The sequence below is a fragment of the Oncorhynchus keta genome, chromosome 29, assembly GCF_023373465.1.
Source record: "Oncorhynchus keta strain PuntledgeMale-10-30-2019 chromosome 29, Oket_V2, whole genome shotgun sequence".
Taxonomy (NCBI): domain Eukaryota; kingdom Metazoa; phylum Chordata; class Actinopteri; order Salmoniformes; family Salmonidae; genus Oncorhynchus; species Oncorhynchus keta.
In genome coordinates this window covers 29,653,784-29,761,739 of record NC_068449.1, presented here as the reverse complement: position 1 = coordinate 29,761,739, position 107,956 = coordinate 29,653,784, and the positions used below count along the sequence as shown (strand labels likewise).

Sequence of the window (107,956 nt, the reverse complement as noted above, 5' to 3'; positions counted from 1 at the left end):
TCACAGTGATTGCCTGTAGCCCTGGACTGTTTACTGGTACACCACAGCTCAGTCTCGTGAGTTTGCCAGCCAATCACAGCGTTCCACACTGTGGCACACTAAAAACCTCTTGCCCAATCACAGTGCTCCACAGTGGAATCTGAACTGGGTTAGCAGTGCAGTGACGGGCTGCTCTACATGCAAGCCCTCTGGGATAAGTTCATTACATATACTTAGAAAGAGAGAAGTCGGTACCACTTACCCTGAATGGAGAACTCTGTAATAAAAGACTGATTAAATCTCATTGACATATGACACACACATGGCCACGGTATATCCTCAGTCATAATGTACTGGATCTCTATATATGACTCTGACAAGGTGGGTTAAATGCGGAAGACATTTCGGGTTGAATGCATTCAGTTGTGCAACTGAATAGGTATCCCCTTAATATCCTCTCATCATGTTTGTGGAATGTCATAATGATTTATTCATTTCTGGATCTGTTGTGGGTGCTGTGTGCACCAGAGTCTTGTATTGGGATGGATATAACTGTGGTGGGTTCCGTTTGTGTACCATCTTGGGAATTCCCATCTGTATGTATGGAGCAACTCACCACTACCTGTCCTCCACGTTGGTTCCTCCTTTGTTTGCTTGTTAGTTATCTCAGAGGGCCAGGTCTGTATGAAGAGGGGCTGGACGGGCCTAGTATTTTTTGGCAGGGGCTGGTGCTGTGTTGGAGGTGCCAGGGGCACCCTGGGATACGGAGTGGGCAGCTCCGAGGATTTGGCAGCTGTCTTGTGATCACTCCGTGGCAGTCTGTTCCTGGTTCTGTTTCCACTACACCCTCGAAAACACAAATGATCAGATCACAGCAACAATGCATCCTGGCTGATGAAAAGAAATGAGAAACCTGCCCTTGACACTGACAGCACTGATGAGAATGTACTTTATTTTTTATGGTGATGTTCTGTGTCAGGCTGCATTTAAAGACATTTGAGATCCTGTCGGTAGAAACAACCCACTAGGCACAAACAGTGTCATTTGTCAACGTATTGTGATGTGGAAAATACATTTGATTTGAAAAAAGTCAACAACAGTGCAATCTAAGCTGGGTTAGCAGTGTAGTGTCAGGCTGCTCTACATAGTGGCAAGAAAAAGTATGTGAACCCTTTGGAATTACCTGGATTTCTGCATAAATTGGTCATCAAATTTGATCTTATCTTCATCAAGTCACAACAATAGGCAAACATAGTGTGCTTAAACTGATAACACACAAATTATTGTATTTTTCTTGTCTATATTGAATACATAATTTAAACATTAACAGCGTAGGTTGGGAAAAGTATGTGAACCCCTAGGCTAATGACTTCTCCAAAAGCTAATTGGAGTCAGGAGTCAGCTAACCTGGAGTCCAATCAATGAGACGAGATTTGAGATGTTGGTTAGAACTGCCTTGCCCTATAAAAAAAACACTTTGAGTTTGCTATTCACAAGAAGCATTGCCTAATGTGAACCATGCCTCGAACAAAAGAGATCGCAGACAACCTAAGATTAAGAGTTGTTGACTTTCATAAAGCTGGAAAGGGTTACAAAAGTATCTCTAAAAGCCTTGATGTTCATCAGTCCTCGGTAAGACACATTGTCTATAAATGGAGAAAGTTCAGCACTGTTGCTACTCTGGCCGTCCTGCAAAGATGACTGCAAGAGCACAGTGCAGAATGCTCAAGGTTAAGAAGAATCCTAGTGTGTCAGCTAAAGACTTAAAGAAATCTCTAGAACATGCTAACATCTGTTGATGAGTCTACGATACAGTGAGGAGAACAAGTATTTGATAACCTGCAAAATCGGCAGTGTTTCCTACTTACAAAGCATGTAGAGGTCTATAATTTTTATCATAGGTACACTTCAACTGTGAGATGGAATCTAAACCAAAAATCCAGAAAATCACGTTATATGATTTTTAAGTAATTCATTTGCATTTTATTGCATGACATAAGTATTTGATACATCAGAAAAGCAGACCTTAATATTTGGTACAGAAACCTTTGTTTGTAATTACAGAGATCTTATGTTTCCTGTAGTTCTTGACCAGGTTTGCACACACCTTCTCCAGATCCTTCAGGTTTCTGGGCTGTCGCTGGGCAACACAGACTTTCAGCTCCCTCCAAAGATGTTCTATTGGGTTCAGGTCTGGAGACTGGCTAGGCCACTCCAGGACCTTGAGATGCTTCTTACGGAGCCACTCCTTAGTTGCCCTGGCTGTGTGTTTCGGGTCGTTGTCATGCTGGAAGACCGAACCACGACCCATCTTCAATGCTCTTACTGAGGGAAGGAGGTTGTTGGCCAAGATCTCGCGATACATGGCCCCATCCATCCTCCCCTCAATACGGTGCAGTCGTCCTGTCCCCTTAGCAGAAAAGCATCCCTAAAGAATGATGTTTCCAACTCCATGCTTCATGGTTGGGATGGTGTTCTTGGGGTTGTACTCATCCTTCTTCCTTCAAACACGGCGAGTGGAGTTTAGACCAAAAAGCTCTATTTTTGTCTCATCAGACCACATGATCTTCTCCCTATTCCTCCTCTGAATCATCCAGATGGCCATTGGCAAACTTCAGATGGGCCTGGACATGCTCTGGCTTGAGCAGGGGGACCTTGCGTGCGCTGCAGGATTTTAACAGTTGTTGCCTTCTCACCAAGCTGATTGCCTATTGTCCGGTAGCCCATCCCAGGGTTGTGCAGGTCTACAATTTTATCCCTGATGTCCTTACACAGCTCTCTGGTCTTGGCCATTGTGGAGAGGTTGTAGTCTGTTTGATTGAGTGTGTGGACATGTGTCTTTTATACAAGTAACTAGTTCAAACAGGTGTAGTTAATACAGGTAATGAGTTGAGAACAGGAGGGCTTCTTAAAGAAAAACTAACAGGTCTGTGAGAGACGGAATTCTTACTGGTTGGTAGGTGATCAAATACTTATGTCATGCAATAAAATGCAAATTAATTACTTAAAAATCATACAATGCGATTTTCTGGATGTTTGTTTTAGATTCCATCTCTCACAGTTGAAGTGTACCTATGATAAAAATGACAGACCTCTACATGCTTTGTAAGTAGAAACACTGCCGATTTTGCAGGTTATCAAATACTTGTTCTCCCCACTGTACATAAAACACTAAACAAGAATGGTGTTCATGGGAGGACTCCACGGAAGAAGCCACTGCTGTCCAAAAAAGCATTATTGTACGTCTGAAGTTTGCAAAAGTGCACATGGATGATCGACAGCGCTACTGGCTAAATATTCTGTGGACAGATGAAACTACAGTTGAGTTGTTTGGAAGGAACACACAACACTATGTGTGGAGGACAAAACCTCATCCCAACTGTAAAGTACATTGGAGGGAGCATCATAGTTTGGGGCTGCTTTCCTGCCTCAGGGCCTGGACAGCTTGCTATCATCAATGGGAAAATTAATTCCCAAGTTTATCAAGACATTTTGCAGGAGAATGTTAGGCTATCTGTCCGCCAATTGATGCTCAACAGAAGTTGGGTAACGCAGCAGGACAACGACCCAAAACACAGAAGTAAATAAACAACAGAAGAAAATAGGCCTTCTGGAGTGGCCCAGTCAGAGTCCTGACCTCAATCCGATTGAGATGCTGTGGCATGACCTTGAGCAGTTCACCAGACATCCCAAGAATTTTGCTGAACTGAAACAGTTTTGTGAAGAGGAATGGTCCACAATGTATTCTGGCCGTTGTGCAGGTCTGATCCGCAACTCCAGAAAACAATTGGTTGAGGTGATTGCTGCCAAAGAAGGGTCAACCAGTTATTAAATCCAAGGGTTCACATACTTTTCCCACCCTGTACTGTGAATGTTTACACGGTGTGTTCAATAAAGACATGAAAACATGTAATATTTTGTGTTATTAGTTTAAGCAGACTGTTTGTCTGTTGTGACCTAGATGAGGGTCATAAAATTTGATCTGATCAATTTATGTAGAAATCCAGGTATTTGCAAAGGGTTCATACTTTTTCTTGCCACTGTACAAGCCCTCTGGTATAAGTTCATTACATACAGTACCAGTCAAAAGTTTGGAGACACCTATTCATTCAAGGGTTTTTCTTTACTTTTACTATTTTCTACATGGTCGAATAATAGTGACGACATCAAACATATGGAATCATGTCCTAGCCAAAAAAGTGTTAAACAAATCTAAATATATTTGAGATTCTTCAAAGTAGCTACCCTTTGCCTTGATGACAGCTTTGCACACTCTTGACATTCTCTCAACCAGTTTCATAAGGTAGTCACCTGGAATGCGTTTCAATTAACAGGTGGGCCTTGTTAATTTGTGGAATTTCTTTATTAATGTGTTTGTTGTGACAAGGTATGGTTGGCACACAGAACAGCCTTATTTGGTAAAAATAAAACACGTCCATATTATGGAAAGAACAGCTCAAATAAGCAAAGAGAAACGACAGTCCATCATTACTTTAAGACATGAAGGTAATTTCAAGAACTTTGAAAGTTTCTTCAAGCGCAGTCGGAAAAAACAAGCGCTATGATGAAACTGGCTCTCATGAGGACCGCCACAGGAAAGGAAGACCCAGAGTTACCTTTGCTGCAGAGGATAAGTTCTGCTGCAGAGTTACCAGCCTCAGAAATTGCAGCCCAAAGAAATGCTTCACTGAGTTCAAGTAACAGACACATCTCAACATGAACAGTTCAGAGGAGACTGCGTGAGTCAGGCCTTCAAGGTCGAATTGAGAAACCAATACTAAAGGACACCAATAATAAGAAGAGACTTGCTTGGGTCAAGAAACACGAGCAATGGACATTAGACCGGTGGAAATCTGTCCTTTAGTCTGATGAGTCCAAATTAGAGATTTTTGGTTCCAACCGCCATGTCTTTGTGAGACGCAGAGTAGGTGAATGGATGATCTCTGCATGTGTGGTTCCCACCGTGAAGCATGGAGGAGGAGGTGTGATGGTGTGGGGGATGCTTTGCCTTTGACACTGTCTGTGATTTATTTAGAATCCAAGGCACACTTAACCAGCATGGCTACCGCAGCATTCGGCAGCCATATGCCATCCCATCTGGTTTGCGCTTAGTGGGACTATCATTTTGTTTTTCAACAGGACACCCCAGGCTGTGTAAGGGCTATTTGACCAAGAAAGGGAGTGATGGAGTGCTGCATCAGATGACCTGGCATCCACAATCGCCCGACCTCAACTCAATTGAGATGGTTCGCGATGAGTTTGACCGCAGAGTGAAGGAAAAGCAGCCAACAAGAGCTCAGCATATGTGGGAACTCCTTCAAGACTGTTGGAAAAGCATTCCAGGTGAAACTGGTTGAGAGAACACCTAGAGTGTGCAAAGGGTGCCTACATTGAAGAATCTAAAATATAAAATATATTTTGATTTGTTTAACATTTTTTGGCTACTACATGATTCCATGTGTTATTTCATATTTTTGATGTCTTCATTATTATTCTACAATATAGAACATACTCATTCAAGGGTTTTTCTTTATTTGACTAAGTGTGTCCAAACATTTTGTCTGGTTCTGTATACTTAGATAGAGAGAAGTTGGTACCACTTAGCCTGAATGGAGAACTCTGTAATAAAAGACTATTTAAATCTCATTGACATATGACACACACAGGCCCACAGTATATCATCAGTCATAATATACTGAATCTCTCTAAAAATATGGCTCTGAATATCCTTTCATTATCTTTGTGGAATGTCACAGCTACACATCGTAATGATTTATTAATTCCTGGATCCTCTGTGGGTGTTGTGTTTTGAGGGTGAAATTTCAACCACAGGATTATGTCATCATGGTAACCAAATTTCAACGTAGACAACCCTTGTGTAAAATATGTTGAATTTTCTACCTTTAAAACAATGTCAGATCTTCAACATTTATCCACAATCAGACATTTTTTTTGTTTGGGCAGCACCTCCTACTAGAGAATTGATCGATCTACAGGTACCCTTTGATCTCTCATGCAGGGTTTTAACCAAGCCCAGCCCTTATTAGCTATGATATTTAAAAGTCACTATTGCTATCCAAGTCATTCCAAAGGGTAGGTTTAATAGAGAAAATTAAATGTAACCATAATTTGTCACTCATATATCATCAGTGATGCTATTGAGGCCTATACAGTGCCTTCAAAAAGTATTAGCATCCTTTAAATAAATAATTTAAATAAAAAATAACTTGGCTACTCAGGATCACTGTCTTCTAGGTAAGCAACTCCATTGTAGACTTGGCCTTGTGTTTAAGGTTATTATCCTGCTGAAAGGTGAATTAATCTCCCAGTGTCCGGTGGAATGCAGACAACCAGGTTTTCCTCTAGGATTTTGCCTGTGCTTAGCTCCATTACGTTTAGTTTTATCCTGAAAAACTCCCCAGTCTTTAATGATTACAAGCATACCCATAACGTGATGCAGCTATCACTATGCTTGAAAATATGGAGAGTGTTACTCCGTAATGTGTTGTATTAGATTTGGCGCAAACATAACACTTTGTTTTCAGGACATAAAGTACAATTTCTTTGCCACAATTTTAGCAGTATTACTTAAGCGCCCTGTTGCAAACAGGATGCATGGTTTGGAATATTTTTATTCTGTACAGGCCTCCTTCTTTTTACTCTGTCAATTAGGTTGGTATTGTGGATTAACTACAATGTTGTTGATCCATCCTTAGTTTTCTCCTTTCAGAGCCATTCAACTCTGTAACTGTTTCCTTCCTCTCTAGCAACTGAGTTTGGGAACATTTGAAAAACAGATTAAATGTGTTCTGGGAACTTTATTGTAACATCAGGTGAATGTTTTTTGAACACGAAAAGAAACATTGTAAAGGCATCCACAATTGTACAGTTTTTATGTTTTGAGACCATATCTTTTGTGTGTTTTCACCAGACTGTTCTCACAACCTAATACAAACATTCTAGAATAATCAGCACAACTGGACAGCTTTTGTGTTATGAGGACATTTGCCACAACATAACGAATGTTCTGGGAACTTTTACAGAAAAAATGTTGGTTTGTTAGGCTGGCACTCTGGAAATATATCACGGACACAATTATGGAATCAATCTTCAAGCTGCTGAAATATTCTCACAGTCAGAGGCTGCCCCCTCTCTCTCTTCTCCCTCTCACTTCTCTTTTATTTGTACTGTAATTGATGTACTGTAATTGAGTGACAATCAAAGGGACGTCATCTTGGCCTTGCAGTGTTAGCGGTCTTTACAAAATGGTTCAACAGTGAAATGGCCCTGCACAGTTTATCTTTATGAGAAGGCAGGGTTTGTGCGTACATGTGTGTGTGTGTGTGTGTGTGTGCGCATATGAGCTCAACCATAGTGGTGCTAGTACTGTGTGTCACTGACAGCCTACGGCTCAGATCCCATGGAAGTGTTTAAAGGGAATTTCTGATCAATATGTTCTCTCCTGGGAACCCCATACAGCCTTTTTAGTAAATGTCTCAAAATGGTGTGTGTTTTGTATTTGTTTGTGTGCGTGCGTAAGAGCGAGTGCGTGTGCGCGCATGCACACATGTACTGATGCCTCAACAGTTCACTACTGCCATCAAGACAAGTGATATGGATAACATCAATAACAAGCATTTAGACTCTTGTATATCTCCAGTCTACATGCAAGTATACACAGAGCAATCATTGTCAAAGACTTCTTCAGAGCAAATGTGTATTATGATCTTTGACCTGTGAAGTGGTTTAAAGATGAGCTTATCTAATGACAGATGGGCAGTTTGTGTCTTTTTGAGAGAATAAAAGCCAGGCTCTAATGTAATCTCTGTATGAAGCCAGAGGTGAACTAAGAATAGAGCTGAGCCAGGTATTAATAGAGCTGTTCTAGCTGGGCTTCTCAGAGCAGCTAGCCGCAAAACCAGGAGAATCCAGGAGAGACCTATATTCTCTCTCTATTTACTCTCTCTCTCTCTTGCTTGCGCTCTTGTTTTCTCTCTCGCCGTTTGTCGCTCTCTTTCTATTCTCGCTCACATTCTTTCTCACTTTTTGTCCTCTCTCTCACGCCTCTCTACCTTTTTTTCTTTTTTCTCTATCTCTCTCTCACCTCCTGTAAGTGCTGCTTTCTAAGATATCTGACAAAGTGGCTGCCAAGCAACATTCCTCCGGATGGAGACATGTATTTTTCTCAGAATGGAAGTAAACATGAATGTTCATTATTACACCAACTTAATTACCAGTAAAGTACAATTATCTCATTTAGAAAATGTCCACCTGACTCGGCAGCCTCTTGTTTTGGGTGATAATAGATATTGTGCCCTGTTGACAACAGAGCAGTGTTTATGTGTGCTAGTTGGTGTGACGTGTGTTTCCATTAGTTTAGACCCATGGGTCTTATGAGCAGCAGAAGATACACAGTATGCTTGCAGTGTGTGTGTGTGTGTGTGTGTGTGTGTGTGTGTGTGTACGTGCCTGTTTGTGTGTATGAGGTATAGTAGACCCCCCCCCCCCAGACCCCATAGTTCATGACCCTGCGACCTGAGGATGGGACAAGGGATGGCACCTGGCCCTGGCGGTCGCTGCCGCTGTCATCAGTGGATTAGCACGCTGCTTGTGACGGTGCTGACGTGATGCCCATTGTGTGATGCCCATTGCTGTGACGACACCCACTGTAGCCACATTGGCTGGTTCACAAAACTAGGATACAGCCTCATCAGGGAGGCAGGGTCAAGCTGGGGCCACACACACTGCCTGCGTGCGTGCGTGCGTGCGCCACAGCCCTGACCACCAGGCCCAGGTTTTAGATTTCCCCCTGAGCACAGTGACACTGCAGCCCTGGGGGCCATGAACTTCTCACACCAACCAACCCTACCCTGCATCCGCTTAGAGCCACATCCTTAATTGCCCTCCCGCCTCTCGAGACTGATTACAGACAGATTGAAGTGTACTGGATATATGTACAGTCAGGTCAAAAATTATTGGCACCCTTCATAAAGATGAGCAAAAACACAGTATCAAGTTAGTTATTTTGTATGTAAAACAAATGAGGAAATCATAACATTTTATACTAATACAATTGCTTAGAGAGAGATTTTGCTTAATAAGTAATATTGTTTTCCCAAAAAAACACAGGGGTTAAAATTGTTGCCACCCCTGTTTCCAATACCTTTTTAAGACCTCACTTTGCAAGGATAACGGCACTGAGTCTTTTCCAAAATGTTTTATGTGTTGGAGAACACATTGGGAGGAATCTTAGACCATCCCTCCTTACACAATCTTTCCAGATCCTTGATATCCTTGGTCTGCGCTTATCGTCCCTCTTCAAATAAAACTAAAAACAGCATCACCCTTTTACTATCCCTCTCCCCCGGCCCTGTAGAGAGTGACCAGTGAGTCGTACAATAACACTTAAGAAAAGCCACAAGCTACAGTAAAGCTGCCACCATTTTATGTCTATAGCCCTATGGATGTGTGCCCAATGTATAGCACTCTCTATCTCTCTTTAATACACACGCATACAATACACACACACACTCACACATTCACGCAGACATAGTCACACTAGGCCCTTTTTAGACACCGAAAAGCCAATTGTTTTCAAACACTTGTATATTGCGGTCAAATGTCAACAGCCAGGTTTTATTAAGGTAGATGTGAGTTAAACGGTAGGAAGCATGAGATTGTAAACACCAATGTAACAACCCAGTGTAGTCAAAACTCGTAACTTAGTTGTAGTCACGATCTATTACCTATAAGTACAAATTGTTTGAATTTTTTTATTTTATTTTAAAAAAATGTATACATCTGACGTTGTTTTAAAGGTATTAATTTATTAATCTACTTCTGTATATCTTCTAAACTAATCACAATGCACTATTTCTCAACGTCATGTGGAGTATTTACTCTTTGCTACCGAGTTTGTATGCTACAATACATGTCCACATACTTTTGGTCATCTACTCTTTGAACATCTCATTCCAAAATCATGGGCATTAATATGGAGTTGATCCCTCCTTTGCTGCTACAACAGCTTCCGCTCTGCTGGGAAGGCTTTCCACTAGATGTTGGAACATTGCTGAGGGGTTTTGCTTCCACTCAGCCACAAGAGCATTAGTGAGGTTGGGCATTGATGTTGGGCCTGGCTCGTCGTCAGCATTCCAATTCATCCCAAAGGTGTTTGATGGGGTTGAGGTCAGGGCTTTGTGCAGGCCAGTCAAGTTCTTCCACACTGATCTCGACAAACCATTTCTGTATGGATCTCGCTTTGTGCATTGGGGCATTGTCATGCTGAAACAGGAAAGGACCTTCTCCAAACTGCTGCCACAAAGTTGGAAGCACAGAATCATCTAGAATGTCATTGCATGCTGTAATGTTAAGATTTCCCTTCAGTTGAACTAACCCTTATTCCTCCTCCACCAAACTCTTCAATTAGCACAATGAATTTGGGCAGGTAGCGTTATCCTGGCATCCCCCAAACCCACAGGAGTTTTGTAACTTTTTCCACCTTGGCTTAGAGCTAGTGCACTAGCTGATGGACATCTGGAATCTATCTATTTTGGATCTCCCTGACTCTCTCTCAGCCCCGCGATGTGCCTGCCTCCCCCTCACTTTGGTATCTTACTCAGCCTGCACTCTTTTAATCTGTAAATCTGCTCTCTTTGATTTTAATCTGCAGTTATGTTTTGGTTGTGTTCTAGCTGGTCTCCAATAGTTGGGCTCCAGCTTGCCGACCATAACAAGTGGAGTGTGTCTGAAAGTGGGCATGTCTGCAGAAGTGGGAGGACCAACAGTAATAGACATTACACCAGCGCTCTGTAATTGGTTAGGTGGTTTTGATTGAACATGTTGTTTTTCGTTCCTTAACACATTTTTGGGGTCAGTTTCCTACCGTGTGACACAAGACTGGGAGAGCTAAAAGGCGTTCTATTCTTGATAACATTCAAATGCCACATTATGATTCTCTAACAGAACAAACAACAAACACCTCCCTTATAGCCTGAATATGATATCTTTATTTACCTGTTTTTCATTTACTACCAATAAATCTGAAGTATTAGGCCAAAATGCATTATGGCGTCTGTTCGGCTATCATATGATGATGGCAATAAATGTGTGTTTTGTGAATAAGGCTTATTATAATTACTCTTGTATAACTGGGCAGCAAACAGCCTTCAGGGTTTTTATTTACCAATAAATGTATGTTTGATTATTATAACTCATGGCATTTATTTGACTGTCATCAAATGATGACAATAAATTGTGTTTGGCTTAATATAATTACTATTGTAGAATTGGGCAGCAAGCCAGCTTAGAATGAAAAGTATTCGAAGAGGGTTAACAAAAATCTATTACTAATATGACTCCCACCAGAAAACAGACGAAAAGACAAAGGCAAATGAACTTAACGACTTTTACATGACATTACTTATCTGACAAGTGTGTTAACATGCTCAACACCATTGTTATTGATGGCTGTGACCCCAAAGTTAGAATTTAACCCTAGAGAGGCCACGAGTCTTTAAGCTGTCAACAGGCCCCCTTGGCGTCTCTACTTTGTGCAGAGGAACTTCCACCAGCCTGGGTCCCTGTCTTTCAGAGGTCTGCACATTCCCACACAGTTCCACTCGTGTGGAAGAAGGCGATCATCACCCCACTTCCTCAAAAGCCTTCTCCCTAAGAAAACAAAGACTGTAAGGCCTGTTGCTCTGACCTCTGTTATTATGAAGTGTCTTGAAAAAAAAATCAAGCTTCCTACATACATAACACGCTGTTGGACCTGTATCAGTTTGCTTACAAACACAAATGTGGCACTGATGTATCAATCCTCAGCATAGTGCATCTCATGCTCCTCATCTGGAGAACCCCAAGGCCTATGGTCGACTGCTATTTGTGGATTTTAGTTCAGCATTGAACATCTTGAAGACACACATCCTACTCAGTAAACTCAGACAGGTGTCAGTGAACCCCTATACCATCAGGTGGTATTACTCATTTACTCAACAGGACCAAGCAGGTCCGAGGGAACGAGACCTTGTCTGAGCCCAAGTTCATTAAGGTCCCCCCAAAGGCTGAGTTCACCCATCCTATTCACACTGTATACAAATTAATGTACAAGTACACACACTGATAACTATATTGTCATGTTTTCTGATTATACTGCCATTCTGGGTCTAATGTAGTGCCACCCTGACACTGCTGTATATAGGTCAGAGGTCAGAGATACAGAGGTTTGTGCAGTGGTGTGATGACCACCACCTCATCCTAAATGTCAAGCAAACAGAGGAAATGGTTTCTGACCTCAGATCTGTTGGTGACCACTCACTTGTGGTGGTCTATAATGTAGACATTACTCAGGTCCACTCTTACAAATGCTCAAGGGTCCAACAACGCCTTTCTTTTCTGCGTAGGTTCAGGGTTTCATACAGAAGGTCGTGCTCCTATTCTACCAGGCTGTCATAGAGCGCATTCTATTCTATGGCATTTCAGCCTGGTATGGCAGACAGCCATGAAGGTGACGTGTGTGCGGTAGCACCCATCACTGCAGACTGTCTTTGAACAAGCAGTCATGAGACAGGACGAGAAAATAATGATAGACCCCTCCCGTGTACTCCACCTAGAGTTTCAGCTTCTCTCCTCAGGCAAACGGAACACGATTCCTCAGTGCAAGCTAAACAGATATAAGCCCTCATTCATCCCCCAGTCAAACTCCTACATAGCAGTATGTTGGGGGAGACCATGTGCAATGTGATATATACCGTATACAGTATATATGGTACCAGTCAAAAGTTTGGACACACCTACTACTTCTACACTGTAGAATAATACTGAAGACCTCAATACGATGAAATAACACATATGGAATCATGTAGTAACCAAAAGTGTTAAACAAATCAAAAATATATTTTATATTTGAGATTCTTCAAAGTAGCCACCCGTTGCCTTGATGACAGCTTTGCACAATCTTGGCATTCTCTCAACCAGCTTCACGAGGTTCAATTAACAGGTGTGCCTTGTTAATTTCTTTCCTTAATGCGTTTGAACCAATCAGTTGTGTTGTGACAAGGAAGGGTTGGTATACAGAAGATAACCCTATTAGGTAAAAAAAAAAAACACGTCCATCAAATAAGCGAAGAGAAATGACAGTCCATCATTACTTTAAGGTCAGTCAATACAGAACATTTCAAGAACTTTGAGTTTCTTCAAGTGCAGTGGCAAAAACCATCAAACGCCGTGATGAAACTGTCTCTCGAGAGGACCGCCACAGGAAAGGAAGGCCGAGTTACCTCTGCTGCAGAGGATACGTTCATTAGAGTTACCAGCCTCAGAAATTGCAGCCCCAATAAAAGCTTCACAGAGTTCAAGTCACAGACATCTCAACATCAACTGTTCAGAGGAGACTGCATGAATCAGGCCTTCACGGTTGAATTGCTGCAAAGAAACCACTACTAAAGGACACCAATAATAAGAAAAGACTTACTTGGGCCAAGAAACACGAGCAGTGAACCTCCAGGCTGTGTAAGGGCTATTTGACCAAGGAGAATGATGGAGTGCTGCATCAGATGAACTGGCATCCACAATCACCCGACCTCAACTCAATTGAGATGGTTGAGATAAGCTACTGAGATAAGCTTTACACCTGATGTAATGTTGTTAACTTGTGTCTGTGGTTTTAAATGTCTGTTTGTCCATAATGTTGTCATGTTTACATTGCCTATCCAGCTTAAGCTGGACAATCCTGAACCACAGATTTTGCGTGTAGTAATGATAGATGGACTCTCAAAATCACACATACATTTTTTTTTAGCTTGGTCTGATGGCTTCCCATGTGAACAGCATCCAAACGTATCATGTAGGACAATAATGGAAGAGGGCATTTTTAATTGGAGATATTCATCAAACAAAGTACCGCCACAACAGAATGGCATTTAGAGTATATTTGAGGAGGTACTAGGTCTTGACTTGGAGGGGTGTCATGATGTTATTATGTCATTGTTATCATCAGGACTAAACCAGTTGGAGATTACAAGTGTCTATGCCTAAACTGAATCCTCGTCACAGACCTCTTTTTTTTATACACTTGACATTTCTGACAAAACAATGTACAAATTCTATCTTGGCAACATGACAATAATGAGCGCAAGAAATAAATAATGAAAGTTTTTTTTTTACTGTGCAATATTTATAGTATTTCCATGACTTATCAACACTTGTTCTCTCGTGTGTCTCGCTTGTCCCTCTGCAGCAGACGTACAGTATATTGTGCAAAATGTTTGGAACATCGAATCACAGTATTGAATCACAATACGTATAGACTCCCAATACATATTGCTTCGGCTGTCGTGATATGGTATCTGGAGGTCCCTGGTGATTCCCAGAAGAATGTCATGATTTCCCCCCATTTTGTTCTGGTTTGTCACAACCTGTATTCCCACATACACATATTTAGAAACAACTGCTCTAAAATATGGGCATTGTGTGTGTGTGTGTGTGTGTGTGTGTGTGTGTGTGTGTGTGTGTGTGTTTGGTTCCACAAATGGGAAAACATTCATTCTGAACTTAAAGGATATTAAAGTACAAAAGAACAGTGAGAACAGTCTCCTTCGAAAACAGTCTTTAAGCAGTCTTTAAACAACCAGACGTCTAGAGCTCCATTATATCATCTATGCATGACGTCTTCCTCTCGCTGGGGAGGCCGAAAGAATCCTCACCATGTTCTCCTTTATGGAGTCCTTCACTATGAATTTAGTGATGACAGCGTCTCTCTTCTGGTCGAGGCAGGGACATACTAGTCCTCTGTTGCTGGGTTCCAAGCGTGGTCCATGAGGAAGCGCGAGGTGGCTGTGAGGTTTAGCCCCACCCTTCCGGGTTCGAATAACAGCAGCATGATCAATGGGCTGCCAGGTGCATCGCTCTGGAACTCCTGGATCACCTGAACCAGCCTCTTCTGGCTCAGTGCCGTCTAGACTCACAAACTTGAAACCCTCCTCCCTGAGTGGGACCTCCAATTAGAGTGAGGAAGCGTGTGAACTGAGAGACAACCAGACTCTGAATGCAGTTGTCTTGTGCAGTCCTTACACTGTTCCTAGAGAGGTACCCTCCTGTAGGTTTTTGCTACAACCCCAGTTGTAACTAACCCGATTCAGCTTATCAACCAGCTAATTATTAGAATCAGGTGTGCTAGATTAGTGTTGGAGTGATAACCTACAGGACGGTCGCTCTCCAGAAACAGGGTTGGATAGCCCTGCATTAGAGCCTCCACCTTGGAGCTGCTCCTCCAGTTCTCTGAGAGGTTGTTCTCTTCCTGAGGAAACTCCACTAGCTCACTGGACTTGATCTGGAATCTGCACAGAGGGCACACCTGCTCGGGTACATAAGACCTCTGCGATGTGATGAAGGGCAGGCAGACAGTCCAGACACACAGCACACTCATCAGAGCCACTGCCTAGCACCAGCCTCAGTCTCTCTATCAGACGTTCACTCAACTTTGCAGGAGTCACAGCTACCACACGTGTGTGTAGTGGTCATGGTGGCAGCAGAACTGACTCAGCCTGATCAGGATAGCCAGAACATCCGCACAGTTCCTGATGACGGTCCCCTACGCAACATACCTGCTGATGGTGGTGCATCCCTCTGTGCGTGCCAGCTCGTATTCCTCCCTCTCTTTATCAGCTTCACCTCTTCTACACTTAACGCTCTTCTCCGGCAGAGAGACCAGAGGCTGCCCACACACACGGCTGGTCTTCGTACGATGCAGCGTGATACACTTCACCAGAGCTTGTGGGTTCTGAAGGCCGGTCATGTCCCCCTGTGTGACAGATCTCTGTATGACTCTGTTCCACCACTCTCTCCTGTCGAACGGCTTCAGACGCAGAAATGCCACCAGCATCCACAGATCCCTCTGAAATGGAAAAAACAAACACTAAGTGTTCATAGGGGGATGCAAATAGCCTGGCAAGCCTATATGAATCATAGTATCATATGATGACAGGTTGCTGAACTAGTCTAATGGTCGGCTTTATGTAGCTAGTAGGGCCTGTGTGTAGCTATCTGTAACATTGTTATCCACCCCCCCACTGGGAAATCATAATTTTTTAAAAATAGGATGACGCAATAACTGTAGCTACAAGTGTTTACCTCTACGCAGCACAGCCGTCAATATGTGAGACTCAATGTGTGCCCACAAACTGGTATAGTCTTGGGGCTTGATAATGGAGAAATTATACAATCGGCACTTCTGGCACTGGGATAAATTCATGCAGCCAAGAAAGAGGCAGCTTTAACAACTGTGATATGCTGTCAAACACACACATGAATGACAAATAGTTTAGTAAGCTAGCTAGCTAGTTAGTTAGATGAGGTGATCATGTTGGCTAACAGTCACTCACAGCAAACATGACCCTCGTGATGATAACTACTTTAACAGACTAGGTTAGCTAACCTTAGCTTGGTAGATTATAGCCACATCAATGATAGACAGCAATAAAAAGCTAGTATACTATGAATATCTACGAATAACTTCGGTAGCTACACCAAATACACAGCTCAAAGTGAATGGAAAAATGTTAGCCTAACTGAAATGCCATCTCTGCTGACCAAGACCACACTCCGCAAAACACAGCAGCCCCGCAAAACGGTCTTGAGTGGCAACCAATCTGCCCAATTAGCTGATTCGTTTTCCATACACCCACTACTTTTGATCCTTCCACTTCTGTTGACACATCCACTTCCAGACACACGCCACATATGCAGTTACCCCTGACTCGACCGTAACCGTGGTGGTTGGCTAGGCTAATAGCTAGTTGTCTAAATAGCTAACGTTAGCTGGCTGGCCAAGATAACTGTATATAGCTAACATTCTTTGAAAGCTGGTTAGATGGCATTACGTATTTCCAAAACTTTGGTTTACTTAATTGTAGCTATAAACTAGATGTTGATAGCAACTGGCTGACTCATGCACACTGGTAGGGCTTGTAACAATAAATGTATCAAGTATTTTCTCGTAAATTGCCTGAAAATGTAATTGAGTCATCGATACAAACGATTTGGTTTAATTTGAAGTTATTTCTGTTGGAGTTCACATTATAGAGAATACGCTGGCATGTCGGGTCCTCTATATTACATCACACCCTGGAAAATATTTTCCGACATGACTTTGGAATTCTTTGGAATTGTATGTAATAACTTGAAAATTGAAGTGAACTTTGCATTGGGACTTTTGATGCGTATACTAATGCAAATACATATGTTACATGTGGTTACGTTTATGCTACCTACCCTTTAAGGACACTGACACACATGTATGTTACAGCCCAGTCTCCCCTCCTTAACTAACCCCCTTTCCTGGGGGGCTATGGTGTGCTGGGTTTGGGACTGCCCTTTCCAGGCATATGTGGGTTTGGTGATGCGGAGCGACGCAAGCCCTAATGCCTATCCCGGAAGGACGCCGGGGGACAGGGGAGGAGGATGAGCAGATGGACGAGTAGGGGGATGGGAGGAGTACAGGGAGGGATATGAGGAGGGAGGGGGAGGGGCACGGGAACCCTATCGGAGCCGAGACAATGGAGAGGAGGAAGGGCTCTAAGCAGTGAGCACAGCCCAGATTAGCAGAGTAGTGGAGAGCAGAGCTGGAGATAAAGAACAGAGTAGGCATAATTCATATAAACGGTCTTCATTTTAATTTGACTTTCGTAACAACGAGGGCTTTGTGTTGGAGCCTATTTCTTCCTTTTTAAGAAATAAGAGATAGGCCTACCTGTTTGAAATATGGAATCAGGCAAAAACTGCTATATCCAAATTTGTAGGTAAATTCCTCCACCCACCATGCACTCTTTAAATAGCCTACATCCATGTGAATGTCTGTTAAAACCAAGACTTGAATTGAGGGGTTATGGGAGGTTGGGCCTACCTTTAATTAAATAAAATTGCAAAAAGCAAAGGCTCGTGTCTGGCTAGACTGTAAACTCCTTCCAGACTCACATTAAGCATCTCCAATCCAAAATTAAATCTCGAATCAGCTTCCTATTTCGCAAAAAAAGCCTCCTTCACTCACGCTGCCAAACATACCTTTGTAAAACTGACTATCCTACCAATCCTCGACTTCAGCGTTGTCATTTACAAAATAGCCTCCAACACTCAGCAAAATGGATGCAGTCTATCACAGTGCCATCCGTTTTGTCACCAAAGCCCCATATACCACCCACCACTGCGACCTGTATGCTCTCGTCAGCTGGCCCTCGCTACATATTCGTCGCCAGATCCACTGGCTCCAGGTCATCTATAAGTCTTTGCTCGGTAAAGCTCCGCCTTATCTCAGCTCACTGGTCACCCTAACAACACCCACCCGTAGCATGCGCTCCAGCAGGTATATCTCACTGGTCATCCCCAAAGCCAACACCTCCTTTGGCCTCCTTTCCTTCCAGTTCTCTGCTGCCAATGACAGGAACGAATTGCAAAAATTGTGGAGACTTATAAGTTGGAGACTTATATCTCCCTCACTAAATTTAAGCATCAGCTATCTGTGCAGCTTACCGATCGCTGTAGCTGTACACAGCCCATCTGTAAATAGCCCATCCAACTACCTACCTCATCCCCATATTGTTTTTATTAACATTTTTGCTCTTTTGCACACCAGTACTTCTACTTGCATGTCATCATCTGCACATTTATCACTCCAGTATTGATTTGCTAAATTGTAATTACTTTGCTACTGTGGCCTATTTATTGCCTTACCTCCTTTCTCCATTTGCACACACTGTATAAAGATTTTTCCCATTGTGTTATTGACTGTACTTTTGTTTATCCCATGTGTAACTCTGTGTTGTTGCTTTTTGTCGCACTGCTTTCTTTTATCTTGGCCAGGTCGCAGTTGTAAATGAGAACTTGTTCTCAACTGGCCTACATGGTTAAATAAAAAAATCAATACAGGCCCTGTTATTTTTAATATTTTGAAGAAAATAAAACATCTGATCATATAAAGTGATCTATAACTGTATGCTAGAAACAAGCTGTAAAATACCCGGGAAATACATGACTCTGATGCATAAGGGGATATCATTGTTTTGATTCTTTGACCATTCAAAGGCTGATCTACAACCTTCTAAAGCCGAGGAGACTTTGCTTGGAAAGTAATCTAATTTTGTCACTATTAATTGATTAAACTAGTCACTTTCTATACAATAGAATATGTTTAAACCCATAAATATTTTAGGGAAACACTTGTGACCTTCTCTCGTTGGGTTAAGCCACAGAAGAAGAGAGGCCAGCAGTTAAAATTTTACTGCCTGCGCCCGGGCCCACCACAGGAGTCGCTAGAGCGCGATGGGACAAGGACATCCTGGCCAGCCAGACCCTCCCCTAAACCTGGACGACTCTGGGCAAATTGTGCCCCCTCCTCATGGGTCTCCCGGTCGCGGCCGGTTGTGACACAGCCTGAGATCAAACCCGGATCTATCACTGCCTTAGACTGCTGCACTACTCAGGAGGCCATGCTCAGATTCTTAATGACATCTCAGATTTAATTATTTGCAAACAGTGACAGTTTCATTGCAAACAAGGAACACTGATGTGTCATTGGGGAAATATGAATAGACGAACACATAGGCCTATCTCTCTGTCCATTCTTAGCCTGGAATTTCGGTAATTTGTGTGCTATCAAAAACGATTCTGCTAATATGTCAAATTAAGTAGAATTGCATGAAATGTTTAGTAAAGGCACATTTTTTTCTCTGACCTGCTAATACGATGATAGATTCATGCAATGCCTTTACTATAAAGGAGATCTTTCCAGTCCTACTTTTGTCCACAGGGGTCTGCAAACCCACAACAACAAAATTCCTGTATAGCCATGCTATGCTTAGTTTCAAAAACTGCATATCTAAGGCTCTGCTCTGTCCAACAAGTGTGGGTAAACAGTAGACACGTTCTCTGCTATCCACTTTGTTTTTATTATTATTTTGAGAATAGAGAATGGTCACTTATTTGTTTTTAAGCGCCCAGGGAGGGTTTATAGAAGTCTGTTTTTCTCTTATAAATAAAGTTCACTCCCTGATTTTCCTTTCTTATATTAAGCACTTTAACATAGCACTTACTTTTGCAGCACTTAATCCCTTTTTCCCTTGGTATGATTTTTCATTATATTATTTACTTATTAAATAATTTATTCATTAATTTATTGATCCAGCTTGCATGCTTTATTATTATTTATTTGTTTCTACTTGTTTCCCCCTCAGCACTTTTTTAACCCTGGCCTTCCTCTTATTGTTGTTTCCCTGTCATTGAACCATTGCAGGTGACCCCTCTGAGCTCTCATGTCCACACCCTGGCTGAACCCTATCCCTTCGCTAACAGCCTTAGTTTTCCTTATCGGGTTGACCCATTTTGGTGTGGTAGTAGGGGGTTGGGGGCAGCAGGGTGCAGGGGTGCCCTAAGGAGGGGCTAAGTGCAGGGGGGAGAGGTGTGGCAGGCGGAGCAGCTGGAGTTAAATAAAGCTGTCAGCTGGCATTCCTGAAATTCACCCTCTCATCTATGATCAGTTAGTCTACATGGGTGTGCTCCCTCCCTTCCAACATCCTCATTTCAGGACATGAAGTCATGCGGTGCGGTGTTGGTGTTTGTTGGCTGACAAGATATAGAACCCGTGTTGAGGGGTCAGAGGTCAAAGAGTTGGGCGGTGTCAGAAACAGACCGACTGCAGAGCTAGGGGACAGTTATGAGAACAGGGAAATAGGATGGAACTGTAACCTCTGTCTTCTCTGTCTCTGGAGTAGGAACCATTTAATTTCCCTTGAGCCTCTTCAATCATTCTTATTGTGAGGAGAGAGAAAGGAAATAATTAATATGCTATTCTCCACTGATCACTAACGTAACGTCCTCTGCAACCCAAGCAAAGTCATGCTCCCTCTCAGGTCGGCTCATGGTAGCTCATTTGTTTATCAGATATACAGTACGAGGGAGACTTTCAACAAGGGTGTTTATGGAAAAAGTGGTTTAAGGGTGTTTATGGAACTGGAAAAAGAGATTTACCCATTGTGCCCTAGGAGTTCAGCTCAGGCTAGCTACATGCAATATGTTTATCAGATATACAATATGAGTGAGTTGATGAACTAGAAAAGAAAGACTGAGTTTACACTTTGTGTCCCAGTTTACATGGTGTAAATAATGTATGATACATACAGTTAGGCCTGGTGTATGGCTCTAAGGGATTTACAGTACACTTTTGGCAAAGTGTGTGTAGTAAATGGCTTGTATAAAACAGCCTGCAGGTGTTTTGTTGTATTACAGTAAAAGCTTGCTGTGGTTTGCAGTGTGAAATGTTTGGCCGACAGCTGGCATTTGAGTCATTTTGGGGGTGCTTATACTTGTCCTATTTCACACGTATGTATTTATACAGCTGTGTGAATTGGAAATGTGTTTTTTGCATATCCCAACTCTCCGTGAGAGTGGGGCCACAGCCTGCCATTATCAACGGTGACCCTGGAGGAATTAGGTTAAAGTGCCTTGCTCAAGGGCACATTAACAGATTTTTCACCTTGTTGACTCGGGGATTCAAACTAGAAGCCCAACCAACGCTTTAACCGCTAGGCTGCCTGCCACCACCATTTTAGCAATGGGATTGTATCTTCCATTTTGTGTCTTTGGTGTGTGTGTGTTGGTTGCTGACTGTGCTCTGTGTGTTGTAGCTCCTACAACATCTTCTGCAGCTGTGACATGAGAGTAATCCCTCTCCCTATACTGCCCCTGCTGTGCACCGCTACACACACACACACACACACACACACACACACACACACACACACACACACACACACACACACACACACACACACACACACACACACACACACACACATCTCCGCTTACTGCCCCCACTGCGCTGAGCACGGCTGCCCTACATGTAAAATATTGATGTCTATCCACCAGGCTTAATTTAACCCTGGGAGGAAGGTGGGTTGTCACTCATCCAACAGACCCCTCCCACCTCCCCTCTCCTGGAATCGGAGCAGCAACCTTTCCCGGACTGGCTCTCTCTAGACATAACACCAAGAAATGGACAGGTTACTGGCCAGCTGGATTAGAGTATCTGTAAATACTCTGCCTCTGTCTCTGTCGGTTATAATTACTTGGCCATTGCTGTAAACACAACCATTGTTTCCCACTTCCCACATTGGGTGTTATTGTGTGTGTGGTCTGAGCTTTCCAGCTTGGTCATATGGTGTGAATTAAGTGGGGTGGCAGGTAGCCTAGTAGTTAGAGTGTTGGGCCAGTAACTGAAAGGTTGCTGGATCGAATCCCCGACCAACCTCCGGTAGGTTGTCATTGTAAATAAGAATTTGTTCTTAACTGACTTGCTAGTTAAATAAAGGTTAAATATATATTTTTTAAAACATTTAAATTGGCTGGCTCCCTACAATATTTATCCCAGTTTCTTTGAATAATCCAGTAGGGATGGTTTCTCCCACCATGGAAAATAAGGTGAGGATGCTCCTTAAGGAATCTGAACTCAGCCTGACTCCTATATCTTATAGTGGAACTGAGGAGCGTTCGTGTGTGTGAATGTGAGTATGTATGCGTGCCTGTGTGTGTTTGTGTGTGTGTGTGTGTGTGAGGATGGTTATACTATTCTGAGGTCTTGCTCTGTATGGGCGATACTGATTGATCAAGGTGGTTTGTGAGAGGATGTAGTTCCCAGCTAGACTGTAAACTGCTGATAAATAATTGATCCGTTAAAGGTGATCAATAATGAAGAACATGTATTTGTGTTGTGTACGTATGACCACCTGGATGCTTCGATTGACTGTTTTCCCTTTCACTAACATTAAGCCTAGTGGTCCTGCTGTACCCTATAGGTGTGTCAATGGAAACAATGTCACTGGATTTTTGTTGAGTTATGTACAGTCGTGGCCAAAAGGTTTGAGAATGACACAAATATGAATTTCCACAAAGTTTGCTGCTTCAGTGTTTCTAGATATTTTTGTCAGATATTACTATGTAATACTGAAGTATAATTACAAGCATTTCATAAGTGTCAAAGGCTTTTATTGACAATTACATGAAGTTGATGCAAAGAGTCAATATTTGCAATGTTGACCCTTCTTTTTCAAGACCTCTGCAATCCGCCCTGGCATGCTGTCAATTAACTTCTGGGCCACATCCTGACTGATGGCAGCCCATTCTTGCATAATCAATGCTTGGAGTTTGTCAGAATTTGTGGGGTTTTGTTTGTCCACCCGCCTCTTGAGGATTGACCACAAGTTCTCGATGGGATTAAGGTCTGGGGAGTTTCCTGGCCAAAATATCGATGTTTCGTTCCCCGAGCCATTTCTTTATCACTTTTTCCTTATGGCAAGGTGCTCCATCATGCTGGAAAAGGCATTGTTCATCACCAAACTGTTCCTGGATGGTTGGGAGAAGTTGCTCTCGGAGGATGTGTTGGTACCATTCTTTATTCATGGCTGTGTTCTTAGGCAAATTTGTTAGTGAGCCCACTCCCTTGGCTGAGAAGCAACCCCACACATGAATGGTCTCAGGATGCTTTACTGTTGGCATGACACAGGACTGATTGTAGCGCTCACCTTGTCTTCGCCGGACAAGCTTTTTTCTGGATGCCCCAAACAATCGGAAAGGGGATTCATCAGAGAAAATGACTTTACCCCAGTCCTCAGCAGTCCAATCCCTGTACCTTTTGCAGAATATCAGTCTGTCTCTGATGTTTTTTTCTGGAGAGAAGTGGCTTCTTTGCTGCTCTTCTTGACACCAGGCCATCCTCCAAAAGTCTTTGCCTCACTGTGCGTGCAGATGCACTCACACCTGCCTGCTGCCATTCCTGAGCAAACTCTGTACTGGTGGTGCCCCGATCCCGCAGCTGAATCAACTTTAGGAGACGGTCCTGGCCCTTGCTGGACTTTCTTGGGCACCCTGAAGCGTTCTTCACAACAATTGAACCGCTCTCCTTGAAGTTCTTGATGATCTGATAAATGGTTGATTTAGGTGCAATCTTACTGGCAGCAATATCCTTGCCTGTGAAGCCCTTTTTGTGCAATGCAATGATGATGGCACGTGTTCCCTTGCAGGTAACCATGATTGACAGAGGAAGAGCAATGATTCCAAGCACCACCCTCCTTTAGAAGCTTCCAGTCTGTTATTCAAACTCAATCAGCATGACATAGTGATCTCCAGCCTTGTCCTCATCAACACTCACACCTGTGTTAACGAGAGAATCACTGACATGATGTCAGCTGGTCCTTTTGTGGCAGGGCTGAAATGCAGTGGAATTTTTTGGGGGGAGGGATTCAGCTCATTTGCATGGCAAAGAGGGACTTTGCAATTAATTGCAATTCATCTGATCACTCTTCATAACATTCTGGAGTATATGCAAATTGCCATCATACAAACTGAGGCAGCAGACTTTGTGAAAATTAATATTTGGCCATGACTGTACATTTATCCATAGATGCTGGAAATGTGTAAATTTCACAAGAATAGTCAATAAACATCATGCTTTGTAAACAACAGGTGTATATGAACAGTGAAAATGCTTACTTACGGGCCCTTCCAAACAATGCAGAGAGAAAAATGAGTAATGATAATTTGGCTATATTCACAGGGTACCAGTATCAAATTCATGTATAGGGGTACGAAATAAGGTAGTTATGTACACATAGTTAGGGGTAAAGTGACTCGGCAGCATGATAGATAATGAAACATTAATTAGCAGCAGTGTATGTGATGAGTCAAAAGGGGTCAATGCAGATAGTCCGGACAGCTAGTTGGTTAACTATATAGTAGTCTTATGGCTTGGGCTGTTCAGGATCCTCTTGGTTTCAGACTTGGTGCGTTGGTACAGTTTGCTGTGCGGTAGCAGAGAAAACAATCTATGACTTGGGTGGCTCGAGTCTTTGACAATATTTAGGGCCTTCCTCTGACACCGCCTGGTATAGTGATGTACTGGGCCATTCACACTACCCTCTTTAGCACCTTGAGGTCGGATGCCATACCAAGGAGCGATGCAGCCAGTCAAGATGCTTTCAGTGGTGCTGCTGTATAACTTTTTGAGGATCTGAGGCCCAATGCTAAATCTATTCAGCCTCTTGAGGGTGAAGAGGCGTTGTCGTACCATTCTTCACGACCGTGTAGGTGTGTGTGGACCATGTTAATTCCTTAGTGATCTGGAAACAGAGGAACTTGAAGCTATCGACCAGCTCCACTACAGCCCCATCGATGTGGATGGGAGTGTGCTCGGCCCTCAGTTTCCTTTAGTCCACGATCAGCTCCTTTGTCTTGCTGACGTTGAGGGAGAAGTTGTTGACCTGGCACCACAATGCCAGGTCACCGAACTCCCTATAGGCTGTCTCATTGTCGTCAGTGATGAAGCCTACCACCATCCTGTCATCAGCACTTAATGATGGTGTTGTAGTCATGGGTGAACAGGGAGTACAGTACTTATAGTAGTCATGTTGAGGGTCAGCGTGACAAATGTGTTTTTGCCTACCCTGACCATCTGGGGGTGGCCATCTGGTGGTCAGTCCCAGGGTTCTGAGCTTAGTGATGAGCTTGGAGGGCACTATGATGTTGAATGCTGAGCTGTAGTCAATGAAGAACATTCTCACATAGGTGTTCCTCTTGTCCTAGTGGGAGAGGGCGGTGTGGAGTGCAATAGAGATTGCATCATCCGTCAAACTGTTTGGGCGGTGTAGGAATTGGAGTGGGTCCAGGGTGTCTGGGATGATAGTGTTGATTGTGAGCCAATACCAGCATTTCAGGCTACAGATTTGAATGCTACAGGCCTACAGTCATTTAGACAGGTTACCTTGGCGTTCTTGGGCACAGGGACTATGGTAGTTTGCTTGAATCATGTAGGTATTACAGACTGGGTCAGGGAGCGGTTGAAAATGTGAGCACTTGCAAGCTGGTCACAACTGCTCTGAGTACACGTCCTGGTAATTTAATTTATTTATTTATTTGACCTTTATTTAACTAGGCAAGTCAGTTAAGAACAAATGATTATTTTCAATGACGGCCGAGGAACAGTGGGTGAAAATGGAAAAGGAAATGGAACAGGTTCCATCTTAGCCCAACCTTCAATCATTTCTGAATTAAATATGCCCTGGAAGCACACTGTGCACGCACACACACACACACATGCTGGTGCGTGCACACACAGCGCAGAGTTCATTCAGGAGCCAACGGTAACTGCCTTGTTCAGGGGCAGAACGACAGAATTTTTTACCTTGTCAGATCAGGGATTCGATCTTGCAACCTTTCGTTTACCAGTCCAACGCTCTAACCACAAGGCTACCTGCCGCTCCGTGGCCTTGTGAATATTAACCTGTTTGAAGGTCTTCCTCACATCGGCTATGGGGAGAGAGAGAGCACACAGTCATCCGAAACAGCTGGTGCTCTCATGTATGGTTCAGTGTTGCTTGCCACGAAGCGAGCATAAAAGGCATTTAGCTTGTCTGGTCCCATTTCGACAAAATGAACCCTCCTACCATAAGCACACGCACGCACACACACACAATATATATAGTATAGGCCTAGTGCACACTGAGTGTACAAAACATTAAGAACACCTGCTCTTTCTATGACAGACTGACCAGGTGAATCAAATGATCCTTTATTTATGTCACTTGTTAAATCAACTTCCATCAGTGTAGATGAAGGGGAGGAAACAGATTTAAGAAGGATTGTTAAGCCTTGAGACAATTGAGACATGGATTGTGTATGCTTTCCATTCAGAGGGTGAATGTGCAAGACAAAATATTTAAGTGCCTTTGAACGGGGCATGGTAGTATGTTGTGTCAAGGAATGCAACGCTGCTGGGTTTTTCACACTCAACAGTTTCCTATGTGGATCAAGAATGGTCCACCACCTAAAGGACATCCATCCATTTTGACAACTGTGGGAAGCTGTCACGAATCCCGCTTCCTGAGTCTGTGTTTGCCTGTGTTTCTGTCCTGGAGTGTGTTTCCGGTGTCCTGGAACGCACCCTGTCTGGTTGCCAGGCGAATTAGCTTGTTGGGAGATCGATGTTCACCCGCACCTGTATCCCATCAGTAATCTGCACACCTGTCCTGATCATCACCTCTCCCCTTCAAAAGCTCTGACCTGACATCCATTCCCTGCCGGATCGTTAGCCATGAACAGTATGTTGTGCCATAGTATCAGCCTCAAGTTGGATAGAATTTGTTTTGTTGTTTTTTTACGTATTGCTTGCCTTAAACTTACCTCCGTTTGTTCTGTCTTCAGTTACTCACCCGGATCATTTACCCCATTCCCGCCTGGTCGTCGGAGGATTCCGCTACCCCATTGGATCCACCTATTTACTCCCATCAACTCACCACTGCTGCCCGCTACGCCACCTGGATATATCTACCCATTCACATTCACTTGTAAATAAATACTCACCTTCTTCCTACTCTCCTTGTCCTGGTCTGCTTCTGGGTTCGATTTTGAAAGAACGTGACAGAAGCATTGGTGCTCATATGGACCAGCATCCCTGTGGAATGCTTTCAACACCTTGTAGAGTCCTACCTCAACGAATTGAATCATACCTCAGCACATCTCAATATTAGGAAGGTGTTCTTAATGTTTTGTACACTCAGTGTATATGCCTCTTCAACAGGAATTGGCAGAGTTTCAAGCAGCAGAAAGACTGTTACTCCATCTTCTCCCCCCCCATCATGCACCATGCTCTTCTGCTCTACTGGACACCAACACACAGAGATCTTTAAATAATGATTTTGCATGGGCCGCTGCCTGCGCCTCGCATCCAGGAGAGACGGGAGAGAGTGCTTTAATTGTCCAGTGCGCTCCAGCGGCTCGAATACGAGAGGGGAGTTAAGGGTTCGCAACCTTCAATCATTTGTGAATTAAATATGCCCTGGAAGCACACTGTGCACACACAGACACACACAGCGCAGAGTTCATTCAGGAGCCAACGGTATCAGGTGCTATATTTCAGCACTGTGGTGTTAGAAAGGGAGGGAGACGTTGAGTGACAGAGTTATTCACCCACAACCACATAGAGGTGACATACCAGGGTGACCAGAGCTGCATACCAAATGGAACCCTATTCCCTATATAGTGGACTATTTTTCAGGGCTCTGGTCAAATGTAGTGCACTATATAGGGATTATGTTGCCATTTAAGACACTACCCAGGTCCTAGGGAGGTCCGGTCAACAGTATGCTTTACACTACCTCTACGTCTCCCAGGCCAGAACAAGAACTAAACCCTCTCAACCCTTGCATTTCCCTGACTACATCTTTCACTGTGTTTTTGGTGCCTACTTGTGTTGTTTTGTTCACAAAGCGCCTCTGTCATTGGGGATTACTGTTTCATTTCCTTGGCTGGGTTTGCACTGGGCAAATGAGGGAGGGAGTGAGCGATGGATGCACAAGGATAGAGGGGAATAGAGGTAGGCAGAGGGAGGAAGGCAAATGAAGGAGGTAGTAGGCAATGAACCTCCAGCGCTGAATGCCAAATCAGGTGCATCCGATTGGTGCAATCACAGTCAGTCTCAGCGCAGGGCTGAGCTGTCTTCTGAGCATGCTGTCAGCCAAGCATCATAAACTGTCTGGGTTTGTGGGATTAAAGCGTGTGGGATTGAGTGTGAGGATAGTAGTGAGGCCTGCAGGTCCCGGGAAATGGAACAGGTTCCATCTTAGCCCCCCAGTAAAGGAAATGGAACAGGTTCCATCTTAGCTCCCCAGTAAAGGAAATGGAACAGGTTCCATCTTAGCTCCCCAGTAAAGGAAATGAAGCAGGTTCCCTCTTAGCCCCACAGTAAAGGAAATGGAACAGGTTCCATCTTAATCCCCCAGTAAAGGAAATGAAACAGGTTCCATCTAAAGGAAATGGGAAGGTTCCCTCTTAGCCCCCAGTAAAGGAAATGGAACAGGTTCCTCTTAGCCCCCAGAAAAGGAAATGGAAAGGTTCCCTCTTAGCCCCCATGAAATGGAACAGGTTAGCCCCCAGAAAAGGAAATGGAACCCTCTTAGCCCCCCAGTAAAGGAAATGGAACAGGTTCCATCTTAGCCCCCCCATCAGCCCCCAAAAGGAAATGGAACAGGTTCCTCTTAGCCCCCAGAAAAGGAAATGGAACAGGTTCCCTCTTAGCCCCCCAGTAAAGGAAATGGAACAGGTTCCCTCTTAGCCCCCAGTAAAGGAAATGGAACAGGTTCCATCTTAGCCCCCAGTAAAGGAAATGGAACAGGTTCCATCTTAGCCCCCCAGTAAAGGAAATGGAACAGGTTCCCTCTTAGCCCCCCAGTAAAGGAAATGGAATAGGTTCCATCTTAGCCCCCAGTAAAGGAAATGGAATAGGTTCCATCTTAGCCCCCAGTAAAGGAAATGGAACAGGTTCCCTCTTAGCCCCCCAGTAAAGGAAATGGAACAGGTTCCATCTTAGCCCCAGTAAAGGAAATGGAACAGGTTCCATCTTAGCCCCAGTAAAGGAAATGGAACAGGTTCCCTCTTAGCCCCAGTAAAGGAAATGGAACAGGTTCCATCTTAGCTCCCCAGTAAAGGAAATGGAACAGGTTCCCTCTTAGCCCCAGTAAAGGAAATGGAACAGGTTCCATCTTAATGCCCCAGTAAAGGAAATGAAACAGGTTCCCTCTTAGCCCCAGTAAAGGAAATGGAACAGGTTCCATCTTAGCTCCCCAGTAAAGGAAATGGAACAGGTTCCCTCTTAGCCCCAGTAAAGGAAATGGGAATAGGTTCCCTCTTAGCCCCCAGTAAAGGAAATGGAACAGGTTCCATCTTAGCCCCCCAGTAAAGGAAATTGGACAGGTTCCCTCTTAGCCCCCCAGTAAAGGAAATGGAACAGGTTCCCTCTTAGCCCCCCAGTAAAGGAAATGGAACAGGTTCCCTCTTAGCCCCAGTAAAGGTTGTGGGACAGGTCCCCTCTGTGGAATGGTACTTTTACATGACAGCCCGTGTTGCGTGCAAGCGTTGTAAAATAAATGTACTGTACACATACATGTTAATCAATCATTTCAATCGTCAACGGGCCTCTGCATAGCCAGGGGCTAAAATAGAACTTGGTTGTATTTTAGACGCTTGACACACTGCAAGTCCTGCCTCTCCCATCTACACATTGTTTTTTTACGAGCATGTGCCCAAGGTTGTGATTGCAGTAGCAGTGCGTGTGTCAAAATAACTGGGGAAGCCAAGCCAAAAAACAAAACATATTATAATCTATGTGTTGTGATAATTGCATTGTTTGCTCTATAACCTGTTAGCTCATATGCCTTAACACCGTGATATATAGGCCTTAGGCCTAGACAATAAGAAGCCAAGTGGCATAATAAACTCAACGACACATTTCATTCATTACAAAACCAGAGAGCAACATCTGTCTGGTGAAGTCCACAAAGCATATTGCATGTAAGAAACAGTTACATGACCTACAGCGTGGTCAAGCATGGTAATGTTCTGACATTTTCGGACTACTAAACTATTGATTTAGAACCACAGAGAGTTGCCGCAAGTCGCAAAGAAAACAGGAGCTACCTCCTGGAAGCCTAGCTTCCCTTGGCATCCATGAATACACACCACTGGTTGATTGAAAGAGGAACGAGGTCCATATTCCTGCCCAGTTGGTGACGGTAATGCACCTTAAAGTTGGTTGCCAAGCGCAATAAAATCCACAGAAGATGAAGATGAACGAGGAGAGATTTATGAAAGAAGACGAACTAAAAACAAATTAGGTTTCCCCTTTCTATCTGTGTATTAATTGTCGGAGTAGAGAACACACGATTTTGTATGACTCAACATGGGTCAAAATTCTACAAAGAACCACATAAAAAAAGACCATTTCAGGTAAAATAACAATCCAATTATAAAAATACACTGTCTGTAAAATGTATATAGTATGTATAAGCTGGAAGTAGAAGCCTAAGTGTTGTTGTCTATTAGTTTACTCCAATTAGGGGAGGTAGGGTTAGGTGAAAATAATAAAGGAATATATATTTACAAAAATATAGAATGGGGGATTGGAAATGCAGACAATTACATTGATCAAAACTACAATCTATCAGTAATGTTAAAGCTAATCTACCCCCTAAAAAAATATATACACTACCGTTCAAAGGTTTTATAGTTTTGATGTCTTCACTATTATTCTACAATATAGAAAATAGTTTAAAAAAAGATTTTAAAAAGTATGTATACCGTTCAAACGTTTGGGGTACTTAGAAATGTCCTTGTTTTTGAAAGAAAGGCACATTTTTTTGTCCATTAAAATAGCATCAAATTGATCAGAAATACAGTGTTGACATTGTTAATGTTGTAAATTAGTATTGTAGCTGGAAACGGCTGATAGGTGTACAGAGGCCCATTATCAGCAACCATCACTCCTGTGTTCCAATGGCACATTGTGTTAGCCAATCCAAATTGATCATTTTAAAAGGCTAATTCATCATTAGAAAACCCTTTTGCAATTATGTTAGCAAGCTGAAAACTGTTGATTTTAAAGAAGCAATACAACTGGCCTTCTTTAGACTAGTTGAGTATTTGGAGCATCAGCATTTGTGGGTTCAATTACAGGCTCAAAATGGCCAGACACAAAGGACACCCTTCTGAAACTCATCAGTCTATTCTTGTTCTGAGAAATGAAGGCTATTCCATGCGAGAAATTGCCAAGAAACTGAAGATCTCATACAATGCTGTGTACTACTCCCTTCACAGAACAGCACAAACTGGATTTAACCAGAATAGAAAGAATGGGAGGCCCCGGTGCACAACTGAGCAAGAGGACAAGTACATTAGAGTGTGTAGTTTGAGAAACAGATGCCTCACAAGTCCTCAACTGGCAGCTTCGTTAAATGGTACCCGCAAAACACCAGTCTCAACATCAACAGTGAAGAGGCGACTCCGGGATGCTGGCCTTCTAGGCAGAGTTGCAAAGAAAAAGCCATATCTCAGACTGGACAATAAAAAGAAAAGATTAAGATGGGCCAAAGAACACAGACACTGGACAGAGGAAGATTGGGAAAAAAAGTGTTATGGACAGATGGATCTAAGTTTGAGGTGTTTGGATCACAAAGAGGAAGATGCTGGAGTGCTTGATGCCATATGTCAAGCATGGTGGAGGCAATGTGATGGTCTGGGGGTGCTTTGGTGGTGGTAAAGTGGGAGATTTGTACATGGTAAAAGGGATATTGAAGGAAGACTCTCTCTCCATTTTGCAACGCCATGCCATATCCTGTTGACGGCGCTTAATTGGAGCAAATTTCCTCCTACAACAGGACAATGACCCAAAGCACAGCTCCAAACTATGCAAGAAATATTTAGGGAAGAAGCAATCAGCTGGTATTCTGTCTATAATGAAGTGGTCAGCACAGTCATCGGATCTCAACCCTATTGAGCTTTTGTGAGAGCAGCTTGACAGTATGGTACATAAGAAGTGCCCATCAAGCCAATCCAATTTGGGGTAGGTGCTTCAGGAAGCATCGGGTGAAATCTCTTCAGATTTCCTAAACAAATTGACAACTAGAATGCCAAAGCTCTGCAAAGCTGTAATTGCTGTAAATGGAGGATTCTTTGACAAAAGCAAAGTAAAAAAAAAAATCATTATTTATAACCTTGTCAACATCTAGACTATATTTTCTATTCATTTTGCAACTAATTTCATGTATGTTTTCATGGAAAACAAGGACATTTCTAAGTGACCCCAAACTTTTGACTGGTAGAGTATATATATTATGATCAAGAACAAATTAGCTAGCAACAGCAAGCAAGCTAAATGCCCATGAATGTTTGTGTGTTTCAACCTGTCCCCAGTTGGTTCACAGTTTTGATATTGTAACCGGCGTGTCATGAACACATCTGGGCACGATGGCGCATGCGCGGAGCCGGTCTGGTCAGCATGTTAGGTTTAGCTTAGTTCGAAACATTTGACAATAAACAACAGGAGCGTTCATCAGTGTATTGGTCTCAATCTTAATTCCATTTATTCTTTGTACCCAGCACCTGCAAGTTATTGGATGTGCGTTCTCTATATTTGTGTTAGGACCAAACCTAGTGAGAGAGTGTTGTCTTCTTCCATAGGAGGATCTGATCCAGCTTGACCCAAACAGATTAATGGACCTGTTTTTGTGCTTTTCTGGGAAAAGAATGGCTAGTACACTCCTTTCGACCTTTCAGAAAATAAATGTTTCCAGTCTGTCAAACAGCCATGGTGGAGCTCATTAGGGCCCACAGCAAGGCTGTAGTGTGTGTGTGTTCAGAGGAAGACATTGTTAGTGCCATCAGAACCTCTCATCATATCTGCTTTACAGGTGTGAATTCACTCCCTGGGTTTGCCTCAGACAGGGAAGCTGAAATGATCAGTTGACACACAGACAAACGGCGAGTCACGTGCTTCTTGTCAGAGGGGCCAAGAGGTGTGGGCCCCGGCACACCACGCTGAGAACCCCCGTCATTGCGCTCTGTTCCCCACCACTGAACAGCACAGCAGCAGCCAAGTACACACGCTACAGCACAGCTCGTGAACACTGACACAAGGCAGAGAAATGCCCATCCATGGTTGTCTTCATATTCCCTAATTGGCCAACTGTATGTAGCGGTCTTCAAGCCCTTGCCGCTCTCAGCTACATGTTGAGGAACGATGACTGGGGTTGAGCAGTACGTAGGGGAGATTACCAGCAGCACTTCTGAAAAGGAGGACGTTAATAAACCGGTCTGATTACATCACTGGAAGCAGGGAGACACATATGCTTCCCTAAATCACTGGGAGGGATGGGAAACTCAATTGTGGCTTTACGTGCCGAGGGCCCTATACAACAGCAGATACATATTCTCTATTTCTCCCTTTACAAACTCCCACATGCCTTTTCAAATCCGTCATCCCAGCATACGCCCTCCGCTGCTGTTGCTTGGCAACCCACGGTCTCGCTCTTTCTGTGAAGGAAGACGCTCTCGACATCCGACCGCTCTGCTCGGAAAAGTGAAGTCCTCATGAAACACGTAATCATATTGAGTAACACAGCGCCCAAAAAAAGATACGTGTTGCTATGGTGATCCCAGTCTAGCTCATTCTCTGCTGTAAGTGGTTCCTAGAGTATGGGCAGCAGTGAGCGGTAGATTCGGTTGGCTTGGAAGGGAAGCAGGCTCACAGCTCCGGATCGTTGCAAGACTTTTAGGACAGCCATTCGTTTCAAGCGAACGTGTCGACATCTGGTATAGATAGGGGGTACTGTCAAATTAACAGTGGGGTGTTCGCACCAATCCATTCAGCCACTTAATAACTTCCCGGATAGTGATCTCCTTCAGGTTTCTGATAGAATAAAATAAAACGTGGGCTGTATCTTTATCTAAAATTAGATGCCAGTCATCAAATCATAGGTCAGGCAATTATCAGAATGGGTAATTAATGTCAGTGTAGAAGCAGGGTGAGGGTGTGCATTAATAAATTGAAGGACAGAATGAGATATTTGGGTTATCAAATCAGTCCTATTCTAATGTAACACAATTCCTTCACAACAGACAGATCCACACACACAGGAAAGGAGTTAAGGTTAAGTTCATGGTCTTTTATTGGAAAAAAAAAAAATTAAAAGACTAGCATGTACAACTTGGAATGAACTAAACTGAACAAGATGAACAGTCTAGAGAAGACTCAGGTGTTGAAGACCCTAGATGCGCTGTAGATGGATTAAAACCCACACTCAACCATGGTCAGTCGAGAAACAGAAGATAAAAACATTGACGATATAACCGCGTTTCCTTGCCAAAAATACTTCCCCAAGCAGGTAAATAGAGTCCGGAAAAACCAGCCTCCTCATCTCACCTCCAACCCCCTCGAATCATACCCAAAGTTCAACGCATAACAAGGAAACAGAAATCCAAATATTCCCAACATGCCAAACAGTTCTAAAATGATTTTTTTTTAATGATAATTTTCTTAAAAATATATTTTTGTAATTAAGCAAACTGCAAAGGTCCCATTCATTTCATCTCTATGAGAGTTTAGTATGACCCCCCCCCCCATCCGAGCACTTCTCTTTCTCTCAACATAGACTGTACCAAAACCCCACGGCGGTACCCTCGACACCACTGTGGAATCAGAGTGAGCCCATTGGCTGGACTGCATCACCAGTCTCAAGCTGCATGCATGAAGAACAGAAACAGGAAAAGAAAAGACGATTGGCCAGCCCAAACGTTACCATTAGCAACAGGAACCAATAAGCAGTTTGCCAAGTGCTTTCTTTAGTTGTTGACGGTTTTGTTTACAGGTATTATTTCTGTTATTACTGATGTCTAACTCATCTTTGGGGACAGGACCACTAACCAGTACATGCAGATGTTTATTTTTTAAATTGTATTTATTTTTACTTTTATGTGGACTGATTTTTTAATTTTTCAACATTCAGTTATGTTTTCTATACAGAAACAGTATGAATAAATGTATATTTTTGCAAGAGGTAAGTAAAACATTTGACTGATTTTTTTTGTCTTCTAAGGTCAGGAGAAGGGTAGGGGAGCTTCATTTTGCTGTCATCATTTGTACAAACTCTGTGAACAAAAGAACAAAACAAAAGCAGACATTAGGAGAATGAAGAGAAAACAACCAACCACTGATCAAGGCAGCAATTACATGTCAGATCCAGACAATCAAAAAAAAAACCATTAAAGACAAATCATAATACAATTAAATCTTATGAAGACTGTTTACATAAGCCAAATATCCTATTAGAGAGAGATGGACCAATTCTATAAGAAAGGGATGAGAAAATAAAGGGATCAGGATGACAGAACAGGTGGATCGGGCAGTAATAGGATGATCGCAGTAGAGTGAAGAGGGGGAGATCAGGATGGTAAAAAGGAGAGATGGGGGGGAATGAGTGAAGAGGGGGATCAGGCATCAGAAAATTAGAAGAGGATCAGGGCAATAGAAAAGGGATGAGGAGAAGGGGGAAAATAATAGGGATTGTAGAAAGGAATCAGGGCGTAAGAAAGTGAGAGAAGAGTGGGATGAGAGTGGGATCAGGTAGTAGAAAGGGATGAGAGGAATTGGAGCTGTAGAAAGGGATGAGGGGAGCAGCAGAAAAACCAAGACTGGCTGTACAGTAGGAGTTTGTGGGTGACAGCTCTACTGACTAGTCCCCCATAGGGACACTGCTGAGATCTCCTACACAGCAGAACGAAGCACTGTCCTCTTCTTACCTTCATAGTTGACCTGTCCGTCTCCGTCAATGTCGGCTTCTCTGATCATCTCGTCGACCTCCTCGTCTGTTAACTTTTCTCCCAGGTTTGTCATAACGTGACGGAGCTCTGCTGCACTGATGTAGCCATTCCCATCCTGCAAGGGAGAGGTGGTGAGCGTGTGACATCTCACGGCAAACACAGTTCCAAAGGGACTTTACCATACTAATTTAATGTATGCTATTTGTGATGGGATGAAATGCCATGGTAGTCTTTTTGTGATTTTAGCTTCTCGCCCAAGAAAATGTCAGATTTGGGTTTTCATAAGATTGAACAGAGCCCTATCAGTGAAGGGACATGGGTTATAACTTTTCAAACACACCCTACCCTCTCCCTTCCTATATAAGCCCTTGATCGACAATAGAAGAACTCTGGAGCTCTGTCAGATTACAAACTACAGTGACCATCGGGTTCCTGGTCACCACAATTAATATTAACTGCTATTGAGGTAAAATATTACTTGGCCTTTAACTCTTATTCACTACAGAAGTGATACCTTATACAGGTTAGGAAAGGAAGATAACAGCTCTATGAATATTATTTCGTGGTGCCAGACTCAAGTTAATTACATTTACATTATTAGCTCAATCAGGTAATATTAATTACAGAGAGATTATTTTATAGAATAGCATGTCACTTAATACGGCATAGCCAAAGACACGACACAGCTTTCATGATTTGAAATGCAACCAAGCATTTTAGTTCAAATAAAGCGACCCTTGAATAATAAGCTTTTACAAACCGTTCCACTTCGGAAATTGCATTCAATCGCTTAGTCTTTGCTCTAATAGTAGGCTTAACAAAAAAACGTTAGATTCTCTGGTAAGCTTATAATTTATGTAGTGTTGTTTACATTGTTCCAACCAGTCAGAAGTTATATGGTCACCTATACAGTATCTGTTTGGCACACATAATATGCACGCAGCAGTTGCTCCTTACCATTCTCTTGACCTCCAGTATTTTCCACAACTAGTCAAGTTATACATCTGACTTCCCCTTTACCTCCTGAGCAACCAGTAAACATTCTGCCGTTTCAAATGTATATTTCATGTCCATTTTGCTGTCACGTGTTACAGTTCAAAGTTCGTTATAACCAATGTATTAATACGCTATAGGACAAGCCCCACTGGTGACATGCATGAGATACATGTATCACAGAGAGGGAGCAAGGGTTGAGGGAATAGTGCTTTTCCCTTAAATTAGGGATTTGGTTAACAAAGCGTGCTAGTCACACAGTAACTCTGCCTTAAAAAAATATATATATATAAAATTTAAAAGAGACTGGCATAATCAAATCAATTGCTGGTCAGACCCCCTCTCGGCATTTGTGTGAGTCTTAATTATTTCAAACAGGTCACTTAAAGCATCAGACAAGCGCAGTGCATATAGTTAATTAAAACACATAGGATGTGTCAATATGGAAAATACACATTTTAACCAATTGATTGATGGAAAGAAGTCTTGGTCGACCAATAATTTTTTTATTTAGTTGGGGACAGCCCTACCGATCATACACTGCTTGACAAACAGTGGAGAAATATAGATAACAAATAAAACAGTACATTTGGAAAGTATTCAGACCCATTGACTTTTCCCACAGCCTTATTCTGAAATGGATTAAATAGTCCCCCCCCATTTGCACACAACACCCCATAATGTGAAAGCAAAAACAGGCTTGTAGAAATGCTTGAGTTCAATCTTGGTTTCATCAGACCAGAGAATCTTGTTTCTCATGATCAGAGTCCTTTAGGTGCCTTTTGGCAAACTCCAAGCAGGCTGTCATGTCTCTTTTACTGAGGAGTGGCTTCCATCTGGCCAATCTACCATAAAGGCCTGATTGGTGGTGTGCTGCAGAGATGGTTGTCCTTCTGGAAGGTTCCCCCATCTCCATAGAAGAACTCTGGAGCTCTGTCAGAGTGACCATCAGGTTCCTGGTCAGGTTCCTGGTCACCTCCCTGACCAAGGCCCTTCTCCCTCGATTGCTCAGTTTGACTGGACGGCCAGCTCAAGGAAGAGTCTTGGTGGTTCCAAACGTATTCCATTTAAGAACGATGGAGGCCACTGTTCTTGGGGATCTTCAATGCTGCAAAAGTAATGTGGTACCCTTCCCCAGATCTGTGCCTCAACACAATCCTGTCTCGGAGCTCTACAGACAACTCCGTCGACGTCATTGATTCGTTTTTGACATGCACTGTCAACTGTGGGACCTTATATAGACAGGTGTGCCTTTCCAAATCCTGTCCAATAAATTGAATTTACCACAGGTGGACTCCAATAGAGTTGTAGGATCATCAAGGATAAGCAATGGAAACAGGATGCACCTGAGCTCAAGTTCGAGTCTCATAGCAGAGCGTCTGAATACTTATGTAAATAAGGCATGTTTTATACATTTGCAAAAATTTCTAGAATCTTGTTTGTCATTCATTATGTGTTGAGGATTTTCCATTTTAAAATAAAGCTGTAATGTTAACAAAATGTGGAAAAAGTCAAGGAGTCTGAATGATTTCCAAATGCACTGTACAAAGCTTAATCTCATACAATATCAACTATGTAAACATGTAATCCCTCCCACAAGTACAGTAAAGAGTACACACACTAGGGCTGGTATACCATATTTTATGATATACCAGTATTGATGCAGGGACCGGTTTGGTTTTTACTTTACCTTCTATACCAGTAATTTAATGTTTGGTTTGTTAAATGTGATATGCCATCTGTAATGTTAATTTTTACTTTGCTACTTGACTCATCTGTCCACTCTCTGAGATCATTTCCACACAGAGCTAGCCACGCCCCCTGTCACTCAAGGAGCACATTTGATGTTCCTCAACCACGAGCTTGGTCAATATAGCACATGCAACAATGTTGTTTTCACTTAGACTCTTAATAAAAACCCACCAGCATTTTATAATGGCACTATTAGTTAGTGTTTCTTAAATCAGCAAACACTCTTTCCTTAACAAATTGCCCTAACTAAATCTAGAGACTAATTGTCAACCACTAATGCTAATAAATGTACCGAGTAAGAGCAAACTTAGCTAGCTAATACAGCCTGATAATACCAGTGATGGTGTAGACCTAAAATCAGCATGTTGTTTGTGCAACAGTATCTTCTAAATCAGAGGAATATGCAAAGCAAGAATATGCTAGCTACATGAAGTAGCTAAGAGAAAACATGCAATGTAGCAAAAGCTTATAGGGTCCCCTAGGAAACAAGTATCAACACTTTAGTTCCTACCCTGTCAACTCCTCCCTGGCATTTTGATTCGTTGTCATCTCAAACACTGTATTCAAAGTGCCCACTAGTTTATTCTAACTATAGAATTAGAATAGTCATTCTAATTCGCAAGTCAAATCGCAATATTTGGTTAAAAATAAGTCCTAGATTATTATATTATTGCCCATATCGTGCAGCTCTACACAGCAGTGTGGAAATTCTCAATTGAGCAGTGGTGTAAAGTACTTAAGTAAAAATACTTTCAAGTGCTATTCAAGTCATTTTTTTTGTTGGTATCTGGACATTACTATTTTTGATAACTTTTACTTCACTACAGTCCTAAAGAAAACACTGTACCTTTTACTCTATAGATTCTGACACCTAAAAGTACTCATTACATTTTGAATGCTTAGCAGGACAGGAAAAAGTCCAATTCACACACTTGTCAAGAGAACATTCCTGGTCATCTACTGCCTCTGATCTGGAGGACTCACTAAACACAAATGCTTTGTTTGTAAATCATGTCTGAGTGTTGGTGCTCTGTTGGCCATCTGGTTTGCTTAATATAAGGAATTTGAAATTAGTTATAGTTTTGATACTTAAGTACATTTAAAACCAAATACTTTTACTCTAGTGTTTTACTGGGTGACTTACTTGAGTAATTTTCTATTACCTTATATTTAAATTATTCTCAAGACAAATTGGGTATTTTTTTCCACCACTGCAATTGGAGTGCAGGAAATGCAGAAATGTTAAGTGCTGAAATTTGTTTTGGTCAAAATTGAACAGTATAAAAATTAGAATGAAGACTTGAAATCACTTGTCGGCCATGTCGCCCAGCCCTAACACACACACACACGGCTGGCACTATCCTTACCTTGTCGAATACCCTGAACGCCTCACGAATCTCCTCCTCACTGTCTGTGTCCTTCATTTTCCTGGCCATCATAGTGAGGAACTCTGGGAAATCAATGGTGCCATTGCCTGGGAGGGGGAGAAAAAGGAAAACTTTATTTTTTTAAACTTTAAACAGAAAGAATTGAAAGTTGTTTTTAAGGGATTTAAGCCCCTGTTGCAGTGGGCCATGCGTGGTCCAGAGTGGGCTGAGTACCACTACAACAGGCTCTGGAAGGGGTTGAGATGCCTCTAATGCAAAGCAAAAGAAAGCCATGACAGGATCACAGAGAGCAGTGAAGGTCACTGGATCAGAACTTCAGGGGGTCTGGCTAAACCATTTGGAGCAGACACTCACACCAACACTGATCACATTTAACCTGGATTAGTCTTGGCTCGTCAAGGGTGTGTGTGTGACGGGGAGGGCGGGGGGGGGCTCCAGGTACAGCGGAGTGAGTTTGTGTGTGAGATCATGTGTGTGATTCCTGGTTAAGACCATTCCTCTGAGCAGAGCTGTTCCCTCTCCTGACATACAGTTCCCCAGTGAATTAATGCATGTCTGTTCTCCACTCCACATGTCCTCGTTCGCTCGGTCTGTGTGTATGATATATACAGTTGAAGTCAGAAGTTCATACACCTTAGCCAAATACATTTAAACTAATTTTCACAATTCCTGACATTTAATCATCGTAAAAACTCCCTGTCTTAGGTCAGTCCGGATCAACACTTTATTTTAAAGAATGTGAAATGTCAGAATAGTAGAAAATGATTTATTTCAGCTTTTATTTATTTTATCACATTCCCAGTGGGTCAGAAGTTTACATGCACTGAATTAGTATTTGGTAGCATTGCATTTAAAATTGTTGAACTTGGGTCAAACGTGTCAAGTAGCATTCCACAAGCTTCCCACAATACATTGGGTGAATTCTCCCATTCATCCTGACAGAGCTGGTGTAACCGAGTCAGGTTTGTTGGCCTCCTTGCTCGCACACACCTTTTCCAGTTTTGCCCACAAATTTTCCATAGGATGGAGGTCAGGGCTTTGTGACGGCCACTCCAATACCTTGACTGTTCTTAAGCCATTTTGCCACAACTTTGGAAGTATGCTTGGGATCATTGTCCATCTGGAAGACCCATTTGCAACCAAGCTTTAACTTCCTGATTGAAGTCTTGAAATGTTGCGTCAATATATCCACAGTTTTCCATGCTCATGATGTCATCTACTTTGTGAAGAGCATTAGTCCCTCCTGCAGCAAAGCACCCCCGACAACATGATGCTGCCACATCTGTGCTTCATGACTGGGATGATGTTCTTCAGTTTGCAAAGAGGCACTGAGTTTGAAGGTAAGCCTTGAAATATATCCAGAGGTACACCTCCAATTGACTCAAATTATGTCACTTAGCCAGTCAGAATCTTCTGAAGCCATGACATAATTTTCTGGAATTTTCCAAGCTGTTTAAAAAGGCACAGTCAACTTAGTGTATGGAAACTTCTGACCTACTGGAATTGTGATAGTGAATTAAGTGAAATAAAAAATAAAAAAAAATCTGTCTGTAAACAACTGTTGGAAAATGTACTTGTGTCATTCACAAAGTAGATAACTTTCCACAAATTTCTTGTTAAAAAACCTAGTTGACGTGGTTGAAACTAGTTAATGACTCCAACCTAAGTGTATGTAAACTTCCGACTTCAACTAATATACATACATACATATCTATCGCTCATTCCATTACATATACAGGGCAGTGTATTACTGACTGTTCCCCAGTGTGTGTGTTACTGTTGCATTCTATAGACAGAGCGGGCAGAGTCCCTCCTTATGTATAACGCACAGACTGGGTGTTTCAACTTCCCCATTGAGTGGACGGGTACTACCGTGTGTGTAAACAGGGTGTACCACTGCTGCGCCGAGCTCCTTCCCTGGTCCCTCAGAGAATGTGCATCCCAGCAGAGCAGAGCTCAGAGTGGATTATGTCATGGATTTCACTAGGCCATTATTACCTGCTGCCATTATTCAACTGGCTTTGTTGCAGGCAGTCGCTAGGTCTGACTGACCTAAATAGTGACAGTCAGTCATTATAATCAATTCAAGTACTCCCAGTCCCAGCACTAAGACAAGTTAGGCCGTGGATAAACATGTCCATAACTCTATAAATAAGAATCAATGTTCATCACTGTTGGGTTCACTTCCAGAAGGGAGAGCAGGGAAGTGACTGAACACACCCACATCTGCATTATAACATAGCCCAAGGAGATAAGAGTAGTACTTCAGTTTTGCTTAAATTCCCAGCTTTTACAGAAATTCCCTTCTTGCTTATTCCCTCCAGGAATCCACCACACGGGGATTTCTGGAAAACCTGGGAACTTTACAACCCTAGTAGGATCCACTCCACAGGGATGTTTCCCCATAGGTACATATCTAGGATCAGCTTCCTCTTCTCTAACCTTAAATATTAGTGAGATAAATATGCGTTCTGGTGCATCTTCACCCTACACCGTAGCAGGTGGAACTCACTCACCATCAGCGTCGACCTCGTTGATCATGTCCTGTAGCTCTGCCTCGGTGGGGTTCTGTCCCAGCGACCTCATGACGGTGCCCAGCTCTTTGGTTGTGATGGTGCCATCGCCGTCTTTATCGAACAAGGAGAACGCCTCCTTGAACTCTGCAGAGAAGACGGCAACAGTTAGTCGTGTCCAAAATAAGGAAAGATCACAGCTGAGCTACATTAAAAAACAACTTGATTAGACAGTCACTGACTTCTCATAATGTATGCCATTTAGCAGACACTTTTATCCAAAGTGACTTAGTCATGAGTTCATAGAATTTACATATGGGCCGTCTCATCTAGGTTACATTTGTTAATTGGATTGAGTTACATTTACAAAGCAATAATATAATCACACCTCAGTTTGACCTCATGGGCTATGATATGGCAACAGCTTGAAAGGATTACATTAGTTTATTGTAAAGGTGAGTGGCTAAAAGGTCTCGTCAACAACAGGCATGTCTGCCAGGTCTCAGTCTGCCAGGTCTCAGTCTGCCAGGTCTCAGTCTGCCAGGTCTCAGTCTGCCAGGTCTCAGTCTGCCATTACATCCAGAGTAGGAATGTCAAGCAGCCGTCCAGAGCTAGCTAGCTGACATGACTAACGCAAATGAAATATTAATACACAGCTGAAAATTGAAATGTGTGCGTGCATGTGCGTTGAACTGTTTACCGGCAATCTGCTCCTCTGTTAATTGGTCGGCCTGAGAGGGGGGGCAGAAAGAGAGGGAGAGGAATAATAATTAAACATTTAAAAAAAAGATCAATGGCTTGGTATTGTGACTGAAGACTGAACACAAGCAGCACTACAGAAAAATTGACCCATTTCTTCCTTTTTCCTTCCCAGTCCACCTCTGAGCAACAGTATGTACACAGTGATCTCCGAGCAACAGATACAATACTACATAGTCTAGGCAATGATCCATCTAAGGCAGAGCAGAGAATACAGTAACCCGATGTTGAAAACACACGGTCAGGCTGCCTGTCTACTCTGGGACTGCTGAGCTACATTGCACATTAATGCCACAGAGGAAAGGCCAGACATTTCTCACTTGAATTTAACATAGTCCTGGCCTACATACACACAATGCAGGAGTACACTTAAGACACTGACAGTCACCTACACAGACTCATATACACTTCAAGCCAAACCAGCCATGTTTCCCACAAAATCTGATATCACTCATGCAACTACACAGGTGTACTGGCCAAAATGACTGACAATAAGAAAGCAACAGAAGGGCAGGCTAACTGGTTAATCTAGACTAGAGCCCGTTTCTGCTTACACACCACCGGCGTCCCCCCTCATCACGCAACCAGTTTCACCTCCCCTATCATTCATACAGAGGGCATAGTAGAGTTTGGGGACCTGAAACTCGCCAAAGTGCAGGTCGGTGAGGTCAGCCACCAGCTTCTTTGCCTTAGGCTGGTCCTGCCAGGTGTCCACCTTCCTCGCGTCTGGCTTGCCGCCCAGACATAGATTACCCTTCTTCGGCTTTCCATCGAACACCCCAGCCTTGGAGGAGAGGGCATTCATGGCCTCCCGCACAATCACCAGCCCCTCAGCCAGGCACTCTGCCCGCTTGGCATTTATGTTGCCTTGGCGCCTGACGTCCACCAGTTCAGTCTTGGTAACATGCAAGCCGTTCTTCATGTCCTGGACCTCTTTGACCACGTTGTCGATGCGACTGTTGATGGAGTCCACCAGCATCTGTAAGAAGGTCTTGAAGTTCCTCTCCTGCTGCTCAATCAGCTCCTTGTAGAAGAACTGCTGCTGGTCCAGAAGCTCATACACCATGGACAGAGAAACCAAGTCATCATCCTGGTAGCAGTGCGTCTTCTTGGGCAACATGGTTCGCTTACGTCTCCTCAGCCTGCCTGGAGCTATGTTGTCAGGTCTCTGGCTCCTAGACGTGGGGAGCAGTGTCAAGCTGTGTCAAGTCTCTGGGAGTGGGGCTCAGCTGGCTGAAAGGGTTTACCTGACCTGAAGCAGGCTACTGTGGCAGTGATGTGACTGACTGGCTACCTCCCACTGTAGTGGCAGCCTAACAAACATGTGGAAGTTAGGATATCCAAATACAGACAGCAGCCCCATGGGTCGTTTCAACAAGCTCTGGGGTTGATGTATCGTGTCGTGCTTTTCGCCACCTCGCAATCTGGGCTGTCAGCGTGGTGGTATGGTTACAGAAACCAACAAGGGGCCCCGAAGGATCATTTCCATGATTAAAGCCCGGTCACATAGTGCTTAGGGCCCCCCACCAGGTTGGTTGGACAGAGAGAGCATCCAGGGTCAGAGGCTAGATGCTGATGGCTCCCTGTCTGGCAGCCCCACACACACAGAGCCTGGCAGGGGCTGACTGTCACATCAAGGTGTCAGGTCTATTGTACAGTCACTGTCAACTAACCCCTCTGATATATTGGCTTTCATCTAAGCTATACCTTGGCTTTCTTTCTCTGAACCATCAGCAGTATTGTTTGGCAGTGTCCCCAGAGGAGAGGTCCTCCTCCTTACCCCTGTTGGCTCCTCAGGGCTAGCCCAGTACAGCCCCAGCCTACAGGACCTCAGCCAGGAACACCCTTCTTCCCTCCAGCACCCCAGGCAGGGAAAAAGACCCCTAACACACACTCACACCACTATACGCACAGCCACACATCCATCTGCCAGGAATCTGACCTGGATTCACAAGCGCAACACAACCTCCCCAGGAATCTGGCCTCCATATGAGAACTAAAAACAGCATAGCTGCTGATCAGCGTGGTATTGCCACTTTCACACAACATTGAAAAGTGGTCCCCGAGGGCCATGTGGTGGTAGAGTAGTGCCACAGAGAAAAACATTTGTGAGTGATAGGCTTCTTGTCACTGCCATGTCCAGTTTGTGCGTCTGCCCACATGACTAAAGCTCCACTTTCCTCCTGAACACATCACATAGGCCTGTAGCAGAGGGATGGAGTTAATCAGACACTACCACATCGTATGAGCGTGTGATATAATGTGCAGTGATATCACGGGGCATAGTAATCCTCTAGGCTATATGATCACATACACCAAACCCACCCTTGCTCATCAATCGCTTGCAGAAATATTCAACACATTGGTTATGGCTACTTATTGTTTAATGACATGAACATTGTAAATGAGCAACTTTGTCACAGAATGGTATCTAGCCAAGGCTTTTTTCATGCATTAGAATCACCCTACTTTGGATAAATAATATAATTTGAGCTGGTTGTCCGCACTCGGAGTTGGGAGGCTCTGCTAAGACAGTCAGTCACCCTGCATGTATGTATACTAACAAAGCCTGTGGCCATTCAATGCCAGTAAAGCGAGAGAGAAAAAGTCCAGTCACAGTAATGGCATTTTTTTCCCTACATAGTGTCAAAATACTAACTAATAGAGCAGATAATCTCAGAGTCCGTCTTTTAGCCATTTCTGCATGGAAACACACATTCATTTCCTGGTCATGGCACACAACAGGACTCCGTGTAAGGGTCAATGACTCCACAACTACAGCAGAGAGCACAGAGGACCCACAATCTTTCCGTTCACACCTTCACAGCACACAAACAAACACACATCTAAAAAGATTGTCTGATTGCCCACCACACCCAATCAAACATCCGAGCAAGAGCCAAAACAGTGGACCCAGTGTACCCAGGCCAGTGGGTAAACTGATGTGCGTGTCCATATGAAAGGCTTGATTCAGTCTACAATCAGTAGCTTTGTTATCACCACTTTGGTGGAGACATTCCTTCCATGCTTTCAGAGAAACAATGTGTGCATTGAGCACAACAACATAATTTACTTAGATATGAAGGTTTTTACGCTGTCCTCCCGCTGCTTATACAGCACAATTAAGCCCTCCAATTTAGGCAGCTGAGAGATATCTCATGGACGTTGATCCTCCTGTGACAACCGTAAAGTTAATTACGAACGGGAGAACCACATGATATTCAATACATTGTTCTCCATCCGTGTATAAAAAGTGATAAGACCAAGGCACAAGTCAAGCATCTGCATGTCCGGTCAGAGATAGGGCAGCTATTCTAAAAGTATTACCATAGAGGCTATATCATCACTTTCGATCGCACACACAACAATGGCGCAGATTACATTTGATTAAATAGAGAGTCCATAAATGACCGGAAACCGTGATAAAAATAACAAGTCCATAAATTATTTGTAAGCATTGAAAAGTGGGATAAGCAGATTGAATCAAAACGCCGTTAATATTCCACCAAGTAGCATATAGTTCCATAGATGGGGTTCCCCTGATGTCTCCAGAGGCCAAAAGATACATGAAACACATTTACATCGTTCAGACAAGTAACAGAACCTGAAAAAGATTGATAATATATCAAATGATACGATCAAGTGCATTGCTGAATCAGATCAAAGTCACCTAATAAAAAATGAAAAAAATGTAACATCGTGTCAAAAGTATTTAATCATTTATATAATTCTGAATGATAGTGATTTTCTGGGGGGGGGGGGGTAGGCACAGCAGCATGCACTGGTCCCTCGAACAGCATTAACAGATCGCTACATTCGTTCGTCTGCCTGTGCATGTGGAAGTGACAGAAATCTCAAGGGTTTCACAGCTTCCGTTTGATCAAAATTGGATAGCTCACATTTTCGATTACATGACCTTAACACGTAACATTACCGGCTCATAACACCGATTTTGTTAAACATTAAAATCAAACTGCGCCTGTTTCACGGACGCGTATAGTTAGGTATGGCTCGCTGACATGATGAAAGCCATTGCCTCGATTATCAGCCTAAAATAAACTTCTTAAAGAGTTATCATGAGTCTTATATCCGACCAATATGAATTGTAGCCTCCAATAAAGATATGACACCCAACAATCTAACAAGCCAGCATCGACGCATGATCACTCGAAACGTTCAACGTTTCACGCGAATCGTCCTATGCAGGCAAACTTTGCATTCCTGCCTTTCATTATATTTTACCTAAAAATTATATTTCGAATCAATCACAAAATATTATACTTACCATGTCTGACGGCGCTGGATGGGTTGGTTTGTTTTCTAAAACTAGACTACGAGACTGACCAGCTCCCGCGGACCTCTAATGATGGGCTGAAGTTGTGAAGCTCTCGCGATCTGTGTCTATATAGCTTGGTGTATTCCTCCGCCGCTGAAAACCGTTCTCACTCACTTCCGCATTTTCCCACTGCAGGACAGGCAGCCTGGATCCCTCACTCCTCAGCATCAACTTGCCTAGCAGAGATTCATTGGCACTAAATAAAGCTATTGACCACACACAGCACAACAGTGACACTTACATGGTGAAAGTAGGCTACTTACACACTCAACTATTCATACATCTACATTTGACCAGCCATTCCTTTATTTTTGCATTGTAGATGAGCAGCACCAGATATATATTTATATTTCAAAGGAAAAGGCACACATATGCATTACATTATTTTATTGGTGCATATGGCGATAATGATAATCTGAGAATATAATAGATTTATTTCAACAGATGATAGAGCTGGGAAAGTAAAAAACATATAGTGGTTCAAAGTTTCCATGACAAATTAACCATTTAAACTTCTGCAACAGAAGTAGGCAAGTGTATTAATATTGAATTCATATTAATTCCCCAATATCAGTCATTGACAAATGTACCAATAATGGAGTTTTATAGTTGGACTCCTTGGTAATACAACTGGTGAAAATAAAATATTTATTTCCAATGTTTTGCAAACTCAGAACCAACTTGTTTCCAGAGGATTTCATGATATCCTAAATCTGTAATTTCTTCCAATAATGAAATTATAGAGAGCATGCCTTAGTAGGGGATCCATATTCAATATCTATAGCCTATTCTTTGTTATTCTCAAATAAAGTGAAAAGCATATATTCAGTTCATGCATTTGTATTTTGATCGGTGTATGCAAATAATTACTAGGTTGTGTATCTCAATTCTGCATGCTGTTTGTGATAATAAAAAACCTAACACATAAGGTGTCATATTTACAAAAAAAAAGTTGCAAAATAAACAGTCAATTGTTGACATTGGCAGAGAATATGTTGTGGAAGCGGCTTTGGTCATATGGCAAACAGTACAGATTGTAGTTTACTTCGACAAATGTATGTCTGTGCACTGTAAAGTACTCAATGCAACCCGTGCCTATGAATTGGCAGGTTTCTGATGAGCTCGAGCTGGAACACGGGCGCTCTACTTTTTGCAACGCACTGTTTTATCTCTGCGGAAGAATACTTTAGAACACACGGGTCTGTCTCTTTGTTGACGCTGGAGAAATTGCGGTTATTTTTGAGACGGCGCTCCTCATTGGCTACTGTGGACCTGCAATATTCTGTTCACTGTACGAGCGCCTAAGATTGGCTACGTTGGATCTGCAATGCGTCAAGCAATGGCGGCTAATGTTACCTCAGTGGTTTTGGAAAATGGTGTAACCGGACAGTCTACATTGTAACACAGAGTAGTTTCGCAATACTGTAATAATTGCTTACGACAAGACGTTTCTTTCAGTCTTTGTAGTTTCTCAAAATGTTTCCTCCTCACCTGGCAAGGGCTCGATTTGAGTTTTTCGGGAGGAGTGGTGGTGATTGGCGATTGGTCACCGCAAACATACACGGAACATGGAGTCGCGGAATTTTAAATGGCGGGTTTCGATGAAGGAATATAGAATTACAATATTAGAAAGCTTGTGCTGATTCCAAGTCTATTTTGTAAATTAGACCAGTACTGGATACAAAAATCAAGATTTACCAATTGACTATGGCTAAACAAACTGTTTAATAGTAATGATGATTGATTTTAGACAATTATCTCGCAGCCTGCAACAATCAATGGACTGGCAAACCATTGAATTAACGATGAATCCCAACAACATTCACGCTTTAATCAGTTTATGGAAGTGACTGATTGATTCATGCTCAAAGATGAATAGGCTAAACTGAATCATAAAATGTGCCATCAAGATAACACGATTTAGCCTACAATTATAGCTACTACCCCTCCAACAAACCACAGTCGCTTCCGAGATGACGTCATATTTATCCGACTGTTTACATGCAGGGGAGAACAACACATGGCTCTATTTCCAGCTTTTGTACGATTATCAAATACAAAACCTGAGAATGCACCTAAAGGTAATACCCAAAATGTTTATTTATGTTTAGTGTGAACCAGCTAACCCTCTTTCTGTGACGGCCCAGGACTTTGAAAGAGAGATCTAGTGAAAGTAAACGCATGTGCGACGTGTCTGCTTTTGACAGAACGTATTAAAAGAGCTGCCAGTGTCAGCTTGATAGTTGATCTAGTTTGTTAGCTAAATAGCTTCCAACACAATTTTACTATAGCTAGCTAAGTGTCTTTGCCATCGGTAACACAGTCTGCTCGTAACATAGCTAACGTCCCCCCAAAATGCAAAACCTAACCTATGGACACAGTGCGAGAACTAATTTCGATTGATTAGACATGCCCCCTCTCTCTCCTCGGAACTAGAATGGCTGAGCAGTCAAAGTTTCTGCACCGACGATGTTCTTTCTGTCCACCAGCGAGCCACTGAGAAAGCCAATGAGACACAACCAGCAGAAACAAGATGTTATTATCATACAATTCTTTAATCGTTATTCAGTTATTTCCCTACCTCTGTGACAGAATAGTATTTCATGCTCCATTGTACAGGAGACAGGATAAGGCATTCTGCCCTCTTTGAGAAGCACTGGAGGTTTTATCGAGTGGCTTTGAATGTTGGGATGTGGGATGATATGACCTGAGCATTGACCGTTGTTGAGAATTTCACCCAAAAGTCAATAGCTTGTGGTATTTGTACTTAAATGTTTACTACTAACATTTCTGACAGACAACAGATAGGGAGGATAAGAATGGCTACCCATCCAAGAAGAATAAAAATAAGAATGGAGAACCCTCTACAGCAAGCAGTGGCTCATATTCAAATACTATCTACTCCAGTGATCTCCTGAAAAAGGCTGAGACTACACCTCACACGTATGACCTCACTCCCTTTGTTCCCAGTGAGACCCAGTCACTCAGGTTTACATGCTCTGGTAGGGATTTCAGGACTGGGCTCAAATGTATAAAGCATCTCAGAGTAGGAGTGCTGATATAGGATCAGTTGGACAAGGGGTGAACTGTTCCTAGACCAGCACTCCTACCCTAGGATGCTTTTTAAATACTTGCCCATGACTGGTAATACTGTACTAGTTGTTGCTGGGTAGGACAGAGATTAAGTGTCTGTGGCTTAGTGCGTTACAGGAGGTCTACTCTGGGTGTCTAGGCTGACTGCCAGTTGAAGGAGCTCTTCTTGACAGACTCTGAACTAACTACGACACACACACACACACGTCTCTATGCCTCTCTTTCAGGGACTGACTCCTAAACAGGAGACTTGTGTAACTCGTCTTTGAAGCTACAGTTAAATTAGCCTAATGGTAGGATTATGTTTTGGATCTGTTCTGTACTGTACTACCAATGTTTTACAACTAATCTGTGCTTTACTATCAATGTTTTCTGACTTAAAGTACACCATTATATTTGAGCTCTGTACTCTACTCTTATTGTATTTGTATTGTATTTTTATACAATCATGAAAACACTTAACTTGTTACATGTCAGCCAACTCTTCTTCAGAGGTGTATACTCTGCATTGATCCTAACGTTGTTGTTATTTCTGTCTATAGTGAGGAGGTGCAGTGTCAGCTGGAGGGGTCTTTTGTGTGGCTGGACGACCTCTAGACCCCCACCGATTGGCCCTTCTGCGTGGTCAGAAGGGCAGACCTTTCCAACTTGGAGTACAAATCGCTCTACAGAGAAGACATCGGTAGGTAGGTAACCTCCCTTCCACTGCACCACTGCAGCACATTCCACTATCCGTCTCTCCCCTTCACTCCCCCCTCATCTCTGCACCACTACAGCCATATCAGCTCTTGTGTAGCCGCTCATTAGCCATCATCTGCCCACTCATACCCTATCCATGCTAGTGAGCTGAACAGAGCTGAGCCAAGCTAAACGATACTGCACTGGCCTGGCAAATAAAATATCTGAGCCAGCACAGTCCGGTTCAGGTTGGCACAATAGTGTGAAAAGGGTATCTGTTGGCTAGCAGCCTGGTTCTGCTCCCAACTCAAGGTCAGTCAGAGAGGGAGTCAGTCAGCTCCAGCTGCAGGTGCCAGAGCCTTCATTACAGTACGCATCATCACGGGGGGGGCGGGTTGATCATAAATGCTGCACTGACAGTTTTGGGTCTGCAGCCCTGCAGTAATCCATATCTCACAGGTGGTTTTACTACTTCAGCCCTCTGCCTGCCTGCAGCCCACAGTCAGGGTGCGGAAGTGAAAGAGTTCACCTGCTGTAAATTCCTTCCTTCCTGTCAGAGCGCTTCTTAGATATAAGCCATATGTCCTAGTGAGTTTAATAATAGGATGTATGCTTGTGGAGGTGTATATAGAAAGTGCTTGTGGAGGGGTATAGAGAAAGTGCTTGTGGAGGGTTATATAGAAAGTGCTTGTGGAGGGTTATATAGAAAGTGTTTGTGGAGGGTTATATAGAAAGTGCATGTGGAGGGGTATATAGAAAGTGCATGTGGAGGGGTATATAGAAAGTGCTTGTGGAGGGGTATATAGAAAGTGCTTGTGGAGGGGTATATAGAAAGTGCTTGTGGAGGGGTATATAGAAAGTGCTTGTGGAGGGGTATATAGAAAGTGCTTGTGGAGGGGTATATAGAAAGTGCTTGTGGAGGGTTGTATAGAAAGTGCTTGTGGAGGGTTATATAGAAAGTGCTTGTGGAGGGTTATATAGAAAGTGCTTGTGGAGGGTTATATAGAAAGTGCTTGTGGAGGGTTATATAGAAAGTGCTTGTGGAGGGGTATATAGAAAGTGCTTGTGGAGGGGTATATAGAAAGTGCTTGTGGAGGGGTATATAGAAAGTGCTTGTGGAGGGGTATATAGAAAGTGCTTGTGGAGGGGTATATAGAAAGTGCTTGTGGAGGAGTTTTTAGAAAGTGCTTGTGCAGGGGTTTTTAGAAAGTGCTTGTGGTGGGTTATATAGAAAGTGCTTGTGGAGGGGTACAGTGCCTTGTGAAAGTATTTGGCCCCCTTGAACTTTGCGACCTTTTGCCACATTTCAGGCTTCAAACATAAAGATATAAAACTGTATTTTTTTTGTGAAGAATCAACAACAAGTGGGACACAATCATGAAGTGGAACGACATTTATTGGATATTTCAAACTTTTTTAACAAATCAAAAACTGAAAAATTGGGCGTGCAAAATTATTCAGCCCCCTTAAGTTAATACTTTGTAGCGCCACCTTTTGCTGCTATTACAGCTGTAAGTCGCTTGGGGTATGTCTCTATCAGTTTTGCACATCGAGAGACTGACATTTTTTCCCATTCCTCCTTGCAAAACAGCTCGAGCTCAGTGAGGTTGGATGGAGAGCATTTGTGAACAGCAGTTTTCAGTTCTTTCCACAGATTCTCGATTGGATTCAGGTCTGGACTTTGACTTGGCCATTCTAACACCTGGATATGTTTATTTTTGAACCATTCCATTGTAGATTTTGCTTTATGTTTTGGATCACTGTCTTGTTGGAAGACAAATCTCCGTCCCAGTCTCAGGTCTTTTGCAGACTCCATCAGGTTTTCTTCCAGAATGGTCCTGTATTTGGCTCCATCCATCTTCCCATCAATTTTAACCATCTTCCCTGTCCCTGCTGAAGAAAAGCAGGCCCAAACCATGATGCTGCCACCACCATGTTTGACAGTGGGGATGGTGTGGTCAGGGTGATGAGCTGTGTTGCTTTTACGCCAAACATAACATTTTGCATTGTTGCCAAAAAGTTCAATTTTTGTTTCATCTGACCAGAGCACCTTCTTCCACATGTTTGGTGTGTCTCCCAGGTGGCTTGTGGCAAACTTTAAACAACACTTTTTATGGATATCTTTAAGAAATGGCTTTCGTCTTGCCACTCTTCCATAAAGGCCAGATTTGTGCAATATACGACTGATTGTTGTCCTATGGACAGAGTGTCCCACCTCAGCTGTAGATCTCTGCAGTTCATCCAGAGTGATCATGGGCCTCTTGGCTGCATCTCTGATCAGTCTTCTCCTTGTATGAGCTGAAAGTTTAGAGGGACGGCCAGGTCTTGGTAGATTTGCAGTGGTCTGATACTCCTTCCATTTCAATATTATCGCTTGCACAGTGCTCCTTGGGATGTTTAAAGCTTGGGAAATCTTTTGTATCAAAATCCGGCTTTAAACTTCTTCACAACAGTATCTCGGACCTGCCTGGTGTGTTCTTTGTTCTTCATGATGCTCTCTGCGCTTTTAACGGACCTCTGAGACTATCACAGTGCAGGTGCATTTATACAGAGACTTGATTACACACAGGTGGATTGTATTTATCATCATTATTCATTTAGGTTAACATTGGATCATTCAGAGATCCTCACTGAACTTCTGGAGAGAGTTTGCTGCACTGAAAGTAAAGGGGCTGAATAATTTTGCACGCCCAATCTTTCAGTTTTTTATTTGTTAAAGTTTGAAATATCCAATAAATGTCGTTCCACTTCATGATTGTGTCCCACTTGTTGTTGATTCTTCACAAAAAAATACACTTTTATATCTTTATGTTTGAAGCCTGAAATGTGGCAAAAGGTCGCAAAGTTCAAGGGGGCCGAATACTTTCGCAAGGCACTGTATGGAATCATGTAGTAACCAATAAAGTACAAATCAAAATCTATTTTATATTTAAGATTCTTCAAAGTAGCCACCCTTTGACTTGATTAGGTGTTGTAGGTGTTCTGGATGGCAGGTAGTTTGCCCCCGGTGATGCTTTGTGCAGACAGCACCACCCTCTGGAGAACCTTGCTGTTGATGGCGGTGCAGTTGCCTTACCAGGCTGTGATACAGCCCGACAGGATGCTCTCGATTGTGCATCAGTAAAAGTTTGTCAGGGGTTTGGGTGACAAGCCAAATGTCTTCAGCCTCCTGAGGTTGCCTGTGTGGGTGGACCATTTCAGTTTCTATGTGATGTGTACGCCCAGGAACATAAAACTTTCCACCTTTTCGATGTGGATGGGGGTGGTGCTCCCTCCGCTGTTTCCTGAAGTCCACGATCACCTCCTTTGTTTTGTTGACGTTGAGTGAGAGGTTGTTTTCCTGACACCACACTCCGAGTGCCCTCACCTCCTCCCTGTAGGCTGTCTCGTCGTTCTTGGTGATCAAGCCCACTACTGTTATGTTGTCTGCAAACTTGATGATTGAGTTGGAGGCGTGCATGGCCACACAGTCGTAGGTGAACAGGGAGTACAGCAGAGGGCTGAGCACACACTCTTGTGGGGCCCCAGTGTTGAGGGTCAGCGAACTTGAGTCATCCCTCTCTCTCTCTCCATGCCGCTTTCCACACAGATCTAGTCCCACCCCCTGTCACTCAAGGAGCGCATTTGTTGTTGCTTGACCACGAGACACTTTCGTTCAGTCTGCATGGTCAATGCAGCACATGCAACAATGTTGATGACAACGATGTTGTTTCCACTTTGATCTTAATATAAATCCACAATAATTCTATAATTACAATATTAGTTTGTGTTTCTTACATCTGCAAACAGCTAGTTTATATTTTCTTAGCAAGTTAAGCTAAATTGTGTTAGCCACTAATGCTAATCATTAGTTAGCTGTCTAGCTAACTAGCTAATAAAGTACTGAGTCAGAGCAAATGTAGCTAGCTAATACAGCCTGATACCAGTACTGGTGGAGGCTTAAATCAGCGTGTTGTTTGTGCAACAGTATCTTCTAAATCAGGGGTGAGGGATTTTTAAAAAATACATAAAACAAGAGAAAACAAGAGAAAAACAACGTCTAGAGCTTTTAAAAATTGATTTAAAAACAAATGTATTTATGAATTGGCTCGGGGGCCTAATCAAACGGTCTCGTTGGCCGTATACGGCCCAGAGGCCGGACGCCCCCCACTCCTGTTCTAAATCAAAGAGGAATAGGCAAAGCATCAATATGTTGGCTATATGAATAAAGATGTAATGTAGCCACAGATTGTAGGGTCCCCGAGCAAACACTGAAAATCACTTTGGTTCCTATCCTGTTACAATAACTTGTCCATGGCATTTTCATTCGTTGTCATGTCAAACACTGTATTCAAAGTGCCCACTATTATTTATATTCTAACTATAGAATTATAATAAACATTCTATTTCCATGATTCCAAAAGTTCACCCAAGTGTTTTGATCTAAATCGCAATTGCAACATTTGGTTAAAAATAAGGCCTAGTATTTTTCCCCATATAGTGGCAGTGTGGAAATGATCTCAAATGAGTGCAGGAAATGCAGAAATGGATGGAAATGCAGGAAACAATTTTAGGTTGAAGTTGAATTGAACAGTATAAAACAATCAGAATGGAGAAGGACCCATTTAAATAATTTACAATATATGTGTTGTCACGCACTACACATAAAGCAAATTTAGAACTTTTCTTAATCAAAAACATCAAATACTGTCATACTGTGAAAAATGTCATGATAGGATATTTTGGCCAAATCGCCCAGCCCTAGTTTGAGCTAATCAGTTGTGTTGTGACAAGGTAGGGTTGGTAAACAGAAGATATCCCTATTTGGTAAAAGACGCGGAACATTTCAAGAACTTTGAAAGTTTCTTCAAGTGCAGTTGCAAAAACCATCAAGCGCTATGATGAAACTGGCTCTCATGAGGACCGCCATAGGAAAGGAAGACCCAGAGTTAGCTCTGCTGCAGAGGTTAAGTTCATTAGAGTTACTAGCCTCAGAAATTGCAGCCCAAAGAAATGCTTCAGAGTTCAAGCAACAGACACATGTCAACATCAACTGTTCAAAGGAGACTGCATGAATCAGGCCTTCATGGTCGAATTGCTGCAAAGAAACCACTACTAAAGGACACCAATAAGAACAAGAGACTAGCTTGGGGCAAGAAACACGTGCAATAGACATTAAACCACTGGAAATCTGTCGTTTGGTCTGATGAGTACAAATTTGAGATTTGTTTCCAACCGCTGTGTCTTTGAGAGACGCAGAGTATGTGAACGGATGATCTCCACATGTGTGGTTCCCACCTTGAAGCATGGAGGAGGAGGTGTGATGGTGTGGGGGTGCTTTGCTGGTGACACTCTGTGATTTATTTAGAATTGAAGGCACACTTAACCAGCATGGCTGCCACAGCATTCTGCAGCGATACGCCATCCCATCTGGTTTGCGCTTAGTAGGACTATCATTTTGTTTTTCAACAGGAAAATGACCCAACACACCTCCAGGCTGTGTAAGGGCTATTTGACCAAGGAGAGTGATGTAGTGCTGCATCAGATGACCTGACCTCTACAATCACCCAACCTCAACCCAATTGAGATGGTTTGGGATGAGTTGGACCACAGAGTGAAGGAAAAGCAGCCAACAAGTTCTCAGCATATGTGGCTTCCCCCAAGACTGATGGAAAAGCCTTACAGGTGATGCTGGTTGAATGTCAAGAGTGTGCAAAGCTGTCATCAAGACGAAGTTACTTTGAAGAATCTAAAATCTATATGCGGGTGGACAAACAAAACCCCCAAAATTCGGACAAACTCCAAACAAGAATGGGCTGCCATCAGTGGCCCAGAAGTTAATTGACAGCATGCCAGGGCAGATTGCAGAGGTCTTGAAGGGTCAACACTGCAAATATTGACTCTTTGCATCAACTTCATGTAATTGTCAAGAAAAGCCTTTGACACGAATGAAATGAATGAAATGTTTGTAATTATACAGTATTTTATACCATAGTAGCATTTGACAAAAATATCTAAAGACACTGAGGCAGCAGACTTTGTGGAAATTAATATTTGTGTCATTCTCAAAACTTTTGGCCACGACTGTACACACAATACCCCATAATGACAAAGCGAAAAAAGGTTTTTAGAAATTGTTACAAATCTATTCAAAATAAAAAACTGAAATGCCTTATTTGCCTAACTATTCAGACCCTTTGCTATGCGACTCGAAACTGAGCTCAGTTGTATCCTGTTTTCATTGATCATCCTTGAGATGTTTCTACAACTTGAAGTCCACCTGTGGTATATTCAATTTATTGGACATGATTTGGAAAGGCACACACCTGTCTATGTAAGTTCCCACAGTTAACAGTGCATGTCAGAGCAAAAACCAAGCCATGAGGTTGAATGATTTGTCTATAGCTCTCCAAGACAGGATTGTGTCGAGGCACAGATCTGGGGAAGGTTACCAAAAACATTTATGTAGCATTGAAGGTCCCCAAGAACACGGTGGCCTCCATTCTTAAATGTAAAAAGTTTGGAACCACCCAGACTCTTCCTAGAGCTGGTCAGGGAGGTGACCAAAAACCTGATGGTCACTCTGACTGAGATCCAAAGTTCCTCTGTGGTGTTGAGAGAACGTTCCAGAAGGACAACTATCTCTGCAGCACTCTACCAATAAGGCCTTTATGGTAGAGTGGCCAGACGGAAGCCACTCCTCAGTAAAAGGCACATGACAGCCCGCTTGGTTTGCCAAAAGGCACCTAAAGGACTCTCAGATCGTGAGAAACAAGATTCTCTGTTCTGATGAAATCCAGATTGAAATCTTTGGCCTGAATGCCAAGCGTCACGTCTGGAGGAAACCTGACACCATCCCTGCGGTGAAACATGGTGGTGGCAGAATCTTATTGTGGGGATGTTTTTCATCGGCAGGACTTGGGAGACTAGTCAGGATTGAGTGAAAGATGAACAGAGCAAAGTACAGAGATCCTTTATTAAGACTTGAGTGGCCCAGCCAGAGCCTGGACTTGAACCCTATCGAACATTTCTGGACAGACGTGAAAATAGCTGTGCATCTATGCTCCCTATCCAACCTGACAGCTTGAGAGGATCTGCAGAGAAGAATGTGAGAAATTCCCCAAATACAGGTGTGCCAAGCTTGTAGCATCATACCCAAGAAAACTCGAGGCTGTAATCGCTGCCAAAGGTGCTTCAACAAAGTACTGGGTAAAGGGTCTGAATACTTATGTAAATGTGATGTCCACTTTTTTATTAACTGCTAAAAGGCAACAAATAGAGCTCCTGGCACATGTCCAGTTGATGTCGGGTTTAATGTGTTGTCGATGTGGCATCTGTATCTTAAGAGACCTGCAATCAATACCTGTTAATACACTCACTCACTCACTCACTCACTCACTCACTCACTCACTCACTCACTCACTCACTCACTCACTCACTCACTCACTCACTCACCACTCACTCACTCCACAGCAAGCTAAGAGAAATGTGATCAATAATTGCCAATGATTGGTCTATTGCTGTAGGGGGGACTTTGGTTTTACCATTTGGATGAGGTCAGGTGATGCTGCACCCCTTTCACAACTCTCAAAACAACCATTTCTCAAGACATTGCACTTCTGTGTTTTCTTTACAGAGATTCTACATGTTACTGTAATGATTATAATGTCTTTCAAGGTACAAGAGGAAAAGCCGTTCTCTGGGTTTGGACCCGCGATCTCAGGCCATGAGCTGGTCTGAGTCTGGCCCAGAGAAGAAGAGAGGGGACAGAGACGCGACCGCTACTTCTCCCTCACTGTCCGCCAGCTGCTGAGGTCAAATCCACGCTGCCTAGACCACCACCAGAGGTCACTACCACCTTACCCTTCATCCCTGTGCCCCCTTGCCTGGAAGGTGAGTCTGAGGGGGGTGGTTCTGCCCTGGGCCAGGCCCCCTGGGTCAACCCACTGGGGGTGTATGACTCCTCCACCTCCCTGTGGCTTCTGAGCAGGGCAAGGCAGAGGAAAAACCCTCTACTCCCAGAGACAATGCTGCCGCCCTGCTGGCTGAACAGGTGGAGGACTTTAACAGGAGGCTGAGGGAAACCTCCAGACACACACACCTGGCTGAAGTTTGTCCACTTCCAGGTTCGGTATTCAACGTTAAAACCCCACAATTACACACCACACCAATCAGTGTCATCACATCACATGAGATTTCACTAGGATTTCAAAATAGTTTCTGCTGGCCTTTTCACTAGGACAGGAAATGTGTCGTGATACAAAAAAAAAATCACATGATTATGTACTAGCTACTATCATTACTTTTAAATTATAATAACTTCCCGATCTGTATTACAGGACGAGGTGGCGAGTGCCCCCGGGGTGTTTGGTGACATCTCTGAGAATGAGACAGAGCGCCAGAAGAGGTCAGCGAGGCCACGCATTTTGGATCGAGCGGTGGACAGTAACCCCAGCTGTGTGGAGCTAAAGCTGGAGCTACTGCGTCTGTGCAGGGAGCTGTGGGAGCCAGCAGCTCTGTTGAAGGAGTGGAAGAAACTGGTGTTCCTGCACCCCAACAGCTCCCCCCCCTACCTGCTGTTTGTGCAAAGCCACTCAGCACCTTCTATGTGTCAAAGGTCAATACGGTGTACGGGAAGTGTCTGAGCACACTGGCGGTAGTGCAGGATTGGAGCATGTTGTCTCACCGGGCGCTGCCGGGCACTGATGAACACATGCAATATACACTACATATTATTATGTTTTAAATTCAATTTAGCACAAATAACTTATTTAAGGTAGACTCAGCGATATGGCGTCGATGCAGAAAGTAAATGGCATAGTGGGGCAATTTCCGCAGCAACTAAGAGCATTGACGCGTGACGCTCAATTTCTCCGCTGTTTTGGTGCTCTAGCTACCACACTGTGAACAGCGCGTAGCGAACCCGTTTCACGTACAGATCCTGTGTGAGAGCGAAGTCTTGCATTTTATTCAGCTCAATGTCTGCCCTGCTGCTCGTGGCAAAATAATTTCTCACTCACTGCCTGCTCTGTGGACATAATACTGTACATTCAAGCCTGTTCAGATTTTTTGTTCTCATCCTTCGTTCGCACAGGGCCGTCCCGCAGAGGGGCCGTCCCGCAGAGGGGCCGTCCCGCAGAGGGGCTGACATAGAGAGCGAGAATAATGGTTCAAGTTTCTCCTCGTCAGTATGTTATGTGCTGCTGCTGTATTGAACTGTTTGTGGTTCATTCTGCATGTTTGCACTGTCATTTTGTTGGAAGAGAAAGGTGCCGTTGTCTCTAATATCATGTTGTAGTGATTGTTTCGATGGTCTAGACATGGAGGGAGTGATTGAGAGCTGTCATTCTTCTACTGGGGTCAGCTAATAGATGACGTGTGTGTGTGTTGTGTTTATATATCTTTCAACTCCTTTCAGAAGCCTTTGGTATGGATTTGATGAGCTTGTAATCTCTTGTGATAGACTAAATTGAGTTAGCTGGCTAGCTGGGCTCCCGAGTGGCTCAGCGGTCTAAGGCACTGCATCTCAGTGCTTGAGGAGTCACTACAGACACCCTGGTTTGAATCCAGGCTGTATCACAACCGGCCGTGGTTGGGAGTCCCATAGGGCGGCGCATAATTGGCCCAGCGTTGTCCTGGGTTGTCCAGTGTAGGCCGTGATTGTAAAATAAGAATTTGTTCTTAACTGACTTGCCTAGTTAAATAAAGGTAAGAAAAAAAAAGAAGAAAGCTAGTTACATTATTGTGGTTATATCATGATGTCATTGCCAGATGTCTATGGGTGCAGCAGAGCCATAGTACCAGAGCCTCAGCAGGTGAAAGTTGTGGAATGGTGCAGATAGATGTCATAAATAGAACTGACATAATTCCTTCTACAAGACAGTTATATCTGCAACTTTCTGTAACATCTTTCACCTTCCTGAGAAGACCCCTAAACAGGTTTGTGCTGTGTCATGTTTCTGACCACTGACAGGAGAAAAGGACCCGGGAGGGAGAAGGAGAGAGGAGAGAGGGAGTGGGAGAGGCAGAAAGAGGGAGGATAATGGATATCCAGTGTCCACGCTGCTGATCCATGATATGAATACTGCAGCGATGGCTTAGCCTCCTGGCCCTCTGGCAGCTGCCCCTCAATTTGTCTAATGAAACTATTATCTAGTTAGACTGGCTGGCCATCGGTCAGTCTGGGTAGGGCTGCAAACTGGGCTGATCCTGGAACTATCCTGTCAGGGCTTTAGCCTGTTGAACAATGATAAGGATGGAACGCACTCCAGGAACAATTCAAGCCCCCTGTCTAAGTAATAAGATTTAAACAAACAGAAGCCAGTACTCGGCATTCATTAGCCTACTGGAACAATTTGTCTGTCTACCACAGCTTACTGTTATTACAACAATGGCTGGTTGTCTAAGGGTGGAATAACATGATATATATTTGATGTTATCCAGTGATGCCTCGCTTATTCAAGTCACCTGGAATTTTGTTTAACATACTGTAACTATTTGGGTTCACAGATCACCTGCTGCAACTCAGAAAACAGGCTAGCTGTTTCAGGTTCAACACATGTACGTAATCACTTGTGGAATCTTTGGTATTCTCAACTCGACTTGATAGGTACAGAAAGCTGTTTTATTTGAGTGATTCTCTTGCTATAATATGATGGTCACAGACGCCCTCTTGTGGTTGGATAGTACATATTTGAGCGTTTCTGCAGCTGCACCGTTGACAGATCAAACAGTGTGGGAGATCTAAGCATGGAATAAGCAGCATGTGCTAAAACTGGACCATAGCCTCTGCCTACATAAGAATGCTGGTCATATATCTACACCGGGCTCCTTGCATTCTGCTGAGGGAGACTGTCAGTATCTTTGACTGTTTGCTTCATTTTAGAAAAATGCTGACAGCAGGTAGCCTGGTACCAGATCTGTGTGTGCTGTCTTGCCAACTCCTATGGTCAGTGTCATGCCAATGATTATAGGTGTTGGGCAAGACAGTACAAACAGATTTGGGACCAGGCTACAAGGCAGGGCAATGCAAACCCCAACTTGTAGAGAAGGAGACGGCAGCATTAATTATAACTCGATAAGGATTTAATGAATAATGAAGGCCGCTTTTGAGAAGCTGCCATTTCATGTGACCTCAGGGATGTGTGCCTTTAATTCGCCTGCTGAATTTTTCATTCAGGAAAGATTAGCTATCTGTTATTACTTTTCAAAAAATTTTTCCTGACATCTCTCACTTTATTTTCCTCATCCTACTCAGTTTTCTCTTCACTCAAAGTCTGAGGATATATTCACCTTTAAAAGCTCGTACTAAACGAATGGACCTGTGCTGGTTCTAATAGGTGGGATTGAAGTGGGTGCTTTGTGTCACGGCAAGAGTCAAAAGGCCTCCTGTGGGGCAGGGGGCAGGAATACAAAAAAGTAAGACAAGACGGACAACACAGACGGAAGACACTTGGCAACAGCACAGATGCCTCAGCAGACAGACGGTGGAAACAGCACTTCACTACAAGAGACATCATCACACTACATGAAGGGAAACCTATGACAACAAAAATATACATGGCACAAACAACGTTAAGGCCAGGCAACAGCACGAGGGAAAAAGACTCACAGTACAAGCAACATAGCCCTACTGAGCAGACAAATAGACAGGCCGCACCAACAAATAATGGCAGCGCAAGCGGACAGACAGAAAACGGACACCACAATCAACAGTATAGGTTATTGGCTCACATTACAGCTGTCAGTGAGAATGCCCACCATTGAGTCCTTGAAAGCTGAGACGGTGACAAAACTTTCCAGCTTTATCATTTTTTGCAGATGTGTTCCAGTCGCTATCTGCAGCGAACTGAAAAGAGGAACGACCCAGGGATGTGTTTGCTTTGGGGACTTTTAACAGAATGTGGCAGAAAGGTTACTGTATATAGAGGAGGATGGTTGCAATAGGTATCTCGGGTAGGGGGGAGTGAGGCCCAAGAGGGCTTTGTTAATGAGTATCAACCAGTGGATGTCGCGTCTAGTATAAAGAGATGGGCAGTTTACAGAGGAGTACAATAAGGATGTCATTCTCAGATTGGCAGGTAAGGGTGCACTTGATCGGCTAGATGTTCTGTACCATTCTGCCGTTCCGATTTGCAACGGCAGAAAGGTACAGAACATCTAGCCGCTCAAGTGCACCCTTACCTGCCGATCTGAGAATAACATCTCCATAATCTAACATTTGATTCAGGGTTAGTTTGGCAGAGGAGCGATGACAATACAGAAAACCAAGCCTAGATTAGATGGCCTGATTAATGATGTGGTATTGAATGTTCTCTCTGTCTCTGTCTTTATCTCTGCAGCCATCTTCCTATAGGCAGTGTCATTTCCTCAGGCATGCAGGCCACTCAGAAAAGGCTGTGCGCCTGTTCCAGTGCCTGCTGGACTTGACCTGTCAAGGACCTATCCACCAGACAACAGGTAGACAGACACACACACAGTCATTCCCCATGTACCTCTGCAAAGAACACATATGCATCTGGCTGGTTGCTCTCTCCAGAATAGACTCATGATGAATTGGGGGTCTGTGTTACCGTATTGGCTGTTTATCCAGAGTCAGTGCACCAGTGGGATGTGTTTACCTTAGACTAGGGCTGTGTGTTTTCCGTCACAGGCATTAAAGCAGTGCTGGGGACCCATCCAGAGAGTGCCCTTCAGGCTATGGTCTGGGCCTTGTCACTTTACTTTAATCTCTACATGGAAACTTTGCTAACGGGGCATTTAAAATGCATGACCAGCTTTTAATAGAGGCTTTTTACCAGCAGTGGTGCATTCTAATTCCTATCCAACTGAGCCCTGGCCTTCTCAGCCAAATCCCTTTCTGCTGAGAGAAAGGTAGAGGAATATTACCCGTATCAAGTACTGGGAGAGAGAGAGGTCTCCCTTTCCTCTGTGAGTTTATACTGACAACTAGCTGGCCAAATTGAGAGGTACAATAGAAAACATTTTGAGAGGTTTCATATTCATGGAATATTCAAGCATGGAATACGAATTAGTGTTTAGTAACTTAGCTATAATACGTGCTGAATTATGAACAATGTTGCTTGCGACCCTCTGAAGGATGTGTCTGGGGGCTAAGCTTCCGCTCTCTCTCTCTCTCTCTCTCTGTGTGTGTGTGTGTGTGTGTGTGTGTGTGAGAGAGAGACAGAGAGAACTAATAATGGCCTGTTTGCAGTGGCTCACAGCTCGCTCTCCCCCCAGGACATGTTGCTGTGTGTGTCTGCATGGAAAACACAGCATTAACTGTTTTAATTGATCAGAGATTCTTTAGTGGATATTGGAACATAGTCTAGGTCAATTGAGCTTTGTAAAGTTAAAATGTAACACCATATAGGATTTAGTAATATTTCTCAACCAGATTTGGAATTACTGATAGCCAAAGCCCCATGTTCAGGGCCCGCCTGTCTTTCGTCTCAGATTCACTGAGATTTAATAAGAATATGAATGGGTTGGATCCCAATGCTGCAGCCAAACATAAGATGGCTACAGTGCATTTGGAAAATATTCAGACACCTCGACTTCTCCCACATTTTGTTATGTTACAGCCTTATTCTAAGATTGATTAAATATTTTTTTCCCTCATCAATCTACACACAATACACTATAATGACAAAGCGAAAAAAGGTTTTTAGAAATTGTTACAAATTTATAAACAAAACAGAAATACCTTACATAAGTATTTAGACCTTTTGCTATGATACTTGAAATTGAGCTCAGGTCCGTCCTGTTTCCATTGATCATCCTTGATGTTTCTACAACTTGATTAGATGCACCTGTGGTAAATTCAATTGATTGGACATGATTTGGAAAGGCACACACCTGTCCCACATGACTGCATGACTGTGCATGTCAGAGCAAAAACCAAGCCATGAGGTTGAAGGAATTGTCCTTAGGGCTCTGAGACAGGATTGTGTCGAGGCACAGATCTGGGGAAGGGTACATTTCGGAAGCATAGATGGTCCCCAAGAATACATTGGCCTCCATCATTCTTAATTGTAAAAAGTTTGGAACCACCAAGACTCATCCTAGAGCTGGCCGCACGGCCAAATTGGGCAATCGGGGGAGAAGGCAGTGGTGTAAAGTACTTAAGTAAAAATACTTTAAAGTACATTTTAAGTAGTTTTTTATAGGTATCTGTACTTTACTTTACTCGTTATATTTTGACATCTTTTACTTTTACTTCACTACATTCCTGAAGAAAATAATGTAATTTTTACTCCATACGTTTTCCCTCACACCAAAAGTACATCCCTACTGCCTCTGATCTGGCAGACTGCTTCATTTGAAAATGATGTCTACTCAAGTAGTATTTTACTGTGTGACTTTCACTTTTGCTTGAGTTCTGTTCTACTAAGGTATCTTTACTTTTATTCAAGTATGACAATGTAGTACTTTTTCCACCACTGGGAGAAGGGCCTTGGTCAAGGAGGTGACCAAGAACAGCAGGGTCAGTCTGACAGAGCTCCTGAATTCCTCTGTGGAGATGGCAGAACCTTCCAGAAGGACAACTATCTCTGCAGCACTCCACCAATCAGGCCTTTATGGTAGAGTGGCCAGACAGAGACACTCCTCAGTAATAGGCATATGACAGCCTTCCTGGAGTTTGCCAAAAGGCACCTAAAGGACTCTCAGACCATGAGAAACAAGATTCTCTGGTCTGATGAAACCAAGATTGAACTGTTTTGCCTGAATGCCAAGCGTCACGTCTGGAGGAAACCTGGTACCATCCCTACGTTGCAGCATGGTTGTGGCAGCATCATGCTGTGGGGATGTTTTTCAGTGGCAGAGACTGGGAGACTAGTCAGGATCGAGGGAAAGATGAACGGAGCAGAGAGATCCTGTGAAAACCTGCTCTAGAGTGCTCAGGACTACAGACTGGGGCGAAGGTTCACCTTCCAACTAGACAACGACCCAAAGCACACAGCGAAGACAACGCAGTAGTGGCTTCGGGTCTCTGAATGTCCTTGAGTGGCCCAGCCAGAGCCCAGACTTGAACCTGATCGAACATCTCCGGAGAGACCTGAAAATAGTTGTGCAGCGACGCTCTCCATCCAACCTGACAGAGCTTGATCTGCAGATAAGAATGGGAGAAACTCCCCAAATACAGGTGTGCCAAGCTTGTAACAAAGTACTCAGTAAAGGGTCTGAATACTTAAAGTGATGTAAATGTGATATTAAAATTGTTTTTTTAATACATTTGCAAACATTGTCCATTTGGAAGACCCGTTTGCGACCAAGCTTTAACTTCCTGACTGATGTCTTGAGATGTTGCTTCAATATATCCACATCATTTTCACTACTCATGACACCATCTATTTTGTGAAGTGCACCAGTCCCTCCTGCAGCAAAGCACCAACACAACATGATGCTGCCACCCCTGTGCTTCACGGTTGGGATGGTGTTCTTCGTCTTGCAAGCTCCCCCTTTTTCCTACAAACATAATGATGGTCATTATGACCAAACAGTTCTATGTTTGTTTCATCAGACCAGAGGACATTTCTCCAAAAAGTATTATCTTTGTCCACATGTGCAGTTGCAACCCGTAGTCTGGCTTTTTTATGGCGGTTTTGGAGCAGTGGCTTCTTCCTTGCTGAGCAGCCTTTCAGGTTATGTCGATATAGGACTCGTTTTACTGTGGATATAGATACTTTTGTACCTGTTTCCTCCAGCATCTTCACAATGTCCTTTGCTGTTCTGGGATTGATTTGCACTTTTTGCTCCAAAGTACGTTAATCTCTAGGGGACCGAACGCATCTCCTTCCTGAGCGGTATGACGTGGTCCCATGGTGTTTATACTTATGTACTATTGTTTGTACAGATGAACGTTTGGAAATTGCTCCCAAGGATGAACCAGACTTGTGGAGGTCTACATTTTTTTTTCTGAGGTCATGGCTGATTTCTTTTGATTTTCCCATGATGTCAAGCAAAGAGGAATTGAGTTTGAAGTTAGTCCTTGAAATACATCCACAGGTACACCTCCAATTGACTCAAATGATGTCAATTAGCCTATCAGAAGCTTCTAAAGCCATGACATAATTTTCTGGAATTTTCCAAGCTGTTTAAAGGCACAGTCAACTTAGTGTATGTAAACTTCTGACCCACTGGAATTGGGATGCAGTGAATTACAAGTTAAATAATCTGTCTCAAAACAATTGTTGGAAAAATTACTTGTGTCATGCACAAAGTAGATGTCCTAACCGACTTGCCAAAACTAAACTTTGTTTATCAAGAAATTTGTGGAGTGGTGGAAAAAGCGAGTTTTATTGACTCCAACCTAAGTGTATGTAAACTTCCAACTTCAACTGTACACTACCATTCACCGGTCACATAGAAATGTCCTTGTTTTTGAAAGAAAAACCATTTTTGTCCATTAAAATAACATCAAATTGATCAGAAATACAGTGTCGATATAGTTAATGTTGTAAATGACTATTGTAACTGGAAACGGCAGATAAAAAATAAATAAATGAATATCTACATAGGCATACAGAGGCCAATTATCAGCAACCATCACTCCCGTGTTCCAATGGCACAGTGTTAGCTAATCCAAGTTTATAATTTTAAAAGGATAATTGATCATTAGAAAACCCTTTTGCAATTATGTTAGCACAGCTAAAAATCTGTTGCCTGATTGAAGAAGCAATAAAACTGGCCTTCTTTAGACTAGTTGAGTACATCGCTGTGTACTACTCCCTTCACAGAACAGCGCAAACTGGCTCTAACCAGAATAGAAAGAGGAGTGGGAGGCCCCGGGGCACAACTGAGCAAGAGGACAAGTACATTAGAGTGTCTAGTTTGAGAAACGGATGCCTCACAAGTCCTTAACTGGCAGCTTCATTAAATAGTACCCGCAAAACACCAGTCTCAACGTCAACAGTGAAGAGGCAACTCCGGGATGCTGGCCTTCTAGGCAGAGTTACTCTATCCAGTGTCTGTGTTATTTTTCCCATCTTAATCTTTTCTTTTTATTGGCCAGTCTGAGATATGGCTTTTTCTTTGCAACTCTGCCTAGAAGGCCAGCATCCCGGAGTCGCCTCCTCACTGTTGACGTTGGGACTGGTGAACAGCTGTGGGCAAGGTTCTGACAAGCTTCTGGGTTTTGTTGGTGGTGGCAAGGACACACCCAAGAAACACCAACATCAAACATCAACTCACGTTTGGCTTCTGTCATGGCCGCCAGCCTTTCTTGAGGAGCGAGCCAAACAACCCTGCCAAGTCAGCGGGTGCAGTTCCCCTTTAATGAGGAAGAGAGAGCCTCCCTGTGGCTTTACTCTGTAATCATCAGAATATTAGAAAATGATCTGAGCAATTTGTCCAGAAATTAGAGCAGTATTAAACAGTACCACCTTAAATTCTACACTAATGAGTTTCTGCTGTTCTCCATGGAGGTCTGGTTTGCTAATCACTGCAGCACTCTGTTGATGGCAGCCAGAAACGTGCACAGACAGCATTATGTTGATGGCAGAGAGACACATGCTGTCCTGCCATGGTCCTGTTACTGTCAAGCAGGCTGTCCTGCAGTGCAGCCTAATGTTCTTCCTGTCAGGAGAACTGCTGACCTCAGCGCAGACAGAGACAACTGCCCTCAACCCATAAAATGATTACATTGTTGAAATAACCGACATTCCCACTCCTCCACCCACTCTGTGATTGTGCTTAGTGTTAATTACTGTGTTATTTAGGAATTGATTGATATAAATATATGTAAATATAAATATATACGTGGTAACACATTACATGAAGTTTGCTCACAAAACGACTTCTAACTTCCTTCATACTGGACACAGAGACATACAAATGGTACCCACAAGTGTCCCTTTAACCTTCCCTGTGTTGTATCACTAATTACACTAGTAACCTCATAGCGCAAGGAAATGTTGGTGATATAAGTCGTAATGTTAAAGGAATACTTCAGGATTTTGGCAATGAGGCCCTTTATCAACTTCCCCAGAGTCAGATGAACTCGTGGATACCATTTTTATGTCTGCATGGCATTTGAAGGAAGTTGCTAACTAGCCTTAGTGCAATTGCTAACTGGTGTTAGCACAATGCCTGGAAGTCTATGGGTGTCTGCTAATGCTAGTTAGCCTTGGCTCACAAAACGACATATAACTTTCTTCATACTGGACACAGAGACATACAAATGGTATCCCTTGAACCTTTAGAACCTCTGTGTGACAGATGATGATAAAGATCAGGAGGAATCAGAGGTGAAGGATAAGACCTGGTTCAAGTGGAGGATCTGGTTGGACGCGGAGACGTTACATGAGGCCATCTATTGGCTGCCGTGGAGGGCAGACAAAACCAAAGGCCAATCGGTGGAGGACTGTGAGGACCCGGACTTACAGGTATTGGCTGTAATCACTGGTGATAGTGGTGCCAAACCTGGGATATATCTACCATTAAAAATGGGTCCTAGCGTTGCTATTTACAGTGCATTCGGAAAGTATTCAGACCCCTTGACTTTTTCCACATTTTGTTACGTCACAGCCATTTTGTTACGTCACAGCCTGTATTAAATAGTTCTTTCCCCTCATCAATCTACACACAATACCCCATAATGGAAAAGCAAAAAAGGTTTTTAGAAATGTTTAGAAATGTATAAAAATAAATTAAACTGATATCATATTTACATAAGTATTTAGACCCTTTACTCACTACTTTGTTGAAGCACCTTTGGCGGCAATTACAGCCTCGATTTGGGGAGTTCATCCCATTATTTTCTGCAGATCCTCTCAAGCTCTGTCAGGTTGGATGATGGAGCGCCGCTGCACCTCTTTTTTCAGTTCTGTCCAGAGATGTTCGATCGTGTTCAAGTCCAGGCTCTGGCTGGGCCACTCAAGGACATTCAGAGACCAGAAGCCACTACTGTGTTGTCTTGGCTATGGGCTTAGGGTCGTTGTCCTGTTGGAAGGTGAACCTTCAACCCCCGTTCGGAGTCCTGAGCAGGTTTTAATCAAGGGTCTCTATACTTTTCTCCGTTCATCTTTCCCTCAATCTTGACTAGTCTCCCAGTCCCTGCCACTGAAATACATCTCCACAGCATGATGCTGCCACCACCATGCTTCACCGTAGCAATGGTGCCAGGTTTCCTCCAGACCTGAAGCTTGGTATTCAGGCGAAAGGGGTTAATCTTGGTTTCATCAGTCCAGAGAATCTTGTTTGTCATGATCTGAGAGTCCTTTAGGTGCCTCTTGGCAAACTCCAAGCAGGCTGTCATGTGACGTTTACTGAGGAGTGGCTTCCGCCTCGCCACTCTACCATAAAGGCCTGATTGGTAGAGTGCTGCTGAGATGGTTATCCTTCTGGAAGGTTCTGCCATCTCCACAGAGGAACTCTGGAGCTCTGTCAGAGTGACCATCTGGTTCTAGGTTACCTCCCTGACCAAGGCCCTTCTCCCCCGTTTGCTCAGTTTGACCGGGCGGCCAGCTCTAGGAAGAGTCTTGGTGGTTTCAAACTTCTTTAATTTAAGAATGATGGAGGCCACTGTGTTCTTGGGGACCTTAAATATTTTTCTTCGACCTCATGGCTTGGATTTTGCTCTGACACACACTGTCAACTGTGGGACTTTATATTGATAGGTGTGTGCCTTTCCAAATCATGTCCAATAAATTTAATTTACCACAGGTGGACTCCAATCAAGTTGTAGAAGGATGATCAATGGGAACAGGATGCACCTGATGTCAATTATGAGTCTTATAGCAAAGATTCTGAATCCTTATGTAAATTATTTCTGTTTTTTTATTTTTAATACATTTGCAAAAATGTTTAAAAACCTGTTTTGGCTTTGTCATTAGGGGGTATTGTGTGTAGATTGATGAGGAAAACATTTATTAAATCCTGCTGACACTTCCTGTTATAGCCTACAGTTCCTGAAGCCTGCTGCTGGATGACCTGGCTCTGCTGGGGGACGTTCATGATCCTGACTCACCTCTGACGACCTTCCCGTCAGCCCCGTGGGTCACATGACTTCGCTGCAGGGCACCAGGAGGGGGGCGTGGCTGTGCAAGCAGGGGGAGGAGTTTCTGTTCTCTACTCAGGAGAGATCCGTCTTCTCACTGCACTGGATCCAGTATGAGAAGCTCAAGGTAACGCCAGGTTACCCTAGCTACAAGCTTTAGAGTCAGGCAACCATATGCTCAGCCAAGGGCAATTCCTTTGGTTTGAAAGGCTTTTTCTAATCGTGAAGGAATGAAAAGTAATTGTAAGTGGAGGAGGCCTGGCAAGGGGGTACGGGCAGAGCAGTGGCAGGGAAGACAGTCACTAGGTTAAGTAGGCTCTAGTTTAGTCTAATCTTGATTATTGTCCAGTCGTGTGGTACAGTGCTGCAAGGAAAGACCTAGTTAAGCTGCAGCTGGCCCAGAACAGAGCGGCACGTTCTGCTCTTCATTGTAATCAGAGGGCTGATATAAATACTATGCATGCCAGTCTCTCTTGGCTAAGAGTTGAGGAGAGACTGACTGTATCACATTAATCTGTTGAAAATCCCAAATTGTTTGCATAGTCAAGTTACACACAGCTCTGACACACACACTTATCCCACCAGACATGCCACCAGGGGTCTTTTCACAGTCTACAAATACAGAAAAAGTTCAAGAAAGCATACACTATTATATAGAGCATTTACTGCCTGGAACTTTCTTCCATCTCATATTGCTCAAATAAACAGCAAACCTGGTTTCAAAAAACAAATAAAGCAACACCTCACGGCACCACTCCTCTCCCCTATTTGACCTAGACAGTTGGTCTGTATGCATTGATATGTAGGCTACGTGTGCCTTTATGTAGTTCTGTCCTTGAGCCGTTCTTGTCTAGTGATGTTCTGTATTATGTCATTCTGTATTATGTTTCATGTTTTGTGTGGACCCCAGGAAGAGTAGCTGCTGCTTTTGCAACAGCTAATGGGGATCCTAATAAAATACCAAATACCACTACCGCAGTGTCTTCACGAGCGGTCTCTATCCTCACCAAGCTAGCAGAGGGTAGTTCGTATGCCCCCTTCACTGGACAGGTGGCTCCAGTGGCCGTTCTGAAGCCCAGGAAGGCATATGAGCAGCCGGTGGTGAGCTCCCTGCCGGGCAGGTCAAAGGACTAGTGGGGTGGTATGCCCTGTTCCATTACCTGACTGTGGGGGTTGATGCTGCAGATGCAGTCTACAGCCTGGCCAGGGAGAGGCTGGAGCAACACCCCAGTATGTCAGCCCAGGGGTCAGCGAGCAGCGAGCGACACACAGACACAGAGCTCTACTGCCTCTGAGGGTGATGCCCTGGCTGTCCAGCAGGCGGCACTGCTGTGCTACCACAGCAGCATCTGCGTGTACCCAGTCAGCCATCTCAGACTGGAGCTGACCTCGGCGCTAGCCTGCTCTGCCTCGAGTGCCCCCCTGTGGCAGCTCTATGTGCCTACCACAGCGGCGGCAGGGCATGCCGCTTCTTCCACAGCGTGACCAAGGCTAGCGCCTGTTCGCCATCAGTGCAGAGCAGGAGAGGAAGCAGCTGGTGGACTCTACAGACGTGGGAACACTAGGATGGAAGACTTTAATCAGTATTAATTTAATCAAATAATGTTGATAACAGAACACACACACAGATAGTACTAGTCTGCAGTAGCTCACATTTAGATTGAAGTTCATTGGGTTAGCTAACTGGATGATTTTCCGGAGTTGTTATTGCTTTCTTGGCAGGTCTGGTTGCTATGGCGACACCTTCTCCAACCTTCCAGAGAACGGCCTAAGCAAACGTATTCGCTCACTGTTTGAGAACGCCATAGCAACAGAGCTGTGGAGGATGTACATGAACTTCCTGGTAAGACACCTCTTTAAAACGTACCCCTAAATCATTATCCAGTTATCAGTTCCAATAGCCGAATGATGAAGGAGCATTGGAAGTATGGCTGAAGCTGACGTCAGGTGTTTTGTTGTGTACTATAGGTGTCAGAAGGGAAAGTGGAGAAGGGAAGAGTGCTCTCCAGGATGTCCCATGGGCCAAGGTGAGCACAGTGATAGATGAAATGATGAAACGGTGATAATTAGTAGCTCTTTGGTGTGTTTTAGTAAGAATATATGAACTTGTTTCTGACGTGTGCGTGTGTTCATCCACAGGGTTTATACATGGACACGGTGCAGCTCTTTCCTGAGCACGTGCAGGAGTTCCTGGACCTGATGACAGAGAAGGAGCTCAGACAGAGTTCCCATGGAGGAGGTGGACATACTGCTGGAGGACTGAGGCTCTAAAACTCAGTGCAACAGGAGCCTGGCTTCCTCAGACACTACTGTGGACACCCAGACGTCGTGCACTGACCAATAGAACAGTGTCCTCAGAAAAAATATCATTTTACTTTTCAAACCGTGTGAATAAATGATTTTACACACGCTGTATTATGTGTTAATTCAAAAATGTCCATATTTTGATGGATTTAATATCTATTTTTATATCAAGGACTTGAGTTTAAACTGATTAAAAAAATCGATTACTCTGATAATTTAAAATGAATGTTTTGTTTCCCAACACTGGTCTGCCAACCTTTATTTAAAAATAAACTCTAAGCCTTTCACGCATTGTGAATCCTGAGGGATGCTAGTGTGCATTTCCTGCGGGATAACGACATCACAGCTAAATGGTGTGGAACGGAGCACACCGGAGTGTACACTTTGGAGTCAGGAGGGAAGGAGAGAGGAAACACAGACATGAGGGTAGAGAAGGTTTATATAGTCTCATTACTGCTTATCCTTCAGAGTAGTAGAGCATCCACTCTGGCTGTCTCAGGTGAGTCTGACACTTCTGATGACCTTTAACCTATTATAATGTGCCTCTGTGAGTTTACTGGATTGGCCTCTGCCTTTACATGCTACTAACTAAATGCTACATTTCTACTTGATACCAACTACTCAGGTTGTGCTATGGTGATGTAGAATTCCATTAGTGAAATATATGGTAACATGGATATCATGTAGTCTTCATAGCTTCTCACTTCATAGCTGTATTTGTTTTTTCTTGAAATCAAATCAACAGAACTTGAAAATTACTTCCATTCATGATGATCTATATTCTGATCACAGATAAAGAATGTAATGATGATGCATTTCCTGTCCGGGAAGACTGTGAAGTTGACACAGTGTGTGGAGAAGCTATATGTCATCACAACCAGTATGTCACCTGCCATGTCAACCGCTGTGGCACCTGTGAACCTGTGTTCCGAGGCTATGACAACATCACTGTCAACTGCACCCAGTGTAAGACTGCAAACAGATCTTCTGTGGCTTATATCTCTTATCTGCAGTGGGATTGGCCTTATATCAGTATGATTTTAGACATTTAGGCTTGGACATAAATTAAGTGGTTCAATTGCTTCCTTTGTATAAATTCACACACATTACTCTGTAGGCTATGTCTATCTGATATGAGTAAATTTGGAATGATATATGAAATTGGAAATATCTCATGTTATTGAACTCTTCATCAGTGACTCCCAAGTGTCGTCTAATACACCTGGAGATGTTGAGCAAACACAGGACAGGAACCATGTTAACTGGGGGGAGTTTAGGGACAAAGTACCATCCAAACTGTGATGGAGCTGGTATGTTCAGACCTAAACAGTGCAGAGAGGAGGACACCAAACTATGCTGGTGTGTTAACAAGGCTGGAGTCCCAGTCTCTGACAAGACACATGACCCCCTCAAATGTGACAGGCTGGTCACAGTCCAGTGAGTGAAATCATGAAGAAAACTATATATTTTATTATTAATATGTATTATATATTGTTTCTAAAATACATAAGTGATCAATAATTATGTTCTGTCTTTCATTTGTAGTGTCATTGATATTCAATTCACATTTAAAGTGGAGTTCTCACCTGTTGCAAAAACCATGGATGAGATACGAAGGTTTGTTTCCTTCCTCTGTAGTAACCCATTGATATGCAGTTTTTTATTAAATACGATTTTTATTGAAAAGTTATGTTGTCACGGCACCATTGTTGTTTCAGGCAGCTGGTATTAAAGCTGGACAGGGAATATACGCTGGATAAAACACAGATCCTAGACATAACTGTGAGTAAGCAGGCATGTTTCCTCGTAGATTATCGTTTGAGATTGTGAGTGAGCTCTGTCTTTATGAATGTGTTATTTGTGCCGGTCGGCCACGTCCTCAGGTGCGGGAACTGTACCAAGTAGTGTCCATCCGGCTGACTGACGACAGGACAGACAAAGAGCCAGTGGACATAGCAACTGTGGCCTACTACATTGAGAGAGATGTGAGACATTTTGTAAGAGCTGTATCTGCTTTCAGACCTTTCAAAAAGGCTCTGTTTGCTTGTAAAGTCATTGAATATATCTTTAACAGTCGATGGGGGCTCCATATTTTAAGAAATAATCATTTTTTTTGTATAAAGGTCTGTTCAAACTGGCATGCCTGGTGCTAATATTTTGCTTTAACTATGCAGTGAAATTTAACTGTTTTGCCATCCTGTCTAGTTGAAAAGCAACACGTTTGGGTTTGAGGTGGACGGCCGGAGACTAGAGGTGGCGAGGGACTCCGTCAAGGTCCTATTCTTTCACTATGACCACCAACACATGGACATGATGACCATCAATCCAGGCTTTGCTGCCCTCATCCTCATCATTGCCCTGGCCATTATCATTGGTGTTTCTGTGTCTGTGAGTAAGAGCAAAACTAATTGTACACTAGATTCAGTACAATACCACTGCAATCCTCATATCACAACTTCTCTGTCTTTGTCCATCACTATTGTCAGGTGGTGGTACAAAGGAAAGCTCTGCTGGAGAGGAGATTCCAGTTTGAAGTCATTGAGGTATAGTCTGATACAACAAATTGCGGCATTAATCTGAACTCAATGTATTGTCCTGTGTTTTACTCTCCCTTTTTAAATGCAGGTTCAAGGGCAGAACAACGACCTGGAACAGCAAGAAGCTACCATGACCTACTTTGTCATGTGACATACTTTATCTTTGTTGGTTATAGTAGATTTGTTTATTTTTTTAGTTGTCACTCAGTTCATTTATATGCAAAGTTGTTGTCCAATTATCTCTTTCCCTGACTGAAACAATAGTCAGCTGCACATTATGGAAATATTGTAATTGGTTGATTTCTTAACGTGGATTCTAAGCTGTTGCTTTAATGAAATATTAAACAAGAATTGACCATGGTTGAAAAAAAAATCAATATGTACTTTATTTGAAATAAAAATCAGAATTGTTTCAAATTGTTTATTTACTTCAAGAGGTGATACTTAGGTTATGGTAACAGACCATAATACAAGATTGTTCATTTGTTCAGAAAGCCAACTTACTTTAACAGCTGCAGAATTGAATACCAAACAGCTGGCTACATCTAGTCCAAACTATACAATGAACATGTATGAAAGGTTTTACTAGGCAATAAAAGTTTTGAAGCAGTAAGTGAAAGAACAGGACATTTCTGAAGTGCGTTCCGCCCCTGTTAGAGGTATAGTCCCTCTGGTGTCCCTTCCTGTTTCTTATACAACACGTTCTCCTTTGACTTCTTAAAGTCCTCGTTCGTCACCTTCATCCTGCGCTCTCTCAGAGCCATCAGCCCTGCCTCTGTACAAATGGCCTGAAGTGAGAGAAATAAGTTAAACACTTCAGTGAAAATTATTTTGAGGTGCCACAGGATGGCAGCAAAACCAGAAGGTAAAAGTTAAATAGAAGGGCATACAGTCTTTCTATCTCCCAGCTTGTTACTGCACCTTGATGTCAGCTCCGGAGAGGTCATCCTTGGCTAGGATCAGTTCGTCCAGGGTCACATCGTCTGCCACAGTCATCCTGCTGGTGTGGATCTGGAAGATCCTTCGCTTGGTCTTCTCATCCGGCAGGGGGAACTCTATTTTACGGTCAATACGGCCTGAGGAGTGGGGGACCAAAAGATATACCAAATCAGAGGACATGCTCCTTGGGGCAATCGCATAAGATACGTGATCTTCCTGTCTGGATCGGGTTCGTGCAGTGGGTGAGATCTTCATGGGCTATACCCGGCCTCGTCTCAGGGTAGTAAATTGGTGGTTTGAAGATATCCCTCTAGTGGTGTGGGGGCTGTGCTTTGGAAAAGTGGGTGGGGTTATATCCTGCCTGGTTGGCCCTGTCCGGGGGTATCGTCAGACAGGGTCTCAGCCTCCAGTATTTATGCTGCAATAGTTTGTCAGGGTGCTAGGATCAGTCTTTGTGAATTTAAGTATGCTCCCCCTAACTCTCTTCCCTCTGAGGACCATGCCTCGGGACTACCTGGCCTGATGACTCCTTGCTGTCCCCAGTCCACCTGCTGCTGCTCCAGTTTCAACTGTTCTGCCTGTGGCTATGGAACCCTGACCTGTTCACTGGACATGCTACCTTGTCCTGGACCTGATGTTTTCGACTCTCTCTCTCCCGCACCTGCTGCCTCAAACTCAATGATCGGCTATGAAAAGCCAACTTACTCCTGAGGTGCTGACCTGTTGCACCCTCTACAACCACTGTTATTATTCGACCCTGCTGGTCATCTAGGAACATTTGAACATCTTGACCATGTTCTGTTATAATCTCCACCAAGCACAGCCAGAAGAGAACTGGCCACCCCTCAGAGCCTGGTTCCTCTAGGTTCCGGCCTTTCTAGGGAGTTTTTCCTAGCCACTGTGCTTCTAGAGCTGCATTGCTTGCTGTTTGGGGTTTTAGGCTGGGTTTCTGTATAGCACTTTGTCACATCGGCTGATGTAAAAATGGTTTTACAAATCAATTTGATACTGCATCTCCAATCATTACTTGCTAAAAGTCAGTATTAATTTAGGTTGGCATAGCCTGCATTGTAATTTTAATTGAAGATTCATAGTCGTATAATAATGTTATCGTGTACCTGGTCTGATGAGTGCGGGGTCCAGGGTCTCTATCCTGTTGGTGGCCATAATGACCTTGACATCACCTCTGGAATCAAAGCCATCCAGCTGGTTAAGCAGCTCCAGCAAAGTCCTCTGGATCTCCCGCTCTCCTCCTGAGTTAGAGTCATACCTGCAGAGGACACAGTAGTCAGCCCACAACCTCAACCACTGAGACACACCATACAATTGTAGCGATTACCTCCTATACATGGAGGTTCATTGAAGTATACAAAACATAGTACTGTAATCCAGTGGCGGTCGGTGCCGTTTAAGATGAGGACAGTTTTATATTTTTTTAACATGGCCTTATTTCTATTATTATTGGCTTTATTATCTATTACTATTATTATTTCTATTATTATTTCTTATTTCTATTACAGCATATTGGATGATTGTCATTCATATTCCATTCACCCAGCTCCATAAACAGCATTTACATTTTAGTCATTTAGCAGACACTCTAGATAAGAGCGACTTACAACAGCGAGTGCTAGTGGCGTAACGGACTGCAGTTGATCTGTGATCCGTACGGATCCCCCCTCCCCCACGGTTCAGCACGCATGTGAACCACGGACCTCCCCACGCATGTGAACCACGGACCCCCACGGTTCAGCACGCATGTGAATCACGGACCCCCCCCCCCCGCCCTCCCCCACGGTTCAGCAGGCATGTGAACCACGGATCACCCCACCCCCCCACGGTTCCACACGCATGTAAACCCTGGATCACCCCCCACCACAGTTCAGCACGCATGTGAACCACGGATCAACCCCCCCCCACGGTTCAGCACGCATGTGGACCACGGATCAATTCAAGTTAAACTATCATTGTGTGAAATGCAGTTTTACTGACGCTGTTACTTTATAAAGTGATAATTCCCTACATCTCAGTACAGAATTGCAGTGAAAAGATAAAGACAGATGCTGTGTTTCACTCTGAAGCCTGAAGGTTGATTCCATTATTTTGGCATGTTGAATCCCAAAGAATCAATCTTGGATGCTCACATTGCAAAAAGCAAAGAAGAAAAAAAGAGCAGTGACAGACATGACTAGCGGAGGAGCTGAAGAACTGGAAAAGCCTCCCGCTTCATTTAAGTCTCATGTATGGGAGCATTTTGGCTTCCCTGACAAATATGATGACGGAAGAAGGGTGGTGGAGAACACCATTACGGTGTGAAGGCATTGTGCCACAAGAAAGTTGTATGATCATGGAAATACATTGAGCGTGGCCACACATTTAAAGTGTCATCACCCTGGTGTGTCAGTGACGGGAGTCAACTCAGCCAAGAGACAACAACTTCTCACCGCGGCATTTAAGCCCTTTGCTTCAATCCGGTCTGATTCGTCAGCAATGACCAAATCTATTGGGATGTTTATCACAACAAAAGGGTTCAAAAATACAGTGGAGCCACGCTACTTCATACTTCAGTATGAAGATCGTGCCAGATTCTTATGAATAGGAAAAGATCAAAATTGTCGATGGATTATCCATTATCCATCCTCTGTTGCTCTCACCACAGACTGTGGACCTCCAGGGCAACGGAAAGCTACGTGACTGTGACTGCTCACTACACCACAGAGGAGTGGACCTCCAGGGTAACAGAAAGCTACATGACTGACTGCTCACTACACCACAGACGGGTTGACCTCCAGGGTAACGGAAAGCTATCTGACTGTGACTGCTCACTACACCACAGACTGGTGGACCTCCAGGGTAACGGAAAGCTACGTGACTGTTCACTACACCACAGAAGAGTGGACCTCCAGGGTAACAGAAAGCTAAGTGACTGAATGCTCACTACACCACAGAGGAGTGGACCTCCAGGGTAACAGAAAGCAACATGACTGTGACTACAGACACGCCCCCTCTATGAGTCACACAGGCACAAATCTGGCGCAGGTACTGCTAGGAGCAGTAGCAGAGTGGAAGCTAGAGAGGCTCAATAGCAATAACCCAACCACCACAGATAATGCCGAGAACCAAGTAAATGCAGTGATAGAGGCTGGACTGGGGCCACAGATAGCTTGCTTTGCACATGTGATCAATTTAGCATCTCAAAGGGGAATCTCAGGTAACCAGATGGACCGCCTCCTTGGGAGGATCAGGAAGGTGGTTTCCTTTTTCCACCGAAGCACAACAGCCACTCATGTGCTTAAGACCAAGAAAGAAATGTTACAGCTACCGACCCACCAGCTCATACACCATGTCACAACAACATGGAACTCCACTTATGACATGTTGGAGAGCTATCTTGAGCAGCAGGCAGCTGAATACTCTGCACTGACAGACAAGACCCTGAAAAGACACCGTCACCTTGTCTGATGATGGCGTGAAAAGTAGCAGAGGAGGTCCTCCAGGTGCTCAAACGCCTCTAAACAGTTAAACCCGGCTGAGCACTGAAACGGCACTGTCTGTGTTCATGATCCTACCTCTGAAAACAAGGATTCTACAATCCATGACCCCAAGTGAGGAAGACAGCACCATCACTAGAGATGTCAAGGCTGCCATTAGAGAGGACCTGAACCTCAGATACCCCTCTAACGTAGACGACTACTTTCATAGATCTACTGCACTGGATCCAAGGTTAAAGTCCCTGTCTCACCTAGACCCTGCCCTTTGTCGGAAGACACAGTGAGCTCACCACTGAGATTGTGGCCACTGAAGAGGTAAAAAATAAAAGAGTGAATTGCCTAAATAATAAATATACTGCAGTCTAATGTTAGTCTATGCTAATGCGATTATAGAATCATCCATTATTGATCTGGAATAATAATGGCTTTTATTAAATGTTAATGCCACAATTATAGTTATATGAAAATAAATAATTTGTTTTATAGATCAAGTAATTTTTTTCTGCAGGGTGAAGCCACAGAGCTGACAAAAGCAGACTGAGGCATCTCCTCCACAAAATTATTTGGCCATAAAGGAGCTTTTCGGGGAGAGCTTTGTGAGCAAGGAGACAGGCAAGACGTTTGCCAACACCATCAAAGAGGAGGCGGCATCCTACAAGGCAGCAAGCGGCGTTCCAGTGGATGGTGATCCACTGGCATGGTGGGAAAGCAATGAGTGTAAATACCCTCACATTGCCATGATGGCATGACACTGCCTGGCATATCAGTCACTAGCGAGAGGGTGTTCTCCAAGGCAGGGGACATAGTGACTGCAAAGAGGTCTCCCCTCTCCCCAGACAATTTATACTTCAAATAGTTTTTTTAAAAGATGAGGAAGTTTTAAGATCAGGTCTGCTTTGCTTTCCTTCTTTTTGATGACTTGGACATTCATTCACCTTCATTCACTAAGGTAACACGCCTCATATTGGGTCCTTGCTTTAAGTGTTCTTTAAGTAATAAATGGAAAGCAAAGTTATTCGTCTCTTTTTTTTTTTGCTGATCAGAAAAATGATCTGATCGTGACTCAAAACTGTGAGTTTAGAGATCCGTTGCACCACTAGTGAGTAAAATACATTTTTCATACTGGTACCCCTTTGGAATCAAACCCACAACCCTGGCATTACAAGTGCCATGCTCTACCAACTGAGCCACAATCCTTTGATTGTTGTACAATTCCTTCTCGCATCTATGCGCTCTCCTCCTCTCACCTTTTCCCTTCGCTTGTGGACTTCAGTTCACAACACATCAGCTGTCTGTGACCAGGCAAAACAATATTTTTAAGCCAAACCTTCATATCATAACTGCCACACAGCCTACATCGTTGTCACCATATTAACGTCACAGCTACTAGAATTAATGCGTTAGTAAAACTGCTACAATCATGCTGTACAGAGTACAGTCAGCAGCAAACAGCTTAGCAGCTACACTAGCGGGTCCCGGCGGCAATAAATTAATAAAACCAAAATCGTACCTCGACTTGGAAGAGTTCCAGTGTTGGATAGTCATAGCCAGCTTGCTAACATAGCATCCCTCTGGGGTGTTTGAGAAGGCTAAACTAGCTAGCTGCATTCGCTAGCTAAGTAAGTGAATTTGTGTTTTATTTATATATATATATATAGAGCACTCTCGCTCTCTCTTGCCTCCTCATTTTTTAAAGAAATTAATTTGTTCATAACTATTGTCTTTCTCAGAGTCAACTACTCACCACATTTTATGTACTGCAGTGCTAGCTAGCTGTAGCTTATACTAGATTATCTGATCCTTTGATTGGGTGGACAATAAGAGCTCCTATAGGTTGGAGGACATCCTCCAGAAGTTGTCCTAATTACAGTGTAAGTCTATGGAAGGAGGTGAGAACCACGAGACTCCTAGGTTTTGTATTGAAGTCAAAGTACCCAGAGGAGGACGGAAGCAAGCTGTCCTCTGGCTACACCATGGTGCTACTCTACAGAGTGGAAAACAGTGTTTTAATAAATTATTTGGTGACATGAATATATTTAGCATTGTTTGATCTAAAAAGGATAACTTTAAATGTTTCACTATTTTTAGTTTTATGAAATTCACTGAGGATGGTCCTCCCCTTAATCCACTGCTGTAATCACATTGTGTCCATTGTACTGCTAATTCAATCACTTAGCAATAGTAAAGCAAATAAGCTTTGTAAAAGCCAGAACGGCCCTTAGGGCAAGCGCCTATCTCTTGTTTCTGTAGCAAGAGGCAAATTAATGTCGGCCTACCAATACACTCCCTGGGCATAGAGATGCATGAAGGTTTTTGTATGACTCGACCGGGGATGGAACCCCCAACCTTCCAATCCCAAGGTAGACACTATGGCATATATTGGGCGACCAATGGAAAGTTGGGTGATGACTATTTATCAGAGTTCACATACAATGCCTTCAGAAAGTATTCACACCCCTTGACCTTTTCCACATTGTGGGTTACACATTTAGTCAATGATTTACACAAAATACTTTGTAAAGTCAAAAAAACAAAAAAGGAAATAACATTTAAAAAAAACCCACTAATACATCTTGATTAGATGAGTATTCCTCCCTCGGAGTCAATACATGCTAGAATCACCATTTGCAGCGATTACAGCTCTCTGCACTGATTACAGAGTCTTTCTGTGAGTCTAAGAGCTTTGAACACCTGGATTGTATAATATTTGCACATTAATCTTTCAAAAATTCTTCAAACTCAAGTTGGTTGTTGATCATTACTAGACAGCCATTTTCAAGTCTTGCCATAGATTTAAGCCGATTTAAGTCAAAACTAACTACTCCACTCGGGAACATTCAACGTCGTCTTGGTAAGCAACTCCAGTGTATATGTGGCCTTGTGTTTTAGGTAATTTGTTCTTAACTGACTTGCCTAGTTAAATAAAGGTACAATTTTTAAGTTAAAAAAAAAAATTGTCCTGCTAGAAAGGTGAATTTGTCTCCCAAGGTCTGTTGGAAAGCAGACAGAACCAAGTTTTCCTCTAGGATTTTGCCTGTGCTTAACTCTATTTAGTTTATTATTATAATTTTAAAAACTCCCTAGTCCTTGTCGATGACAAGGATACCCATAACATGATGCAGCTACCACCATGCTTGAAAATATGTGGTACTTAACGATGTCTTGTCTTGTGTTGGATTTGCCCAAAACAACACTTTGTATTCGGGATAAAAAGTGAATTTCTTTGCCACATTGCCATCTACCAAAAGGTGCAATTCTTTGTGAACCATTGGAAAACCTCCCTGGTCTATGTGGTTGAATGAAGGACATTACATAGAATTGTATATGTGGGGTACAGAGATGGGGTAGTCATTCAAAAAATCATGTTAAAACACTATTATTGCACAGAGTGAGTCCATGCAACGTATTATGTGACTTGTTAAGCACATTTTTACTCCTGAACTTATTTAGGATTGCGTTAACAAAAGGAGTCAATACTTATTGACTCAAGGCATTTCAGATTTTCATTTTGTATTAATTTGAAAACATAACTCCACTTTGACTTTATGGAGTATTGTGTGTAGATCAGGGACACAAAATCTAAACGGTATCAATTTTAAATTGAGGCTGGAACGCAACATGTGGAAAAATTCAAGGGATGTGAATACTTTCTGAAGGCACTGTAGGTCTCCGTGATTAAGCAACCAGGAAAATAAGGAGTGCTCAACAATAATCACAACATACCTTTTTTTTGTATTTAAGAAAAACGCCCAAATTATTGAAACCCTTGATGAAGATGAGCAAAAAAAATACTGTATAAAATAAAACAAATACTGAACTATATTGTATGCTCCCCTAAAATTGGGAAGTTCTATTTTATACTAAAACAATTGCACAGAGAAAGAGTTTGATTTAACAAGTAATAAATGGCTATGGGACCCACGAAGGCTGGAGTGCATCAAAAGACATGCTTGAGGCAGCTGTGTTACTCTTCTACCGCTGACGGCCAGGCCATTTTACTTTATTACAGTCATTTTGTTAATTATATTACTGTAAACTAAAGCAATACTATAAAACAGTGGGCTCCAACTTTTCCTAGCATGAGCTACTTTAACATTTATTTTATTGTTTTACTTGTCACTAATAACATTTTTCTAGCTTTCAAATAGGCACATTCTTATCCTCCCCCCTTCAATTGTCAATGTTTTCTGTCAATGTACCTTGTAAAATAATGGCTAATTAACAACTAAGGGGGGCCTAAAAATCTGCTTATTTCCCCAAATTGTGTTCTCATTAATTTCCTGGTTTTAGAAAAAAATGACAATTGTTCATAAAGAAACAACAAAATGGGATGTTCTGAATCCACGTTAACGCTTAAATAAGAACGTTTTCCAGACTTAAAAAAAATACACATTTAGATTTGAGTTCCCCTTTAATTGCGCATCTATCGAGTCAGAAATGTCCCGTCTAATGTGCCAGTTAAGCGATGGTTCTGTACTGTTGCTGCTAATTTCATGGCAAAGTTACACATCATTTCAAGGCAAAGATACAAATAATATACTTACTCACTTACTCAACATACTTACTTACCCTACTTTGCAGTTAGCATTTAATTGAGAAGGTTATGGGGAAAGTATTTCTTTCAACCCACAAGATGGTTATCACATCGTTTATGACAGGTGGAATTGTTTGACGAGCTACTGGGCTGCAAGCTACTGGCAGCTCGCGATCGACCTGTTGCGAGACCCCTGCTATAAAACAATAACTATTCAGTACCATCACATGTGAAGACGTGTGCCTTATATAATCTTTAAGTTGCTGATATTGTGATTTGCTCTAGGCCAGCCCAAGATAATGTAAAACACTTAATGACAACTGTTGTATTTAGGGGGATGGCGGTAGGAAAGTGGGTTTGTTTGTGCTTGTTTGTACTTTTTTCTCCCACTGTGCAATAACGTAACAATAAAGTAGTCTATAGATTTGAGAACATGAAATGAGCCTACTGTATTTTTTCATTATAATTATGATGAGCTCCTCCTCAACATAAGACACATACTCTGCACAGAACCTCAATGACCACGGTCTGAAAACCCCGCTAGCCTTGCCTTTTAGTCCCGATGGCATCGATCTCATCGATGAAGACGATGGAGGGCGCGTGTTCCTCGGCCACCCTGAACAGCTCTCGGACCAGCTTAGGCCCATCCCCCAGGTACTTCTGGATCAGCTCAGAGCCCACCACACGCAGGAAAGTTGCGGACGTCTGGTTAGCCACCGCCTTGGCCAGTAGGGTTTTCCCTAACGCATCATAAGAACAGTGTCAAACTATGCCACTTTTAGAGGCAGTTTCTAGATGTAGCTTTGGACTATAAAGCAAGTTCAATGGAGAATCTCCCCTTTAAATGCTTTTTAGTCCAGGATTAGGCTTAAAGGTGCAATCAGCAGTTGAAACTATAACAAAGTGTTTCAGTAAAAAGCTGAAGGATGGAGCAAGATGTAACCAATCTTAAATTCATAGACTGAGCGATGGACTAACCATCCATGATATCAAAATTATAGCTTTAACCATGTTGAGGCTATACCGTGTTTGTTTACATTTACTTTGTTTACAAACATTGGAGTAGAAAAAGCTCATATTTTGGGTTCTGATGGGATATGACAGTTGAACTAAGTCCATGAGACATTTCTAAGTTATATTCTTGAAGAATCAATGGGAAAATATAATATATATATAATGATATCAGAGTATATATAATATCAAATGTAGCAACTGCAGATTGTCCTTTAAATGTGTGCACAGGAAAACACCCCTTTAAGTATTACAAGAGAAAAGACATATCCAAATGCTGTTCTGTCTGCAATTGTTTTAGTTGTTTTACCAGTCCCTGGTGCGCCATACAAAATGACTCCTTTAGGAGGTTTGATGCCCATCTCTTCATAGTACTCCGGATGGGTCAGAGGGAGCTCCACAGACTCCTGAGAGGAACACAGGGAACCACAAGTACAGTTGTCAATCAGGAAAAATGGTTACCATGTGTTTGATATCGTTCCATATAAGCCATTACAATGAACCTGTACCTCCAATTTGAAGTGACACTAGCCTCCAAGGACACAGCTGTAACCATTTACATTAAGCATACAGAATAGTTTGTTCGGAAAAATCTTGGTAGTCTTATGCATTGAAACGCTATGACTGAGTAGAGCATTAACATGAACTGGTGTACTATACTCTACTGCTCTACCTTAATTTCCTGGATCTGGTTATCCAGTCCACCAATGTCAGCGTACGTCTCCTGTGGGGCCTTCTCCACCTTCATCACTGTCACAAGAGGATCAGTGTCATCCATTAGGACCCCAATGACGGCATGGACCTGTGAACACACACGTCACTCAATGGCAGTGTACAGTAAATATCAGCTTTCAATGAATTCTTTGCCTGAGTCAGGGCAACAGCCAAACACACCTTAGTGGCAGACTCCGTCAGTAATGGCAGACTCAGTCAGTACCTTGTGGTTGAGAAGGACGGAACAGCCCGGCTCCAGCAGGTCCTTGTCTACAAAGGAGAGGATGCTGACATAGTGCTCAGAGCCCACAGACGTAGAAACGATGGCGTGGTTGTCATCGATGATCTCTTCCAGGTTCCCCACTGACATGGGGGTTCCTCTCAGATCATCTACCTTAGACCTCTCCTCCTGCAGGACAACAGAGGATGGATGAATTCATTAATATTTAGATAAAAAAGGTGCAGTGTGAAGGCTTTATAGTGTTATGTTTTATAGGGATGCAAAGAGATCGACTGATACATATTTTACTGATAGGACCACATGAACAGTATGTAGCCTGCGTTTTATATGCTGCCTGCACATTAAATGCCCGTCGGGAACAATAAAGATCAAGACTTTTTAATAGATTTTCCAGAACACTACCTCTTGTTTCTCCTCTAGGGGCTTCATCTGTTCCTGGTTCCTGATGAACTCCTCCTCCATCAGCAAGTAGTCTTTGATCCGCTCCTGCTTCAGCAGCTTCAGCCTGCAGTGTGTATGTGGAGTTACTGAAAGAGAGAGCGATCATTCAGCTGTATGGAACGGGTAAAATTGTCTGGAAAAACAGCCGTTGTAACATTGTAAACAGCAGTCTGTTGCGGTTTACAATTCAAAATCAGTAAGTAGAAAGGATCTCTGCCGTGACAATGAAAAGTATAAAGTTAAATGTAGCCCAACTAACTTACCAAGAGGTAGCTTGCTGGCAGCATCAGGTCCCTTGCTCTTCTTCTTCCTCTTCCCAACCCTGGTGGGGATTGGTGGTTCATATTTCTTTTTCTTATCCTGAACAGTCCAGCAAAAGTTACAGAACAGTGTGACCAGTTATCAGACATAAAGAGTCGATGTGTAGCAAACTGGTTATATGAATATTCAAGTTTTCACAAGATTGGCTTTAGTGTTATTAGCAACATTAGATCGCTAGCGTTACTACATTTTGAGACAGAGTGACGTTAGCTAGCTAGCTACTTAGTATGGATTATTTACCTTGTCGTCTTTTTTTCCTCCCCCGGGTCCATGTCCTCCACTCTGACTTTGACCCTGTCAAATAAATCACATATCGGACACACAGTGAAGATAGTCAAAAGCACTTAGCTAGTAACAGTAAATTAGCTGTAACGTTACTTCAAAACTATAACAAGTTGCTAGCCATAATCTACCTAGCTAGCTAACATGTTTCCACTGGCTGCAAATGGCAGATTGGAATTAAAATGCAGCAAACACGTTCAACAAAATGATAGTTTAGAATGTGATCATAAATTAAGTTAAAAAGTGATGAAATCCTTTAAAACACTAGAAATATTGATTTGGAGAAACTGCTGGCTCACCATAGCTTGCTATCCGGTCTTTCAGCGTCGCTTACGTAATACGTCAAAGTATGGCAAGCGAAGCATATCAAAATGAAGAAAAATCGACATTATGAAAACTGATGGAAAATTATGTCTGTTTTGTGGGAACCAAATCAATAGCGAAGAGGCTGTCGCCAGGACATACAGAGTTATCAATCAATTAATATTCATGGTGATTCATTTGCATTTTAAACCAATTCCCAACACATCCAACCAGGCTTTTAAACATTTAAGTACATTCAATCGGCACATGAAGCCTATCATGCTCTGCAAATGGGTCCTGGCTAGAAGGAGTGTAGCTTTGGTCAAATTGAGATCAAAAGTAGATTTTGTTTAGTATTTTGGCTAACACTAACCCAACCCTTTTCCTAAACTTAACTTAATTATCATAACCTGATATGTTAACTCTCCTTACCTGCTGGGTAAATTCTCCTAACCTGGTACAAAAAGTCAAATCTTACATAATCTGTGTACCTTCTAGTCAAACCCCTGAAAATGGTGGAGACCTCCCAGTGAGTAAAATTAGACATATCATCCAGATGTTGAAATTAGGGAAACGATTCTGAATTAAAGTTGAAAATACATATTTTCCAGATGTTGAAAATATTTTTTTCCAGACGTTGAAAAACGTATTTTCCAGACATTGAGAAGACATCTTGCATGTCTAAATGCATGCTCTTTAACCGATCGCTGCCCGCACCCGCACCCGCCCGCCCGACTAGCATCACTACTCTGGACGGTTCTGACTTAGAATATATGGACAACTACAAATACCTAGGTGTCTGGTTATACTGTAAACTCTCCTTCCAGACTCACATTAAGGATCTCCAATCCAAAATTAAATCTAGAATCGGCTTCCTATTTCACAACAAAGCCTCCTTCACTCATGCTGCTAAACATGCCCTCGTAAAACTGACTATCCTACCAATCCTTGACTTCGGCGATGTCATTTACAAAATAGCCTCCAACACTCTACTCAGCAAAGTAGATGTAGTCTATCACAGTGTCATCCGTTTTGTCACCAAAGCCCCATATACTTCCCACCACTGCAACCTGTATGCTCTCGTCCAGACCCACTGGCTCCAGGTCATCTACAAGTCTTTGCTAGGTAAAGCCCTGCCTTATCTCAGCTCACTGGTCACCATATCAACACCCACCCGTAGCACGCGCTCCAGCAGGTATATTTCACTCGTCATCCCCAAAGCCAACTCCTGCTTTAGCCGCCTTTCCTTCCAGTTCTCTGCTGCCAATGACTGGAACGAATTGCAAAAATCACTGAAGCCGGAGACTTATATCTCCCTCACTAACTTTAAGCATCAGCTGTCAGAGCAGCTTACCGATCACTGCACCTGTACACTGCCCATCTGTAAATAGCCCACCCAACTACCTCATACCAATATTGTTATTTATTTTTGCTCTTTTGCACCCCAGTATCTCTACTTGTACATCATCATCTGCACATCTATAAAATTGCTAAATTTGAATTATTTCACCACTATTGCCTATTTATTGCCTTACCTCCCTAATTTTACTACATTTGCACACACTGTATATTTTTCTATTGTGTACGTTTGTTTAACCCATGTGTAACTCTGTGTTGTTGTTTTTGTCACACTGCTTTGCTTTATCTTGGCCAGGTGACAGTTGTAAATGAGAACTTGTTCAACTGGCCTACCTGGTTAAATGAAGGTGAAATAAAAATAAAAAATCTTCTACAGAAGAGGTCTTTTACAGATGTTGAAAATATGTCATTTTTTGGTCATTGTTTCTATGGCCAAATTTCAACAGTATACATTCACTTATATCTACATGTCAATGAAGAAAGCATTATATCACATTCAAAAAATTGTATTCGAATTAATATTGAAAAATGGAGTGAACTGAAGATTGCAGTATAAAATCTGGTTGCCAAAATAGTCCAGGAGAGATCCCCAAAACGACCATATTGTTCAATTTGGTATAGAAGCGTGAAAATTGTATAATTTTTTGCTTTCAACAAAACCTGATATTGTGCTATTTCAGCGAAGTCTCGGGTCGGCCTGTAGCGCACCCTATAGTTCAATGGTGAAAATGCATTTGCCTAATTTTTTCGTTTTGGGTCATGGCTTCCCTTGTGTTGTGTCAACATGGCCACAAAATAGCGTTAAATGTTTATATTGTTTTGGGGAACACATTGAATCAACAACCAAAACCATATGGTCCTTGCTTTTACCTTGATGATTGAAACAACGATGAAAAGCCATCAGAAATCACAGTCAGATTTGTATATTCTCACTTTCAAAGTGGTGTATTACATAAAAAGTTACCTTTTACACTCTAGTTAGGTAAGTTAGGTAAGTTAGGTGAGTATTCCTTAAGTCTGCTGGTTACAATGATATATATATATATAATTTTTTTTTCTCCACATTGTGACATTACAGCCTTATTCTAAAAATGATTTAAAAAATGGATAATAAAAAGGTAATCTTGAAAAAATGCATTAAAAACATATAACTTAAATATCACATTTACGTAAGTATACAGACCCTCTACTCAGTACTTTGCGTAAGCACCTTTGGTAGCGATTACAGCTTCAAGTCTTCTTGGGTATGACGCTACAAGCGTGGCACACCTGTATTTGGGGAGTTTCTCCATTCTTCTCTGCAGATCCTCTCAAGCTCGGTCAGGTTGGTTGGGGAGTGTCGCTGCACAGCTATTTTTAGGTTTCTCCAGAGATGTTTGATCGGGATCAAGTCCAGGCTCTGGCTGGGCCACTTGGAGACTTGTCCCAAAGCCACTCCTGTGTTGTCTTGGCTGTGTGCTTAGGGTTGTTGTGATGTTGGAAGGTGAACCTTCAACCCAGTCTGAGATCCTGAGCACTCTGGAGCAGGTTTTCATCAGGGAACTCTCTGTACTTTGCTCCATTCATCATTCCCTTGATCCTGACTAGTCTCCAGTCCCTGCCGCTGAAAACCTTCCCACACCATGATGCTACCACCACCATGCTTCGCCGTAGGGATGGTGCCAGGTTTCCTCCAGACGTGACGCTTGGCATTCAGGACAAAGAGTTCAATTTTGGTTTCATCAGACCAGAGACTCTTGTTTCTCATGATCTGAGAATCCTTTAGGTGCCTTTTGGCAAACTCCAAGCAGGCTGTAATGTGCCTTTTACTGTGGAGTGGCCCTTCTCCCCTGATTGCTCAGTTTGGCTGGGCTGCCAGCTCTAGGTGTCATGCCCTGATCTGTTACACCTGTCTTTGTGATTGTCTCCACCCACTTCCAGGTGTCACCTGTTTTCTTCATTGGTCTCTGGGTACTTATTCAAGTGTCCCCTGTTTGTCTGTTGCCAGTTCGTTTTGTCAAGTCAACCAGCGTGTTATTTCCGTGCTCCTGTTTGTTCCTTTTCTCTGTTTTTGCTAGTCCTCCCGGTTTGACCCTTGCCTGCCTTGACTCTGAACCCACCTGCTTGACCATACTGCCTGCCCTAACCTCGAACCTGCCTGCCACCCTGTATCTCCTGGACTCTGACTTTAGGATCCTTTGCCTGTCCACGACCATTTTCTTGCCTGCCCCTTGGATTATGAAAGATATCAGAGACTTGAACCATCTGCCTCCCGTGTCTGCATCTGGGTCAAGCCCTGTGCCCTTGTACTAGGGAGAGTCTTGGTGGTTCCAAACCTCTTCCATTTAAGAATGATGGAGGATACTGTGTTATCGTGGACCATCAATGCTGCAGACAGTTTTGGCAAAAAAATGTCTGTACCTCAACACAATCCTGTCTCTGAGCTCTTCGGACAATTCCTTCAACCGCATGGCCTGTTTTTTTCTCTGACATGCAATCTGATCTGTGGGACCTTACACAGACAGGTGTGCCTTTCCAAATCATGTCCAATCAATTGAATTTACCCCAGATGGACTCCAATCATGTTGAATAAACATCTCTAGCATGGAAACAGGATTCACCTGAGCTCAATTTCAAGTCTCATAGCAAAGGGTCTGAATACTTATGTAAATAAGGTTATTCTGTTTTAAATTTTTAATACATTTCTAAAAACCTGTTTTTACTTTCATTATGGGGTATTGTGTGTAGATGTAATCTATTTATGAATAAGGCTGTAATAAGGCTGTAACATGAATAAATGTGGAAAAGGGAAAGGGGTCTGAATATTTTCCGAATGCACTATATGTATGTGTATATAAATATATATACTGTATAAACTGTCCCCTGTCTATTACTAATGTTGAATAACATTTAATTTGAACTTACTCCATTATTTATATTTTGACCAATCAGATCAAATATTTTGCCAATAACTGGACAAAAGATCACAACTGGGCTTTATTCCTCTCCTAAAGGAGTAATAAAGGTGTAGTTAACTTATTATTATTCTTTTTTTTGTCAATTTCGAATTATCAGGGGGTGCTGCAGCACCCTCAGCAGCCCTCAGCACACTCAGCAGCCCTCAGCACACTCAGCAGCCCTCAGCACCCTCAGCAACCCTCAGCAGCCCTCAGCACACGCAGCAGCCCTCAGCACACTCAGCAGCCGTCAGCAGCCTCAACAGCCGTCAGCATCTTTGGCAGCCATCAGCATTCTCAGCACCCATAGTAGCTTCAGCACCCACAGGAGCCACCAGAAAACCTCAGCAGCCATCAACACCCTAAGCAGCCCTCACTGCCCTCAATAGCCCTCATTATTCCTCAGCACCCTCAGCACCCCTCAGCAACCTCCAGCAGCCCTCAGCAGGCCTCAGCACCCTCAGCACCCACAGGAGTCTTCAGCAAACCTCAGCAGCCATTGAAGCCCTCAGCAGCCCTCAGCGCTCTAAGCAGCCCTCAGCACCCATCAGAAACCCATCAGCAACACACAGCAGCCCTCGGCAGCCCTCAGCACCCTGAGCAGCTCTCAGCACCCCTTGGCATCCTCAGCAGCTCTCAATGCCCTCAGGAGCCCTCAGCACCCATCAGCAGGCCTCAGCAGCCCTCAGCACCCATCAGCAACCCTCAACACCCATCAGCAACCCTCAGCACCCATCATCAACCCTCAGCACCCATCAGCAACCCTCAGCGCCATGAGCAGCCATCAGCAGCTCTCAGCACCCTCAGGAGCCCAAAGGACCCCTCAGCACCCCTAGCAGCCTCCAGCCGCCCTCAGCAGCCATCAGCGCCCTAGGCAGCCTCCAGCAGCCCTCAGCACCCTCAGCAGCCCTAAGCAGCCACAGCAGCCCTCAGCAGCCTCAGGACCTTGACAACTTCAGCAGCCCTAAGCACCCACAGGAGCCCTCAGTAAACCTCAGGAGTCCTCAGCAGCGTCAGCCTCCCTCAGCAGCACTCAACATCTCTCAGCATCTCTTAACAGCCCTCATCAGCCATTGGCACCCTCAGCAGGCCTCAGCAGCCCTCAGCACCCATCAGCAGGCCTCAGCAGCCCTCAGCACCCATAAGCAATCCTCAGCAGCCATCAGCAAACCTCAGCAGCCCTCAGCGACCGTAGCAGCCATCAGCAGCTCTCAGCACCCTCAGAAGCACTCAGCACCCCTCAGCACCGCTAGCAGCCTCCAGCAGCAACCCTCAGCAGCCCTAAGTAGCTTCAGCAGCTTTCAGCACCCCTTGGCACCCTCAGCAGCTCTCAACACCCTCAGCAGCCCTAAGCAGCCTCAGCAGCTCTCAACACCCCTTGGCACCCTCAGCATCCTCAGCAGCTCTCAACACCCTCAGGAGCCCTCAGGACCCATCAGCAGGGTCTCAGCACCCACTCAGTGCCCTCAGCAGCCTTCAGCAGCCATCAGCAGCCATCAGCAGCCATCAGCACCCAGAGTAGCCCCCATCCATCAGCAGCCTCAGCAGCCCTCAGCACCCACAGGAGCCATCAGAAAACCTCAGCAGCCCTCAGCGCCCTCAGCAGCCCTCATTAGCCCTCATTAGCCCTCAGCACCCCCAGCAGCCCTCAGCAGCATCGACACCCTCAGCAACCCTCAACAGCCCACAGCACCCATCAGCAGGCCTCAGAACCCTGAGCAACCTCAGCTGCACTCAGCAGCCCTCAGCACCCACATGAGCCATCAGCAAACCTCAGCAACTCTCAGCAGCCCTAAGCAGCCCTGAGCATCCTCAGCAGCTCTCAACACCCTCAGGGGCCCTCCGCAGCCCTCAGCAGCCATCGGCACCCTCCCTCAGTATCCCTCAACATCCCTCAGCATCCCTCAGCAGCCCTCATTAGCCATCTGCACCCTCAGCAGCCCTCATTAGCCATCTGCACCCTCAGCAGCCCTCAGCAGGCCTCAGCACCCAGAGCAACCTGAGCTGCCCTCAGCTGCCCTCAGCACCCCTCAGCAGCCATCAGCACCCCTCAGCAGCCTTCAGTAGCCATCAGCACCCAGAGTAGCCATAAGCAGCCCTTAGCACCCTCAGCAGATATCAGCAGCATCAGCTCCCTGAGAAACCTCAGCTGCCCTCAGCACCCACAGGAGCCCTCAGCAAACCCCAGCAGCACTCAACAGCCCTCAGCACTCACATGAGCCCTCAGCAAACCCCAGCAGCCACAGCAGCCCTCATTAACCCTCATTAGCCCTCATTAGCCCTCAGCAGCCCTCATTAGCCCTCAGCAGCCCTCATTAGCCCTCAGCAGCCCTCATTAGCCCGCAGCAGCCCTCAGGAGCCTCATTAGAAATCGGCACCCACAGCAGGCCTCAGAACCCCTCATCAGCCATCAGCAGCCCTCAACAGCCCTCAGCAGCCTCAGCACCCTGAGCAACCTCAGCTGCCCTCAGCAGCCCTCAGTGGCTCAGCAGCCCTCAGCGCCCTCAGCAGCCATCAGCGCCCTCAGCAGCCTTCAGCAGCCCTCAGCACCCTCAGCAGCCCTCAGCACCCAGAGTAGCCCTCAGCACCCCTCAACAGCCCTTAGGAGCGTCAACAGCCCTCATTAACAATCAGCACCCTAAGCAGCCCTCAGTGCCCTCAGCAGCCATCATTAGCCTCCAGAAACCCTCAGCAGCCATCGGCACCCTCAGCAGCCATGAGCAGCCCTCAGCAGCCTCAGCACCCCGAGCAACCTCAGCAGCCCTCAGCACCCCTCAGCAGCCCTCAGCAGCCATCAGGCTTTCAGCAGCCATCAGCCTTCAGCAGCCCTCAGCACCCAGAATAGCCCTCAGCAGCCCTCAACAGCCTCAGCACCCTGAGCAACCTCAGCTGCCCTCAGCAGCCCTCAGTGCCTCAGCAGCCCTCAGCGCCCTCAGCAGACTTCAGCAGCCCTCAGCACCCTCAGCAGCCCTCAGCACTCAGAGTAGCCCTCAGCACCCCTCAACAGCCCTCAGGAGCCTCAGCAGCCCTCATTAGCAATCAGCACCCTAAGCAGCCATCAGCGCCCTCAGCAGCCTTCAGCAGCCCTCAGCACCCTCAGCAGCACCCTCAGCAGCCCTCAGCACCCAGAGTAGCCCTCAGCACCCCTCAGCACCCCTCAACAGCCCTCAGGAGCCTCAGCAGCCCTCATTAGCAATCAGCACCCTAAGCAGCCCTCAGCTGCCCTCAGCAGCCCTACTTCCCGCAGCTTCGTATTTTAATATGGCAGAGGCACTTATAAAAAAATATCTTAATACAAGTGCCTCTCCACCTTGTGAGACCTGGGAGATCATTTGAAAGCATTAGCATTGTTCATAATGAGAGTCTGGCAGTGAGACGCGACAGCATCACACTTATCTTTTCAAAAGCCAGAGAGAGATATAACCTAATAATGCTCTATGATACGGGAAGTAAGTACACCTCCAGACTGATGAAAATGACTATTGTTTGTTCAGTGAGGTCTGCATTTGCTGCTGACATTTCCAAACATAAAGCCACGGTAAGCCTATTAATTTGAGGGACATTTCAAATGAAAACTACTGTGGAACAGAAATAAGCTTCCTGCGTGTCATATAACTTTTATGCAACCCACTCTTATGCTTGAATGAGGACATGCAGATGCTGAACTCTGTACAGTGCATTCAGAAAGTATTCAGACTTTCCTTGACTTTTTCTACATTTTGTTACGTTCCAGCCTTATTCTAAAATGGACTAAATAAAAACAATTCCTCACCAATCTACGCACAGTACCCCATACTGACAAAACCAAAACAGGTTTTTAGAAATTGTTGCAAATATATTAACAATATAAAACATAAGTATTCAGACCCTTTGCTATGTGACTCGAAATTGAGCTCAGGTGCATCATGTTTACATTGATGTTTCTGCAACTTGATTGAGTCCCCCTGTGGTAAATTCAATTGATTTGGAAAGGCACACACCTGTCTATATTTGGTCCCACCGTTGACAGTGCATGTCAGAGCAAAAACCGAGCCATGAGGTCGAAGGAATTGTCCGTAAAACTCAGAGACAGGATTGAGTAGAAGCACAGATCTGGGGAAGGGTACCACAAAATGAAGGTCCCCAAGAACACAGTGGCCTCCATCATTATTAAATAGAATAATTTTGGAACAAGCAAGACTCTTCCTAGAGCTGGCCGTACAGACAAACTGAGCAATCGGGGGAGAAGGGCCTTGGTCAGGGAGGTGACCAAGAACCCGATGGTCACTCAGACAGAGCTCCAGAGTTCCTCTGTGGAGATGGGAGAACCTTCCAGAAGGACATACGTCTCTGCAGCACTCTACCAATTAGGCCTTTATGGTAGAGTGGCCAGATGGAAACCACTCCTCAGTAAAAGGCACATGACAGTCTGCTAGGAGTTTGCCAAAAGGCACCTAAATACTTTCAGACCATATGGAACTAAATTCTCTGGTCTGATGAAACCAAGATGGAACCTTTTGGCCTGAATGCCAAGTGTCTGGAGGAAACTTGGCACCATCCCTACGGTGAAGCATGGGGATGGCAGTATCATGCTGTGGGGATTTATTCAGCGGCAGTGACTGGGAGACTAGTCAGGATCGAGGGAAAGATGAAGAAAACAAGAAAACAAGACAACAACCCTAAGCACTCAGCCAAGACAACGCAGGTGTGGCTTCGGGACTAGTCTCTGAATGTCCTTGAGTGGCCCAGCCAGAGCTTGGACTTGAACCCGATCTAACATCTCTGGAGAGACCTGAAAATAGCTGTGCAGCGACGCTCCCCATCCTACTTGACCAAGCTTGAGAGGACCTGCAGAGAAGAATGGGAGAAACTCCCCCAAATACAGGTGTGCCAAGCTTGTAGCGTAATACCCAAGACTGAAGGCTGTAATCGCTGCCAAAGGTGCTTCAACAAAGTACTGAGTAAAGGGCCTGAATACTTAGGTAAATGTGATATTTTAGGTTTTTATTTTGAATAAATGTGCAAACATGTCTTAACCTGTTTTGCTTTGTCAGTATGGGGTATCGTGTGTAGATTGATGGGGTGGGGACAATGTAATCCATGTTAGAATTAGGCTGTAACGTAGCAAAATGTGGAAAAGGTCAACGGGCATAATACTTTCCGAATGCACCGCATATGTCATCCACCCACACATTATAAAAGGCCATGTACAGAAAAGTTATATTCCCAATGTCATTTGAATACATTTAGATGCCGATGCAAAAAGAATGATTGTTTACTAATTGAGTCTTTCAGTAGAACATTCTATAGCTGAACCACCACAACTTGAGGTGAAACTCGTTGCCGAACAGCATTTGTTCCAGACACATTATTTCAATTGACTATGGACCTTCAAGTAGTTGTTTCGTTGAAATGACTCTAATGATTAGTTGTTTGTTTACAAAGACTTCACTGCCTTGGCAGACTCTCTTTAAGGGCACATTATAGAGTACAAGTCGTTCCATAATTACATGTCAGATCTGTAATTGACAGTTGTAATGAATGAGATCAGTGTATATCAATCTTAGCACCATAATTGTCTTGTCATCCATCTCCTGCTAGGGAAAGAATCGGTCTGGACAGATGCACTTTGTCATATTCTCATCGGGGAGTAACTAATTAACTGGAAGACATTCGCACACCTGTCTTTCTGCTGTCTTGTCCTGCAGCTTGGGGCAAAGTACGGAATGAGAAAATACTGTATGTCGGGCAGAGAGCTTCTTGTCAACATGTACTCATCTGAGAATTTAGGTCAAGTCAGCAACGGGGGACAGATATCTATAAATGTCATGATTTGGTTTATATATTCCTCTCCATTGTCATACACAGATTAGACATGAGGAACTAACACATTGTGCGCAATCATTTCTCCAGTAGATGGGGATGTGTTACTGTGGACAAATAGCCCGTCTATACACAGTATGTGTTATCTTGGATCCTTGGGACGTCCCTACCCCTTTGGAGTTGACATTATAAATGGTAATTGTAAGGGTTAAGGTTACGGTTAGGGTTAGGCAAGGGACATTTTAAATGGTTACGGTAAGGGTTAAGGTTAGGGTCAGGGTAAGGGTAAGGGCAGGAGTTAAGGTTAGGGTTAGTGTTTAGGGTATGGACGTCCCAATGATCCCAGATAGCAATTCCCATCTGTACACGACTCACTGGTTGGTATTTTTCCATTCTAGAACACAGCTATTTAAAGTATCCTGCAGTGGCATTCCAAGGCCAGACAACATTCTGAAGGTCAGTCAGCTCCTTGAACACTCACCCCCTAAAGGCACATCTACTACTCGCGCGATCAAGACACTACCCACTTTATATTTGTTAATACAGTCCTACTTGACTTAGCACATTGATTACCTAGACTGTGTATCCTATTGTGTACATATCAGGCTATTACTATGCATACTATGCATTCTATTACTAGTTATTTTCTATTTGACTTCTTATTATTGATATTGATTATTGTACTGCATTGTTGTGAGAGTTGGCGCATGACCACTTCGCGGCAACTTTTATACCTGCTGTAAACTGTGTGTGTGACTAATAAAATGTTAATAGAAGACCACTGCTACCTGGAAATACCTAACAACTCCCTTATGCCTGATATCCTCCTCTGACTGGGGAATTTAGCAAGCCATAGCAAGACCTGTGAAATGACAATAACTTTGGTGGGAAGGTTAGCATAGTCGTTGCAGACAATTGGGAAAGGATGTCCTATACCTTTCATTGTCACTCCATTCCCGATCACATTGTGCTGATGAGGCCTCTTATTTCATTGTATCGGTAGTTCGACACTTCAGTGTCAAACATAGTAACACAGTATTGCAGAATCACCTAGTAAAATGAAATTCATTTGATCGGCACCTTTGATAGGGCATAGAGTCTCACTGTTTCATATCTTTGAAAGAAAATGACTTTTTCATGACCGTGAGAGGATCTTTTGGTTTTTCTTACAGCCCTTTTGTGTCTGGTGGTCCGGATGCCAACGGGGGCGGAGGGCAGAGGACAAGGCAGCCTATTTGGAGCACTTTCACCAGTGGTGGAAAAAAGTACTTTGTCATACTTGAGTAAAAGTAAAGATACCTTAATCGAAAATGACTCAAGTAAAAGTGAAAGTCACCCAGTAAAATACTACTTGATTAAAAGTCTAAAAGTATTTGGTTTTAAATATACTTAAGTGTCAAAAGTAAATGTACAAGTATGAATAATAAAAATAAAATCCTCACATTAAGCAAACCAGACGGCACAATTGTCTTGTTTTTTTTGCTTAATTACGGATAGCCAGGGGCACACTCCAACACTCAGACATCATTTAAAAACGAAGCATTTGTGTTTAGTGAGTCCGCCAGATCAGAGGTAGCAGGGATGACCAGGGATGATCTCTTGAAAAGTGTGCGAATTGGACCGTTTTCTGTCCTGCAAAACATTCAAAATGTAACGAGTACTTTTGAGTGTCATGGAAAATGTACGGAGTAAAAACAACAATTTTCTTTAGGAAGTAAAAGTAAAAGTTGTCAAGAATATAAATAATAAAGTAAAGTACAGATATCCGCAAAAACTACTTCAGTAGTGCTTTAAAGTATTTTTTTTACTTAAGTACTTTACAACCACCGCTTTTGACACAGCATACCTTCCTCAGCCCCATAGTTGGCATCCTCAGCCTCAGCCCTATTACCTGCAGCTATGGGGATTTCACTATCCTTTGCCAAGTCAGCCTCCAGAAATGTAGACTACTTGGACGGTGCTGTTCCCTTCAGAATAGAGTCTTTCTCTGCATTGAAACATTTTTTTTTTCTCCCTCTCTCAAGGTTTCACCTATTTACTAAGCGTGCCAAGAATGAGAAGGAGCGCAGTTCATGTGGTTGGCTGTCACTGGAATAGCGCTTTAGTTTTACATGCATATATACTCTTCTTTGGATTGTGTTAGTTATGCATTTGCATGGGTATCTTTAATACATGCATCAACAATAAAGTAGCTAGACAGTAGGCACATACTGTAGCAGTTATCTAGCAGCTTTCCCAATCGTTCACAGTTGGTCTCCAGCCTGTCATTATGTGTCTTACTCCTACGATTCTATTAATGCAGCGAATCAGCGACCTAGTATTCCAGACGACAGTACTTACATTCTAAACCACAGAAACCTGGAGAGATCATGTAAGATGTATGAGGCTTGAATCCTACTGACACTGTGCTTGTCACTGCTATTAACTCTTCACCTCTGTCACCCTACTCTGCAATTACTAAGGATCCCATACCCAAACTCCTCAAATAGAGGGCAGAGAGGACCTGACTTATCCTATTAAAACTACTGCACCTGAGATGGGTTAATAACCTTTTAGAAATTCCCAACAGCTCAATTATTTACATGAATCTAGTTACTCTCACTCTGTATAAATGTACGGAGGGCACACCTACCACAATGCCTGTTTTAGCATGGGCAACACCATTGTCCTCTTACCATAACTATCCCACATGAAAAAATACTACAGTTTACTGTAGAATTATATAGTAAACATAAATTGTATAGCAAAATGTAGTATACTGTAGAATAGTATACTGCACATCCCTCGATCCTGTTTAGTACTTACTATTGAATGTTGTAATATACTGTAGAATACCATAGTAAATACACTTTTTTTTAACGACAGTAAATACTACAGTATTTCATTGTCATATACCCTGCCATTCCCTTCCCCCATATCATGATTTGTGCACCAATAAGGGAGAAACCTACACGCCAAGTATAGACCATATATTGTGCTCCCTAAAGGTCAAGCAGAAGCTCTGAACCACCCGTTCAGACCCCAGTACTATCTACCTACATGTTTGAGAAAATCTGCTCTTTTAATATTTCTCCAGTAGGTCTCCTCAAGGAGAAAGCCTTCACTTCTATGTCAAAAATAATCAAATAAAAACACTATAGTAAACACTACAGTAAATACTACAGTATACTACAGTCTGCAAAATAACTACATTAATTGCTATAGAATTTACAATAGTTTTCTTTTACTACAGTATTTATACTATACTTAACGTACCTACTACAGTATACTACAGTATACTGCCGTAAATACTACAGTAAAGTCCGCAAAAACACCACAGTGAATACTATAGCACTTACATCATAGTTAACTGTAAAGACTGTAGTATTAAAAAAAAAAAAAAGTGGGATGTCCTTGGATGTCCACTATGTACAGTCAGGAGCTGGAGAGTTTCATGGATTTGAACAGCCTTTGCCAATGACAGCTGGACGAGCTGAAATCTATCTTTGATGGGAGGAAGCTGGACCCTGGCAGTTTATTAGAGTCATCAAAAGAGATGGGTTATGGGTAATACCACTGCCCTGGGGGTCAGGGGAAATGGAGCCACTCTGCTTCTTCATCAAGTCCTCATATGCTGTAAGATAGTACAGTTAGATTGCCTATTTGTAGAACATTGTTTACATTGTATACTGGAAATGCAGTTTTTCATTCTCAGAGACAGATTAAATAGTGGATCATGGATGCTCAGTATTTATCATTCACTTTTATAAACAGAAACATACAATAGTTTTCAGCTAAAAAGGGCACTATAAAATCATGGAAACTAAAAACATAACCTTGAGGTTATATTGTGATGTTTTTCAACATTTCAGCACATTTTTCATAAATGAAAATCCACAGAGGCGGAATTAAATATACTTACAGTAAAAAAAACATTGTGAAATTCAGTTACAGTTTGTCACTTTGCCACAAAATATAATCAACACATTTTTTCCACACTGAAAATACTTTAGAGATTTAGAGACAAAAGCTTGTATACATAATTCATAGTAAATCAAACCAGTGTCTCTAAACGGCTATGTGTTGAGCTGCCTGCCTTCCTCTCACCCCCATTAACCAGCCGATGGGTTGACACATTTTCTCTGCTAATTCTATGTGGGGTACGAAGTCATTGCACATGATAGACATTACTTACTCCATTGCCTCATATTCATCAATGACAGCGGCAGCCTAATTTATTGCATCTTATTTCGCTTGATCTGCTTTCTCTTCATTAAAGGAAAACTAAAAGGGCATAAGAACAGAGCCTAATGTACGCCCGGATAATCTTTTTCAATTGTTTTTCAAGATTTGCTATAGAGCTATGCAAATATCAGCCTACATTTTCTGATAACTTAATAGGCATATATTCTTTCAACTCTTTTATGTTTGAAAACTTATTGAAGTTATCACTAAATAATTAGTATTTTACAATATAATTTCTTTGTAAATACCTGGTCATTTCAGTACAGTAAATCAAGTGTCACCTGTATGGTATGTCTGACAGGCATTGAAGTCCATTAGGCATTAGCCTTTACAGAGGAGAGAACACCCCCAGAACTCTCTTTTCCTCTGGTTTCAGATCAGTAAAGTTGGCTGTGTCAGGTCACTGCCAAGGAGCTGACTGTGCCACCTGTCTGCACTCTACCCAGGTGTTTTTTTTCTCCTCATCCCACGCGTCAGAAGATCACGCTACCGTGGGAGGGTTGTGATGAGGGGAAAGTGAATCACCCAGCCAGGAAGGAATGACAAGAGAGCAGAGGGCAATCTGACACAAGGGAGAGAACAGTAATCTTTGGAAATGGCCACAGCTTTGGCATGAACACCTGTGTGCAACAACAAACCACCTGATCTTCTCAGTTAATCAATAGGAATTTGTATGTCTTCTACTGGTACCCACTTACTACTTTTACCACCCCCACCCCCACAACTACTGCTACTATATCTAATATAATGAGATATGCCACTTGTATCCTTACAGAACAGTGAGTGCATGCATATTCAGTATGTGTATGTGATCCCTGCGGGACTTGAACCCATGACCTTGGCTCTGCCAGTGCCGCTCTTCCTTTCTGAGCCACACTGTCAGGTTGCATTAATCATCCTCGTGACTAGTAACACTGTTTCCCTGTCTTGTACGTGGCAGCCTGGTGTTCAGGGGATTGGGGCTGCAGTGCGGCCGTTAGTACTGGATTCATTCCAGTTGAAGCGTTACCTTGTCGAAAGCAGGAGGCTCTAATAGTCTAATTCCAGCTGTACATTGGGAACAGGGGGCTCCGTCAGAACACAACCCGCTGAATCCATTAATATCCAAATATGAAAGGGAAAAAAATGATTGGTTGTAAGTCCGTGGGCTGATGATGCTGAACAAATACATGGGTATTCATTAGTTTGGATAGTTTGGAACGGTGGTCGTTGGAATGAGAATTGGTGAAATTAGAAGGTGGTTGTTGAAAGGAGATTTCTGGTACTTACTAGTGCTTCTTAGTATTTTAGCAGACGCTCTTATCCAGAGTGATTTACAGTCCGAATTTCATGGTAAAGGTCAATATTGAGTGGATCCCTGGCGGTCAACCCTTATCCAGTATTATTGTTTATTGACATGATACCATAAAGCAAGAACATCCTAGTATTAAATCTTCCAATGGTAACGCCAACACCGTGTTAGACATGTGCATTTCTGTAGAAACAGTCCACAGGTGATTTCAGGAGGAGACTTTAAATAAGTTTTTATGGTCTTCGTTTTCCTCTCTGTCCTCTCTTTCCTCCATGTTATCTCTATCGATATAATTTACTGTTGCATTGATTAGTGTGTTAGGCCTGTACTTCCCTTATTAATACCAATGACTATTTCATCCCTGTGTTCTTAGACTGTTGAATACGCAATCGTGATTTATTGTTTTCATGTGGAGGGAATGGGGAGTTACAAGGTAGAGTTTAGAGGCCAGAATGCAATTATCATTATAGACAGCTGACAATCCAGTCCTTCTGTGTGAGATGAGCCTGAGAGCCACATATTACAATAGCCAAGGTGATTTCTTCTGCATGTATTGATCTATTTTACAAGATGAAAATGGCAGATGAAAAAGGATGAGAAAAAGACAGAGAGGAAGAGTGAGAGGAAGAGTGTGTGAGAGAGAGAGGCAAAGGGTCCTTGACGTTTGTACAGCTTGGCAACACTGGCAAACTGCTAGCTTTTCTGACTGAATTTATGATTCCATCCTTCTTGAGCGTGTCTTACTGTTGTACCTATGTTAATGACAATAAAAATGATAGAGAGATAGCCACATTAGACTCACACACTTCAAGGAGCTCTCACAGAGCAGTTGGCTGAAGTGCAGCCTCCTATTCAAACTATCCTCCCTTAATGTATCCACTGAAGCTATTAGTTGGATGTATTCCTATCTGACAAACAGAAGTCAAAGGGTTTGTTTGGGGGACACTCAGTAGGACTCTCATTACTATAACATTGGTGTCCCACAAGGGTCAATATTAGTCCCCCTTCTTTTTACCATCTATATAAATGATCTCCCACTTGCTTTCCCACAAGTTAACATGCAGATGTATGCAGACGATACAGCTCTCTATGTACACTCAAAAAATAGACATCTAGTTGTTAACAAGTTAACCGAAACTATGGTACATGTTTCTAAATGAATGACTAATTATTGCCTGCATTTAAATATCGACAAGACTGTTTGTATGTACTTCTCCATTGATTCTTCCCAACGATCTGTTCTTGTGAATGGGGAGAATCTGAAAGTTGGGTCTAACTTCAGATATCTCGGTGTCATTTCGGACTCCAACTTGACATTTAAGAAACATGTGAAGAAGGTGGTTAAGACGGTTATGTTTGGATTATCAAACTTTAGGTTTATAAGACCTTTCCTTCCTCTGGAGGCCGACAAACTATATATGCATGCTATGATCTTCTCACATCTGAGATATTGCCTCACAGGCTGGTCACAATCAGGAGCTACTATTCTGAAACCAATCGATTCACTCTAAAAACAAACACTTAAGATTTTTGATAAGAAACCAAACCGTTACCACCATTGTCATATAATGTACAAACATAATTTATATAGTATTGATAGCTTTAAGCAGAATGTATATGCAAGTCTTGTCTTTAAGATCCTGCATGGTCTTGCCCCTCCACCCCTATGCCGGCATATCATGTGTCACGAGTGGCGCTCGGCGGTCGTCGTCACCGGCCTATTAGCTGCCACTGATTGTCTTTCCTCTCCCTCCTTGTATGTTGATTGGTAGCACCTGTTTATATATGATTAGTTTGTCTTTATTAGACAGCCGGCCCGCCTGGTTGTTGTGCGGGATTATTTCAGTGTAACCTTCGGCTCTGTTGTAGAGGTATGTGTTAGTGCCTGGTCGTGACTTTTCCGTTGTACATTCTCATTCCCTGTGTTTGGGGCCGTTACTATTGTGAGCACTCTGTGGTGCGTTGGTGCTATTAAAGACGCACAGCTTTGCACTCACTGTCTCCTGTGTTTGACTCCACACACCTACGACACCTGAAGCATTACAGAATCCCGCACCTAAATCAAATTGAATGGAGTCAGCAGGAGCAGCAGCCAACCCTCTCCCATCGATGGAGGAACGGGTTCTCCACCACACCACCGTTCTCCATCGGATCGGATCCGCGATGGATCAAGTGATGGAGAGAATGGACCGATGGGAGAGGAGTGGTCTCCTCTCTCCACCTTCGGCACCCCGGCCCGGACTCCCCATCACTCGACTCCAGCACCCTCCGTCTGACGCTACCGAGGGCTTATGATGGAGCGGCGGTGGGTTGCCAGGGGTTTCTGCTTCAGCTGGAGCTATACCTGGCCACCGTTAGACCCACTCCCTCAGGAGCGGAGAGGGTGAGTGTCCTCATCTCCTGCCTCACGGGTCGTGCTCTGGAGTGGGCGAACGCAGTCTGGAATGGCCCAGACAGCGCGGGAGCACTACCCAGAGTTTTCCTGCTGCTTCCGTGCCGTGTTTGATCACCCTCTAGACGGCCGAGCGGTGGGAGAACGACTTTTTCATCTCAGGCAGGAGAGGAGGAGCGCCCAGGATTACGCGCTGGAGTTCCGGACCTTGGCAGCCGGATCTGGGTGGAACGACAGGGCCCTTATGGACCACTACAGGTGTAGTCTCCGAGAGGACGTCCGCCGGGAGTTAGCGTGTCGGGACACCACTCTGTCACTGGATCAGCTGATTGACATGTCCATTCGACTGGACAATCTGCTGGCTGCCCGCGGGCGTTCAGAGAGGGTCCTGTGCGTTCCACCACCCAGCCCTTCCGCTCCCATTCCGATGGAGTTGGGAGGGGCTGCGCCGAGGGGTACCGGAGGAGGAGGCCTTCCCTGCACCAACTGTGGTCGGAGAGGACACACGTCTGATCGGTGCTGGGGGGGTCCGTCTGGGAGTAGAGATGGCAGGCGGAACGCTTCTCGATCATCCCAGGTGAGTCTGCATCAAACTCACCCAGAACCCCCTGTTGGCCACATGTTTGTCTTAACCTTTTTCCTTCACTTTTTTCCCTCTTCTCAGCATAGGGCGCTAGTCGATTCAGGCGCAGCTGGGAACTTTATGGATCGCGGACTTGCCCTTAAGTTAGGGGTTCCGCTGGTGCCGATAGATTCGCCTTTCCCCGTGCACTCCCTAGATAGCCGGCCATTAGGGTCAGGGATGGTCAGGGAGACTACGGCCCCACTGGACATGGTGACGCAGGGGAATCATAGAGAGCGTATCAGTTTTTTTTATTATTGATTCGCCTACGTTTCCAGTGGTGCTGGGGACTCCCTGGCTGGCCCGGCACAATCCTAAAATTTCGTGGAAACAGGGGGTTCTCCAGGGGTGGTCAGAGGAGTGTTCTGGAAGGTGTTTGGGAGTTTCCATCGGTGCCACGTCGGTGGAGAGTCCAGACCAGGGTTCCACGGTGTGCATTCCCCCCGAGTATGCCGATTTGGCAATCGCTTTCAGTAAAGTGAAAGCGACTAAATTACCACCTTATCGACCGGGAAGGGATTGTACGATAGATCTCCAGGTAGACGCTGCGCTTCCCA

At 43.5% G+C, this 107,956-nt stretch overlaps 3 protein-coding genes and 1 pseudogene across 3 annotated transcripts; 2 read left to right on the top strand and 2 right to left on the bottom strand.

The window, feature by feature from the left end:
- Nucleotides 1-34,490: 34,490 nt before the first annotated feature.
- On the bottom strand, nt 34,491-48,077 carry LOC118362686 (calmodulin-1). The gene is made up of 6 exons (XM_035743226.2): nt 47,856-48,077; nt 43,512-43,542; nt 42,815-42,958; nt 40,278-40,384; nt 36,145-36,280; nt 34,491-35,493 (listed from the first exon to the last, which is right to left on the bottom strand). Exons 1-6 carry the CDS (start codon nt 47,856-47,858, stop codon nt 35,465-35,467), a joined length of 450 nt encoding a protein of 149 aa, XP_035599119.1. The 5' UTR covers nt 47,859-48,077; the 3' UTR covers nt 34,491-35,464.
- Nucleotides 48,078-59,207: 11,130 nt separating this feature from the next.
- Nucleotides 59,208-74,067, top strand: LOC118362187 (nuclear exosome regulator NRDE2-like; annotated as a pseudogene).
- A 723-nt stretch (nt 74,068-74,790) lies between these two features.
- Nucleotides 74,791-77,051, top strand: LOC118362186 (epithelial cell adhesion molecule-like). The gene is made up of 7 exons (XM_052486410.1): nt 74,791-75,396; nt 75,505-75,576; nt 75,678-75,741; nt 75,843-75,944; nt 76,165-76,347; nt 76,446-76,502; nt 76,585-77,051. Exons 1-7 carry the CDS (start codon nt 75,134-75,136, stop codon nt 76,645-76,647), a joined length of 804 nt encoding a protein of 267 aa, XP_052342370.1. The 5' UTR covers nt 74,791-75,133; the 3' UTR covers nt 76,648-77,051.
- LOC118362684 (26S proteasome regulatory subunit 4) lies at nt 76,858-88,872 on the bottom strand. The gene is made up of 11 exons (XM_035743224.2): nt 88,770-88,872; nt 88,429-88,482; nt 88,131-88,227; nt 87,829-87,953; nt 87,409-87,594; nt 87,145-87,273; nt 86,782-86,878; nt 86,011-86,200; nt 78,554-78,705; nt 77,418-77,572; nt 76,858-77,284 (listed from the first exon to the last, which is right to left on the bottom strand). The coding sequence occupies exons 1-11, from the start codon at nt 88,770-88,772 to the stop codon at nt 77,150-77,152; spliced, it is 1,323 nt and encodes a 440-aa protein (XP_035599117.1). The 5' UTR covers nt 88,773-88,872; the 3' UTR covers nt 76,858-77,149.
- Between the last annotated feature and the right edge of the window lie 19,084 nt (nt 88,873-107,956).

Excerpts from the sequence above, each read along its gene's own strand:
- LOC118362686 (XM_035743226.2), bottom strand. Across the intron at positions 42,959-43,511 it reads AACAGAGGAGCAGATTGCCG|AGTTCAAGGAGGCGTTCTCC; the intron begins GTAAACAGTTCA and ends TCTTCTCTGCAG. Across the intron at positions 36,281-40,277 it reads CGTTCAGGGTATTCGACAAG|GATGGGAATGGCTACATCAG; the intron begins GTAAGGATAGTG and ends TCTCCCTTGCAG.
- LOC118362186 (XM_052486410.1), top strand. The coding sequence starts at position 75,134 with ATGTTATTGAACTCTTCATCAGTGACTCCCAAGTGTCGTCTAATACAC. Across the intron at positions 75,945-76,164 it reads CCTACTACATTGAGAGAGAT|TTGAAAAGCAACACGTTTGG; the intron begins GTGAGACATTTT and ends CATCCTGTCTAG. Across the intron at positions 76,503-76,584 it reads TCCAGTTTGAAGTCATTGAG|GTTCAAGGGCAGAACAACGA; the intron begins GTATAGTCTGAT and ends TTTTAAATGCAG.
- LOC118362684 (XM_035743224.2), bottom strand. Across the intron at positions 86,879-87,144 it reads ACCAGATCCAGGAAATTAAG|GAGTCTGTGGAGCTCCCTCT; the intron begins GTAGAGCAGTAG and ends TGTTCCTCTCAG. Across the intron at positions 77,573-78,553 it reads CCCCGCACTCATCAGACCAG|GCCGTATTGACCGTAAAATA; the intron begins GTACACGATAAC and ends CCCACTCCTCAG.